The 121,896-nt window shown below is 38.0% G+C and overlaps 2 protein-coding genes across 7 annotated transcripts; both read left to right on the top strand.

Moving 5' to 3' along the window:
* The first annotated feature begins 18,925 nt into the window (after positions 1–18,925).
* On the top strand, positions 18,926–50,007 carry YAF2 (YY1 associated factor 2). Of its 4 annotated transcripts, XR_005954938.1 has the most exons (5): positions 18,926–19,093; positions 38,354–38,506; positions 40,984–41,268; positions 43,402–43,462; positions 47,029–50,007. XR_005954938.1 is itself a non-coding variant. In XM_041465529.1 (4 exons), the coding sequence occupies exons 1-3, from the start codon at positions 19,062–19,064 to the stop codon at positions 41,219–41,221; spliced, it is 423 nt and encodes a 140-aa protein (XP_041321463.1). In that variant the 5' UTR covers positions 18,926–19,061; the 3' UTR covers positions 41,222–41,268; positions 47,029–50,007. The 4 variants fall into 4 exon arrangements, 2 of the variants coding, with proteins under 2 accessions (XP_041321463.1, XP_041321462.1); XR_005954937.1 differs by having other exon boundaries at positions 40,984–43,462; XM_041465529.1 differs by lacking the exon at positions 43,402–43,462.
* An 8,589-nt stretch (positions 50,008–58,596) lies between these two features.
* GXYLT1 (glucoside xylosyltransferase 1) lies at positions 58,597–86,116 on the top strand. 3 transcript variants are annotated; one of them, XM_041465625.1, is made up of 8 exons: positions 58,597–58,912; positions 66,164–66,256; positions 73,766–73,940; positions 74,865–74,990; positions 75,795–76,046; positions 82,036–82,159; positions 82,467–82,639; positions 84,710–86,116. In XM_041465625.1, the coding sequence occupies exons 2-8, from the start codon at positions 66,204–66,206 to the stop codon at positions 84,869–84,871; spliced, it is 1,065 nt and encodes a 354-aa protein (XP_041321559.1). In that variant the 5' UTR covers positions 58,597–58,912; positions 66,164–66,203; the 3' UTR covers positions 84,872–86,116. The 3 variants fall into 3 exon arrangements, with proteins under 3 accessions (XP_041321559.1, XP_041321562.1, XP_041321560.1); XM_041465626.1 differs by lacking the exon at positions 58,597–58,912 and adding an exon at positions 59,209–59,224; XM_041465628.1 differs by lacking the exon at positions 66,164–66,256 and having other exon boundaries at positions 58,599–58,912.
* The last annotated feature ends 35,780 nt before the right edge of the window (positions 86,117–121,896 follow it).

Raw genomic sequence — 121,896 nt, 5'->3', positions numbered from 1 at the left:
ACAATCTGGTGCATGATGTGCTATGAAAGGTAGAGGCAGCATAAAATGCCATGCTGAATAATTGATCACCGCCCCTCCAGGCTATGTCTATGGATGAATGCATATGCTGGTTAGGATGACTGTGTCCCTAGTTAATGCTCTTAATTGACAAACACCTGATCTGAATTAAAATCATATTTTTAAAGACATTTATGTCAGAAGGTCTTTCATATTTTACAGTGTTTCTCTTTTGCACATGTTTTTCTGATTAAATGCAGGCACCTTTTGGCCCTTTAATTGTAGGGAAATTTGGAAATTAATTATGTATTTTTTTAAAACAGTAGTGTAAATCTTGATCACATAATATCAGTGGAAAAACCTCCTATTCACCTTCCTACATACTCCTTTGTCCAATGTCTGTTGCTACTATATAGTTATAATTCCCTCATCTTCTTAACAGGAATTAGGGGACAAAATCCAATATATCCAATATATCAAGTCCCTGTATCTCATTCACAAAGGCAACACAAAACAGTAAAGAGATAGGCTAGACAAGAGTGTTGCTGAACTCCGTATGTAGCAAAGATTTCCCACCTTTAAGTCCATTCTAGAAATTTCTTGGTCTTTCACAAGAATCACAGTAGGATAAGACATTTTATCTGAGTCTTAAACAATTAAAATTTTAATACAGCTGATATTATGCACATGGTGCCTTCTGAAATTTACTTCAGACTCTGGAAGAAGAGAAAAAAAAATCAAAGGAAAATTTAAAAAGCAAACAAAGAAAACAAAAAACCCTGAAGGAGTTAAGAGAGTTGGAAAAATGGCAGAATTAGTATCAAAAGATGCCACTGTACGTGAGCTCCCCTCTCAGCTTCTTGCATCATCCCAGCTTTCTCAGTGTTGCATCTTCTGGAGTGCAGAGGGTCTGGCTCTTAGTGGCCTTAGGCCATTCTCTTACCTGTTCACCTTTGGGACAAATAATGGTTGTTTGAAGGCAGCTGCTGAGATTTTATCTCCATGTGATTGTTCACATAGTCATGTCCAAGCTTGGTTATGTTTGTTGTATATTTGCTGTGATAAGCTGATTTACCATTTTCTATATAAATTGTTTAACATGACCTTGAAAGTCTAGAGTTAACATGAATTATAGAAAGAGATGAAGTAAAATTTAATCATTAATAATTTTTTTCTGTCTTTTACAAGACATTTTTACATTTCGTTCAGGTAAGATCTTTCTCCAAAGTATACATGTGTGTCCACACATCATGCATGTACTTATGTTGCCCTCTGCATTACAGGAATATTAATAAGGATATAAGGGCCAAGGTGAAGCTTTTGAATGTTAGAAAGTAGCAAGTTTAAGATCCCCTTGTTAATCTTTTTTCGTCTTTATTCTGCACTGAAGCAGATGGAGATCCCATGGAGGAACAATACGTGCTGATCCTGCATAATGCACTTTGCACAGGGGACTGAGTCAAGGTCATGTAGTCACCTGTCATCTCATGATTTTTGGGTGGCTGACTTTACTACCCACATAACAGACTTTCTGAGTAGGTTTCTTGCTTCTTTAAAAAAACAAAACAAAAAAAACCAACAACAAACATTTTAAAGAAGTACAACCATATGGACAGGTGTACTCTTCCAGATGCAGCTTGCTGGGGTGCAGAGTTATTCTCCCTGCAGTTCATAGTTACCCACCCCTTCCCCAGGAAATGTTTCTGCTCCCTGGTACCCACTGGCTGAGCCTGCTATCCACCTCCTAGGTTGGAATGAAATTGTTCCAGCTTAGACAGGGTGAGCAGGAGGCTTCACTCACCTGCTTCATTCAGGTTGAAATGGTTAGAGGAAAGTAAGGCTTCCCAGGATGTTCATAACTCTCTCATCAGACCCTGAGAAATGCTACCCATGAACTGATCCCTCCTGCAGAAGAGGATAAAATTGTGCCAGTGCGCTGTTTGCAGAGATGCTTTTACAGAGTGCTCTTCTGCCGACACCTTAGCAGCCCAAATAGAAGGGCAGTGGACATTTTGTCCTCTCCCAAAAGCTATTATTATTAGATGCTCTTGTGACAGAGAAAAGGCCTTTCCCTAGAAAATACAACAAACTTTATATAAGTTGTGCATCGTCTCAAATAAAGAGAATGATTTTTGAGGGCAAGAAACAACAAAAACCTAAACAAACCAGTCTAAATTCTCTGCTTTGATCAGGAGATTGGACCAGAGACCTCTTGAGATCCTTCTAACTTGAATTATCCTTTGATTTTTATTTTTTCTTAAAGAAAAAAATAACCAGCTGTAGCTGGTTATAGCTGTCGCTAATGCTATCAATTGAATGCAAATAATTAGTGCTTTGGGGGACTTTGGGGAGGGTTCCCATTACAGCTGAGACAATAGGATGCCTAGTTGTTCACAGAGGGATGGTTTCCACTCTGTCAGTCTCCCTGGTTCTTCTAACTGCTCACATGGTCCCAAAATTTTTGGGATCTGCTGGCTGAGCTGGTAGAATACTACCTCATGAGCTGACCTGGCTCATCCATGGATCAGACAGTGAAAAAAATGGGAAAAGGTGAGGCCACCCAGCCAAAAAGAAAAGCCTGCAGAAGCAGGGCCTTAGCTTCTAGCATTAGCAACCTGTGAGATAGTACAGTTTTATTCTTGTAAGTTAATGTGGATGCGTCTACTCGCTGTCTGGGTCAGTTCTCCCATTATCATGTTTAATTATTTAATACAGCATCTGATCCTTTAGGACTGCAACCCCATGATGTAAGCTGGTCTCTGTGCCTCTGTCTTGCAATGTACAGGTTGAGAGCTTAGGCTGTGAGTGCCAGGAATCAAGTCATGTCTCTGTGAAGTACCACTTATGTCTCTGCTATTAAATAAGTGATAAACTACAGAGAGCTTTTCACTTCCCAGTAAGTTGCCTGTTTGGAGACTTTTCTGTCTTTTGATCACAGGTCAGATTCATCCCTTTTGTTGTTGGAACAATTTGGGTTTTTTGACTGATTTTCAGTGCAATCTCCAATGCTATCCTTTTGCTGAGGTTACCTATATTTATGTTGCTGACTTGTGTGCAATGAAGCCTAGAAAGAACAGGCCAGCTCTCTCCTCCCTGTCTCTGGTTGCAAGCTCCTGCTGTTTCCAGTCAAACAGCTGTGGACTGAGCTGGACTAGCTCATAGATCAGAGCAGAGAAAATGAACTCTGCAGCAAACCCAGCAAAGGGGTTACAGTCAGCCTGGCAAGGTGATCCAGCTCCCCATGCCCTTCCCTGTCCCTAAGGCAGCCAATGCAAGAGGGAGGCAGGAAAAGACCACTGGGCAGGGAAAGGGAACACTCCCTTGGGCGGCAGCCTACAATTAGCTTGCAAAAAAGCTTGTGAAACGGCACGGTTAGTTACCGTCTGCTCTTCAGAAGTACTTGCATTAAAATTTTTCTTCGGGTGATTTTGCACATAAAAATATTCTATGAGAAATTTCCTGTGAAGCTGCAGAGCCAGTAAGACACACTATCATAACTTCTTCATCTAACAAATGTAACAGGAAAGAATGATTATTTAAAAATATTATTTCATTTGGCAGAGAACAAAACCAAGTCAGAGAATATTTTATACTTCATCAGTTAAATATTTACAATGGTAGAGTGCAGTGCTGGTTTTCTTTTTAGCTTTCGGCAACAAGTGCAATGATTAGCTACACATGAAGCCTGTGTGAATGAATAACAGTATTTTTAAGAAGCTGTCAGAGGCTTATCTCACAGCTGGCATCTATTAATACAGTGAGTGATTTCTAACATAGATAGACTCCAAATTTAACACTGTCCGTTAAGGAAGACTGTGGAGTGCTATAATTATGTCAGAATACTTTGGCTGTCAATAAACAAGTCACTTAATGTATGTATTCATATCCATTAACACAGGTTTCTAAACAGAGAAGCTGTAAATTTGGAGGGTTTTGATACAACTTAGTCTGTACATAATTTAACATAATAGACAAATTGTTGGGGTTTTTTTTTATTATTTCCACATCAGCAATTTTTGTGGAAACTGACCCGTTTGATGTGGCTCCTTTTTCTAGCAAAGTTTTCCTGTTAATATGTGCTTTCCCCATGACTCCTCAGGCTTCTCAGAAGTGGCACAGTTATTCCAGAGTCAGCAGCAATAAATTCCAAATTATCCTCTAGCTTGTTTTTGCTCACCCACAGAAAACAATTTCCCTGCAGTTATTCTCAGAAGACTTGAGATTCCATCTGCTTACTTTATTTCAGGTGGAAAAGGAAACCCAAAGAAGATAAAACTGACAAGTCTGCATCCATTTAAGTCTCTACAAAATCCAGAGTGAGTGCCTGGATTTAAGCAGAGTCACTGAAGATTTACAGTGGCAGGCAGACAAGAACTCAGATAACTCCAGGGCTGAGTTAGGATCACATGTAAACAACCTCAAAGCAAGTTAAAAAAGAAGAGTGAACTGGTGTCCACTGTTTATTTCAGTATAAACACATAATGCTATCTTGAAATACAGTCTGTGAATCAATTCAGGCAGTAAATTTGACCCTACCAAAAGAAGGGCTCTCAGCTGGTTTACTGAGGGAATATAGCAGACTAAGGTCAGCTCCTAGGTGAGTGTCAAACCAGGCTGGAGTAAAGGAGAATGCTGCCACGATTGTGAGAATTTATGGGTTGCGAGGACAGCTACAAAAAATTCAAACAATCTAGTGTATTACTACTTTTACAGCTGCTCTGATTATTACACCTCAATTTAATTTTAGACACAAAGAATGACTCTGAAATCACATCTGTCTGTATGAAATATTTCACGTGCAACAGGAAAAAAGATACAGTTGCTACCCTCTGTATAATATTCTTTGGGTTTTTTTTTTTTTTTTTTAAAGTAAGTACCTACTAAAGGAACTTAGAAGCTGGTACTTTTTTTCCAAGAAAATAAAAAACTAAACTGATATACTTTGTACATAAAATATCTTGGATTATGGAAGACTCATGTAATCCCTAAATGTGTAGGAGGTCTGAAACTGAGGTCTCCAGTACTATAGGAGTCCAAGATTACAAACATGTGAAGTAAGCAATGTTGGCACAGTGCTGGGCTCTCCTTGATATGCCTTTTCCATTCCCACTGTCCCTGGAGGGGACATGAATCTGTAACTCTACACCTGAGGGAGACTTGGGGTTGAAACTGAGGTCCCAGTACCATGGGTGGCCGACAGAAGAAAGATGTGGAGAGACCAATGTTAGTGCATTGCTGTGCTCCCCTTGCTACACCTTTTACAGCCCCAGTGTCCATAGAGCTGTAAACATTGTGAGTCTCTGAGCCCAGCCCCTACCCCTTGACCCTAACGATGGGTTTTGGTATAGGCTGAGACCCCACGTTCCATGGATGACTGAGCTGAGAAACATGTAGGAAGTGTCAATGTTGGTGCTGTCCTGTGCTCTCCTTGGCATGCCTTTTCAAGCCTCGGTGTCCCTGTTGTGGTAGGCTTTGTGGTTCTCTGAACCTTTATGCTAACTCTAATTGTGGCTTTTGGTTGAGACTGAGGTCTCAGGTGCCATGGCTGGCCTGGACCAGAAAGACATGGAGAGAGCAATGTTGGTGCAGTGCACGTTCTCCTTGCCTCGCCTTTTTCTGACCCAGAATCCCTGGGATTGTTTTCTTTGTGGTTCTCTGAACCCTAACCCTACCCTTTTAGCCTAAAGGCAGCTTGGGGTTGAGGCCAATGTACCAGGTACTATGAGTGGCCCAGATTAAAAAATGTGGAAGGAACAGTGTAGGTGCAGTGTCTTGCTTACCGTGCTTTTTCAAGCTGTCTGCCTGCTGGTTGTCTGAACCTCAACCCTACACCTAATTGTTTAGGTTAAACCTTGGAGTTTAGGATGAAGGTTCCAAGTTCCATGGGTGGCCCAGGTAAGAATGATTCCTTCAGGAAGAGGGAATATTGCTGTAATGCTGTGTTCTCCTTGGCATGCCTTTTGCAGGCCCAATGTCCCTGCAGTTGTAGGCTCTGGGTCTTTCTGAACCTTCTTAGTTGCTAATTAAAAATGAAACATACCACACAGTAAAAGTAAAGTTTCACCCAGACCATCTTATAGAACGTATTGTGTCTCTTGCTTTTAATTCCCTGGCTTTCCCACTGTCCAGGTACAGCTGTGACAAGCTCATATGATCACTGATGTTCCTGCTGTTCATCTTTATATGGGTAACATTAGCTTTACAATACTTCACATCTTTGATAACACTGGAAACAGACATTTTAAGGTTGCTTCTGAACTCAGAGGTTTTGTATAGCAACACCATTCATCAGCACATCTAAGGCACTGTGATTCAACTAGCCAGAAATAATTCTTCCAAGCTCTTTACTGAGGACTTCATACTGAAATGGCAGCATGCTGTTAGAGATCATCCTAACTATGCCTACTATGACAACCCTTTCTTACAACTTTTGAACATCAGAGAAAGCTTATATAATCTGTAAAATCATCACCACTGGTGAATTATTTTTTTTTCTCCCAGTTCCAGACTTTCAATGTACTGTAAGGAGCATAGAGTACTGGTCTGATTCCAGTATGTGTCTTCATACAGAGATCTGAAAGAATGATTCAAAACTTCTTTGCTTTGTACATACCAAAGTTCAAGATCCTTTTGTATGGATTGTAGGATGCATCACCAAGGATGTGTCATAGGCTGCATCACCTATCCTTCAAGTACAGCACTGTTTCTGACAATTTACTGATAAAATGTTCTAACTAATTTTTAACTTAAAATAGAAAGCAAAAAACCTAAACCAGTCACTTCAGAAATTTGTCATTTGCCAGTCTTTTATCCCACATCTCTGCTAGAATCATACAACAATTAAGGTTGGAAAAGACCTCTAAGATCACCAAGTCCAACCATCACCTAGCACCAAAATAAATTGACCACCAACCCATGTCCTCAAGAGCTCTATCCACATGGGTTTTTTGAAAATTTTTAGAATGGTGATCCTACCACTTTCCTGAGCAGGCTGTTCCAATGCTTGACAACCATTTCTATGAAGAAATTTCTCCAAATATCTATTCTAAACCTTCCCCATTACAGGGGAGAAGAGGCTAAGCCCCCCACATCGCCACAGCCTCCTTTCAGGTAGTTGTAGAGAGCCATAAGTTTTCCCCTGAGCCTCCTTTCCTCCAGGATAAGCACCCCCAGCTCCCTCAGCTGTTCCTCATTTGAGTTGAGTTCCAGACTCTTCACCAGCTCCATGGACATGCTCCAGCCCCTCAATGTCCTTGTTCTAGTGAGGAGCCCAGAACTAGATACAGTGCTCAAGGTGTGACTTCAACAGTGCCAAGTACAAGGGGACAATCACTGCCCTGGTCCTGCTGGCCACACTATTCCTAATGCAGGCCAGGTGCCACTAGCCTTCTTGGCCACCTGGCTTTTTTGACACTGGCTCATGTTCAGCTGCTGTTGACCAGCACCTCCAGGTCCTTTTCCTATAAGCAGCTTTCCACCCACTCTTCCCTCAGCTTGCAGCATTGCGTGATGTTGTTGTGACCCTAGTGCAGGACCAAGCACTTTGCCTTGTTGAGTCTTATCCAGCTGACCTTGGTCTGTTGATCCAGCCTGTCCTGTCCCTTGCCACGGCCTCCTTACCCTCCCACCAAGCTTGATGTCATCTGCAAACTGACTGAGAATGCATTTCCTCCCCTCGTCCAGACCATCAGCAAAGATATTAAACAGGACTGGCCCCAGTACTGAGGCCTGGAGAGCCCCACTGGTCACTGGCCACCAGCTGGATGTAACTTCATTCACCATCACTCTTTGCACCCAGCCAGTTTTTTTACCCAGCTCCTATCCCCACCATGGGAAGCCAGTTTCTCCAGGAGAATGCAGTGGAAAATGGTGTGAAATGCTTTACTAAAAAGTTTAGGTAGACAACATCTGCAGCCTAAGACCTGGCTGCATGTTTTTGTGGAGCTCTGTCTGGGTTGCCACATCCTTTCTGGTGCATGCAGAGGATGCAACTTTTTTGTTCATTATTTTGTTCAATAATGTGAAAACATAGGAACATTCAAACTTTCTTTAATGTTACATCTCCTGAAATATCACATGTAGGCTTCATATGGAGGACATACATTGATAGTATGGTATTAACAACTGCTATGGAAGCTGCAATAAGCAGGTGCAGATCTATACTTTAGTGTATGTGTGTATCCCTATATAGATGTATCTATACACCTATACCTGGAGATAACAGTCAAGTGTCATGCTTCCTCACTTACTGATTTGCATGATCAGCTCAGCTGGGCAAAAGCAACTGGGGACACTGGCCTCATCTGTTAATAGCTCTTCCTGACAACACACATGATGTACCACCTGGTGCCCAATGCCACTCTTGTAAGCATGTCTTTGCCTGCCTGCTGGTTGATTGATGATCAGTCTCTTTGACTGGTGTTTGTTCACCTAGTAATGCAAAGCAGCTAATCAGTAGACCTTGCCTAACTTCTCAAGGCCCTTTGCCTTGATATGTAGTAGCACAAAGCAGCCAGTGCCCACTGATGAATCTGGCTCGAAACTCCAAGTGTGCCAAGATTCTGCATTTATATCTTCAGGTTTTGTGAGGTATTATGGTATCTTTATTGTGTCTTACTGGGTTTCCTCACAGGCTTTCTGGTTAAATATTCACATGTAAAATTCTCAGACAAAAATCAGTGTTAAATTGGAGTCAATATTAAGAATGTGTATCACTAATTTAACTGAAAATAATCCTGGAAAAGATGCTAGCTGCAGCTACTGATGGCTACTCTTATCAAAATCAGGCTCCAAATTTTCTCAGATTTGGTCGTATCTGCAACCAATGAACTGAATATGAGGTTCCCAATGAACACTATCAATTTACAAGTAAATGCATATTCTTGCACTGCAGTCTGTTAGATATTTTAATTTTTGTGAGCTGATATCTCAAATGTAAGAATGCTTTGAATTGCAAACTGAATAATCTGTTTTGTTTCTATACTATCCTGTGATCAATGGATTACAAAATTGTTAAGATATATAAATCTACAAACCTCTTAGATTGCATTTGTCTTTTTTATTGGTCTTAATAAAGCAGACAGTTTGTTGGCAATTAGAAACTGTTTATTTTAACTAAGCCTATATTCAGTCATGCATATCAAGGTAATCTGATGATTGAAGACTTCTGTATGTCCATCCCTTGTCCCAGTCAAGCCAACTGAAAAATCCCAGTGCTTTGTCCATTACCAGCATGCTAAATTGAACTTCAGCCTATGTCATACTACTCTTTCAAGCTATATTACCCTTTGATTACTACAATGTCTAAAATAAAAATTGTAAGGATGATACTTACAGTGGAACCCAACCAATTCTATAGCTTCAAAGATTATAGATTATGTAGATTTGTTTTGAAGATTGGCTTTTCAGTAATGTTAGTATTAATGAAAATAATACCCTTCTGCCTTATAATGGGCTTTCTTCCATGTCAAGTCTGCTGTTCTTCTTCCTTATACCTAAGAAAAAGGCTCCAAACATCAAGAATTCCACATTGCAAATTCTATTTTAATAATTTATTATCAATGCTATTTTGAATGCTTATTTTTGAAGCATTCCATATTTTCTCTGCCTTGAGTGTTACAGTGCTCTTTATTCTTTAAGACTAATCCAAAGAGCTCACTCAATATACTGAAGTTCTCTACTCTGTCAGAATGATATCTCATCCTGGCAAATATCCAGCTGATATTTCATTTAAATTTACACAACAGAAACCGCTATGATTTGAACTCCCTTCACTCAATTCTCATCACACAAACCCACGTTTGTACCCCAGTGCCAATACACAACCATCTCACAACACCATTTGAAATTAAGGGATAGTTAGCTTCAAGACATGCCATCAAACTGTAATCCATTTTAAAGCTACAACGTGAATAAAGCTCAGTTTGGCAGACCAGAGAGATTATGATTCATGCTTTAATTTTATCTGTCAGGTGCTGTTGCCGTGCTATTCTGGCTTGTGTCCCAGGCGGACTCCTAAGAAGACAGAACAAACAGCTCTTAGACTACACACAATTTTTAGACTTTGAAGCTTCACAACTTCCCTTGTATTTGACCTCCTGAAGTTACCAAATGAAGACAAAGTCAATCCCTTTTTTCCTGACACTTTCTCATGGAACTGCTTCTTTTCTATGTCTGCTATATAGTTAGATATCTTCAAGTTACCCAGGGACAGTCTTACATGAAGTTACCTACAGTTTGAATGGCTTACATAAAGGTGTGATGGTTAACCCAAGCACAGTATCTACTGCGTTCTACTGCACATTAATGAGAGACATGGCTGAAGAGTTTCAGATACATGTCTCTCTTCTTAACTGTGAAATAGGTTTTTTACAACACATAAATCCAATTATAGGATTTTTTTCTTTCAAACAATTCCAGTACATCTAAAATGCCTGAACTTGTTTAAAATCTTCTTACATGTGCAGCTAACAAATATTCTGTTGTTAATAGATGAGCTAGTATCTCACATTATTACTTTATCTACTTAAGTACTTCCTCAAGGATAAGGGAAATGCCTTTAATATATATTCTACTGATACGATAAAAAGGACATCCAAGTCTTCATTCTTAGCAATATTTGTCAAAGTTTATGTGAAAATGGTAGTAGCTATATAGATTTGGTGAGAACAAATTTGAATATTAGAGTTGTCTGGAATTCTACAGAATTTGCAATTAATTAAAAATAGAAGATTCTAGATAGTCATTTTATAAATCCAGTCTTCATGAAAGAAGTTCATCTGTAAAATATATAATTTAATAGATTATGTATGCAGATTTTATTCTGGAAGGGATACATTAAGGGAAGGAATGCCCTTATTTGTTTTGCAAGTGGTAATGAACAAACTGAGATAGAGATCTGGTTGGTATGTTTGAAAATATAAATCAGAAACTGTCACTCAAAGCTGACTTAAAGCTTGTGCTAACACTGCCTTGATCTCAGGGTTTCTTTGAAGATTTCTTTGTAGGGCTGTAAGAGAGCATTCTGAGGGTTAGTCAAGTGTGTGTAACAGCTACAGAAGATGATGACTCTGATGCAGAATTAATCATCGAATATGAGGATTTGTAAGGGACCCATCAGGATGATTGAATCCAACTCCTGGCCCAGCACAGGACACCCCAAGAATCACACCAGGTGTCTGAGAATGTTGCCCAAACACTTCTTGCACTCTGTCAGGATTGTGCTGTGACCACTTCCCTGGGGAGCCTGTTCCAGTGCACAACCACCCTCTGGGTGAGAAACCTTTTCCTGATATCCAACATAAACCTCCCCTGACACAACTTCAGGGCATTCCCTCAAGTCCTGTCATCACAGAGCAGAGATCAGTGCCTGCCCCTCCTCTTCCTCTCACGAGGAAGTTACAGACTGCAATGAGCTCTCCCCTCAGTCTCCTCTTCTCCAGGCTGAATAGTCCAGCTGACCTCAGCCACTCCACTAAAGGCTTCCCCTCAAGGCCCTTCACCATCTTCATTGCCCTCCTTTGGACACTCTCAGCTTTATATTTTTCTCACATTGTGGCACCCACAACTGCCCCCAGACCTCAAGGTGAGGCCTCCTCAGTGCAGAGCAGAGTGGGATAATCTCCTCCTTTGTCCTGGCTGGTGATGCTGTGTCTCAAAACATTGTTGGCCCTCCTGGCTGTCAGGGCACACTGTTGACTCATATTCAACTTGTAACAAAATGTGTCATTTTTCAAACTCCATTTTGTGTAACTATGTGTCCTTTTTTTTTTTTTTTTTTTTTTTTTTTTTTTTTAAATATATAATAGCCAGAGGGCAGCAGTTTAGTTTGGGAGCAGAGCTTTTGCATAAATGATGTGCCTTTGCATCATTAGCCATGCAGCCTCACAATCATTTGATAGTTTGACAGCCCTCATCAAACCCTGTGGAGTAGCTGCTTTGTGAAGAAGTCATCTCAGTTCAACTTCCAGTGATGGTGATCTGTGATGATCACATTGATAAATGCATATTTTTTTCCACGGCATTTTTAAGTGTTTGAGTCATCCTAAAAATAGCAGCACTGCAAGGTTCAATAGTCTTTTATTTTGATATGTTTTTCTTGAATTCTGAACAATTTGGAGAATCTTCTACTTGGACAGTTACATAACAGGTGGAATCAACACTGATCCTGTCAACTGACAGGTTCCTCTGGGAGATTTCTGCTTCTTCCAACCCTAGATCACCTGTCAGTAGGCTCACTGTAAACAGTGCTCTAAACCTACAGGAAAAGCCTGAGGCTACACTCCACATTAATTAAAGAACTTAATCTTTCTTTCTTTCTTTCTTTCTTTCTTTCTTTCTTTCTCTCATTAATATACTCATTTTGAAATTAATATTTCAAATTTATTTTGAAAAAGAAGCTCTGTAAAATACTTTTATGCAATATAGAGTCTACACAGTCCAGCCCTGTGCATGGCAACAGTACAAGTCCAAGCAAAAGGATGGTAAGAGAGGCAAAAGGATGGTAAGAGAGGCAAAAGGATAGGAAGAGGGACAAAAGAGTGGTAAGATGCAGTGCATGGTTATTTAGGGATATTGGCATTGCAATAACCTTAGCATAGTGGCAAGGAAATTGTCTTCTCCTCAGGGAAGATGCTTCCCCACCTGGCCTTGATTTTGAAGACCACACAGACATGTTCTATTGGCTGGATCTGATCCCTGTTCTTTTTTTTTCTTCCTTTTTGTTTTTTGGATTCTGTATTTTGTATTCAATTAATTAAAAGTTGGAGGAAAAAACCAACAAAAAATGGAAATGTTACACTGGAACTGAAAGCAGAAGATAGCAATATAGATTATGTCATGAAGGGGATAAGCTTTGGCAAACTGAGATCAAGCAAATAATTCCAAGCCAAAAAAGAAAAGTGAGATCTCTTAGCAGCACTCCTGCATGCTGCGCTTCTATGACATTCATCATTATCTTCCTTACCTAGAATAATACGGAAACTGGGAAAAAAGGGACTCATGAGGTTTCTCGTGGAGATCTCTTACCTCAGAATATTTCATAATGAAAATGTAGTGAGCTGATATGGAATACCTTTCAAGAAAAATTTGCATTTTTTTTGAATGTTTAAGTGCCCATGTCTCTGTGTTTGTATGCGTGCATATATAATGATAAGCAGTGAAATATGCTTTTTACTACACACAGAAAAGGTATTCTTCTCAAGGACTAATCATCTTTGTGTGTTTTTTTTCTGACAGAGGGTTCGTTTATTCATTCATTACTTCTATTACATCTGAAAAAATCAGTACATCTGCAATTCTTCCTACTGATCCCACAATGCAGACACATTCACCCTTTTCCATCATTAGTCAAAGATAATGCCTGTAAGTCAAATTCTGATCTCAGAGTAAATCTGAAGGAATTCATAAAAGAGATTTACAGTGAGAAAGACTGAACAGCACATTTGATCCAAAGGCAGCTTATGGCATTTGTGAATCCAGCCATTGCAGTAGGTGTTTGCATGCTATCTTGACACAATGTTGGAGCACTGAACTAAGCATGGAACTGGCTTAGAGGCTTTAGTTCCACTATCTCATTTTTTTCTCAGACAGCCTTTAAAAAATGCTATATAGGACCAAGAAGTTATGTGACTTTCAGCCATATTCCCTTATCAGATTCAGAATGCTTTAAATATTGCTGTAAACTGTGAAATCTCCTTTGGGCTGCTGTTCTTCCTTTGGCACTAATTCCGTGGGAAGCCTGCCACCTGTGTGACACAAAAATAGGAAAGTCAACCTCCTGTCAAATTTTAACACTTTAAAACAGCTTCTAAAAGGGAGAGCATCAGTGAAAGTGAAAATCAAGCAAGAGTGAGACACGACAGAAAAGGAACTTGAAGGATGGAACAGGCAGAATTAGTGATACAGAAGACCAGGTAGAAAGACAAATCTCAGACATAAAGACAAGGAGGAAAAGAAAACAGGAAGGAGAATGAAGGAATACATAAAGAGGAGGAGAAAAAACACAACCAGGAAGATGACAAATAGCAGAAAAGGAATGAGGGATCAAGGCACATGATGAAATCAAGGAGCAGATATGAACAGATAGCATTGAGAGTGGGATTTTTTTCTCTCCTATAGCCCCAAGGGAGCTTGGCTTGCTAATTGAGGTATCTATGTGTTCACCCCTGTAACCAGCTAGATTTTATGCTGACGTCAGCAAGAAGTGGCAGCAGAGATTTTTTTCTGTTTAAAGGAGCCTCAGCAATACATACCTATTCTTCCTCAGGAAACTGGCTTTGCCCAGATGAATCCCTCCTTGGCAAGGGTGTACCCGACACTATCTCAATTCACCTTGATGGAAGCAGATAGGGAAAGATTCAGACCCAAATTTAAATAGGTGATAAGGGCAGCTTTACTCGAGTTGCTTTAACCCTGGAGATCCAAATTCACAGATGCTAGTGAGCCTTGTCTCCCTCTGCTTCCTTTATAGATGGTTCAAAGCAAAATCCGGTTTTACCACTTTGAACGATGTGCCCTGAAGGAGCCATTCTTTCACCATTTGTTGGGTTGAAAACTCCCACTGGTTCCTCAAGTCCAGACAAAGGGTGTGAACACCTTTCCAGTGTCTGAAGCAATCATTGACATACCTTCAATTTAGCATTCACAGGCAGTTTTTAGCAAACCTCTTCTGTATGAGGTATGATAGAATTAAGTGTCAGTGTTATTTATTAACAATCTGATGTACCCAAAAGAAATTTTCTTCAGTTTAAAAGACTGTCATGTGTGCCACCAAATCCCAGCAAAAGGACCAGAAATATTTAGTGAATGTTGAGAATGTTCTTTCATTTCTAGTGAAACTCTCCTAGTTTGGAGAGTGAATGACAGGTAAGCAGTTACTGAAATAATTACTTGATAATTACCAAGTACCTGAAAGTAAGTGGTTTGATAATTTCATTCCAGTTCACAGAGGACAAATATAAAAACCAAACCATTGTGATCAGATTTTTATTGACCTTACACATGTAGCTACTGCTGCTGTGCTGTAACCTGCAAGAGTTCTGTGTACAATCCTCTGGCTTATGAATTTGGAGCCAAATTTGCATAAGCACACAGTCAAATTATGACCCTAGAAAGACTCCTGGACTTAATTACCACCATGTTACTCAAGGTTCATGACAACATATCCCTGCTGATGTCAGGGTCCCTCTGTGTGAAACCTGAAAGATAGGGTGATGAATCAACTTTCATAAGTGCTATAGTTCCCTAAAAAATATACAATATGTTTACGTCAGATTTGTACATGCAAGGAAGTGAAAACTCTTTTAAAACAGCTTTTAGGCTCTCTGATGTTATGAAGTATTCTAGGTGTGGTCCCTCTCTGTTCTGACCCTTTCTAAAGCAGAATTTCACTCTCCTGCCTCCACACACTAGAAAGAGAAGCATGAGTAGTCAGTGGGCTGCTCCCAAGGCTGAGCAAACGTAGGCTGGAGGGGCAGTGCTCCCTGTCATCAATATTATTGTCTTTATTATAGAGTCTGCAAGCAGCTTTCACTTTTCACTATCTCTGATTTTTAATTTTTCCCCACCCCAATATCACATAGAAACCCAGCCACGATTCAGGCCTTATTATACCTAACCTGTCAAAAAAAACCCTGCCAGTCAAATTGCTATTAATTGATTTAATTGCATTAATTTTGTTATATCAGTGTAACCCAAACAAAACAGATGCACTGTGCTGGAATAACATGTGTTTGTTCTAGTACAATTTTATACTTATGTAGTATTCCTTTTCTATGAATAGGGATTAAAATAAGGTTTATCTACAACATAATGATAATCATCTTTATGTAAAGTTTTTTAAGCTCAAGCAGTGACAAAGTGATTACTTAATTGCTCAAGATGCTGATAATGCAGCAATTGGCATAGGTTTGATGTGCACAGTGATGGTTCAAGTATTGACTAAATGGCAAGTCTTTGCATGGATTTACACAACACTGGCTTGTTATTAATAACCTTGTATGTGAACACCTTTTTTTGGGAACAACTGTAATTTTCTCTGCAGTAAGAATTTTCACACAATAGGTGCTTAAAAATTGCTACCATCCTCTTTCACATCCTATTTATTATGAATAATCTTTTGCCTGAGAAGTCATGAATGCCAGAACATTTATACCATACATTGAAATATATAACTTCCACAAAGCTATCAGCATATATAATTTTCAATATCATAATCATACTATGAACATTTCCTTTGTACAATGCTACAAAAAATGCCAATTTTAAGATAATAAGAGACCAAACACTAGCTAGAGTGTGATACTTGATGTAAAAAGATACAATTATATTGCCCATCCCTTCTGTCTCAAATATGTGTTTACTTTAGCTCAGCTGAATTAAAACAGGGCAAATAATTGGTCTGGAACAACTGTACTAGACAAAGTCAAAATTTAAGAGTGTTCAAAATGATGCTTCATTCATCCCTTTTCTTTCCCAGAAACATTTTTAGAAAGACTGCTAATACTGATGCCATCAATTTTGTCATTCAAACTTTCTAGATCATGTGCCATACAAATATTTTGCAAAGACAGATGAGTTTTCTGGGTTCACATGAATACCACAAAATATCTGAGTATGGAATTCTCGACTTTTTCAGTTTATCAAAGTCCCCCTGAATCTCTTCAGTATCTGACTATTACACACACCTCTTACATGTGCTTTCCAGCACTGCTGCTAAATAATGCCTTCCATCACTGTTTCAGTTGCAGAGATGACATGGGATGGCTTGATGCCATGCCAGTGGTCGCCTCTGGTGTTCTTATTTGAGGATGGAACAAGGATGCAAGGAAAATAGTCTTTCTTTCTTTTTCAGGATTATTGAAGAATAAGACCCACACTTGCACAGATTCATGGCCGCTGTGAGTTACACCACGACCCATGCACCTGAACTTTTGAATGTACCATCCAAATCACATTTCAGCTCCCAAAATAAGGGTTAGTTAGAGCTCAGGGGAAAGAGGCCCAATGCTGCTGGGAAAACATGATAATTTTTAGGCATGGTCATTTGGCTGATGACCTTGAAGCAGAAGGTCTAAAACACAACAGCAAGAAAGATTACTCTTCTGTTAGGGATAACATTTATGGCTTGCAGTTGCATTTTCTCCTCCTGATTAGAAACGGTCCTCTCCAAGAATGGTTCCTGAGGGATAACAACATATCTCGGCCCTTTGTAACCATCAGTGGAAGTTCTGCTTCCCGCAGTTGGTATGGAGAAAGTAGGCTGTGACAGTGAAAGGTCAAGAGAAAGCAATAGTTTCAAAATAATTACTTTCCAAAAGTGGGGAAATAATGTTTGTTTACACAGTAGAAAGAGTGTGCTGTGGAAAAGAGCACAAGGAGACAGGTTTCTCCACTGCTTCCCGTCAAGAGATTTCTACATAATGTCAGGTTCAAGCACAAGTGGGACACCTCACATAATTCTGTAATTTTAAATATCCACTTCTGGACTACTGGTGCAAAGCACTCTTTATAGTCAATGGAAAGAAATAGTCCCCATAAGTGAAAGAATTATATTCCTGTTTTAGCATCAGATCAATCACCTTCAGCATGAACTTGTTTCTCCTGCTGAGAGCTGGGTCTGGGCTCCTAGTTCATGTAGATGTCTAACTAAATGCAAATGAACCCAGGCCAGCTGTCTGTGTGTGGCATGCCTTACCCTCAGATGTGCAATCCATACATTTTATTCATAATTTATTGCATGAGAAGCATAAAGAGATAAGGAAGAAAGAAATTTCAAAAGAGAAAGAAAGAGAAAAGTGAGACAAATACAGAAAGAGAACCATAAGGTGAGGAAAATGGCAATAGTGGAAGCTGGATGTGAATGCAGAAGGAATTCAGGATAAATGGCCAGACACAAGTAAATCGTACAAGGGTTTCCAATTGCTGACACACAGCATTCCTAGAGAGAGAGAAGAAACCGTGAATTTTGCAAAAGTGTTAGTTCTTTTGTATAAATGCTACATCCCAATTAACAGGTCTTAAATTGCTTCCCTAATGTGTCGAGTACTTTACCTACGTTTTCCTTCTCTATCCCAGTATTTCTAGCTGAAATTTGTCTTGACAACTTTGCCTTCAGAATCAGAAAGTTTCTCTGTTGTCCACTTGCTTAATTTTTAAACACGCCTTGTCTTCACACACTTCAGTAAAACTCCCTTTAGGCATATTTTGTTCTCGAAATCCCATCATTTCTTGGCAATGCATCCGTAATAGCTTTGGCCACTGAGATGCTGAGCGGTATAATTTCATTGTCTGCTTGACAATAATTCTGCTCTCTACCTGTGTCTAACTGCTGTCTTTGTTATGTTCTTAGGACATGTGCTCTTTGTTCTGTTTGCACAGCATCCTGCAAAATGGCATCCTAGTCTGTGACTGGACTCTGGTGCACTCTGATCACAGAGGTGTAAACACCCGTGTCCTGTCTGAGGTTGCTACGATGCATGGGAACCACGCTGTACTTGCAAGCTTTTAAGTGCAAAAGTAGCACTCTGCACACAGGGACAAGGTAACACCTGGTTTTGTATTGGTACCCATCGCGTGCTTTCTTGGCCTCAGGCCAACGGGATGCTTTAGAGCAAGACTTCTAAGCAGAAGTTCGTATTCAGTTCATTCCCGTTAGTTTCTTACTGTAAATCACGGCCTGGAGCAATTTCTGCGGGAAGAAGCACAAGGCAGTCTAGACGCTAACGCGAGCAACCTTGGCCGATAACAAGGGCGGCTTCAAGGGAAGAGCCTGCAGGCCGGCTGCAGTCGCTCACGCTGCCGGTCTGCCCGTTCTGCCCAGCACCGCCTCCCCGCCGGGGCCACCCCCCGGGCCGGCACCGCCCCCGCTCCGCCCGCCGCCCCCAGCAGCCCCCGCGTTGCCCGGGGGCGCCCCGGGGGCGGCGGGCGCGTCGCGGCCGGTGCTGCCCCTGGCGCGCGTGTGTCTCCGCAGGCCGAAGCGGCAGCCGAAACCCTCCTCGGACGAGGGGTACTGGGACTGCAGCGTCTGCACCTTCCGCAACAGCGCCGAGGCCTTCAAGTGCTTGATGTGCGACGTGAGGAAGGGCACCTCCACACGGTGGGTCGCCGGCGGAGGGGGAGCGGGGGCGGCGGGGGAGCGGCCGTCCGGCCGTGACAGGAATTGGGCCCGGGGGAGCCGCGGTGCATCCCCAGGGTGTGAGGGAGGGCGGCCGGGACAGGAATCGGCTCTCGTTTATCAGGGGAGGGGGCGGGAACACATAGCCTCCCCCGGCCCGGGGCTCTTCGGTGAACCTGACCCAGCGCTGCGCCGGCGTGTGTAGAAACAGAAAGAGTAAATACCAGGAAGGGCATAATTGCCTGCACAGGGTAACCCTGGAGAGATTGTGCACGAAAAAGAACTGTCCCCTAGGGTGTGCCTGCTGAGACACTCATCCTTTTAATTTTTTTTTTAAATTAATTTTTTTTCTATGAGTTTAACTTTGCCTCATACATAACCCCTTTGTTTGATTGTTATTTGTAGTATTAGCATTTTTTTGATTCGCTTTTCATCACAGAGCATCACCATGTAGGTATCCGAGGGCTATAGGGGGTGGATTATAACTCTTCAGCGTTTAGGGAGAAATTGTTAGCTGAAATGTGCTTTATGGAATTGTCTCCCTGTGTAACCGTGACTTGCCAGGAGGACCTTTTCTCTATATGCCAGTCACAAAGCTTGCGGTGGATTAACTGGTTCCTGTGCCTGCTGGTGGCCTGAACATGTGTGCTTGGGGAATGGAGGCTTTTTACAAACGAACTTGAGTGCACTTGTAGCCATGCATGCTAATAGCAGAGAACGTTGCTCAGGAACCCTTTCTTACCTAACTACCTGTGGGTTAATCCCGTCAGCGAGAGAAGTTTGAATGGCAATCAAGTTGCAATCCCTATCAAAAGCCGCAATTACATTGTAGATATTGGTCAAAGCAGCGCTGAGTAGGACTTGCAATAAATGTTACATGTTTGATATTGTAAGTGCAAGGTTGGTTTCAATTACTTGACAAAAATGATTATTCTTTAGTTCTGGATCTAGTTTCCCTGACTTCTGAAAACCAGAATAAATATTGGAAGGACTTATCATAACTTCAGTTGTGAATATTAGTTGCATGTTTTGGTTTGTTTGGGGTTTTTTTTTTTTTGGGTTTTTTTTTTTTTTTTTAACAAAGGAAATCAGTAAGGTAAATGTGACAAGATGGAATTGCATCTGTCACATCTATTATGGTTTCCAGTTATAACAATGGCATTATATTTATATCACAGAGAGATGTCTACAGATCGGTATTGTTCAGCAAAATAAGACTGATGAATTAATACAAAGTCTTTAAAAACATAATGAAAAAAGCCTCTTTAACATCCAGGCAGTTTGATAAGAAAAGTCAGTTTAAAATTATGTTTTATTGCTTTGGAAACTCAGCAGGATAAAAGCATTGAAACTGAACAAACAAACAAAAAATGGAGCTCCTGAGAAACCAATATTTTCATTGTCTTCTAGTTTCCCTACTTGAATATTTCATCTTTTAAATAATTTTGCAACAAAATGTCTTTTTTCTTTCTTTGGTTTCCACTTTCTCCCTGACAATGACCTGGTATGCAAACTGTAGTTGATAGGTTGATTTTTTTTTTTTTCTCTATTTAAACTCTGTAACAATGTGTCCCTTAGTAGGTTTATGGGACTCTTTTTTCCCCCCAAGGTTTAGATGGGTTGCATCCTCATATGACTGCAAAATCCAGGTTTTTCACATGATATGAGGTAGATAAAAGTTGAAGTTTTAGGCCAGGCAGCTGCTGTCTCCAGTTCTGATATATGATTTGAGCCAGTAAGTAGACCTTTGTATCCATGAAGAGAATCATTAGGGTGCCAAAGAAGCACAAAAGGCCAGCTGGGTGGTTGGGGTTTTTTTGTGGTTTTTTTTTTTTTTTTTTTTTTGGTGGGCTTTTTTTTCTTTTTTCCTGTGGACTTGGAGTCCAAGTGACCAAATTATTACCTTGGTAAAGCATTTGTTGGTGTTGCCTATAGGACAAAATGGTTTTCATCAGCATGGGGCAGGATAACAATACTACCATGTTTTGATGGCACTGAGAATACATTATTTATTTATTTTAGTCTTCCATTTTGAAGCTTGATGTTAGATTAAGGTGATGCATCAGCGTGGTTGTTGCTGTGCAATCATTCTTACTTAGAAGTCTGTGGGTTTTTTTACTGATTAAAGCTTTGTCTATAAGACATTGTAAAGTGCTAATTTTTTTTTTTAATTCAGAGCAATCTCTTTCTTTGTGTTGAAATATGTAATACCTGATTCTGCATGTTAAACTTCATTAAATGTGACCAGATTTGCAGGTGGAAAAACAGGCAATTGTATTGAAGCTACAATTTTTTTTTAATACTTATTGTGCACATTTACCTTTACAGAAATATTTTCAGGTATGAGTAGGGTTTGTGGACATTTTCACTGTTGAATTATTTCTCCTCTCTGAAAGAGTTATCTTTCATGCCAGAGGCTAGAAGTGGGTTATATCCTTTAGTAATTGATAGAATTATTAAGATTAGTGCAAATTTTTACAATTTCCTTATTATATTTTATTTCTAGACTGAATTTTCAAAGCAGATTAGATCATGGAGTTAAATTTACTTTTTGTCTATGGCAGTATTGCATTGAAAGGTTAAACTGGGCTGTCCTTGGAGGGGAATGTCCCAAGGGAAATCCTGGATGCTGCAGGAAGTGGTGTAACTGATTCCCACCTGGTACTAAAGCAGTGCCCCAGCATGGTGCCAGTTAGATGTGCCACAAGTCAGATGTAAAACTAAGATCCTATCTGCCAGATGGATATCCCTCTACCTTTTACTCTACAACTATTGCCAGACATTAGTTTGGTAATGTCACTGAGAATCTAAACTCTCCATGTACATATGGCTTTAGTATTTACTTTCTAACCTAAGTTGTTCTGTTTTATTGCTTGGGTACTGAGAAATTACTATGTTCCTTTTGATAGGAGACTACACTGAGTATAGTAATTTTCTACATGTGGCCTTTAAGACATTTTGAAATCTTTCTAGATGAAAGATGTTATATAAATGTAAGGAACATAGGCCTGTAATAAGTACTCCTTTCTTGAACAAATCTCCTGCTGAAGTTCATTAGAAGCACAAGTAAGGAATACTGAATAGAACCCTAATGTACTGTACTGCAGAGGGATCTAGTAGTGACTTCTATATTTAGATTGCCTAATAGTTTCCATTATAAAGAAATTGTATGACCTTTTTGAGAAGGTTTGTTGTTTGCAAAAGCCATTGTAGTTTGACAAGATGAAAAGTCTTTAGGCTAAATAAGTGGTCTGATTGCCTTGCCCCATGAAATTGTTTAAGTTTTGCTGAGACTAAATAATTTGAAAATCTTCATTCACCCTCTGTCACTCATGCTGTTCAGAAAAATCTCTGCTAGAGCACTGAAAAAGCCCAGACTGGAACTGTGTAAAAGCAACAGAGGCGATGATGGTATGCTGAAAACACAGAATTATATGCCTCCTGGGGAGGTTATAATGGGGTTGCTGAATTTGGGTTGGCTCTCACAATTACTGCTTTGTCAAAAGACAGTTGCCTCCACTGGCAAACTACCATTTCTTCTTCTGTTTTTCATGGCACTCTCTGAATCAGGAGTGTACCAATACTGGTTGACCTCCAAGAATTGGGCTGGATCCTTGGACAGACCTTATAGCAGCAAGTATTTGCTCCCAGTTTATTTGTCCTTCATTAGATGTTTGGATTTTGCTTTCCTTGCCAGATAACACCATTAGTCACTGTAATTTAGATGTGTTGTAAAGATGAAGATTAAGAGTTTGTGTTGCTGGGAAGAAGTACACAAGAGGATTGGCATTCCCTCTAAAGGAGTGCATGTTTCCTACTCTCTGCTGCCTTCTAGGAGGCTGCACTACTGCCCTGTTATCACCTCTCTGCTTCAACTTCCTCAGAAGTGTTATTCAGTTAGCAATAGCATCCTGATTTAAAATTATCTGTCACTTTGCTTTCCTTCTTGTGTTTTTTATGCATGTGGTCTGATCTCTAGTTGCAGGATACTATTCTTTTTTCCATGCTGTTACAAACCACTTCTCCTTTCAGTGTGAATGATGAGTATCCAGAGCAGTGTACTGAGAGCTGCAGGAGGAACTGCAAATACTGGCTTTTTAAACTTTGAAGGGCTTGTAATGATATTCTACTGTGTAAACAAAGCAGAAGAAGGATGTGGGGACATGTGATCAGTTTCTCCTTTTTTGTCTTGATAACGTTCTGTGGTTTTTAAATTAGGGAAAAGGGCCATAAGTGTGGCCCTTTAAGGATAAAGGATGTTTTCACTAATAGTGAAAACTCTCTTGGCTAGTAGTAGGGGAAGATTTGTTATACAGGTGTGTATTTTATGATTGTTATGATTTTATTTTATTTTTTAGAACTACTTTCATTACTTGCTTTGAATTAAAAAAAAAACCCTTAATCTTGTCAATGAATCTGAGTCTTAGTGCCTGCTGTTCAAGCTCTTTTTTTTTTTTTTTTTGACTGGGGGAAAGGGAGAATAAGATGAGACAGGTACAAATGACTTCTGTGAAGTTTTGTGTGGTTTTCCTTTTTTTTTTTTTTTAATTTGGATTTGGGGTGGTTTTTAAGAGGTTTCTATTTGGTACACATATTGAGTGAGCTCTTATATGCAATATCCTTTATAGAATAAAGGATAAAGTCCCTGAAATTTGTAGCCAGAATTAGAAAGTCATGTTTAGTAAGGATGAATTTTTGTGGATTTGGGATCTATACCTCTTAATGTCTTTTACTGTTGAAGCAGAGATAATATATAACCAGCCAAATGGGGGCATGGCTTCTGCATTCTGTGATCTATTGATCTTCATTACTGAATCGTTCCTTTTCTCTCAGGCTAAGGTATGAAAAGCCAAATTTACTCCCACCAGACACCTAAGAGTGTGAGATATAAGGAACTGGGATAGAATCTTTGTATATTTCCTTGGTATTTCGTCAGTGTTCCCTTGACTGTGCCTGGGAGTTTGGCCCTCTAATGTATTTTATAATCACATCTGGTGATCTCCTAAATATGAGATACAGGTCTCTGCTTGGAACTGCCGTGAGTTTGTTTTGTGCTTTGAGACTCATAAATAAAATGTTTAATTTTTTAACTTGGATATCAAGGTCATTTTTCTTCAGAAAACATGTGCAATGTGTTTAGTCATGTACCATCTGGATGTTTATAAGCACAAATCAGTTACATTTAATCAAATCTGGTATTTGTATTTCTGTTGAAATGCAGTACTGCTGAGGACTTGTCTTATAGAGTTGGTACTTGTATATCTGGTTTAACATGTCTGTTTCACAACAGCTTGTTAAGGACTCTTCTGCCTTCCAGAATGCAGCCTCTGTGTGTGCACATGCGCGTGCGTGTCAGGGGGAAGGTTGGGAAGGAGAAAAAGAGGAAGAGCTGCCTGTCATGCTGATTTTACAAATGCGTGACTGAATCAAGCTCAACAGACTCAAGAGCTGTTCATTGCTTGTGGTAGTTTAGAGAAGGAAATATTTGTAGGAATGAAGTGAGTGGAAAAGTTATACAGAGCTTGGTAAAATATGGGTTGTATATTACAAGTTTTATGGTTTAGTGTTAATATTAAAGTATGAAGAGGAGCAAGAATACGTAGTTCTCTTTTGCTCAGTTGATAGCCATGGAGTTATCCAGTCATTCTGGACTTCCAGTTTTATTTTTAAAAAGAGTTTTTAAAAATAACCTTTGAAGTTGTTTAGGAATTTATTTAGGATTTTTTTTTCCCTTGAAAAATATAGAGAAACTTCAGAATTCTGCACACATCATTTTCAATGTTATAAAACAATGAATTATTTTTTATTGATTGGGTGGCTCTGTTAGATGCTCCTCATGGGTGGAGCTTGTATGGACAACAGAGAATACAATAGGCAGCCAACCAAAAGAAAATCAAGTCTGTATTTTAGAAAGGAGTAGGGAGAGTATTGTTGACTTTTTTTTGAGGTTAAATCTAATGTTAAATCTTTGTAGTTTTGAACCTGACAGGTATTTTAATTTGTTGCTCTAAGAAGCTCATAAAAATTGTAATCTACTTGATCCACTACAGTCCGGTATCCTTTTGTATCTTGTTGTTACTTTAGTCGTCCTTTTTTTCATGTCATTGTGGGGCCTGCTGTGCTGTGTGCTGTCTTTTTTGGAATTCATAATTTTCATTTTGAGTCACCTTCATGCAGGATTGTCAGATAGTTCTCACCACCTCTCAGCTTGATTCTTGTTCTATTCCTTACACCTTTGTCCAAATTATAATAAAAAATATTAAATAGTATCCCTGTAGAACCTTACTATAAATGCTACCCCACAGATACATGTAAGTATATCTGCAGCTGGTTGTTGGGAACTATTAAGCAAGCAGACTCAAATTTTGGACTTCATTCTGCACACCTGTGTCCTCATCGTAGTTTAGCTTAAGTGGGAGAATAGATTTTTGACTGTGTTGCAAGTCAAGACTGGCAACGTGTATTTCTTTTTTCCTAGTCAGCAGGGCTACTAGTCTATTAAAGAAAGAAATTAGATTGTCAAGCCAATTGGCTTTATTCTTTAATGCTCCCAGTTCTTACATAATTTTTCTAGTATCTTTTTGAAATTGAATTAGATTCAAGTTTTTATTTGTCCATCTTATGATTTTTTTCCTTTTCTTTTCTTCTGCAGTACTTGATGACTTCTTTCACCTTTTCTGTATTCCTGTATTCTCTAAACATCTTTTTCTGAGGGTGAATTTCATTAATAACATTCAGCAGTCTGTTTCTTTTACTCTAGCTTGAACTCATACTCCCTTGTTTAATTTGGTTATATGGAATTAAACTTTTGTGTGGGTAACTGAAGCAAAGAAGACTTTATGCCATCCGGTATTTGTTTTCTTTCCATGATTGAGTACTTTCCTTTGGGGCATAAGTGGTGTGTGTTTTGATACATGTAGCTCTGCTTGCTGGTTTTTGTTTTGGTTTTTTTGGGTTTTTTTTTGGTGGAAATGTCATCTTTGCTTTTAGTGCCACCAGTGGTATTCTGTGCATCTTTTACAGGGAAAATGGTCTGTCCTAGACTAAAAGCTACTAGGATTTGAATAAACACCTAAAATAAGATGAGGTATTTTAAAAGAGAAGATTAGCTGGCAAAAAGAAAGCTCTTGTATCACTTGTAACGTGATGAGAATTTGCATTTTCTGCCCCAAACTTTTTATCCAATTTTTCCTTGATTGCCGTGACAGCCCACTATGCCTGTTCCTGTTTAAAACTTGATAGAAATATCTGTACTTTTCATCTTGAAAGTCAGGTTAGAATGAACAGTATGCTTTGCAGAACATCCTCAGAGTATCAAATGATGTCTTTTCTTGGCTCATACAGTCAGCGACAAGATACTTTTGAAGTAGGCGAGTTAGAACAAAATACTAAGTGTTCAATTTTTACACTTTCACGCAGTGGCTTATCCTGGTTTAAGTAGGACAGAGATCCTGAGGATTGTCTGTTCTCTGAAGTGCATTCCACGGGTATGTGGTATGCTGATGTAGAGCAGGCTTGAACTTGGAGAGTTCAGCTGCAGAATGTTGTTGGGAGGCCTTTGACTGGCAAACTTTCCATCAAAAGTCAAATTGAAGACTAGAAGATATGACCTTGACGTGTGCTACAAGTTTTTTCTTGTTTTCTTAGGAACTGAGGGGTGGAGAGGAAACAAGCAATTGAAAATTTTCCTATTCTAACTTACTGAAGATTTGGAACCTATCTTTAAACTTTTCCAAAATGCTTGGCTATACTTTCACTGTACCATATAGCTCTTATGACAGTGCCTAGTAGAAAAAAAATTGTGTGAATGAGTAGGGGTTTGAAAATTCACTATGAAAATAGAGTTCCCAACTCTAAAAGCTGAAAAAAGTTGGTTTGGCACATGCTGTGAAAGGAAAGTTATTTGTTATGGCTAGCATTGAAATCTGTGATTAGGGTCATGCACTAGAAATTCTGTAATTGAATAAGAAGGATAAAAGAGAATGTGACAACTCATTCTGTGGCATCTTTTTAGATTAATATACATCTAAATGGAAAACATTATGGAGACTTGATTTCTGTAGGGAGCATGTTTAGCCTTTTCCTCTACTTAATGTAGAGGAAATTTACCTCTTCTAAATCTACCTCCAAAAATCTTTGGGGGCTGGCTGTGAATGGAAGAAGTTTCTAGATTGCTGCCAGCTTCTGGGAAGATGACACCTGCAGTGCAGAACAAATACAGTAGGTCAGAAGCAAGCTCCTTCCAGTTTGATCACAAAACTAGCTGTATCAAATATTGGCCCTGTTCAGTACAACGACTATGCTGCTGCATCAGTGTGATCCTCATATTTTGCATGTCTTTTTGCATAGGTGCAAAGTTTCACAGTTTCTGCAGGAAAGGGACAGAGGAGCAGTGTGAAGGATCCTTTGTGGGATTGGCATTTGGAAGAGGTCACTTCCCCATGCATCCCAAGGATCTAGGAGTCTAGGAGACTGTAACCCCTCCTTTTTCTGTAGACTCTTAAATACTGCCTCCTCAGAGAATATTGTTAGAGGACATTGAGCTTCCTGACCCGTGCTCATATTTCACTCATTATCATCAAGGAAACATAAATTAGTTGATACCAATATGTATCTCAGGCAGGGTATTTTCAGTATTGCTGTCACACTGAGCGTTGTTGCGCCACAGCTTGTGGCATACGGGGAAGAATTCAAACAACAATATGCAAGTGGTTGGAGCCTTTTAAGTGGTTGTTGGAGAAGTAACATTTGATGGCTGCTTTGAAAACTATCCATGCAGATGAACTTTGTCTTTCTAAAGGTCCTGATACAGACAGTTCTTAGAGCAGGCTGTTGTGCACTGTACCAGTTGTCTTTAGGAGACTTGCTGGCCTCATCTGTTAAATGTCATCTGGAAAATAGGGCATTCCCTTTAAGGGAATGATTAAATAGGGACACTGCCTCAAGGGGTAGTTTTCTGCACATTTCTACAGTGACTGATAAAACCATATGGGTCATGTGAGTCTATTCTAATTGAATCAGCTTCTTTTGAAAGATGGAATTGCTAGAAATGCGCTGAATGGATGAATTCCAAGTAAATGATTCATACTGTAAAACAGGAATATGAAAGCACAAATCAGAACTGTCTGAAAGTTAGAATTCAGATATACATAGGATGTGTAGAAATTGCATTGCTACTCTGCTAAATGCAGATGGATCTATATAATGTTTTTTCATACAGACCACTATCTCCGTTGTTTGCACTGTCATAATTATTCACTTGCATTATTTGCAGAGGAAGTGAATGGCCTGTTAACACTCTAGCATAGGACAGAAGTAATGGTAATGAGAAAAAATAATTTTGGATAGCAAAGTGTTGAAGATGCATTTAATCATGAACTGCTTCAATGTAGCAATAAAGACTAGTTTCTCACAAGATGGCTTTGTGTGGTGATTAGTGAGGTCATATTCATGTGACACAGCAGGCTAAATGTAGTTTAATCTGATAGTTTTTATTCTATGAATAGCTTAATAGAGTACTGATGACTGAGGGAGAGTGAGCTGATCTGTGACAGAACCTAAAGACTGCTGCTCCTGGTAGTGATTTAATTTAATTGCTAGCAACTTATACTTACATTACAAGAACTTGGCAAAAGGAAATATTTTTTACTTTTCACAGGACTTAAAACTGTTAAAAATCAGGAGAGGCATCACAACATGAGTTGCTTGCTTCTGTGTAGAATACAGTTTGCAAGATCTAACTGGCCACAGAATTTGCAATGCTACTTAGTATACCCAGTGTCCCTGATGATTTCCTGTTCGCTTTAAATAATATCACTGATGTGCTTAATAGTCACTGATGTGAGCCTTTTTTATTAGGAGGTAAGTTGTGGCTTACTGGAACTTGATCTCAAAAACCAGCAATAGTAATGGAACAAAGGTTTGTGCTGGATTTATAGTGAAGTTGAAAAAGCAACTTCCTTTGTTATGGAATATTGTTTGGCAGAACCTAAAAGCTCTTGTACAAGGTGCTGCAGAAAGAGACTGTGGACTAGATAAATGTAATTTTAAAAAGCAAATTTTTACTTTTGTATCAAATTTTTTTGCTTATCTATCAAATGTAGAAGAAAAAGTTAAGTTAGTTGAAAAATTGCCTGATAGAAGAAAATAAAGTCTGAAATGCTGTAGCTACTAATCTGCAAATATATGGAAGGATATATGACAAGCTGTTGTGCGTTAAGTGTGTACAAATGCTTAACAATTCTCTAATTATTTGGGAATTAGTGTTTTATATTTGACAAAAATAGTCCCTCTACTATTGAAGTTTAAAAAACATTGAATGCTTTTAAGTGTTTACTGTCAAACTAACACTGGAAAGCTTCATTGTCTTGAAGCACAAAGAAAGATCAGTAAAAAAGGTAGGGAATTTTTTGCTTGGTTTCTGTGCAGCCAGATTGCCTATACTGACACCTTAATGGTACAGATTTAATCATAAACTGGAATGAACGGCCTAAAATGTAACAGTTAAACTTCTGCCTTCTTACTTGGAAGTTTAATAAGGCTCTGCCACTCTCCCTGTGTCGAATTGGTTGTTGATTGCCAGCATTTTTACTTTAGGACAGCTACCGAAGGGCCTGAATAAATGTATGCATGTCTTGGTTGTAGTTATTTTTTTCTGTTTTATAAAGAATTCAGGTAACAATTTCTTGACTCCTAGGACATTCTTTTGCATTTTAAGCCGTGGTAAGATTATGATGTGAAATTTAATTTGGACCTGCTTATTTTACTTAACATTGACAATACCATTTCAATGTCTATACAAATGTAGGCCTCAGCCTTCCAGCATTTTTTGTGAATTCCTAGTCTTGAAAAGAAGAGCAGTCTCTTTGAAGTTAAGCTCTTCAGAGGCAGAGGTTAGCTCAAAGCAGGGAAGTCAGATACCTGTGTATATGCTTAATTTTTAGGTGAATGTTTAGGTGAAGTTGCTTACATTTTTTATCCTTAAAACCAGTTACTTTGGGAGGAAAAAGAGACTCTGGAAGAGACATAGATACAAAAATCGCTAGTGTCAGTGTACCTGTTTTGCAGAAAGACTTTTTCACTCTGATAAAGAGTGAAAATGTGCCTGAGGAATTGGAAATGTTAATTGCTTGCTTGACATAGTAACTTGTTATCAATATATGGGGGTGGGAGAATGGAGGTAACCTTCAAAAAAACCTAGCTAATGGGTGAGAGGAAAGTTTATTGACTTCTTCTTAGTAAGGTTTACTTCAAGGGGACGTGTTACTTGTTGCAGGAACTGAATTTGAAGTATCTTTTGTTCTAGATGGCTCCAGAGCCATCTAGACGTTCTGCCATCTAAATCTACATCATTGATCCATCATGGAAAGTCACATTCCTAAGCTGCTGGTTGCAAACTGTTCTATGATATGCTGAGTGAAAAGCTGTCTAAGCTCTATTACAAAGTTAGAGTTAGATTTTTGTGTAATTATTGTCTTTTTGAAAATGCACAGGGAGCTTCATACTCAATTATTGCTGCAATACTCAACTATAGATGTGCCCTGTAAAAGTTACTGAAATAAATGCTGTAATAATTGCTGAAAACATTCATATCTATGTGAATGTGTTCTAATATATTACAGGAGTATTCATACCTTAGAAAATCTTCTACTCAAAACCACTTCTTCACATCCTTCAATTTGTTTAAAAAGCTGCTTACTGTAAAATCATGTCTCTTTCTATTTGTCTCCCTGTATATATCTGCTTGCTTTCAAGATTAGGAACAACCTTTTATTTTTAAATTAATAATTGCTCTAGTTACTGTGTTAAGAGGTATTTGAGAATGTGGACCTTAGAGAAACGAGGATGTACTGGAGGAGTTTTTAGTAGAGACTAGCTAGAATATGATGAGGAAGTAGAAAGTATGTGAAGATAAGCTTTTCTTGACATTCCAGTAATGACTGGAAAAATGGAGATTAGAGTATTACTGTGGATATCAGATTTCTATTAGCCTCTTGAGACATTAATATTTAGGATAGATGTGAGTGGAAAATGATCTTCAAATAAATTATAAGATATTTAAAGTCTGTACATTTGTATTGCAAGATGACCCAGTGTAGTAATGAAAGAACAGAGTAGAATTTGAATGATTCAACTTTGTTCTCAACAAGATTTTAATGTCCTTAACTGTATTCTGTTTAGACTTTAAAAACACATGTATGAAACAAACATCAGCAAATCAGGATTTTTATCAGGGTTTGGAATGTTTACAAGACCTTTCTGAAATCATTGCTAGATGAGGGAGTAGCAGAAGCTGGTGAAGGAAGAATACTAGTATAAGAATAATGCTGGAATTCCATTTAAAAAAAATATTAGCTGAGTCAGTTAGAAATAAAGGAGCAGATAGAAAGGAGATAGACAAATCTGCAGGGCATGAATGAGAGAGGGATACAATCATCTCTTCTATTTACACAAGGTTGCTTTTTAAACAATTGTCCTTCATAAGTAGTAAATGAAGAGGAAGGTGGGATTCAGGAACTCTTGATTAGTTGGAGGAGCTGACTGACTTTCTCTGAAGCCCAGTGAGTAGTTCTAGGTATTTTTTTGTACAAGTTGGTTGACCTTGTTCTTTTATGCTTTGCACAAAGATACTGAATTGGGAATGCCTGATTTTGATTTTAGAGTTTCTATTATGTTAGTCAGAACTGTGACTAAGTGTGAACTAAGAGTGTTCTAGGTTTAATTCATAATGTGTCAGCATCCCCTGTGCTTACAATGCAGTTTTTGGAATGATCTCCAAGACTTTCCCAAGGAGGCACTATAGAAAAAGTCATATGTGTAAACTCTAATGGCAAAAGCATTTCTTTTTTGTACTGATTGTATTTGTTAGCAGTCAGCTTCATGAGTTTGACCAAAGATGACATATATAAATAAATTTACTACTTGTGAGACCTCTTGACTATAGCAATTTTGCTAATTTCTGTAAAACCCTGGAGAGTAAAATTCAGGGTGCTAATTGACTAGACTACAGGTTTCCAAAGAATAAGTCCTGTCATGCCATGCTGGTGGGACAGAAAGAAAATGATGTTCAGAAGCATGCTGAATTCACTGCTTGAGCCCCGTGCAGTGACGGCCTAAAAGCAGCAAGAAGTTGAGTAGAAGATGTGGAAACTTGCATTAGCTTGGAAGCATTTATTCTGTCCTCTTGAATCACCTGAAAGGGAAGAAAACTATGTTTAAAGACTTTTCATTTTTGAGGAAAGGAACCTAAGACCAATGGCAAGACAAAATCAGGTTTCTGTTCCAGATATTTCTAACTTCTGTTTCTTAAGAAATAAATTTGCTGTCTTGAACAAAAAGTCCATGTCTCCTTGCAGGGAAGATAAGTGTAGAAAATGGTACTGCTTAAGGATTAGGAGTGTCTTTATAAGACCTCTTTAAGTTTCTGAAGCCAGATTTGGTTTGGTGGTAGGGTTTTTTTTTCCTAAGAAGTGGAGAAAAAGATGACATTCATTTGCAATGTTGGAATTTTGAAATGTATGTGATACCATGTAGGGATTCTACATTAAAAAAAAACAATAAAAAATATGAAGAAATACCACAGGCTTTGTTTTTCTTGGGAGCTTTTCTTTTTCAGGGAAGGAAAACATGGTAGGAGATAGAATATTGCTGATCAGTCTTGAACTGTTCTGATGAATAGACAATTCCAGGTATATAGTAGTTACCCGTTCTGTTTGATAGTATCATCATGAACATAGAGGTCTTTTCCAACCTAAATGATTCTGTGATATTACCTCTCCTATTGAATCCTGCTGTCATCCAAAAGGTAACTGATTAGTATTTGGAAGAGAAATTTGAGTCCATGAATCCAGAATAAGTCAATATCATCTTGGGCAGCTAGGAGCTGCCAATAACATCCTTCTGTAGGAACAGTGTTTCACGGACAATTTCTTCCTGATTTTTAAGATAGGACAAGTTTAATAGGAAACCAGGAAGTAAGAGGAATTTGTAATTAAAATTGTATCAGATTTTTGATAGCTAAGTAAAACTGGATTAGATTATTCTCTAGTTATTGGAGGAAAAGTTTGGCAAGTAAGTTGACCAGAGCCCAGACTTAAGCATCAGGCCTAATGTGCTGTTTTAAGTTTTTAGATAAGTTGCATGTGTTCCTAGCTTTAGAAAACAGATAATTTGCTACTTGAGGCAGGATAAGCCTCTGGCAAGAGCTATTGGCCTGAATTGAAGCCAGGAGGTGGTTGGACTTGAGGAAAGGGAAGGAAAGGATCACGTTAAAATGGGAGTTTTGTTCCATTTTAAGCAGAATGGAAGGATATTCTGGATCCAGGTTTTCTGTTGAAGCATGTCTTTCAGCTTCATTGAATGCTGAGGTGACAGCATTTCCTTAATCTAGACCTATTGTGTTTAAATTGGGAAATTTTAATTTGAATATTTCTGCAGTAGTAAAATATACAAAACAGGAGCTAGAGCTTCAGGAAGGAGTGTGCCTTGGAGTAAGTTTCCCATTCTTCAGGATGTCTGAAGCCTCTAAACTGCACATTATAGATGACAATACACTTTCCTCAACAGGTTGGAAAAAGCACTTGGATTTAATTATAGCATCTAGATTTCTGTATAGAAAAATATAGGTTATGTTCTGACATCTGTGGATAATGGCAGGATATGGTTCTGTGTGGACCACTTCAAGTCCAGGATGTCTCCCACCAAATCCAAGTGAATGTGTTGGCTGCTCTGTTAGACTGTTGATGTCTCTGTGCTTTCAGCAGTCTCACTTGCTTGGCAGCACTGTGTGCTACTTGGCAGTGTTATTTGGCTGCCTCTGGCCATTCAGGATATGTGGCACCAAATGGACAAATCAACTCCCAACTTTTCATGCAGGGGTACCTCATGCTAACACAAAACTCTCTTGAGATGTAGGTAGATTTGGGGTTGATTCATGGAAAAACTATCACAGTTGGCCCCCATCATGCTCCTTGTTTCCAGACTGTGGCAGATCAATCCTAAAGCTGATTGACAGATAAGTAGTTCAGGTCTGTCAGAATTGGAGCTTACACTCTGAGTAGTGCAGAAGAGTGGACTTGTAACGGCTGCAGAAGCAGAATTGTGCAGATGTAGTTGTGCTCTATATAAATTAAATTCAGCTAAACACCAAGATGCTTCAGCATTAAGCCAGTTTGGTTATCTGCATGTTTGATGCACAACTCAGGCAACTGAGAGTTTACTGTACTTCTGGTGTCTCTGTTGGTCATCAGTATTGTATAGATATTTTTTGTTTGTTTTGGTTCTCAAAATGGATCTGCTTTGCTATAATGAGACCAAGTTAGTCATTGTATTAAATTAGTCAAAATGAATACTAGGTGAGGGAAATCAAGGAAGCATGTGTGAGGTGTTGAAAATTATTTATGCGCAGGAAGGTATTGTGTTGAGCTCTGCATCATGGAAAGGACTCAGGGCAACAGTTCCAGATATCATGTGGTCTTACTGAGTATTTTTCATCTCTACGCATGTAAATTTCTGTGCTATAAAGATTTTTTTAAAGAATGTCAGCAATGAAGACCAATTCATCCTTCACAGTATTAAATATGTTCTTCCTTTGAGAGTGTCAGTACCGAATGAGTTTCTGCACACAAATGCTATAGCAAAGACAAGTTTCTGCAGCCTCTATAAATATACTTTCTAAATCAGCAGCTAGATTAAACCTGGTAAGATAAAATGTAATTAAATCCTGCAACAAGAAGACTGGAGTTAAAATTGACATCCTTGTTTTTGAGCATTTATGGGAATTTAAGGGAAGACAAAAAATTCATCCTCATATGTTTGTCTTAATGACTTTTGGCTGTTAAAGGACCAAAAATATTAGTTTTCCTAATTTATTAAAGGAGACTATGAAGTGCCTATCAAGCAGGACTTTGAAAACAGCACTGGAATTAGATAATGTAAAAAACTGTAATGGATGAGATTGGAATACAAGTGTAGGTAGAAGTATGACATCAACTTAGAAGAAAGACAACACTGTCTAAAAAGGAAAACTAGGTAGAGAAGGGGAGTGCAATATTCAGAGATGTGACGTTTACTGGTGGAAGCTCAGTAAATCAGTTTCTTGATATGGCTACAGTGCTTAAACCATAAAGTTCACCTCTGGAAAGGATTGCAAGCGCTTATCTTCTGTAATAGTGTATGCCTTTCTTAGTATTTTCCTTTGAATGACTAAAATGGAATTTCCAGGCAAAATACAAAGCTTTTAGGGACTGGCTAAATAATAGGTATTGTTTTTATGAACATTTCTGCTTGTAGTTCTGGATTGTTCAGTCGTGGTGGTCCAATGATAGAGGCAAAAATGCTTGTAATCTTAATGCAGAAGATTATAGAGCTTCTTTCTAAACACCAGTTAGTTCAGGTGCTTTTGAATATTCTTACATAGCAAATTACCATAAATATAAACAAAAGTTAACATCATATCTGCTTAATCTGTAGCAGCGTATTGCAATGAGTCTTTAACTGGCTTCGAAAATGAGTAATTTAAAATGTTGTATTTTGGCAAATCATCAAAATCAATTTCCTGTTACAGGGATAGTTTCTCTTAGTTTTATATTCTCTGAAATAACCTTTTCTCTATGAATTTATTCATGCTTGAATGACATGACTCAGCTACCACTAAGCAGAAACAATTCTATCAGGTTCAAGTTTCGTGAGTGTAGTAGAATTATCTCCTTACATCTGCATGGCTTGTGAAGTGCTTGGTTGCAGTTCATTAGCTCCTTTTGAGTACCTGGGGAAAAAAATTGAGCACTTGAAAGGGATTCCTAGTGTTGAGAGATTAATTACTTTTTTTCTCGATGTTTTCATATAGGAGCATTGAATGCTTCATTTAATAAATCAGAACATGAGAAAGCAGATAATAAAATTCAGAACAGAGATGTGACTGATAGCTATAGAAAAAATTGACAACAAAACATATGGCTGTTTAATGGAAGGAATCTCTTGTCACAGCAAAGCCACATAGAAGAACCTCTTGATTAATTTTTAGTGCATCTTCCAAAATATGATTTCTCTGTGTTCTTTTTTGTCTTTACTGACTTCTGCTCCTTGATGCAAGGATTTTTTTTCAGTCACATTCCTCATATGGTAGGAAAAAAGTTCTAAGACTCGGACTTAGAACTAAGTTTAATTTCTCATCTGGACTGTAACAGAAATTATCTAGTTTGCCCTCAGGAACTGAAATGGCTATAAATTCAGATCTTGCTTGGCTAAGATTGTTTATTCCTCTCTCTACCCCTTTGTAACAAGTTTTCATAATCATGGTGTTTTCTGCACCCCTGGGAAACAATTCATTGTGTGTCAAGTTCACTAGTGTCTTGTTCATAAGTCACATGTCCAATCATTCTCCCAGGTCATTGTGTAGTAATGATGGGATTGTCACTTGACTGTCATGACAAACTGTATCCCTATCTCCTGGAGCAATTTTCAATGCAGGACAAATCATCAGTTTTCTTTATATATCACAACTGTTTTCTACCTGAAATTATAAGCTTGTGCATCAATTACACCTTGGTGGTTCTTGCTCTGTTATGAACTACTGTGACAAAAGGTTGAAAAAATTCTGAGACAAGTTTTCTTAAAAATGTCTTATGTCCTCTGTTAACCTGCACATTCGTAGTCTATTGAGACCATTTGAGTTCACTGTGGGCTCACTACAGTGTGTGCTTTGCAAGGTTCTAGTGCTATAAGCTGGGTGGTTTTCACTAAAGGGATTTGTTCCTTTTTTTCCTCCCTCTGTGAGTCAACGTAGGCTCAGTTCATGAGTGGGTAAGGGATAGTCTAGTTTTTATCCCAAAGTTCTGTTGTGTTGAAAATTTATTAATAGTCTTTATTTTAATTTATTTTAATTCATTAAGAACTTACTGTGAAGACTCATGAAATCTCAGCTGATTTATATTAACTCTCTTTCCTGCACTTTGAGTTCTTGTAATTTGGCTTTCAGTCTGTAACTTGAACTATTGCAATCATTACTGAAAATATAACTTGTTAATGGGAACTGCCTTCATTTCCTGCACTTGTTATTTTTCTCATCTCTTCACCCAAGCAAGAAGTGCCAGTAGTGTGATCCTGTGAGTTGGGATATCTAAGTATGCATGTGAGCTGATAGCTTCTGTTGCTTTGATAACAGTTTTGTATTTTCAGAGTATCACAGTGCATATAATTTGTGCTTTTTCTATTTTAAAAGACCTAACATCACAATCCAACTAACAAAACCCAAGAGCTTGGCAGGGTAAGCATTTTTTTGGAGAAGAAATTTATATCTTCAAAGTGTTAATAACAGAAACTTTTTTATATATCATGACTTGAAATTTCTTAATTCTGAAACTGCAGGACAAGTAAATACACTTGCAATGGAATGAGTAAAATGTTTCATTTCAAGCTAGGATCATTGTATTCCAATACAAAACAGAATAAAAAATTAATCCACTTCAAAATAATATTTTGGAAAATGTAAAAATAATAAACTGTTGAAATTCTTTTTCCTGCTGTTGCTCTTTTCACACTGGTTTTTAGTTTGGATCAAAACTTGGAAATTAAACCTGCACTGTGTATACTGATGGAATATGGTCTTATGTTTCTGTTGCCAGCTTCCAAAGTATATGTGTTCTGACAGCCATATCCTACATATTAATCAGCAGTGTATTTTTTTCCAGTGAACAACATGATAAAAATTATACACAACAGGATTTATTATTGCTCCAATAAATTTGTTTGAGCTGAAAACACTTGAATTTTATTCTATAAGGCCAAGAACGGTTTTAGCTCTGATACCTCAAAGGTCAGCTTTTTCCTTTTGTGATAAGGATTGTCTACTTCTGTATTGGAATAGATTCAAACCAGACTATTCCAACATTTGAAGGGGCTGGGAGTGGATGGTAATGTAATTTCTGGAAGAATTGTCTTTTGAAGCTCACTCTGAGCTCTCTGTCTGGATATGACAACTGTGAGAAGAGGGTTTATTGCAAATATGGTCTCTAAATGCTGTAAAATAAAGAAAAGGGAATTTCATTTGTTGATAATGCAAGTGAAACAAAAGGCTATAATGGGTTTAAATTTTATATGCTGTCTTAATGAATTATTAGCAGCAAGATATGTTTAAATAATATTTCTTTTTACAGTGATGGTTAGTGTTAATAACTGAAGCGTAGACAGTTTGAGACTTGAAAAGTCTAAGCATTATGCATGTCTATATATATGTGCACACAGGAAACCTCGACCTGTCTCACAGCTGGTTGCACAACAGGTTCCTCAGCAATTTGTGCCCCCTACACAATCAAAGAAAGAGAAAAAAGACAAAGTAGAAAAGGAAAAAAGTGAAAAGGAAACAACAAGCAAAAAGAACAGTCATAAGAAAACCAGGTAAAAAATTTAGAAACTTTTGCGGTATTTATAAAATGTCATTTACGAACAAAAATAAGAAAGTGTTCTTTGATTTTACTGCTTTCTAAGTGCTATGGCAAACAGTTAAGTTATATATTGGTGTGAAGTTTTATTCGTTTAGGCTGTCTATAAAATACGAAGACCTGCAGTGTGTACTTGTGGCCAGAAGATGGAGATCAGCTGAACAGAGAAAGGAAGACTTTTTAAGGGTTATTTAGTATATTGTTTTAAGGGTGTATAGAAGTATTTTTCATACCATACAAAACTGTTGATAGGCAAATTGATGATATTAATCTCTGGAAAAAAAGAGGGTATGAGAGGGAATAGTTTTCATGCAAAATAGTAGCGGGAGGGGAGACTATCAGTACCAGACTACAGATGAGTAGGGAAAATAACGTAGTTATTGATAGCCTTGTAGAACTCTTCAGCTTTGAAGGCCTGAACTAGGGCATAAATTAATCTGACAGGATAAGGTATGTCAATTACCTAGTGACAGAACTTTCTATGCCACATCTGGGATGCTGAAGGACTCTTAGAAGTGAAAACATGAAATATTGCAGTACAGACAAGCAGTTGTAAAAGCCTTGATCTTGCTGTAAGGAAGGAGGGTGCAAACTGCTAAACAAAAGCAGCAGGTTTAACCCCTAATTCATCAAAATCTAAAATGTGGAACTATTGATTTTTTTTTTTTTTTTGGAAGCACTCCAAAATAGCCCAGCCAAGAAATATCCTTTGGGATTAGTTAGGCAGAGAAGTACCAGATGCTTCTGTTGTGCCTGAAATAGGATCATTAGGATCAGAACAAGGGAGAGACTGAGAATCAGTAGAGAGTAGTCATTAGGAGAGTCATGATTAGGATTAAGGACACAGAGGTGTTGTTTCCTTTCCCTTTTTCTTTTTTAAATACTCAAATTTGCAAGCTTACCTCATGCAGCCAAAGTACTTCAGTTATGAAGCATTTGATGTTAGCATAGTGAGCTTTAGTTAAGCCAATTATAAATTGAAATATTAATGGGTAAATTGCAATAATACAGTAAAAATGCAAAAAGTGAGATAGGGAAAGATTAAGGAAATTAGAAAAATAACTAAAATAAAATCTTGGATTGAAATACCAGTATGACCTTGCATTAAGAATTGACTTTTTTTAATGCTTCAAACAGTTAATTTTTTCCAAGAATTGTTTCACTAGATATGATAGTAAGTTAAGTTTAGGCAGATTTCTTCAGTATTCTTTGAGAAAAGGATATCCTTTTCTTTTTGCCTTAAAATGTATATATTATTGCTGGAAACAACTACAAAAATCTTCATGCACTCTCAGTATAATTAATAAGCTCCAGGTACACAGCACTTGCACAAGTTGATTATTCTGAAGTTTTCACTCTATTCCCATGATGTGCATCAGCAGATTTTCAGATTTTTCTGAGTTGCTTCAGTCATGCTGCTTCAGGCTCAGGGGAGCACGATGTCAAAGCCTATCTCGGTTGTAGTGGAGAAAAGGCATGAGTTGTTTCAGCTGAAGTGAATGGGAACCAATTCTACTTCAAGCAAAGTTGATGATAGGGTGAAGGTTAGAGCTTTGCTATTATCATATCTGCAAACATGTGGTGTCATTATTTTATTGCAGCTTGAGCCAGTGGTAGCTGTGGAGCCAGTTAAACGCACAAACAGTGCTGTTCATAACTGCTTGTATGAATTCAGCTGTCTGGTATCAGTTTTTCATGATGATCATGTGAAAGGACTAAATTGAAAGTATTTTATGCATGCCACTAGCAAAAATATGATGGCAAAACTTAAGTGTGGCATGATATTGAAAAATCAAACAATTGAAGACTGAATGAAGATCCTTACTCCGCCAACACTAGGTATCATTCATTTCTGCATAATTTAAAACAGACCCTATACCAGGAATACCAGAGTTATACTGTGAATACAAAGTCCAGTTCAAATAGAATACTAGTGGTCCTAGTGAGATTTTGAAATGAGGTAACACCTGCTGCAAGTTAAGACTGTCTGTGCTGTTGATTTCAAAAGACAAACACCAATATCTTCATTACTGAACATCATTTTCTCTTAGAATTGTTGCTTCAGGCTGCTGCAGAGATGGATGTTTCCCTGGATCAAATTTATAACTTTGCACAATAAAGTCACAATAAAGAAAGAATTGGGATTTAAAAGTAAAAACCTTCACATACTGCTGCATAGTGATATTATTCAAAATGTCAACTTCTAAATAGTTTTAGGAGATGGTAATGTGTTATATTCAACTATCTGAATGTAAAACATACTAGGAAACACTCCACTGTTAATACTTCTGGTACTTTGTTCTCCTACCTATTACATGCTGCAAAAAGAAGTCTTACATACACATTTGTTCTCCTGAGTTCCTAAAAAGTAGAAGGGAGACAAGATAATAAGATGGTGTGTGTGCTTTTAATATGATTATTTGCTTTATTTAGGCCAAGGTTGAAAAATGTGGATCGAAGTAGTGCTCAGCATTTGGAAGTTACCGTTGGAGATCTGACAGTCATTATTACAGACTTTAAGGAGAAAACTAAGTCACCACCTGCTTCCAGTGCTGCTTCTGCAGATCAACACAGTCAGAGTGGTTCTAGCTCTGACAACACAGAGAGAGGAATGTCCAGGTCATCCTCACCCAGAGGAGAAGCATCGTCACTGAATGGGGAATCTCATTAAAGTTTATTTCCTCCAGTTTCATTAGTCTCTTCAAAACATGCAAATACGTAAGTTCTGTCACCACATTTTCATGACAGATTAGTCATGCATAATTGATATGTTGACTGGAACACAATGCAATTTAATAAAAAGAAAGAAACAAAGTGCAGTAATAGAAACAGTAACAGCACGAAGCTCAGTCAGGGGAGGTTTAGGTTAGATACCACAAAAGGTTTCTCACCCAGAGGGTGTCTGGGCACTGGAACAGGCTCCCCAGGGAAGCGGTCACAGCACCAGCCTGACAGAGTTCAAGAAGTATTTGGACAATGCTCTCAGGTGCATGGTGTGACTCTTGGGGCCATCCTGTGCATGGCCAGAATTTGGACTCAATGGTCCTTTTTGGTCCCTTCCAACTCAGCTTATTTTGTGATTCTGTAGTAATTTAAATGCTATCTACAAATGCTTAAGCATCTTCAGACCAACTTTTTAATCTACATGTGTAAGGGTGCCATGAAAATGTGGTTTGAATGTTCATTATGCAGTGTTATTGGTATGTCCATTTTCACTTTTAGTTTAGTGAATTCTAACACAACTCTTGGAAGCTCTACTATTGGCATGTACTGAATTTAAATTTTTATAACATAGTTCAAGCTGCCTAAATATGTATTATTTGAGAATTGTGAAACATAGTTATATGTATGCAAGTCAAAGATCAACTTAATCAATTATTGCTGCAACAGAATTTTCATAATAATTATCTTCTTAAAAACACCTGCTGGTACTTGGTGTGGTTAAATAGGAAAAATGTTATTAAAGAAAACATTTGTATGGATTTTTGCCAATGTTTGACACATTTTACTAGATTACTGTTACTGAATTATGTTGATGGTTTTACCAATATTTTTTGACACTTAAAACACTTATTGCAATGTTTACAAGCAAAATAGAAAACACATTCTAAGCATTGATTAGTTAACCTTGCAATTCAGGTAAAGTACTGCATTGTCGCTGTACACTGGTATTTTGTGTTGTGTAACAAATACTGAACCTCAGATGGTGATGCATTTGGCAAAAACTATTTGGAAATATGAAAGTTTGGAAAAGCTTTAAAAAGATCTGCAGTTCTCATTTCTGCTTAGTGCTGTTTCCTTGCCCCAGATTTTTCTAGTGTCACATAGTCACTTATGTCAGTACAGGAATATCTGATGTTGCACAAGAATAAGGAAATAATAATTCTATTTTTTTTTTTTTTTGTTCCTGAATCAATTTTTTTAAATATTGAATTGGCCTGCTAGAATATATTATGTCATAAATCATTTGAAAAAGACTCAGTATCCTACTTTATGGCATAAGCTGTCAATATTTACGCACTTAGCAATATACTGATAAAGAGCAGAACTATTTACAATACCATCTGGTATTATGTAAAATTACCAATAAAATATTTTTGTGAATACAGATTTTGCATTTTTGTTTACAACCAATAAGTGTTTTGATACATACATACAATTCATGTATAGATTTTAAATTATATAATGTGGTTCAGTACAAAAGTCCATTTAGCTCCTTTTAGTGAGGTAGGGCACTTACACTCCCGTGAACCTTTTCTTTTTCATTCAAAGTAAATATATTTTTAAGCCTATGTGAAAGTTGGATGGACCTTCTTGGTAGTGAATCCAGCCCCAAATTACTACCCACATATGATATGTCTTCTTAACGGCTTAAAATAATGGATTTTTGTAGCCCCTGACAATTGTGATGTTTGGTGGTTTCTTGTAGTAATGTATTTTTCTGTTTTTAATGCAGTACTTCTACAGGCACAATGGTACTGTTCTATTTTGTAAGATGCTAGTTGTGAAATACAGTTAGTTGCATAAAATGAGAGTCTGATGTGATATCTGAGAACATACATACCTCATTCCTTGGTGTTGCTGTTTAAACTTTTTAGATATCAAATGTTAATTATAGGCTGTTTCAGATGGATAACTACTGACCTGTTTATTATGTATTCTGCTTTATCTTACTGAAAATAGGATGTCTGTTCATTGCTGTTACCTGGCCAAATTTAGTATCTGTAAAACATGCTTTTTAAGGTACTTAAATGTTTTTGGGGCCGGGCTAGTGTTCAGAATAACTTACACTAGTTTTTAAAAGAAAAAATACATGCTTCTCAACTTTATTTTTTTATATTTTATTTTTAGGTGGGACTGTTTGCAGAATATACTGATATAATGGATTACAAAAGAGCTGAAACTGTTTAAAGTAAGCAGTTTAGGGTTGTAAATCTCATTGCAAGAAGTTTTATGAAATGTGTTTATGAATGTTTATGAAATGTGATTATGGAATTTGAAATGTAATGAATTCTAACACATTTCAGAATTCCTTGCAAAGAAATAGTAATCTATTACCAGTATTTCATTAAATGGGAAATGTATTTTTATTTCAGTTTATGTGAATAAACCACCCAGCATTGCCAACAAAAGGACTCTATCTCCAGAATTAAGTAGCCTCTTGGTTTGAAAGGAAGGATGAAGTGGATTTTACTATGATTCAACTGTCTCTAGAGAATAGTCTCAAAAATGTGGAACAAGTATGGTTATCAAAAATAATGCAGAAAGTCTCAGTGTTCATTATGGAACAAGACATTGAAGAGCAATTTCTACTACAGGTGCTAAAGAAGTCAGCTAGGATCTTAAAAGCTGTGGTGGTTTTAACTGAACAATTAGGTTGCCAGAGTTTTATTGCAATGATGCTTGTTTTAGCATTAAGCAAAGTTAAGTTTTTGCCTGTTGGTGATTAAAAGAATATGACAATACTGACAGCAGAGTAGACAAATTCTAAGCAAAATATTGCATTTGAGTCTGTTCATAATATAATTTAAATGAACTTCACTTCCATAATTTCTAAATAATTTTGACTTGTAGTAATCCTAAATCCTTTTTTCTAACTGTAAATATATTTAAAAGCATCTTTACTCCATTTATAAAAAGTGAAAATTTAATGTTGTAATGTGTTCTGATTAGCTATTTTTCTCTGTGATTGCTCTCTGCATAAGAACTGTTATTTGTTAAATCTATATATGCATCAGTCTTCAACAGCCATACATCCTGGGATGTTCATGAAATGATGGCTCCACAAGGACAAGTGTGATAGTGTTCCATGTAAATGAGTTCCTTTATGTGCTGATTGATTGTCTGGTTTCAGAAAGGAAAAGGGGGGAGAAATGGGGGAAAATAAGTATAAATAGTTCATTGATCAAGTGTACAGTAATTCAGTCTCTTATCTTCCTAACTTTGCTATTAATTACAGGTGGTATAAGAAAAAGAACAAATATACAGTTGACTGATCTCTTTTTTTTCATGAATTTAAATCTACGTATTGGAGATAAAAATTCTTCTACTCAGTAGCAGGTTGAATTATACCATATAAAATCTTGATTCCAACAAAGGAGGTAGTAATAAATAAATTACATTTCAAAATTTAAAATTCTTGATATTAAGAGTCAATAATTAAGAATATGACTGAAGTTTTAACCTATTATGTGTTTATCTAGATATTTGATGTTTTGGGGCATAGATTGTAAAATCTCAAAAACAGTTTGATTTTATAATTTGTACACTTTACATTTTTTTCAATATTATGAGTAACACATTTTCAAGTAGCCATGCGAGACAGTACTTTCTAGAATTTGTTCAATTGGTTCAGTGTAGTGTTTAAGCAAGTCTTCTGAACTTCACATCTTGCATCTCAAATTCTTTACTTTTTTCCTCTCCTGTCTCAAAAGCCTGACAGTTTCCTATGTTTTGCTGATTGATTTTACTTTGTTAACAGGATTGATTTGGCATGGAACTGTCTATTGTGTACTTTTTATCCAGGGTTCTTTAACTGTATCTGTTTGTGTTTTTTTTTTTTTTCCTGTGACATGCCTTTATTTGGCTCTTCTCCCTCCTAGGGAGTGTGGGTATAATTCATTCAAAATCAGAAATTGTAGGGAAATAGAAAGGCATTTACATTTAATTTCTCCAAAGGCAACAGCAAGTGCTATACTTGTAATAAATTTAGCCTGTGTTTACTCAGGAATAAGATAGAAAAGATAAAAAGTTAATGCTGGCTTTGGCAAGTGGACCAGTCAGTCAAATGTGGCATTTTGAAAATGCTTACTTTTATCTCAATGTTAAGATTTGGGTGTGCTGGAAACACAGCTTGAGCTTTCAGAGGTTTTCTTAACCTGAAATTATGCCCCAACTTATGTCAGAGCAGTCTCAGTTTGAAAGGTTATAACTTCAAACTAGCAAAAACTGTACAGTAAAAACAGGCAAACTGTAGAAGCTCAGATGGGGTTTTTTGTGTTGTTAAAGTTTTAAAAAGAGGAGAAAGGGTTAAAAGAGACTTAGAAGACTTGTCTAAGACCACAATCATATTTAGATTAGCTTGACATCTAAAGAACCCATGTTTTAACAGGAATTAACAGGATTTAACCACTAATTAGACTTGGAAAATTACTTCATAAGTGAATTACAAATCAGTGCTCTATAGAAATTATTGTAACTTCCTGTTTAGAATGGAGTAAATGGTACAACAGCAATGGAAATCTGCATGCTTGCTGAAAAATGCTATTATCCAACAGCATGTGATGTTTACATGATTTTGCTAAGACATTATGCCAAAAGATTGTGATGTCTGTGAATGAGGCCTAAATTGTACCACTAGATGCAAACAGTGAAAGAAAATGCAGTGAAAAAACAAACAGTTTCAGATCCTAGTCTTAGTAATGCAGGAGCTTATTACAGCCTCTATTTAAGTGTGTTGGTAAAAATTAATAAAAACAAGCCACCACTGAATCACTCTGTATTCAATCCTAATCTTGCCCCTTTTATTATGGAGACAGATAAAAGTCATCAGAATGAACTTGCTCTGTTCTTGCTAATGGCAGATTTTAAAAGTAGACAGTTTAATGTGCACAGGAAGTTGTAGGTGTACTTTTAAGAAGCTAAACATGGAAGATAAAGGGCAAAAGCATATTCTATAGCTCTTAATGATTATTATTAATAATGATTATGAGAGATTGCTGTCCCATTTGGGGTTTTGTAAAAGACAAAATTGTAACCTTATCTAATAGCTCTTTTCCATATGCTGAAAAAGAAAATTACCACCAAAAATATTGTTCAGTAACAATAGTCTAAAAAGTAGTTCTAAAATTTTAATTTTCTGGAAAGTATAGTATATCTTGGCAGATGGAGGACTATTTGAGCAGGACTATACTTTCAGGATCTAGGCCACCTGGAAAAGTGTAGTCTTTGGTTACACTGTTTCCTGTCATGGTTTAACCCCACCTGGCAAGTAAGTACAGTGACTGGAGTAGACAAACACCATCCCTCCAAACATTTTCCTCTTTCTTCTTCTTCCCTCAGCCACACATGCTGAGCAGAACACCACATGGTCTGGGATATCCCTGTGGTCAGCTGTCCCCTCACAATTCCTTGTGCACCCCCTGCCTCCTCACTGGTGTGACAATAGGAGAAACAGAAAAAGCCTAGACTCTGTGTAACCTCTGCTCAGCAACAGCTGAACTATCTCTGTGTTATCAACAGTGTTTCCAGCACAAATCTAAAACACAGCCACATGCCAGCTACTGTGAAGAAAATTAACTGTCCCAGCCAAAACCAGCACATCTGCATATAAATACTGATCTTGGTCAAAGCAAAGTGAACATGCTTCCTCAAGCTTTTAAGACATGCAGCTGTAGACCAATGGAGCTCTAATTTACAGTGGAGCTACTGAGAAGATAGCTGAGGAAAGGAGACAATTGATGTATTTTTTTTTGATAGCTTGCTAACCACAGGCATGTAATTTTCCTCTTCTGTATGAAGAAACAAAAGGATGCAGAAAAAGGAAATAAATGTGACCCAGGCTCATGAAATGTGGCTCATGACCCTCTTCCCAAGATCACTAGATTCTACAAACTGCAAATGCTGTTTGGTTCAAAGATAGTCCCAGTTATTTGTCACTAAAGAAGGATGGAGTTGTTCAATTACTTTGCATCTGTTAAGACAAGTGAGAGGTAAGGCCAGTTCTACTTTCTGAATACTCACTTTGTGAACACAGAGATCTAATTTGCCATTTATATGCATCTAATATACAGCTGTCATCCATGAATCTATTTCAAGCTGATTCTTCTTTGCACAGAATAAATAAAAATGCTTCAATGACAAGCCCAGTTCCTGATGGCACAGATCTCTGAGCAGGAAAGTCTGGCATCTGATTGATCATCTCTTTCTGTAACAGCCTTCAGCTATTAATTGCCTAGAATTAATCTAGGCAAGGGAAATCTCTTCAGGTTACATGTATTATCATTACTCCCACCTCTGAAGGAAACACATTCTGATTCCTGATACCTTCTTCTCTCTTCTGTTTCTCTTAAATACATTTATAGTATAAGTGGATGCAGTGAGTTTGAAATAATTTATTATGCCTGCTTTTTAAAGTGGGGAATTTGACTGCTGTTCCCAGTTCTTGAACTATATTTTGGTTTCTTTAAGATCAGCATGGTGTCATACAGAATAATGGCATGTGAGAGCTTAGAGGTCAATATCAATTTTGTCACTGTTGCCTTTGTTTCTATATAATTGACTACCTGAAGAGATTCTTGCTGAGCAAACTTAGTTACACTGATTGTGTACCATTCAAGCATTCTGTCTGAGGTATCTGGCATTCTATGATGCCAATTATCTGTATTTCTGCAAATGGTGTCATTCTATGCTGGGAGGCTTCCAAATGTGGCAAAATAAGCAAAATACTTTCCAGGTGATGGAGGCAAATGTTGCCAAGTAAAATGCTTTTAGTCCCCACTGGAGAAGGAGATCTGAGGAGCATGCACAGATACTGAGTGCTTTCTCTGCTTTCCTACTGAAATCCCAAGTAGGAAACTTCTTTTTCTAAAATGTCAGACACCTTCAAAAACCCCCAGTCCAATAAAAAAACAGAGTAATAAGGAGGGGGAAAGGAAGAACAAAGAAAATGTATTTTCAGACTAATCCCTAGAAAAGCCATATAATGGCTTCTTTGTCTTTTTTGTCTGTTTAGTGTCCCTATCTCTATGTACTGTACTGGAAGTAGGCAACACACACTTCTTAGAGGTATGTCTTGCTGTATAACTCTTGATGGCTGTTGGTTGAATGACATTTGGACTAAAGATGTAGGGTTTTGTGAATTAAATAGTAACTACCATGAATATTCACTCTTGTATACAAGTTATTTATTGAAAGGGTGGAAGTTTAGATGAAAGAGTTAGGAACAAAATGAATTCCTGTCATACAATTAGCTACTACACAATTTTAAAGGGTCTAATTCCTGGACTGCTAAGAAAAGGATAGCTTTATGTTGCAAGGGTGATATGAACCTAGACTAGAATGGATGTGGCTTCTGAAGAGTTTTGTGGCCAGTAATTCATACGGCTGTTTTCAGTGATTATTCCACACCTTAACCTGTTTATCTTGAAGTGTTGTTAGAGCATCCTCACAAACAAATCAAAACTACCAACAGTACTGTCAGATGCTCTTAAAATTTACTAAGTGCCTTACACAGAGCATCACTGAGGCAATGATTCAATTGCAAGGAAGTTTGATAAAAGATTTACTCCTCTGGTTGAAGTCACAGGTTGTTGGTTGTAACCAAGGTTATGTTCCTGGTTATACACATTAGAATCTTACATTTTATTGCTGATAGGAGTACCTAATAAAAAACAGTCCAGAAATTTTTGAGGCTTTCAATTTGTAAAACACCCATTGTTTGGAGGAGATTTTTTCTTTTAGCCAATTGTGATGGTCTACTGGAATATCACAGAAGTGAATAAAACTTGTGAGTATTTCTGGATGCTTTCACATTTCTCAGTTTCTCAGTCAAGGACGGTATTACCTTTCTTGGGAAGGGGTATCTAAGTTGGTTTTGTTCATAGGGATTATGTTTATCCAACTAGTTTTTAAAGGATTTTATTATTAGAAAAAGGGCTTGTTATTTTGAAAACAAAAATCTTACCTGCCAGGTGTCTTCCCCAAAATGAGTAAGTGCCTTTTCTGTTCTGACTCTTAGAAGTATTTACTTTGTCAGATTGAATCTGAATGTCCTGGATAAACCAACTATGAAGTACCAAGTGTTACCAATGGCTTGAAATCCTTTCACTGAACAACAAGAGACAGATTGTAAGCCACTTGAATTGTTTTGAGACCTGATGTTATCAGAAGTTTTATAACTGCTACGAGTAGTATACTTCTAAGAACAATGTAACTTTTCAGGAACTTGATATTGATAGGAAATAAATATTTATTAGAAGGAGTATATTAAATAAATATTTATTTACCAATTTGAGTAAGAGAAAATGTTACACCATGGGGGCAACAGTCTTGCTGTTAGCAGTCCTGACTACTTAATGGAAAGTAAAACTGAGGCCCTGGACACTAACTATAAAAAAAGGGGTAGTATTTGGTGAGAGATTTGGACTGTGAATCTTGTGTCCACATTCTAATAAAGTAATTTTTCCTACCTAAGTGTTTACCAATTCTCAAGCAGAAAAGAAAGCATGAGCAGATATCAGTAAGAGGCCCTCTGGTTTAATTGGTGCTGCTTCCTATCTCTGGTGGATTTTTTTTTATTTTTTTTTAAACTTTGCTCAGGACTGGTACAGCTGAAAGTATATTTTCCCTTCATTCTTAAGCCTAGACTTTGAATGGAGTTTCTCTGAGACACTTTTGTAGTGAAATCGTATTCCCTACAAACATTGAAGACAAAAATAAACATCTCTGTGAATGAAAGATCTTGTGTGGTTGTAGTTTTTTAATATGCACAAATTTAATTTTAAAAAATCTAAAGGTACTCTAAGAAAAACATAGTATATTATCTACTTAAAAAGTCTCTGTGTAACACTCAGAAAGTACAATTTGCATCTGGAGATGCTACAAATTTTCTGTCTGATAAACTATATTCAATTCTATCATAGCACTCTTTTAAAGATGACCATACATTAACCCCCTGGGATACAGCCTCCAACTGACCTCTTCCTCACCTCAGTTCAAAGACTATATTAAACAATTTAAAATTCTGAAAGCTCGGCAGGAAAGCTGAGGGGAAGTGTCTGGAAAGAAAGAAACAGAAGGTATCACAGTGCAAAGACTAATTTTTTTTTTTTTACTATGATAAATGGTACACAATTAATGATAATGGAATTGTTTAAAGACTTACATCCCTATAGTTATTTCACATTGATAACATATTGTTGGTTTCAGAGGAGCATAAATAGATGTTTTTGATGCCTAGAATAGTGACAAACATTGAAATGCCTTTCCCAGGAATAAATACTTCTTGCCTGTGAATAATCTGACAAGGAAGTATTTTTGGTGAAAATTAATGTAAGTGGACTACAACCTTGACTGGCATTGAGATGCTTAGGGTGTGTTATGATAAAATGGTAAATAAAATTATTAAGTTCAGAATGCCTCTCTGAATATATTATTTGTACTGTCTAGGAGAAAGTGCAAGAAGTACAAGTGGGCACAAACAGGATAAACAGCAGACTTCTTTGGGGATAAACTGCAGATTTTGGGAATTTGATCTCAAAATGCCAAGAAGCCTCTGCTAATTTATTAGCAGAGATGATTCATTACTGCTTTTGGTTATGATGGAAGTTGAGATATTCCTGGAAGTACTGCTTCTGAAGGAAGAAACTATGAAAGCATCCATGCTTGCAAATTAAAGTAACCAATGAGGTAAGAAACTTGAGAAGGAGGCTTTGTCTAAGGCTTCATCTCATTGTATATAAAAACTGTGCTTTGCTACTGAAGCAGGCTATAAAACAGTGGTCTGTGTGGGTTCTCTCAATTGGTCTTCAATTCTACAGTTCCCATGTTCAGTTGTCTGAATTGTTGCCTTGCAGCATGAGGCAAAGGTCCTACAAGGCATTCTTAAAAGAAGCTGATTCTCTTGTAAAGGCCATTGGAGTTTCCCATTTGTGTAGCAGGTAATTGAAGTGTCGGCCATGAGTATAGGAGCTCATCCCCGCTCCAAGGAGGCAGCATGTAAGGCTGGGATCTCCTTGGGTGGAGAATGCTTTAAAAGCCACCCTGTCTTTATTGGGCATAGATCCCCAAGTGCAGGCAGCAAGTGCTGGGAAACTGTTGACATAACTACCAAATTTGGTACCAGCAGAAATACTGACTAAATTGGCATCAGATACCAGAATAGGGCTATTGTGACTAATTAAAGGGGTCTAATTTAGTCTTTCTTACTCATCTATTTTGCAAGAACAGGAGGGATTCAAAAGAGGAGAACAAGTTGTTAAGCCCTTCTATCACCCTTTTATTCATTTCTTTCTGCTATTGACTGTTCGGCAAGACTGCTACACAATTATGGGTCTGAAGATCAAAACAAATTTCTTAAATTCCACACAAATGTTTTGGCAGCCATGGGAGATCACAGCATTCCCCTGCAGATATGGGCCTGGTGCCTGGAGATAGTTTAGGACAGTGTCCAATTTCATTTTACCCTTTCTTGTCCTGAAAAAAAAAGAAAAGTAAAAACTAAATTTGTAAAGCTACAGATTAAAGATGGGTAAAGGAAGGCTGAGTTATGTGTACATACAGTCCTGAGTTAGCAGAACTTTAAATTATTTTGGATGTTTCAGGCTCAAAGTTCAGCGCTCCACAATATCCCAACTCCTCGCTGGCTCTGCTGCCACTCGTGCAGCGGAATGGTCTGAGGGCAATCCAGTTGACACCATAGATAAGGCAGTGTGATGGCTGCACACCCAGGGTAGGCTGGCTGCTCACAGCACACACTTGGGTGAGCTTCGGGCATGGCCGAGGCTGCCACCAGCTGTGAGGGTGCTGGGTACCTTAGGCACTTGTCTGTGATTTGGCTGTTCTATTCAGTGTTAAAAGGAGCAGTCAGTGAAAAGGGCAATATTAGTGTCCTATCTCTTCCTGGTGATTCAAGTACTAAGTGCTTTAAACAACTACGACATTTGACTGCTTTTGAAGCAGTCATGGTTTTGAATTCTTATTTATGAAAATTCAGCAACCCTTAGAGAAAAAGATGTAGAGACAAACAGTAGCATTTTCTTTCTCTGTCTCTGACATTGTCTCTACACTGGTTTACATGTAAAATTCTACTTGAAGAGGGAGTAAAATCAGGGTACAGATTAACAAAATATAATGGTAAATAAATTGGCAAAGTCATTTAACACTTTACCTGGTTGGAGTGACTGACCACTTTCCAAAACATCTCCTTACTGAATGACCATCTGTTGTCTTTTCCATTTGAAATAGGAGCTACTGGCTCCAGTGTATCATCTGCCTTGCATTGCTAAATGGCTCTGAGACCTGACAACTCTCCTATACCTCTGTTTGCACTCATAAGGACAGCTGACAGTTGTCATCTAATTTTTTTTTTCATTTTAGCTGTTTGCTAGATGTAATTTCGCTTTCCAAGACATGCAGCCTTTTTTTGATTGTAACTAACAATAAAATGCATAAAATGTTTACATCAAATATGAAATAAACCCCACCCCTAAAATAAAAGGGTGGGTTTTTTGTTTATGGTCTGAATATTTCCTGGGCTAATGCATTCATTTTAAAGATCTTAAAAAAATGCGAATAGGATAACATACTTAATACAAGTAGTATAAACTCACTGTATGGAATCTGCACTTTTACTGTGAAATGGAAAAAATAAAAAATACCTTAGATAACTACTTTCAGATTATTTGATATATTACATCTTAAAAATTGAACTTTGAAGGCATAATGCAAAGTTACTGTTGTGCGTGGTTACTGCTAGTAAATATTTTTTCTGTTAGAGATGAAAAAATGTTTTATAGAAATTCAAAAACCCTGATCTGGGTATCGGGACTCAAAACACCCGATGCTGTAGCAAACAACAGCAGGACAGAATAAGGACTTTTAAACTTAATATATATAAATAAACAAAAAAGTAAACACAAGCCCTTCCTGCTTTATTTCTCTATTCATTGTATATGGTACGTATTTGCATAAGTAAGAACGTTTGCTTTGACTCTTTGCAAAAGTACTTTAAACACAAATCATAGAATCACAGAATGGTTTGGGTTGGAAGAGACCTTAAAGGTCATTTAGTTCCAACCCCCCTGCCATGGGCAGGGACACCTTCCTCTAGACTGGGTTGCTCAAAGCCCCATCCAGCCTGGCTTTGAAAACTTCTAGGGATGGGGCATCCACAGCTTCTCTGGGCAACTTTTTCTGATGTTCTACATCTTCATAGCAATTTTTTTCTTATATCTAACCTAAACCTACCTTCTTTCAGATTAAGGCCATTTCTCCTTGTCTTACCAATTACATACCCTTGTAAGAAGTCCCTCTCCAGCTCTCTTTTTGGCCCCTTTGGGTACTGGGGGGCTGCAGGTAGGTCTCCCCAGAGCCTTCTCCCAGCTGAACAAGCCCAGCTCTCTCAGTCTGTCTTCACAGGAGAGATCCTCCAGCCCTCGGTCATCGTCGCAGCCCTCCTCTGGACTCTCTCAGCAGGTCCGTGTCCTTATGTTGGGGACCCCAGAGCTGGACACAGTACTACAGGTGGGCTCTTCTGAGAGTGGAGTAGAGGGACAGAATCCCCTCCCTTGCTCTGCTGGCCATGCTGCTTTCATGCAGCTCAGGACCCGTTTGGCTTTCTGGGCTGTGAGCACACTTTGCTGGGTCATGTTGAGCTTCTCGTCAACCTCTGGTTTAGAGACAAGGATATTGTGTGGGATGTTTCAAATGTTTGCACAAGTGCAGATGTATGGCATCTCTGCACTTCCCTCATCCATCAGCATTCTAAGCCCACTGCAGAGGGTCACCAAATTTGTCAGGCACAATTTGCCCTCAGTAAAGCCATACTGGCTGTCACCTATCTCCTCTTTATTATACCCATGCCAGGTACGGTCTTTGGAAAGTTTCAGATGATGCAAAGAAATAAAAGTCCAACATTGACAATCCCTTCTGGACTGATGTTCAGGAGCTCCAAATGTAGAAATCTTTTCAGAAAAAAGCACTTGACACAAAAACATTGAAAAAAAGACAAAAAGAAAATTATCTTTGTGCTCCTAGAAAGTATTCATTCTGCTTTTTTAATGTGGTTAACTACTAAATAGTGTGCAAGTATACATATATACATGCTTACTGATTTAGAGCATGAAACTTGAACTTTCTTAAGAGGAATGATACAAATATTTTGACTAATGTTTAATAACTTACAATTATTCACAGAGTGTACTATTGATAAAGAAATAATTGATTCAAATTAGAAGAAATTAGGAAATTTGCAAAGTATCACACCACTTCCTAAACAGTTTACAAGGCAGCTTACTTAATTTTGTGCACTATTGTCCTCAGTGTTTTTCCTATTTCTATTGTCCTTGGGTGCTATTGTGATTATCAACAATAATTGCAAAATATTTTTAGCTCCTGCTTGAAGTAGGTTGAACACACTACAATGCTAAACAATGAGAGCTAAATAGGAAAGGAATGGGGGAAGGTAATAATATTTTGGTTACTAATGAAAATTGATTTTGAGAGTTTTTGTTAATATTTTTATACACTAGGAAATTTTTAGGGGTAGATACAATAAGAGTGGAAGGCAGTTGTACCAAGCTAAGTCTTTTTCTTAAAAGTTAATAGGCAGACAAAAAAGTGATTTCTGGCAGCAAGAGAACAGGGTCATTGCCCCAAGAAGTCTGATGATACCATATGTACAACACATGGCAGCAAGGCAGTTTCTTCCTACTTACCCATCCTTGCAATCTATCATAGCCAAGTGCTGACACCCCAGCTTGTATGAAAGGGTACGTGAACATCAAAGGAAGTGTCTTTGCCTTTGAAAAACCCTTAACTGGTCTGCATACAGGGCAGTGTTGACACAAATCTATCAGCACAAAATCTTACTGCTTTACCAACTTAATTAATGGTTTAATTTTGTGGAAGAACAAAACCAGGGGGAATTATACAAATGCAACTGATTAGGACTTTTTTTTTTTTTTAAAGTAAGCTGATCTGATTTATCTCTTTATCTAATGAGTTGTTAGAATGTTGGTTTCCTTTTCTGGCTCACAGTGACTGCTCTTATGACCCTTATGAACCCACTTGCAGAATTATCAGACGCCGATTCTTTAAAAAAATTGTCACCTGTAGTTTATTAAGATAGTCTTTTTCTGGATTTGAGCTGTTTTCTGGAAGTAGTAAATATAATTGAACACTAAAGATACAAGAGATACATGGCTAAATAACTAAATGCTAGTCAAGAAAAGGATTAAATATTTAGAATCATTAATAAAAGGAGATAATCTTGCATCTGATTGTAACTCTTCATGTTTAAAGTTAATTAAGGACTAGCAGACCTTGTAGCATAAAATGTTACATATTGTTCATAAACTATTCATGGTGAGTAATAAAGATATATAATTATAAATCTTTAAAGAATTTATAAAATTAATTGGGTAATTATATACCATCTGATAATGTTTTTTTTCCTCAGTGATACAGTTTAGGTATGACATTTCCATGACGTTTGCTTATTTTCCTTATTCACAAGGCCAAGTTTGTAGTAAGAAGCATTTTATCTTTTATCAGACCAACTGATACTTAGATGGTAAGTACTTTTTAGAACTTTCATAAAATGGACAGATTTTGCAGTTTGAAAAAAAGCCTTGTGTGTGTGTGTAAGTTTAGCTGTTTTTTTCTCCCCAATAGCAACAGAGGGCTTAACAAAGATGCTTTCTCTCTGACCTTGCCTTAGTTATATTCTTAGAACACTACAGATATGTTCTCATTCATTAATTATTCACATATTTTTGAACAGCACTGAATGAACATCAGTCCTTAAATTCATACTTGAGTAATGACATGGTTGATAATATTAATAAAAAAATTCTCCCTCTGTCACCTCTCTTTAGCACTCCTTATTTATTTTCTCCTCTAAAAAATATAATTTCTTCTTCTGAAGCATGAGACCATGATTACTACCCATCTGCCACATTTATTCTTGGTGCCACTATAACACCCTTCAGACCTCATTTTCCCTGGCTGGAACTCTTCCATATAAAAGACAAGTGTCACACCTCAGCAGGGAATAAGTGGTCTCGGCTTTTAAGCTTGCTGTCAGTAAATACTCCATTATATCTCTCTACTCTGATTCTCATGTCTGTGTTACTCATGCCCTGCCATATGGACTTGACAGTGTGTGTAAAGGGCTGTGAAGTGAGAGAGTGCAAGAATTCATGACACAGGTCAGCAGGTGCAGTGAGAGCAATGAACCCGATTTTGAGCACAAACACAAAATCAGGGAAGCTGAATGGCAGGCTGTGGCAGAAAGCACTAAGAAACACAGAACAGAGGGGCAGAAAGCCCAGCTAAGACCTTGAGTGGTGCTTTCAGAGTTAGTTCTTCCTGCAATGCAAGATAGTAACCTCCTTCCAGAGTTCTTTTTACAAATCCTCTGCCATTTCATCTATGACTCTCCCATCACTACCCTGGTATCTTTGGCCCTGATTTTTCTTCATCCTCCCTAGTTCCTTATTTCTCTTGAATTCTATGTTGTTTTTTTTTTTTTTTTTTCCTCAGCCTCAATTTCCCTGCTTGTATCTTTTAATAATCATCCCAGTATCTCCACTGCAAACAGAGTTCAGTAGCCCATATTTTATGAGGGCCACCTTTTCTCCTCATTTCTTTTTTATCTTGAGGAAAAGGTGATGAACAATTTTGGCATGACTTCTCTTCCAGCTACCAGAATCACCAGCTGGCATCCTGCTTTCTCCTTCTTTCAAGCACAGCCAAGACCAGCAGTAAGCTATGGCTCAGGCTTTATGGGCAGTCATATATAACATATATCCTTAGACCACAAAAGCTATAACAGAACTATTTTTTATGGTTTATTGGAAATCATGTTGGCATTTTCCTTAAAATGCAGGGTCTTGAATGGGGATATTATCACTTGTTTTAAAAAAGGATGTTTCTAGTCCATAGAAAAAATGTGAGCCAAATGCACTATAATGACAAAGAAGTAAGCAGAATTATTCCATACTTGTATTTTTTTAAAACCAGTGCCAGAAGCTGAGGGAGCAGCACTGAATAATGACTTTAAAATACTTACCTTGGCAATAGTATAAGTTAGTTAAACTGGCCTTTGCTTCGTGGTCTGGGCTAGAGAGAGAGGATGCACTACTGTGTTGGATTCAGCTGAAACCCAACCAATACTCACTCCATCTAGCAAGATGTACAGCTATTATTTCTTCTGCCACTTCCCCAGACTGACATTTTGTTGTCCAGAACCATGACTTGGTGAGCTAATCTTTGCTAGTGACTGCACACAAATCCTTCAGGCTCAGTTCTCCAAGCTTCTCTGGCCCAGCATTTCCCTTGTCCAGCAGCACCCATCTGTTCCTCCGGCCAGGGTGCTACACGGTCACCTGTGTGCCAAGGCCAGCAGAGGGAAGGGGCCTGGAGTCCAAAGTGATTTGCATGCTCAGACTGTGTCTGTACAAGGAGAAAGGACATCCGTGTAACTTCAGCTGCCTAAGGAATTAGTGGGCATATCACAAAATGGGTAAAGGCTGGAAGGGACCACAGTGGGCCATCAGTCCAGCCTCCCTGGACCAGAGGGTCCTCCTAGAACACATTGCACAGGATTGTGTCCATATGGTTCTGGAATACCTCCAGTGAGGGAGACTCCACAACCTCTCTGGAAATCTGTTCCAGTGCTCAGTCACTGCACAGTAAAGAAGTTCTTCCTCATATTCAAGTGGAACTTTCTGTGTACCAGTTTCTCCCATTGCCTCTTGTCCTATTGCTTGGCACCACCAAGAAGAGTCTGTCTCTGTCTTCTTGGCACCCTCCCTTTAGACATCTATACGTATAGACTATCCTTGTGCAGAAGCAGCTGTGAAGCTTTCACACAGGAAAAGTTAGTGCAACAGAAACACTGAGAGCAAGGAAAGGGTGTCATTTTGAGGGAGCTTTAGCCTTTAATGAAGACGCACACCTTCTAACAGCTTTACATTCTTCTTATATGGAGGTTCTCAAAACTGCACACGGGATTCAAGGTGAGGCCGCTCCGGTGCGGAGCAGACCGGGACTGCCACCGTCTCTACTTTGGTCAGTTCGTCCCTCGACTTCTCCCAGGGACCAAGTTCGGGAGGCCTGAATGAAAGCCAGACTAGGCTGAACACGGGGCCGCGATGGAGGGAGGGACGCAGCGGGAAAAGGGGGGTGCGGCTTTTTTCACTTTTGGGGCAAATAAACAGCGGCCGGCTGCGCGGTGCCGGCCGGGCGGCGCCGCCGAGGCCTGGCGGAGCTTTCGGGGGCAGCGGGCGGTGGTGTCTCTGTGCGCTCCCTCCCGGCCTCCCGCGGGCCGGGTACTGGAGAACGGGGGTTGGGGAAGCCTTAAACAAGCGAGGAGAACTTTCAGGAGTGGCGTTGCCGGCGGCCGAGGCCGCTCCCGTGCGCGTCCCCGCGGCGCTGAGCCCGTCCCTGGCTGCTGCTTGGTGGGACAGGGCGAGTGAAGCGACGAGGGTTGCGTTTCCTTCTTCCAAAAGGATAAAATTTCACTGTGCTCCTTCAGGTCTGAAACTTAGTAACTTCAAGATTATCAAATATAACTTCAGTGAAGCAAAACCGTTTGTTATGGGGTACCCTAATACAGCCGGTCTTCTCACAGAAACCGGTGAGTTCAGTTCTGTAATTAACGGGGTGCATATCCGAGCATCTCACACTCTGCAAAGTTCTGTTGCCCTCTGTCAGCAGAAATTTTAGTGTGGCCAAGTGGTTATTGAGATTATGGAATGGGAATTATTAGTTTGCCTTTAGATTATAGTTTCATAATCCTGTTCACCTGTTCCTGTTTAGGAACTCTAAAGCCAGGAAACGAGGAGTGATTAGAAATCTGTTACTGAAAATGGAGGAGAGATTAGGACCAGACCATTCTGGGCCAGTCAAGCCCTACCTCTGCTCAGATTCCACAGCAGTTTAAAGCAAAGTGAGTTTATTGGTTTGGCTGTGGTCGCTGCTTCCCAGTGCTGTACAAGCTCTGGCGCCCCCCGGTCCTTGCCCTGCTTGTGCTCCTCTGAGCATATGAGTGAGCTGATCTGGTGTGGTGACCTGATTGAAAACTACCTAGTTTTTGGCCAGCTCAGCGCTCATCATATATTGCCTCATCGTGTAATTATGAAAGTGTCGATGCTGTTGTAAAGGACTTACGGAGGATGGCAGGATGACAAACTCTGACTTAATAATCTTGGAATACCATGAAACAGCATTCTGAGTTACTAGGGGTGGAGTCAGCTGAAATGTGAAACCCAGCTTTCGACTGGTGTAACTACTTAAAAGAGTTTTTTTCCCCCGTGTTTTTGCGTTAGTTCAAGTTAATACAGATTTTAACATGAAAAAAATGTAAGGATAATTGTGCCTCACTTCTAGTTTGTGATGAAGAACTTCTTGTGAGTGCTTGAATCTACCAGTTCTAAATAAAAATACGATGGACAAAACCATATGTATGATAATTGTTTTACTAAAAACATGCAGTTTAAATGAAGCAAACTTTTTTGGGTGGAAGATAATAATGTAAACAAATGATTTATACTATTGAACACTGAAATGACTTTAAGCTGCATCATACTGCTAGTGAGCAAAAGAAGAACCAAGTTTATTTTAAAAGCTATACTGTTCTAGTAGCTGTAGTAAAAGTATAGTTTTAAAATTAAATATATGAGTGGGGAAGAGCTTCAGGGAGGTGCAAGAAGCTTCTTGCTGCAGTTAGATAAGATATAAATCTGCCCCATGTTGTCAAATAGAAAAGTTTTACTGACTGACAAAGTTATTTTCTAAAGGTCTCAAGTGCCACAAATCATTCCAATGTATACAGTTTTTTGGAGGTATATCTCCTTACAAAACCAGTGTGTGTTGTCACCTGTGTGGGAGTTCTTTACCTATAAACTGCTGTCAGGCTGAAGGCTCAGGATAAACATCCCCTCTTGTAAGTTCTTGAAACATGCTGTTTGTGCAAAAAGTGCATGTGCAAAACTTATTTGTGAGTCAGACTCTTAGAAAAGAGAAAAGGCTTTTGTTTAAGGAAAAGCTCTGTCCTGTGGCAGTTAAGAAATGTCCCACTGAATGTTCCTTTAGATGCATTTGTAAATTATTCTTGAGTGTTAAACTGCATTCCATTCACTATTGTAAGTGACACACACATCTTGCTGAATGTATTGGTGTTTTTCAGTTTTTATATGTCAGCTACTTCTCCAGTAGAGGCTGACCTCTATGGCCACATATCTGTTTTATGCCCACTTCTGACTATTGGGTGATCATGTAATATCCTGCAGGGTACATAACTTTACAGAGTACATTGCATTTAGATCACCTTCTAATCCTTGAAGTTTAACATTTTGTATGCATTAATAGTAACTTTCATAAATGGGTTGCTTCAGCTGTGTTCAGTGATAGCTTTAAAATACAGTTCAGCAAAGCAAATCTAACTATCATCTGAAGGCAGTGTTTTTCTGTTTTCTGTAGCCAAGAAGTGTTTTCCTTCCCTGAATAGTCTAGTTTGGTATATTCCACAAGGGCAGAAAGAGCTCGGTCATGCTCTGGCATAGGGGAGGGAGACATTGGATTTTCTGTGAGTTTTTGTAAACATGCAAACATGAAAACTTCAAGCATTGAATAAGGCTTTGGAATAGTGCGCCTGGAAGAATTTAGCAATGATGGTGACATGTTTAAGAAGAAAATAACTTAAAAGGAAGTATCATATTGAAAGTAGAAACAACAAGAAACAGGTTGAAGCAGGATCCTCCAATAAACAATAATTCACAGGAATTTATTGGGTAATCAGTTTGGTAAGGAGTTGTTTGTTTCAAACACTACTCTAGCCTGAGGAACAAGAGGACTAGAGACTGAAGGCTTGTGTCTTGAGAGTTGATATAAACAGCTTAAGAACACTTTAAGAAGTTAATAGCTAAACATTTTCATAAATGCCTGGGATGCAGGACTGGAAGGGATACTAAGCAAGTTTGCAGATGATGATACAAAACTGGCAGTACAATATTTTGTCAATATTGCCACTTCAGTTAGGCAGATAATGTTCATCTTTCTGTTCAGGTCCAAAAAAAGTGCTATTCTAATAGCAATTTTGAGATATACAGAAGGAATCAGTATATCAGTTCTGTGAATTTAGTGAGGTCAGTGAATTTGACCCTATTAAAATGGAACATGTTTTCCTTACACTGTAATTTAGCATTTTTGTGCTGCCAGCCATACCGTTCTTCTGTGTGTGGCACTGATGTTTGATTGTACCAGTCTCTTGCTCTCTAACTATTCTGGCAGAGGGAGAGTTAAGTGGATTGTAGTGCATGGAAAAGGGTAGAAAGTATAGCCAGTAAAGCTTAGCAGAGGAGAGTGGTTATAACAGGCAGCTTGGTTCTTCCCTTGGCCTGTACACAGCTGTTTTCATCAGAGCTTAACCAGCAGTTTCACCAGTTTGTTTCTCAGCTATTCTTATTTTAAGAAATTGGTCCAGAACCTGTCAAAGAACTTCAAAATATGAGGTAAACTTAAAAGGATGAAACATATAATGATTTGAAGTTGAAACTTCATTTAAAAACTCTGCTGAATTTGACAAATATTTGACCAGCAAATACTGTTTTGCATAGGAATGTTGCGAAGCAATGAAACGTTATCAAGATTTTTCCCGTTAAAAAGTTGAGGTATCAGACATCTAGCATTGCATTGACTATCTGCTATCTAATAAAGCCATTGCTTCTATGACTAAATATAGCATTACAAATTTGTGGTATTGTTGCAAACGTTCAGAAAAGCTGTTACAGAGAATTACAAATTCTTAGTGCATTTTGGAGTTGAATTAAGCATTTATCATCCCAGTTTTTTACTCCTGTGTGATTATGAGCAGGAAGGAAATGCATCCTTCCTGTTTTGCTGCACTTGTGGGCTGTGCTGTAGGAGAGACACGAGTGTCTGTTGGTTGGTTCATGCAGTTGATAAAACTTAGGTTGTTAATGAAAGGAGTTTTGACAGGAACGTAGCCATCAGGGCTGCACCCCTCACCATTTGGACATTCTGCTAAGTTTGCTGTGGAGTTACAGTAGTACAAATATGCCGCATGGATTGAAAAGTATTTCTGACAACGATGATCTCCATTAACAAAAGGAGGTTACAACTGATTGTTGACGGATTTCTTATGGTTAAAACATGATTTGCCTGAGCACAGGGCCTCAGTCTTCATGACTGCAACTTACACTGCTATGTATTTCGCAAACTAATTTGAAATTGTCCTTTCATTCTGAAAAGTTTTCAGGTCACAGTATAGACACTTTTTCTATGTCTGCAATACTAAAATTTCTGCTAACTAGGGATGTTGAAGCTAGATTAACTGATAGAGGTAGTTAAGAAATGTCTGGTTGCTTAAGCAAGAGGTGCTTTGAATTGTCAAACAGATCACTGAGAACGCTTCTCTGTGACATCAGTGAATTTTGAAACTTCATATTTCTTCTTTTTTATATTTTTGACAGTGGTATGTGTTAGGATTTGTCCAGCCCAGTAGTGTGATGGAGGCAACGCTGCTGCATTTCCATGTTCCTGGGTGTCCAAGCAGTAGCGAAGTAGAGCATTTATTCCAGTGGGATCATAGGCTCCTAGTGCATGCACACATGGCTGGCCACAGAGATCAGCACACAGGAAACAGTGTTTGCACAGCCACAAACAAATGTTCTGATTCTGTTCCCTTCTCTGATCAGGGTGAAAGGTTTCAATGAAAAATACATCAGTGTATGTAAGGTGGATTCCTCCAGTAACTGGCCTTAGACACTTGGTCCATCCAGGAACAGGCTCCTGATTCTCCGGCCTGTTGCTGACCTGAGTGTGTGAATCCTTGAGGTTCACAGACCCAACTCAGTTTCTGGTACTCACACCCTCTTGGATGTGCAGAGACAGGTGAATGTGCTGGACCTTTCCAGTTACTGGCCTTATCCTTGTGGCAGCTGCCCACAGGATTGCCTCATGAGAGAGAGTCTTCTGGATAGCTGGTCCTGACCACATTAGCCACTCCTCAAATGCCAGGTGGCCAGCTCAGGCTTTCTGGTGCTTCCAGTTGCCATCCCTCAGTCCCTAATCTCTTGTGGCTGTGTGAGAGAGGTTCTTTCAGTAGCTCAGACTCGCTGTTCTCTGCAGTCTGGCCCAGTCTTAGGGCCTGTCTGGCTGGCTCCCCAGCCTCTTGCTGTGCTTGCAGGCTGGTCTGGTTGTGGTGGTTCCATGCACCAGCGTGCACCCACCCACGCAGTGTGCACGCGCGTGTCTCCAGTCCCTGGCTCTGCAGGCTCACGGGCACCTAGCATCTGTGGCCATCTTCTCACTGCAGCCACTCTGACCTCTGCATGTGCAGATGGAATGGAGCCATTCCCACACCCAGGAAAACAGAAGTCTTCACATGTGACTAGAACCTCTTATCATCTGTTTTTTGCATTCTCCTTCCTCCCCAGCCCACCTTTGATCCCACAGTGAGTCCTACACCCTTTCAGGCAGTAACCCCATTAGGCAGTTGGTAAACTGGCCTGGAGAGTCTCTCCTGTTACCTACGTTGTTGGATGGATCATCTGTCTGGTTCATGGGCTCTCTCTGCCCTTGTGAATTGGGGCTGTGTTAGGATACTCGTGTGCCTTGTTTAGTTCGTTTCACCTTACATAATTTTCTGCTTTCTATTTGTGGGAACTGGCCTTTAATCACATAACAATAATAGATGTGAGCAAAATATCCCTCCCTAGTACTGAAGGTGACCATTCCTGTCTGACTAGTAACCTCTCTGAGGTAACAATGACTGTACCTGTTTGTGAACAGGTACAATGCATCTCCCTAGCTGTGTAAAGCAATTGTTTGTAGTCCAAGCTTTCATCAAATTTCACTTCAAGTAAAAAGATACCTTAATGAGTGGCATTTTAAATGGTCTTAATGTGAATGACAAGAAGAAAATGTTGTCCAGTTATTCCAGTATCTTAATCCTTTATATGACAAAACTTTGGGGAATATGGTAGCATGTGGTCAACTGGGGGAGATGGCTGTTGACAGGAATGTCTTGAGCTAACATTAGGTAAATTGCATACATACGTATCCTAGTAACACTTTTGTTTTAAATATGCAGTTTATGAATCAAACCCAAGGCTGATAATCTTGTGCTAAATGGAATGTTTGAAAGGCCTGATGTGTCAGAGAAGTGACACAGCCATTACTTCAGATTTGCCTCTTGCCTTGGTAGTTTGGGTAGGGTAATACTCAAGACAGCTAAGAAAATTCTTGTTGACAACTGAAAGAGGAATCTCCTGTAATAATAGCATAGTAGTCTTCCAAACCACAAAACTCTTTTGGAGAGATTTTCTATTAATTTATCTTAAAAGTAATGAGAAACAGTTACATCAAAAAGCTAGTAGTAGAGATCATAAAGATTGTTCTTCAGATAAGTGCAAGACCTTATGTGCCTTGGAGTTTTTATAAAACTTCAAAAGCCACGAAGAGTAATGCAAGAAAGAATCTGGCAAAGGGAGCTCATGGTTTTATGCTTCAGTAAACAGTAGTGCAGATATCCGTGAAATAGAGTTGCAGTCTATATTTTCATTTTTTGTACCTGGGTATTTATTTGTGGAGAGCATTCTTAAGTCATGAAATAAAATTACTTGAAAATTTTTGCAAACACATTTATCTACAGAATACAAGGATTTCCTGTGATCTACCAAAGAACTGCACCATCCCCCACAGCACTTAAATGAGGCTTTGTGAAACACTGTGTTTATCAGGTCGTTTTTCTCAAATGTTACAGAAAGCAAAAATTGCTAATCTTGACATTTTTTGATGCTACATTAAGCTGTTATTGTCTGGTATTTGCAAAACATTGGCCTTCACAGGTTTCAGATTTTACTACCAAGATGGTACTGATTAATTTCAAACTTGCAAAGCCAACTTTCAGTAGAGTTCTGAGCTATAGTCCTTAAATAGTGCAGATGAAAATCAGCAGCTTTTGTGTCAGTTTTCTTGCACGTGTCTTTCATTCACAGATACTAACTTTCAAAGGAGAATAAACACTACTGGCTGTATATCACCAGGGCAGAGAGCAGAGAAGGTCACTCAAGAGAGTATCTCTTGCTTTACAATATTCTGCTTACTCATTTCAGATCGTAATTCTTGATGTTGATTTTCTCACCAGAACCTTTGAAATACACACTTTTGTTTCTATTTAAAAATATTTCCTATATTGCTGTTGCATAAAATGTAATGGTGAATTAATAAATCCTGCTTTTTTTTTTAGCTGTTAATGTGGCACAAATCAATGAATAATTAGTCTTGCTTTTAGAATGTAGAAAGAAAACTCATGAAATGTTGTGATTATTTCTGTATTAAATTAATAATTTCTTACAAAACAGTGGAATTACTTGGTGCTGCTAAGTCCTGTTTTTTATTAAAAATCCAATTTGCACATTTGCACTGATTAGAGTAATGGGTGAATAGGGATTGTGTTAAATGGACAAAGTAACCTCAAAAATTAAAAGTTACAGTTGCTCCTCTGCTTTGAGTAGACAAAGGTATTGAAAAGGTTAAGTTCTTTCTAGCAATAACTATTTCCATTCACTCGTTACTCATTACCTATGGGCTTAATTTAAGCCTAGAACATAGAAGGATCCTCAAAAATCTTAGCCCCTCTGTTTTTCTCATTCTGAAAATATAGCACGGTGGGACAATTCTACCTTTAAAAAATTCTCATTAGCTTCTAATACCTTCTCCTTTGTATTCAAGTTGCATTACATGGCCAGTTTTCTGCCAACTAATTAATATGCAAATTATGCTCGAGCTAGGAGACTATCAATTTAAGTTTGCCATAAAATCAGTAACATTTATATAGGTTATTTTTGTCTTATTCTGTTAGGTGTAAGAATTTGTCTGTATCTTTCTGGAATTCCTATTGGATGCTGCCCTCTGATGTTTGTGGAATGAACTGCTTTTGGGAATCTGCTTTTAGGTAGGATGTTAAATAGTACTTTATTGTTTGATTGCAGACAGATGTAGCTGATGTTTTTTGGCTCTTTAGCAAGGTGGCAAAACAAAATCTCTTGATTACTTCACATGCATTTCACCTGCTTATATTGCCTTTAGCTGGGTTTTTTCACGTTACATTATGTTATGGAATTGTAGACTCAAGTGTTACTACCAAGAGTAGATTATTTCAATTATATTGCTTTGTTAAATAGAAACTTGATAACATCTGTTAAAAGCTTGTCTGAGTATAGTCTGAAAAGTTAATGATAAATTATTTTCCTAAAATAATATTTGCTGCATACTAATACCTGTGATTGCAATAAAATGATATGCTTAGTGAGTACATGTGGATTTTTTTACATTCAAGTTACATGTTTTATAGAAGTTAAGGAGGGTACTTCATCCAAAAGCACTGAAGAGACCATTTTGAATGTTCTTTAACATTTAGTATGTTAAAGAATAGACTGTCTCTTTAATGCTGCATCTTTAACAATAAGTTTAAATGTTTTGACATGGTGGCTCAGATGTTTTAGGCTACACAGGTAGCTTGAAAAGAAGTAAGCTACTTGTCAGGTAGTTCTCTAACATGCATAGTTCTCTTCAGTATATAACCAGAGTTGTAAGTCAATTTTTCTTACATGTAAAATTTTGCTGATCATCCTTTGATATGGTTATCTTTTCCTGTTAGTAGGAAGCTTGAATATTTTTGGGAAAGCAAAGGAGAATAAAAAAGCTTAGCTTCACAAGACTTACTAATTTTTGAAAATTATTGTGAGAAAGGCTTTAGATCCCTTATTCTTCTCTGCTTGTGTGTTGTCAGTGCTTTTTAAGCTCAACAGTTGTCAATAAATTCCTTAAAGAGGTTACTTAGATTGATTTTTATTCTGTTAGTGAACTTCATCTGCAATTTGGGGCTGCTGAGTTTTTCTCATTACCATTAGTAGCAATCCATACTGTGTTAATCCATAGAGATGCACATGACTTTGTTAGGCAGACTTAGCTATCTGAATAGACAGAAACAACTTTTTTTTCCTTATGGGTTATGTTTTGCGAGTTCAGCTTTATGAAGTTTAGTGCAGTGGGATAAATGAAATGCTGCTGTGGTTGAGGGTGTAGGGGCTTAGCTTACGCTAGGTGGAGGGACAGGATGTGATTGTAAGCTTCGTTTAATCCTTGGACATCCGGGCCAGTCTAACACTTGTAGTGTTGAGAAAGGGGCGGGTCTTGCTGTCTTCTGACCCCACTAAGCAGGAAGAAGTCCAGGAATACAAAGTAATGCACAAAAATAGCAGAAAACCTCCTTTCTGGATATTCTGTCAGGCTTGAGACAAGTGGAACCTTGGAACCAGAAATGGACAAATCCCATGCAGTTTATTTGCACTTACCTTAAGCTGTAACTTGTACTAATCTATTAAGAATTCCATATGTGGTTGTGAAGACAATTCTGTTCAAGTATGCATTGATTATGACTTTACTGGATGAGTCCACTTTCATGGTGAAACATGATTCAAACTAATGTTTGCAGAATTTCATGTTTATACATTTTGAAATTGAAAGAAAAAAAACTGCTTAAAGGGGTAAAGGGTGTGTCATGTTCAGATGAAACATTTCACATTAAGCTGGATTGTTTTATCAATATCTTAGTATTAAATTAGTCCCCAAATGTTGTGCTGACTTCAGTGCTTGTTGAATTCTTCAGTGAGATGCTCTAATTTATCTCAGAGTTAGTTAGAATGTCTCCTTTCAATTTTCCACTCAGTTTTTAAAACATTGGGAGCTTTTGGATTTGTAAGTATTTTTGTTGAAAAAAAGCTTGTAATCTCTCTGTTTCTAACTTGTAATTCCACTTAGCTTTTTTAGTTCTTAGGGGACATTACTATGGCTGTCTGACCAGGCTGATTTCAGTTGTTGGATGTTGCAGCTAAGTGGATTTTAACTTGTGTTGCCTGCTAAAGTAGAAAGTTTCACTAAGTTTTTGGGTATTTTGAGCTTCATGTGGTGTGGTTATATTGAAATGAATTCTGATAGTCCTGAAAAAAGGAATTTCTCTAAATTAGCAGGCTCATTGGAGAAAGGGGCTTCTATTTTTATAGTCAATTCAAAATTACTCATATATTGTAACTTCAGACCTAATCTACTAAATGAGTTGGCATTGAGTAGATTACATTTGGACATCATATGCAGTGGTATCATTAGTGTACTTTTACAACATAAGCTCTTGATTATGACATGTTTTGCATGCAGTGCTGTAGTAGAACATTAAGTTAAATAAAACCTAGAATTTTCATCACTTTCAAATCCAGATAATGTCTGTAGTTACCTTGATCCTACTTGTAATAAGTGTGGGAGTGATTTAACAGCTGGATTTTAATCAGTGTAGCTTTGTTGCCTTTTTACTCTGCCCATTTGCTTTGTTTTTCTTCTTTTCTGTTTCTAAGACTGCTGGATTAGGCTTCTTAGTGGTTGATTTAGATCAAACAGGGCATTAAAAGGAAAAAGGATGAAATAAGTAAGCCATCTGTATTGTACTTACATCTCTGCCATTTGATTCTCTGAGGTATACTGTAGTGTCAGCTTTGAAATAATACAGTTTGATTATGTGAAAATACTTTCCCTGCACAGTTTAATGAATATAATTAACAATTTTTACGCTAATGATGAAAACCACTTCTGTTACACCAAATTAGATGGAACTGTATACAGGGTATTCCTGAGGTTTTGGTACCCTCTCACCTGTGCTTTCCATGTGTTATGTGAGAATACACATTACCCTTAAACAAATAAAGGTGAGCTCTACTGCAATTCCTTTTGTCAAGTCTAAAGGACAGAGCTAAGCTTTCTGCAGAGCTAGTGGGTATTTTAGTGCCAATAAAATTTGTGTTGGGTTTTTTTTCCCCAGGAAGTGCAGCTGGGATGCCATGAGGTTCTAAAAAAGTAAAACCTGTCAAAACATACCTCTGTAGCTTACTGTCAAATTACAGCTTCGTAGCTGTAATTGACCTAGAAATGCGAATTTAATATACAATGTGTCATGGTAAACATCTTTAAATATAAGGCAGTGTCTTGACAGACAGGCTCTGGAAAACCTTGTTGTAGAAGATTCACTGAGGATATCCTATGTTCTTCTCTCTCAGAGGTTATTAGAAGGAGAATTAATTAGTATAGAATGAAGGTCTGCACTTGGCACAGAAATACTTCAGGGCAAGGCTTGTACCTGGCCTTTTGCTGCTGCTGAGTAGCATGTTTTAAAATGCATGGTTTTTACCCACATTGTCAAAAGTGGCTTGTTTTAAATGTGTTTCCTAAACTCATGGAAGTATGTGTGGGGGTTTGTCTCCAGTGTTTAGTTTATTTTTACTGTCCCTACCCCTCATGTGTAATTAGTATCCTCACAAAAATGAAATTCTCTTATTTCTTCCTGAAGACTCAAATCCTGTCATGACATCCTGCTCAGTATCTTGTACTAGGTTACAGGCACTTTCTTTCTCTTCTATTTTAATTACCAGAGGTTTTTCTTTCTCTGCAGTAGCTAGGACTCCCACATTATTGGAATTTTTTTTAAAAGAAATTAGGTCTGTCCAGTTTTCTTTGTTAGTCTATCCAGCATCCTTACTAAAATACAGTTTGTATTTCACTCTATTGTTGCTTTTTTCCAGCTTTTCCAGTAGGTTCTCCCACACTAAAAGATAAAGCTATCATTAATTAGAAGTGTGCATATAAAAAAAAAATGCATTTGTGTTTTTCTGCTTCTCAACAAGTTTTTTGAAAGTATCTCCTCACTTTTGAAAGGCATCTTAACCCTCTGAGGACCTGTATTTGACTTTCACTAAAGGTTCATAGCAGAGCTGTGATTCCTGATACCAGACCTGTTTAGGTTCAGACAAGTCACTGTTCTTGTAGAATAAATTTTATTTTGCTTATTGTCAACTCAGAAACTGATGTGCTAAAAAAAAAAGTATTGCCAAAAGATGTTGTGTCACTTGGTTATAACAGACCAGTTACCTAAATGAGCACGGTTTTCCTTTCCCTGGCTTCTGGGGAGGTAGGTGCAGTGGAAGAAAGACGGAGAGAAGGGTTACGGAGGTAGGAAAAGAAGGGAGCAGTTAAAGGCAGAAAATCTGGGAAAAAATCAGTGGAAAAAGTATAGCTATGTAGACATAATACTGAAGAAGGAAGTGAAACAAATAATGAAAAACATAATTGGCTCTGTGGGTGGAACATGCACATTGAAGGTGAGACTGCAGAGCTCAAGCTGGTAAACTCTGCTGAACAATTTACACTTCATACTGCCTCTCGCATCAGGAAGAGGAAAAATGATGGAAGATGCTAGCGGCTGAGTAAAACAGTGTTCCTGGATGAAGATGGGGACAGGACTTCTCTCTGGGAGTGGACAGAGGTGTGTGTGAAAGGGAGAGGAGCAGCACTGAGGCCCGCTTGCTAAAAGGGAGGCTGTTTTCCCAGTGGTCTGTATGCAGGAAGTCAAATGCAGCTTATAATCACTAAAGGGTGTCTTTTCATGGAGTCTGGAGTAAGGACCACAGTCCTGAAGTCTCTTACCTTCTGCCTTAATACATTTCTGGGATCTAATATGTCTCATTCCCTTTGTAGTGGATAACCCACAGAGGGAATGGTGGCCTATTCTTTCCAGCGGCTTCTTGCTCCATGTGCTTCAGAGATAAAACTTTAAGTTGTGAATTTATGGATCTGAGGCCAGCTGTTTCCCATTTGGTATGAGCTGAAATTCAGTTTTTGTTAGCTCTTTCTAAATATTTTTTTTTGCATTTTAAGAAATAATTTTAAGCACAGATTTAAAAATATTGAACTCAATAAGTCTGAAAGTTACAGAAGAGGTTGTGTGAACAGAGTGACTGTAAAAGCATTATAATATGATCAGTCAGTTTCTTGTTTTGTGGCTTTATTCACAGAGGTCACTAGATGTAGAAATAATAAACTACAGTCTTTGAATCTTAGTGCATTTTAGAGTTTCTTCAGCATAATTTTTGTCATCCTTTATTCATGGAAAGCTGTGTTTTACATGTAGTTCAGGAGCTTGGCTTTCAGCTATGCAGTTTGTGTAGGTTTTGCCCTTATTTATCACATGACCTTGTAATATCACTGTAGGCTCTCGTGACTTCAGGGCTTAATTATTCTAACTCCCTTTTCAGTGGATTAGTGATGAGGCTAATCTGCTGTTTGCAGCTTGTTCACACTGCGGCAGTGTACTTATTTCTGGGTTTCCCTCATCATATTCAGCTTGCATTGTGGTTTTTACATTGCTACCTACTACATAGTGTAATATTTAAGTTAGCTTTATGTATAAAGGTCTGAATGGGGCATGTCTTGATTATATTTCAGAATTCTTTTTTTTTTTTTTTTGTGAGTGTGTGTGTTAACCTGAACTAATTTTCAAATTTTGCTTCAAGATCTAGAAAAAGTTTCAATTTGCAGATTAAATCATCTGAATATAGATGTCTGCATATTGGTGTCTATGTCAGGTAGGTCTTAAACAGTCACTAAAATAGAAAGGGCATAGAGGATGACCAGCCATTTAGTGCTGAGATATAAGTTGTTGGTGTTAATCAGGAAGCACTTGGATATTCTAGACATCTTTTTAGGACTAGTAGACACAAAATGATCTTTGAAATACTCAGTCTTCTTAGCATCTGAAGATCAAGTGGGATATTCTAGAACTTATCAAATGGCACTATACCTGTGTTAAAAAGTTGATTCAAGCCTTAGGTGTTTATTTTGAAATAAGGTGGATTACTCTCTATGCTCCATAACCTGCTCACTAGATCTCTGTTGGCTTTAATGAGACTTCAGACACAGTTGAAGTTAGAATCTTCATTTAGGTTGCCCTGTTTTGGATCTAAATCTGACCTGTGAAGTCTTTCATCCATGTGATTTTTAAATAATGCTCCAGACCTTAAGCCTGGCTGCTTAATCTAATTAAAATTTTATTGAAAAAAATGGAGTTTTTTTAGTTCCAGGGTATTAAATTCTTTCAAAACTCAGAATGTTTTTTAAATGTAGTAATTATTTATGGCATTAAAATTCAGTACTTTTATAGTGATAACTTTGTTTATAGTTTGTCTTGTGGAAGTAAAAATATTGTGTGTACGTCTTCTGTGCCTTAAAGAAGTCATTTTGCATATTATCTATTGCAGATTTAAAGGGAAATTTGTTTGTATTTACATGGTTGCATGAATTGAGTGGCGATTATGCGCTAAGAATCACATCTGGTAATTTCTATTTTGAAGCATCTCTCTTCAACAAGTTTCTAAGAATGGGTGATTTGTCAAGCATTTCTCTATTGTTAGTGGTTTGGTAAAGTCCTTTCTAACTTCAGAATTGGTTTTGTGTGCATAATTTGGCATTAAACTTGTAATTTAAACCTTCAGATATTTTTGGTTCTATTAGCCTCCTCCTCCCTTAGTCTGTGCGAACAGCTGTAGTGCATAATATTGTTTTCCACATGGGATTTGAGTTGATGTGTGTTTAAAAGCTTTGAAACCTTTTCTGAAAGCTTTTCTTTCTAAATCTGTGAAATCCAGGAGATTTTTGGTATACCCACTTTGTTTGCCACCAAGCTAATGGTATTTGATGACAATTTTAGTCTATTATATTGAAGTAGTGAAATAACTTTAAAATGTGTCCTGTATATAATACATTCCAGGCACATCTCACAATAACTGTAGCACAGGCATCTTCAGGAATAAAGGATTCCCAGTCCCCACTCCTTGCAATGATTTAGCCTCAAGGCCATGGACGGTGTGTGTGGTCAGTGTGCCTGAGGGCTTTCCCAGAAGTGCTGGGAGCACCAGGCATCCCACACGGCCATCTGAGCTGTTAGTTTCTCCCCTCATGCAGCCCACGTTGTACTCCTCCAAGATGGAGGGACAGGAGAAGGCTTTCTGAGTTTTGTCAGTGCTTGGGCGAAGCGCTGAAGGATGTGTTTGACAAAAAAGGACTTACTGGAGCAGAAAACCTAGATTAGTCAAAAATGTTCTTAACAGAACTTCTTGAAAGTTGGTGTTATTTCACTTTTGTTGTTGAGTTCAACTCTGCTGTATTTGTCTTTTTTTCCTATGTCTGTATTTAGTCCAGAGAAAGGGGAAACATCTCATGTATAGACTTAATGTACTGTCAGCCTTTGACATTTTGATATAACTTCATGTAGTCTTTCTTTTAGCATAGCTATTTTGATGAATTTCCTTGCTAGTAATGAATAGTAAGATTGTAAACAATAAATATTTGTGTATTGATCTTCTAGAGCTTTTTTTTTACCTTGTAGGCTGGGGTGGTGGGAGTGATTATGAGAATGGTTCAGGTTAAATGGAAGCATACATATGGGCATGTTCTGTTGGTTATACTTTGCTGGTTTAAGTATGGTAAATGGTATTTTGTTAATTTCTTGCTGCAGTAACTAGTAGAGTTTCTCTTTAAACCTGTGCTAGAAATAATGTCAAATGAAAAAATATTTTTGTATCAGATATGATTATATGAAAACACATCCTTCTGAGAAAATGCATCTAGCAGTGGTGGCCTGTGGTGAAAGACTGGAGGAGACTGTTACTATGTTGAGATCAGCCGTTATTTTCAGCATCAAACCTCTCCATTTTCATATTTTTGCTGAGGACCAGTTGCATGAGAGTTTCAAAGACATAGTAAGTATTCAAAAAGGTATTCAATCAATTTGTAGCACAACATACAGCAATTCTACTTGTTTGATAGAGGCAGAAATGCAGGAGTCTAAGGTAGTAAGGCATTCATAGTGTTGGATGGGGATCTTAGAAATTTTTTCATGTGTAAGAATGCCAGCTGCTGATACCAGAGTTTCTCCTTTCAAAACTTTGTGATTTGTAATCTTGAATCTGTTAAATACAAGCCTGATATTCTGAAAACAAACCAGTTATCTTGTGTGAGCTTATTTAGAGTTGGCTTTACAAGAAAAAATTATAGATCTGTCCTTTTTTTGTCTCTGTGCTTACAGCATGAGTCAGTCTTATACTGTTTAGAGAAGGTGAAACACCAGTTTTTGAATATGGTGGATACAGTTATGTCTAATTTTAGTAAATTTCAGTTAATGAAAATTACAATATGACTGGAGTAGCAGATTTAGAAGCTGATGAAGCTATAACTGGAGGGTTTGACTATTTTTGTGCTCAAAATGTCATACTAACTGTGACATTAGTATGTTGCACATGCTAATTTATATACACTGTTATGTAAACAGTAGCTGTTGCAAAAATGGAGTAAGATTAAATTTGGAAATATTTCATTGGTATTTGTTCTGTGGTAACTAGTTAAGAGGATTTTTAATTAATAGACTTATTTTTTGTAAATACTCACTTATTTTGCTTCCTCTTCCTTTTGCATGTGATCTAATATGATGTGTTTTCTTATTAGTGGCTTGTAGGTGCCACTTTTTGTTCAAGTGTTTTGTTTAGCTGACAAATTCTTGGATTTCTGTTATGGAAAAGGAGCATTGCACTTGTGTTCAAAGTATCAACTTGAATCGCGAATTGATTTTTTTTTTTTTTTTGGTAATAGACTTGAAGTAATTTTTGTGATTTCTTATTTTCACATAGCTTGAAGAATTTCCCTATGAAGGAAAAGTTAATTACACATTATATCCAATAACATTTCCATCTGAGAGTGCAGCAGAATGGAAGAAATTATTTAAACCATGTGCTTCACAAAGACTATTTTTGCCAGTAAGTTACTTTGTAATAGGAAAATCCGGAAGTCTGTTTATGAAGCATCAAACTGTCCTTGTAATTCTGATTTCTGTTTGGTTTTAAATTAAGAACTACTACTACTCCTTAAAGTTGCTTTTTTGACATCCAAAAAAGCCCTCTGAATTTAACGTTTTTCTGTGGCACTAGTACCCTATGACATAAAATTCCTTTTCTCACTTGATGCATTATGGCACAGTATCCTCAGAAAGAAATGTAGGTCATGTCATCATCTCAGAGGTGAGATGGGTTTATCACACCTCATCTCATTCCCTTGGAAAGTCTCCTGTATGCATGGGTCTGGGAAGTGCTAGAGAAAAGGAGACAAGAAATGGGCCCTTGTTGCCAGTGTTTTGTGCATATGCTCATCTAAGACCCTTCAGAGGACATATTTCAGGCTTGGGGAATGAGAGCCATGGCAGCTGTCTCCCAAAGGCGGGCTCTTAACGCTTGTTTGATCAGCTGCATGGGAAAGCGAGGGAGCAGCCAGAGAGGAGCTGCTGTTAGGGCTACTCCTGGCCTCCCCCTACTCCTAGGGAGCCCTGACATATAAAATGTAAAATGAGTGCCTTTGCAGTGCTGTTCTATATGAAAATTATTTCCCTCTACAGAAATTCTTAAAAATGTGAGAAAAAGGAATGATGACAAATTTATTGATTGCAAACTGCCAGTGTAAAGTGAATTTATTTGCATATGACAACAATTTGTTTAACTTTCTTGTGTTTTATTAAGAGAAGTTCAATAAAACTTAAAATTTTGGTTTTAAATTTCTTTCCCTCACAGTTAATCCTCAAAAATGTAGACTCACTACTGTATGTTGATACCGACATCTTGTTTTTGAGGCCTGTTGATGATATTTGGTCTTTTCTGGGAAAGTTCAACTCCACACAAATTGCTGCAATGGCACCAGAACATGAAGAGCCTCGTATTGGGTGGTATAATCGATTTGCTAGACATCCCTATTACGGAGTAACTGGAATTAATTCTGGAGTCATGCTAATGAATATGACACGCATCAGAAGAAAATATTTCAAGGTATGTGTGTTGCCACAATATCATTTTTGGTGGATTTCCATATTTTAATTCTATTTCTGTTTCATATTCATATGTATTTTCCAAAATATTTTTTCTGTAATTATAATAATGCTCTGAAAGTACACTGTGTTTAATGTAGTATCTATTTTTTAAATGTCATTCACTGTAAGAATTGAATTTCAAGTGTTCTTGATTGATTTATTTTTTCTTAGTTCTGAAAGATCCTTTGACTTGATACAGTTTGCTGTAAATTACATTCGCCAATAGATATGCCCACATTATTTCTTCACTACAGGCATCCCAGAAAAACAATTATTGTAAACTTGTAAAATGTGTGTAGTTGTATGACCAGGAGGTGGTGCTAAAACATTTAATACGAAGCTTGCCAAATTTTCATCTTTTACATTGTAGCCAGATGATTATCACCCTAAGTATCTTCATTTGCTTTGAAGTCCTGGTTTTTGTAGACAAAGAAGTTTTTCATGAAAGTAGCTACTACTGTGTGCATGGAAGCAATGCACACAGCTGTAGAAATGGTCATTGCTTCTTGGACTTGAAGTTTTTTCTTATGTGCTTGAAACACAAGTACAAAAGCAGTGTTGTGTGATTATGCTTGGGGGAAAGTACATCTCTGTTTAAGAGAAGTTTGATTAGGGAAAAATAATTATGCGGTGAAAAACTTCTAGAAGATGCATCCCTAAGAGGAGCAATATAAATTTGCATTAATTCTCCCCCATTTCCAATGTAATAAGCAGCTTTCATCCTAGCATTCTTGCTATGTATTTTTCTTGAAGGAAAAGCAGAGAATTTAAGAGAAATGGAGAATGGATTATCTCAATTGTAGTTAAAAGTAGAAAGTTACAGTAGCTGTAGTATATGGCTGCAGTTTTTCCAAGAAAACTTCTCTGTCATCTTGATACATATATATATACCATGAGCAAAGTCTTGCATTGTCTGCTTGGTTTGTTTTACTGATTACAGTATATGGAGAAATGAAAATACTGAAAAGTATAGAGAAAAACATGGGATTGAAAGCTGCATATATCTTAAGCTCTGACAGTACATTTCTGTATAGTTATTTATTTTCAGTGTGGTAAACACTAAGATAAAGTTGGTCTTTTATTCACACTGTGCCAGAATTCTGGTTTGGCTTCTCAGTACAACTTCGGTTATCAAATCATTGGAAACTTAATGCATTTTTAGTAAAATTGGAGTTCACATTGTCAAAAGCATACAGATTATGTAGGATACTAAAATTGTCAATAAAATGAACTGTAGTCTTCTAGAGACAACATGAAGTCCTTTCTTCTCAACACCTAAAACTGGTGTTTTCTTCAAATTTAAATGTATATATATACTTAAAACATAAGATTTAATTAAGTGAAATAATTAATGAGTATTTTGGAATTCAAAATGAAACACTGCACTTTCCCTTGGTTCTAGAGGGCTAAAATATTTGTTCTGTGATTCTATGAGATCTGGCCTAAAAGAGCACTGAGTAGGGGAACCATTTAGGTTATTCTCCCTCAGTACCTAGAGTGTGGTCCCACAAGCTTGCCAGGTATCACAGTGCCCAAAGATGCACCAGCTTTATGACAAAAACTACTGTTCATGGAAATTTGCAGACTGTTTTCATCTTCAGGTTCCTTGAATGCCTTAGTATAAAGAGAATTGGTCAATAGGAATAGTTGCAGACATCAAAGCAAAACTTAGAAAAGGATTTAGTGTAGCTGAGTCTATACACAGTGGGCCTGAGAGTGTATGACTTTTGGTTGTGACTGATAGCAAAGGAACGACTATTCTCAAACCTTTGGAAGAGAGATAGACCAAATTCAGGGTAGGGACTGTCCTAATACCCTTGCCAGTGACACTGTAGATGCTTTTGGACCTTACAGTAACAGTTCCTTGTTGTGTCCCACTAACTATTCCAGTGAAATACTGGAAATACTTCCTTGTGTTATGGGAAGGTGTGAATTTGTTTATATTCTTTCAGGAGGCTCAACAAATTCTTCAAGGAGTATGTAAGTTCTTGCAATTTTTTTATCTTTTAAAAAATACCTGTAGACCTTTTTGCATGATACTGTAGTGCTAGAGCATTTATCTGAAGTGAAAGTTTTGGATCAGGATATTCCTGCAGTGCTATGGATTTAAAACTGTGGGTTGTTTGTCTGTTGTAGCCCAAATTACAAGCTGAGCCGCTTGAGGCCTTTAAGCATCTTTCTTCTGTTGTCACATTGATTTTAAGAGTCAGGTGGATCCAAAAGTGGATAAATAAAAAATAGAACCAGAGACTTTAGCCAATGGTTATAATGTTCATCTGGGTAGCAATAAGCTGTAGTTCCATGTACTGCTCCAGGAGTAAGTAATCTTTTATCCACTTACCTATTTGAGCCTCCTCAGTCTTCTCAGGAGTGTCAGATCAGGCCATTTCAGACAAGCATCCCAGCTCCTTGGCTGTCGGTGGTGCCTAATGGATGTTTTTCCTTCTGGTCCTGTCTTATTTGTCTCGTGTGTGGAGTCTGTGTGTGTGTACAGCACAAATACATGCACTAAATGCACACATGTCTATGCTTGTATACAGACAGATGTGCATGCACAGATGTGTTACTGAATACAGTGTTCGTTATACTGCATAACTGCACATGACACTAGAATTCATAATAAAGCTTCTGATGGTTAGTGTATACATGTTGTCTCTGCTAAGCAGTAGTTAGAAAATGGGAATGTAAAGCATTCAAGACTGTTTAGGATGTTGAAGAGGTAATAGTAGATTACTTTTTTTGTGTTTGTATACATATAGGTGTAGATTTTTTTTTAAGAGATACAGCAAATGCTACAGGTGTGGTGCTTTTAAACAAAAAGACCAATGAGGCAGTGGAATAGAGAGGAATGACTTCTATCACATTTATTGAGAAGGTTGTTGATGCCTGAGATGCAGGCAGTCAAGGAAGGGAACAAGCTCTTAGAAAATCAAACAAGCCCCAAATAAATTAACTTCAGATAGAGTGTGCAAAGTAGAGGTTCACGGGTATGCTTTAGGAAAAAAAAAAGAAAGTTCAGAGAGCTTCTGCGACCTAAACCATTATAACTTTTTTTTGTCATTCATTGTTGCTTAGGGCTGTAGTTTCAAGAAATATGGTGAGCCTGCACAAAACCAAATTGCTTCTAAAAGGAAGGCTCCTGTCTCTTACCAGCTGCTTTTCCCTACTTTTCTTGTTTACTTGGTTGTAGCCTTTGGTGTTTGGTCCTTTCTTGATTCAATTCAATTTGATAACAGTAGAAAAAGGAAATCCTTCTGCTGGGTTATTGAAGTATATCAGCTTACAAAAACATGCAGTAAGTGTTAGCACTACATTGCTGGTGTAAGAACAGGGTAGAATTATGTAAACAGAAGGCAGAGGGCTGGCTCTCCCTTGGCATTAAGGAAATTTAAATTGGTCAGCTACTTGTGGGATGCAGCTGCAGTTTGTTTAGATATTGCTGTGTGATTTGAGAATTTTTCCTCAGCTTTATATTTTCTTCTTAGAATTAAAAAAAAATAAAGGCTAAATGTGACAGCTTTTGTAAGTCTGACTTCAGCCTTGGGCAGGCAGAAGTTTTCTGGTACAGAAATGAGTAATGACCAAGCTAAACAAATAAATGAAAGCTCAACCTGAAATGTCAGAAAATACTTTGATGTTCCTCCATATATTTTCTTCTGCTCAAATAAACTAGAATTTTGAGAGTTCTTAAAAACCTGTCTGTATCAGTTGGATGTCATCACAGAAATGCCTACTATCATTTGGGTTTTTTTTCTCAAATAGAAACATTCTTTGCATGGTGTGGAATACTGGAGAGAAGGTTTATATTCTGGACATTTTAAAATTAATGTAGCATTTTTTTTTTTGAGTTTTTTTACTTGACTAACTTCTGCAATGCAATTCTATCAGAATCCTACTTCTCAGGCTGTTCCACCTTACAGTGGAATATTTTAAAGAAGGAAAACAAGTAATTATTCAAGCAGTTTCTCTTGCTCCTACACAGATGTCATTATATATCACTGCTATTTTATTAATATATAGCTATTTTCTATTTATGCAAAGGTTATGGAAATAATACAATTTCCAGTTCTTAAATCTGACAGCACTATTTGTCAAGTAGTATTGCTTCTAGACATCTGGCTGTGTGATTCATGTTCTTATCTGCTTTGCATCTTCTTGGGATATCCTCTATATTTCTCTGCTATTAAAACTCTACAAGTGAAAGGAAAATTCTATTAAATAATGACTTTAACAATTTAAACTTTTATTTCTGTGTGTTGCTCTAAAACTGTATTTGTTACTGTATATTATCTTACCATGATTTGCCTGGTATGATTGAGCTAATTTAATTCTGTTTTTAATTCTTAGCATTTTGCCTAAACTTAAACCATAGGTCAGTATTCTGGGAATTGCAAATTCCAGGTGAGGGAGTAATCTTTACTGACTGTGATTGAGTCTTATTTATTTGCTTTTTTGGAAGGGTTTAGCTTAGTGTTAAAGCCTGTGTTTTATTTCATTTAATCACTTTGCATTGAATCTAATGACAATTCTTACTAGTGAAGAATTTTCTTATGCATTTCTTATGCCTGCACTCATTGAATACTTACTTGCAGGCAGTCATAATCATAAATTTTTTAGGAGAGGAGAGACTGTAATATTCTGTTTGACTTCTTGCATAATACAAGGCATAGATCTTTTTTTGTATTAATTCTTGTCTGAAATCTTGTAGTATTTCTTGGTTTAGTCTTCAGTTCTGAAAGCCCTTCATATTTGATGGCTGAAATGATCTGAGGGAAGAGTAAAAACTGAACTGCAATTTTATGCACTTTCTAGTTTGTCAGTGTAAAGCTCACAGAAAGAAGTCTTTTGATACTGTAAATCTCAAACGGAGTATTTTGCTCCCGGTAATCTGTCTCTTAACATGATATTCCTGTATGCAAATCTGAAACTCTTCTGGAGTTCTAATATAATTTTTCTTTTGGCAACTTGCTTAAAAAGAAGCAAGAGTACAATGCTTGTACTTGTTCAGGAATTTTCTCTCTATGGGACTTACTGCTATTGCATCCACACTCTCAAAACTTTGAAGCACAGAGTACAAAGTCAGCAGCCTTGCTCCTTTTCTGTTCTAGTTGGGTTAAATAGGGTGTAAAGAGGAGAGATTAGCTTTAGAATATGTAACCATTTAAACTGCAGATTTGAATCCCTTTGTTAACATGGAATTCAGTGTAGGCCAATTTACTCCAAGTAGATGCTCCTCAACCAGAACCTTAGAAGAACTCCTTTTCTTTTGAAGTGATTCTGCTAAATCAAGAATTCAGGAATTTGGTATCAGCTGTTTTTTTGGCTCTTACTGACTTTTACTACTGAGAAGTTGTCCTCTGTTGATGAGGAAATTCAAGTTCAGTAATTAAAAAAAATAAATTCAACTTGATGAAAATACATCTGAAAACCTTTGAAGGATTTCTGTATTTTTGTACTTCGTAGCCAGTATATTTTATCTGTATGTGTTCAGAACTATTTAAGAATTAATTTTGTATTGAACTGGTTAGAATTTTTGCAGTTATTGTTAGAACCTGTGTATATTATAACTCTGTGGTAAAGAGAGGAATTGCATGATGTGTGGATACTGAAGTACTCCTCATCTATTTGCTGCATGACTTAAATGCAGTTTTGGTATTGGATCCTACTGCTGTATAAAAAATCCTTTGCTATTCTTAGAATTCTTGGTTAAGATATTAGAAGGAAAATTTTCGGTAAGTTGATCATTGAGAAATAAAGCATATTGGAAATGTCAATAACGAGGTTCCTTAGATAAGCTTGTTGGTTTAAAAGGATGAAGTTATCTATACATTTGTATCTATACAAAGTTATCTTTGTAGTGCAAGCTACTGCGATTCTGTAAGGCATTTCCTTCCCTGTAGGTACAACTGTCCTGAATGTGTGTTGTTTTGCTTTGTTCTGTTGAACAGAATGATATGACACCAGTCCGGTTACAGTGGGGAGAAATTCTGATGCCACTACTGAAGAAGTACAAGCTGAACATAACATGGGGTGATCAGGATCTATTGAACATTATGTTTTTTCACAATCCAGGTAAATCCACATTGATTTTCAGCCTAACACTGTGAAGTTATCTTTTCCATGGAAAAAAAAAATAACCAGGAAAAAAATCTAGGAAAATATTCAATAAGCAGGCTTTTGGGTCAAAGCCTTCAAGGGACTATTCACTACTGAAAGCATTTGAGACAGTGCTGGAGCTTGCTAGAGTGTAATTAACTGTTAGATTTCAAAACAACTGTACAGACATTTATAAAGCTGTCCTAAATAAATAAAGAAAATATTGGTTTATTTCCTGAAACAATTTTCATACTTAACCCAGAGTTCTCATTTTTGTACACAGAAAGTCTTTATGTCTTTCCTTGCCAATGGAATTACCGGCCTGACCACTGTATCTATGGAAGCAATTGTAAGGCAGCTGAAGAAGAAGGTATATTTATTCTTCATGGAAATAGAGGTGTTTACCATGATGATAAACAACCAACTTTTAGAGCTGTCTATGAAGCGATAAAAAATGTAAGTGATTTTTGCATTGTACTTGTTATTCTTTCATGTATGTTTATCTATAGTAGTACATGTATTTTGTAGGCATGTTGATATTCACCTTGATTGCAACAAAGTAATATTTTTCACTTTTAAGTAACATCAAGTTTTTTACCACTTTTTTCTCTTTCATTGTTTGGATGGAGTTCCAGTATATTCCTGTTTTGATGAGCATCTTTTGATAGAGTGTAGACTGTATCTGGGTTAGAATTCTAGAACCATGCCTGTGGTTGGCAGTGTTTACTTAAAAAGCTTTATTATAATTTATTTAATAAATCACCTGGTGAATTGTTTCCATGAGTATTTGGGCATCTTACAACATCTGACTAGGAAGGGGCCGACACCGATCACTGAACCAAGTACCTGGCCCTGCACAGGGCCATCCCTGGGAGTCACACCATACACCTGAGAGCATTGTCCGAAGACTTCTTGCACTGTGCAGGCTTCATGCTGTGACCACTTCCCTGGGAAGCCTGTTCCAGTGCCCAACCACCCTCTTCTGGAACCTTTTCCGAGTATCCAACCTAAACCTCCCCTGACACAACTTCAGGCCATTCCCTCAGGTCCTGTCGCTGTCACCACAGAGCAGAGATCAGTGCCTGCCCCTCCTCTTCCCCTAGCAAAGAAATAGTAAGTGCAGTGAAGTCTCCCGTCAGTCTCCCCCAGGCTGAAGAGACCAAGTACCCTCAGCCACTCCTCACACGCTTTCCCCTGAGGCCCTTCACCCTCTTTGTGGTCCTCCTTTGGACCTTTATATCCCTTGGAGCTTTATATCCTTCTTGTGTTGTGACTGAAACTGCACGCACTGCTCACTCAAGGTGAGTGCAGAGTAGAGAGGACAATCTTTATCTCCAGGCTGAATGAGCCATCACCAGAAGCTTCATTCTTTTGGAGATTTTAAAGTGCAGAAAAACGTCTCTTGTTCCCAAAGTTTGTATGTATTTACTGCAACACTTTAATACCTAATTTTATCTAGATTTGGATTGTAAAAATTTTTTTAATATACTATGTTTTGACCTTTTCCAGAAATTCAGTGTATTAATATGTTGCTGTTCCTTTAAATACTAAGCACAATGACTTCTTTTCATTCTGCAAATAAGTCATCTAATGAACCATTTATCACTACATCAGTATACTCGCTGAAGAGCTGTAAAACTTAGCACTGATGCACATTTTAATGTAGCAGGCTACTGTGTGTGTATAACCTACAAAAATCAAGAGTATATTTTAATGTTGCTTTATTACACATTGTCATATAGGTATAAAAATGAAGAAAAGTACTTTTGGGGGTCTGAGAATACATTGCAGGGAAAGTGATTGTATTTCCATAAAAATATTATTTCTTTGTTTCCTTTGAGCATTGTCAAAAATAGAAGAAAAAATTATTTAATTTTATTTATGTTCCCATTTCGTATGTGGATGTGTCAGAGAAAGTACGTAAACCACTACTGATTCAATGGTAATAAGATGAACAAAATTATGTTACTTCAAAATGCTATTTTAACTTAGCATTTGTTTATAAAAATCATTGCAGTGTTGAGCTAATGACACCTTTATTTCATAACCATGTTAAATAGTTAATAATAGTATGTGTTTGACCATCATTCAATTTAATGAAACTTCAGTACCACTTTTTATACTGCTGTTTCATTATAATTTGATAAGACTTGTATTACTTAAAGGTTATATGTCATTTGGGAAAGTTACCATACAACAAAAAAATATCCAGAAATCATTTTAGAGTTGTAAATTTTTAATTGGGTAAGGTAATTTTAAAAATTTCCTCCTTGCCTGTCTGAATACGTTCATTTGCATAGCATAAAAAAATCTTTCTTAGGTTTATTGAAAGCACGAGAGTATACTTCTGTAATTTAGAGGTGTTTTTAAATTATTGCATTCAGAAGCACTCATGAGTTCTTGAAAACATTTAATAAACCTATAGACATCAAATATGATGCTGAAAATAATTTTTATAAAACTCTAATACCTCTGAGTAATGACAGTCTTCCATATTAACCTTAAATTTTCTTAACCTCTTTACAGTATTCATTTGGAGATGACCTGGTTCATTCGCTGCTGCAGCCCCTAGAACGGGAATTACAGAAAACCACACACACATACTGTGGAAGAGTATACAAAGTATTCATAAAGCAGCTAACAAAAAGCATAAGAGACTTGTATGCCAGAAGATCAAAGGGAAGGTGATTTTTGACTCCTAGCTGTTGCATCAAGAGACTGAATTAACATAGGTGGTCAGAAGGTGCAAGAATTCTATTACAGCTTGAATGGGCTTTTAATGTGCCCAGAAAAAAGTTTACTAGCATACATAAAAATGAAGTAAATATTCATGTAATGAAGAGCAAGAATTGTTTTCTGCAACGGTGACTTTCTGGTTTTTTGAAGTTTAATCAGTGCTAATGTTTGTCTCATATCTGATGATTTGGGTGTTACTGGCTTCTATGGTCAGTAATTTTAGTCTGCATAATTCAGTTATCTAATGATAAATGAACAAGGAAGAAATGAAGATGGCTCTGTTTGGGAGTGTACCTCATATATTGTCTAAAATTCTATTAAACTGTGAATGTAGCAATAACTGAGTCAGCAGCACTAACCTCACTTTAAAGGTGTGAGCCTTTATGTAAACAAAGTTGTTTACAAGTGCAGAAAATACTCTCTTGTCAAAGAAATGTGTTTTAATCATTGACAATCTGTATGTGCCTTTATATGTTCATCTCTTACATGTTGAAGTACTGTTTTGACAATCTTGTTTTGTTTATCTCAGATGTAAACTGCACACTATAAATACGATTTTCTGAGAAATTAATGACTAGTATGTGATACTAGCTTTCTCTGTTAGTAAATACAGAGGCTTTATATTAAAAATAATTTGTTTCAACATTTTAGAGCCATTAGCACCAAAAGGTAGAGCAGAACTGAGGGGGTTTAAGTAAAAATCCAGTTTGAAGTTGCTTGTCTTACAACACTTTAAAAAAATTTCATGGTTGTGCAGCTTTATAGTATAGGGCATTTTGAAAATAGAAAAAAAGCCCAGTGGTGGAAAGGTGTTGCTGTTGTATTTCCATACTAGGAATTATTACCTGATGATTGTTATAGAGTATGTAGTACCTAAAAGTGAATACTGTAGTAAGAGTTCTGATATTCAGACTGTGTAGTAGATGGGGTTTTTTTAGAGACTGTTTCCTGTTATAACATCTTTTTTTAATAAATGGCTTTAAAATAGTTTTGGGGCAGACCCTCAACTACACGAACGCATTACTGTCAATAGGGTGATAGTGATTTGCAACAGGAAAGGATTAGGTTTCCTCCAATTATCTTAGTGAAAAAAAGAAAAACTTCTGTTTAAGTAATAAAAACTTTTTCTCCAGAGAAAACCATGAAGAAAAGGGCTGAATTCTAGTGTTACAGCAAAATATTTAAACTTGCATGGTATGAAATGTATTTGTAAAACATATATGAACTTAGATAACCTGTCTAAGTGAGATGAAGTCTTCATAAAGTGAGCTTTTGGATTCCAGGACAGTTCCTGTGTGTTGAACATGGAGGATCCACTCACTGACTTGCACCTTCATCCCAACCCCATTTTAGAAGCTTAATTTTTGTACCTGTTTCCTTGTCAAATATAGACTGGCTCTGACTTCCAGATCCATGTGAGCTGGACAAATGCATTAGCAGTACAAGAACACACTCCACTGTCAGCAGAATTTGTATCCTGCTTCTAATTTCCCTGCGGGCTCAGGGTATAAATTTTTGGGATGGAATCTAGGAAGCAGTCTGCCTCTCATGTAGGTCTCTTCTCCTTGCTGTGTAACCTTTTGAAGCCTGAAAATGTAGAAATCTCTGTGAAAGTGAATACTGTAACTGACTGATTTTACAATATGCAGTGCATTATTTTTTTACATAAATACTGATTTTTGTATCAATTTGTCTTCAGCTTTTCTTTTTACTTGTACTATGTGTTTGTATTTAAAAAAATCTTTTGACTTGTTTTTATGTTTGTCTTTTATAGAAACTTTCAGTTTTTAATTTATTTTTAGGGTGTTGTAGACATGTCAAGATACTCTTAAAACCCAATGGACCATTAAGAAAAAAAGGGTAATGTGGACCTTAGCAGCAATCTTTCCACTTAAATTTCAAATTTTATGGGGCAGTAGAACAAAAAGAATTAATATTGATGCTTATTGTAGCACAAAAATTCTTAATTTGTGCTTATAACTAGAAATATTTACTTACCATGTTACAAATAGCAAAATATGGCCTTATGCCATAGGTTTTGATTAATTTTTTAAATAGAAATGAAAACTGCTCATCTCAGTTCACCTCAAGGTAACACTTATGAACACTTTAGAAAAGTTTTAAAAAAAAGCAAGAAGCTTCTATTAAGTAATTTTGCAGAGTATTTGTCTGTTTCAATACATTTTTAGTTCTCTAATTCCTGTGTTTTAAATTTAGGAAAACAACCTCCCTTTACAAACAAAACCTGAGATCTGGTATATCAGGGGAACATTTAGAGACACTAAAAAGACTGGGAATCCAGATAATGTGACAGAAACCCGTTATGCTCCTAAACATTTGCATACCTGATTTGTAGGTTAGATGCTTAGAAGTGTAGAGCTTACATCTAGCTTGGGAATTCTCATTGCTCTCTAGTTTTACAAACATTGCTTTTTCTACAAACATAGTGAGTACTAACAAATTACAGACCTTTAGGAATCAAATTTTTAATTATTTGTTATAAAGTCATTGTAAAGTGAAGTTTGATAGAAAAATGCAAACATCAGGAAATATACATTCAGATTGACTGAAGATAAATCTGTCTTCCTCATGCTTGATTAGTCTCTATGTCATGGTACCATTATTCTGTCTCTTCTAAAGGGATCACAGTCTCATGGTAAAGAGATCTGTGTGAAGATGTTAATATCTTATCTGGATGAACTTCTGTCACTCTTTGTAGACAGTATGAAAAGCAAGCTATTCCTTCATGGGACTGGAACATCCTTGTGTGTGGTGCTTGTGCCACTGCCAGTTACTAAGGCTGCATGAGCCTTATGAACATGTCTGTCCAGTTATTTGTAGTTTTGCCAAATTTTTTCTGTGGTGATTTTTATTGCCAGTTGCATTGGTTTTGGTAACCTTTTGGTTTAAGCTTAGAATGATTAAGAAAACAGGTTGGGGGGGGGGGAAATATTTTTTATTATTCTTATTTTAAACATATTTTAAAAGAGTATGGAGTTGCCTTGTGCTGGTTTTGACCTAAATTTGTTCAAGTTGTAAACTTCTGGCAACCTGCTGATTGGGAGACTGAGCTGTCAGTGTATTTCTTGATTTGTACCAGATTTCTGTCCATACCAGACATACTCTGACCATTCAGGCTTTCCACACTTCCATCTGTACACTTTACATAACATGATGACTAAGAAGCCAGCTGTCTTTCTTTTCCTCCTTACAGATCATACTTCCTATCTACACAACATGGAAAAGAAAGTAGCTACAATCTAGTGGTGGAAGGAGGATTTGGTCTGGGTCTGCTTGGAAGGTTTAGAGGCAGAACATGCAAGAGCTGAAGGTGTATTGTGTTAGCTGTATGTGCATTCTTGGGCTCTTTTTTGAGTGGAAATAACAATGAATTTCTGCTGCTTATTAACTCACTTTTATGGCTGTCGTGGTTTTTCTGGCAGACCAAATGGGGTGAAACTGAGCACTAACTTCAGCTTATCTGTAGGAAAACACTAGACTTCTGGTTTCTTCTGCCTGGTTTATAAAGGTGCCTCCAAATGCATAGGCATATGTAGAATTTCTACTTCTTAGAAGGCTTAAGTTATTTTTCATTGTTTTCTGATTCAAATGGAAGGATTTTCAACTAGCAAACAGGTTTAACAATAACCATTTATTGGCAGTATGACTTTTTTTTTTACTTGACTAAGTGGAATATTCATGTATAATTAAAATGAATGTATAGGCTTTTTGTCCAGATCTTTTTAGTAAATTATCAGCTTTGGAGTAGTAACTATTTTAACATTCTCTCTCATAGTATCTAATGTGATTATGATAGTTATTGTGGCTTTCCTGCCCACTTTGCTATTTTTGTGAATGGATGGCATTTGAAATGCCCCCAGTGATTTTTTGTGTTAAAATAAGTTGCAGAGAACTGTAATGTGAATGTGTGACTTCTATTTGCAGAAAGTGGATTCTGCTGTAGCAGGGACAGTAGAAGCAGGAAGTAGTGGGAAGGTACTTCTCATCACCATGGATCTTCTGAAAGATCTTGTATCTATCTTATGGCATTTTTACTGTCACTCTGAGCATTTTTCTATGCAAAGGAATGTTTCTGTTTTATTTCTAATCTCTTTGAATATCTTCTGTTTCTTTTTTGGAAGTTCAGTTTTGTCCAGCTGCATTTTTCTGTATATTTGAGAGGAATAACTGAAATTCCTACAGAGTTTTGCACAAATAACAGCTAAGTTATTTACTCAAGTTGTCCAAGTGGGCAAAGCATGAAGCCAGTGAGTAAAAAATTAACTAAACATGAGTGTATGCACCATAGGAAAACAAAAAATGTTTGATCTTTTTAACACTACAGAGAAACATTTGAAAACTTGCTCTCTGTATTCAACTGCCAAATCTTAAGTAATGCAGGATAATTTCCTATAGAAACGCAGGTTGCCTCACAGTTGCATTTAGTTGCACATTTTAGTCCTAGTAGAGTATTCAAAACTATTACTCAGGTTTCAAAACAGAAGATGTTTACAGAAGTAATAGTGAATTTTCCACTACAGGAAGTGAGGAGGAAATCTCATTTTAAAGTAGTTCTCAAAATCTCTCTCTTGTAACCATTTAGTGGATCTATGTAAGAGCAGCTTGTCCTGCAAACTTGTCATGAAATTTAAGATATGTTGGTCTCCTATCTTTTTTCAAGCCTTCGTGGGGCTATTAAAAATTTAAGTTTCTTGAAGGAATATTGAGTAATTGGAAATTCTTATGTTAAAATTCAGTTGTGTCTCTTCAGTTTTGTGGTTGCTTTATGCACAGCTGCAGTCAATTCTTTAGAGAGTCCTCATTTAAACTTATGAATGTGCATCTTCCTGTATATTTGCTTGCAAATTTCTGCAAGGCTTCTTTATGCTCCCTTCTGCCTTTTCCCTGCACTGCTTTTAAAAGATAATCACTAAGCTCTTCATTCATTTGAATGCTTATAAAAATTGCAGGAGGTATTATTACAGGTCTCTTTGCAGAAACCTGTAATTAAAGGAGGACCTGTATTCCTGCTGTGGTTGGGGTTTATTTTTTCTTTTTCTTCAGACTGCTATTTGATGATGTTCAGGTAGGTTTCAGGTTTGCAGCCATTACTAAAGTCATTGTTTGAGTGATCATCTGGTAGTTTCTTCCCTGAATGTCTGTTCTCTTAGGGTAGATGCATGGCTGGTGCCTGCCTACTTCATCCATATGATTGCATGTTTCTTTAATCAAAGCAATGACCATCAGTTCTGTTAAATCTGGATTTTAAATGCTTCTCCTATATCTGGGTGCCACCTTAGTTGCACAAACCAAGGACCCAGTCTATTTCCACTTACAGGTCATAAAATCATAGAATGTAAGTTGGAAGGGACCTTAAAGCTCATCTAGTTCCAACCCCTTCTCCTGGACAGGGACACCTCCCACTGCACCAGGTTGTTCATAGCCACATATAGCCTGGCCTTGAACATATCCAGGGATGGGGCATCTACAACTGCTCTGGGCATGTTCCAGCATCTCACCATCTTCACAGTAAAGAATTCTTTCTGTTATACCTAATATAAACCTTCCCTCTTCCAGTTTAAAGCCATTCCCTTATCCTATCACTAAAGCCTTTGTAAAAAGTCCCTCTCTTGTAGGCCCCATCAGGTACTGGCAGGCTGCTCTAAGGTGTCCATTTTTTATTTAATTTCCTTGTTTTAGTTTCCAGCTAATCCATAGGAATAAAATAGAGGGATAACAAGGAATTCACAATTTTTCACAACAGCAGATAGATAACTACAGATTTCTGAGATATAGTTAACAATTTTGAAATAGTTCTCTATCCTTGAATCTAATTTCTGATTTGGTGGATGTGAGGATTAGTGTCCTGTGTTCATCAAATGATTGGACTTTTCCCTGTGTCAGCCCCTTATGTGGAGGGATGAGCAGATAATTCTTAAAAGACTGATTCCTTGTTTACTGTGAATTTCAAGGAAAAGAACTATAACTTGTCACTGTAGAACCTTAGTATCACCCTATCTAAACTCTCTGAAATAGGAATAACTGCTCCCTTGCTGCTGTACTGTTGTATTGGTTTTATTTGTTTCTTAATGGCCATGCTAAAAGGGGAGGAGAAATGATGCAGTTATTTGCATCTCCTTGTTGGTTCCTGGCCTGTTGTCTTTGAATTGCACATAACCTTAAAAACCAACAACTAAACCCAATTTCAAAATCTGGGTCAAAGCCAGAGATGAGCACTTTGACACCCTCATTTAGGAACAGGGGTCGTGGGCCATACTCATAGATTAGACAACAGGACAGTTTCCTTGTTCTGTTTTACCAAAACATGTCTACAAAAGCAGGACTTCCCAAGTCTGATACACTTTGTTGCTCTTTTAAGAATGCCAAACTTCTAAAATACAGGCATGTTATATTCTGAAAGTGTGTTAGAAGCCTTTAAGCATAAAGTCTGTAAGTGTTATGACTACTTTTCAAGGTACCTGTTGATATTGAAATAGTTGATAGTGATATAGTCTCACTATAGTGTTGATAGTGAAATATTCTCACTCAAATTCCCCTTCCCTCTTTTCCACAGATAATTTATTGATTTGTTTGTCTCCTTAGAGCAAAGCAAAAATTTGGGAGTTTGCTTTGATAAATGTTCGCTTGAAACCAAGCTGAATTTTGCAAGGGGAGAAAAATGAGTGTGAAGTTTGTTTGCTAGGGGTTGTTTCTGCGCTTCAGACGCCTCTAAGGCCACAGAGTGCAAACTTGGGGCTTACCTGTGCCTTTCTCACCACTTTGAGAAGTGCTGCTAGATTGTGCTGTCTTTAATTTTCTCATTACTGGCATTGAACACTGATAGCTAAAAATGCTTTTTTGTGCCTTCCTAAGTGGCCTTTCTATTTTATGCAGCTTGTGTTAAATTATTAAACTGAGATGAGCAATTTATTATCATTTTCTACTACCTTCATATTCTGGGAGGTCACTTTCCCTCCTGTTCTTCCTTTGGGTCATTTAATATCATGCCCTCATTTTCAGAATTATAATCTGGGTACAGCAGATCCATTTCTTCCTCTGTGTCTTATGAATGTTAATGTTCTGCCAGTCATTTCTGTACACATTTTACTAGAGTAATTCACATTAAATCAGTCTGTAATATTTATAAGAATAGCTTTGGAATACAAAAGTAGATGTAGAAGTTATCCTAAAATGCAGATCTTTGTGGCTGAATTAAGGAGTATTTGGGGCATGATTTTTTTGGCTTCCAAGAAAATTAAAGCAACTGATGATTTAAGACTAGGAAATCAAATTTAGTTAAAGCTGATGTTTTAGCCTTATAATGCTGACCTGACCTACTGTGTCTCACTGAACAGCTGGTGTGTAAGGATTGCTGCTTGCCTATTGGATTTCATGAAACTTCCGTCAAGTATTCAATGCAGTTCTGACTAGTCACTGGTATTGCTATTTTTTAAATGTTAAAAAATTTTCTATGTTTTACTTTATTCTTTTGTTTTACATTTTTATGCCATGGATAGTATTATTCAAGGTGAATTTGAGCTGCAGATCTAAACCCAAGAAATAAAAACCCCAATTTTGCTATCCAAAGTGTGTTATATATGTTTGTCTTTTGATTTTATATTATTCATCAGTCTTGTGGGAAAAATGGATGTATTGGGGCTTTGCTACCTCTCATCCTTTCTGCTTGTTCTTCCTGGTTTGTTTCCTTTCTTCACTACCCTTCCAGTCTACTTGCTGCTTGTCTTCTCCAGGAGTTGGTGCCACTCTACCTGTCTAATCTTTCTGCATCTCACTGGCAGCTGAATGTGTTCTGCCACCAGATTGCAGAGCTGTGCTTTCAGAACTGTTTGCTGTGATAAGGTAACTGTACCAGTCCAAGCCAGAAAGGCTCCCTGCAGCAGGAGTGCTGCTTTCTCCACAGAGCTACTGCATGAGCACCATGTCTGGGCACCTAAGCGTGTTCTTGACCCAGTGTAGTGCATAAGCAGTGCTGTGTGTTTCTTGATTATAACTCGGGGAATAAATTGAGTTTCCCTTTCAGCTTTGTATAGGCTATTACAAAATTGTAATAATTTTTCTTTTTCTGTAGAGATAAAGGCTTTTTACCAGAGGCGTGCTTCCAGGAAGAAAGCCTGGATGTTGAAGCCATTACAGTTGAAAAGAGGTGATCTGAGCCATTCTGCTTGCCTGAGGCAGGCTGGGCTTCTGAGAGCAGCCTGAACACCTGGCTGCCAGGGCAGCTGGTGTCAGAGAAGGGCTTGGTCTGAGCCCTCTTCCTGTAGGTGCTGGATGACCTCTAAGGAAGAAGCAATCTTCAATCAACTTTTTTCTGTGAAGGTACAAGGAGAAGAAATTGATTTATGACTTCAAAAGGCCCAAACAAAGTTTTAGAGGGATTGCTGAATACAATAGAGTGCACAGTATATTAAATGTTTCTGGCTGAAAAATTAACAGCTGCAAATAGCCCATTGAAACACACAGGATTTTGAGAAGTACCTCCTTCACTGGTCCATAAAAACAGTGAATTAACTGAGCAAAAGTTAGTGATGGTAGGATGCTGCTTAAAAACTAGATCAATATCTTATTTTTGTAGTAATCCTATTTTGCCTATTTTGATTATTTTTTGCAAATAATTTTTTAAATTATTTTAGGGTGTAATTAATGAAAATTGATTTAACTTGAAGAATAAAGCATTAACAGTTTTCTATTGTAAGAAAAATGAAGCAGCTAGCAAATTCACAGGTTTTTTTTATGTGCTAGACCTCAAGCAGTCTCTAAATTAATTAGAAGTGACTTTATTAGCATACATTTGTCAAATAATACATAGAGTATTTTTATATATTTGCACAAAATAAACTTAAGTATTTTTATAAATTTTAGAGACCAAGTGGCATTAACACCTTTTTGCAAAATACATGTATTTTGAAAACACCACATCCTATGCCATAACTTTATAACTGTTAAATGTGAAAGTGCTTGTTCTCCACATAGAATAGTATTGTGTCTCTGAAAAGGTGTAATTTTTAGAGGGACTCGTTTAGGTGGTGCATTGTACATACCAGCACTCTTCATTTTCATCTAAATTATGACTCTCTGAGGATGCAAATTTATTTTTTGTGTCAGTAAAGCCAGTGCCCATTATGCTAAACAGCACTGGAAAATGCAGACAGTTTTGTCATGACACCCACTGGCACCTTGGCAAGCATTAGAGGAAAAAAACTGAACTGAGTTTCTTAAACAGAACCATTTAGGAGTACTGTGCCTGACTGAAATCACTGGCTCATGCTTCAAAATACCCCATAAGCACAAAGGAAATGCAGTAATACACAGTCTTCAGCAAGAAAGATAAATACAGACCTTCTGACCTCTTCAGAAATCCTCCCCTAATTAGTTTTATACTGAAAGTAGATGTGTCAGAAGCTCCTTGAAGTCCATTAAGGATTTTGCTATTGATTTAATATGAAAGTGTTCAGATATCCTGGCAATGGATGGCAGCATAAAGCACTGATAAATCAATTAATAAAGTTTGGCCATGGGGATGTTACTTCATCCAGTCTCATCAGTCATATATCACAGGCCATCAAATCTCTCCCTGTTACAGCTGTAATGAACCCAGTAATTTATTTGACCAAAGGATAACTTGTGTCCAGCTGGCCCATGCCTTTCTGAGAAATGTCCTGGTTTGAGTGCCTGAAGAAAGAAAATGCTTCCCTTTGCCTGTTTGTTGCAATGGTTCGTTGCTCTCACAGTGATGAGTGTGTGCCTCACGTCTCATTTGAATTTTTTCTGGTACTAGGTTTCAGCCATGGATTCCTTTTATGCTTCTCCCCACTGGAGTAAAGAGGTCCTTAATATGCTGCAGTTTCTCCTTGTGGTGATACTTAAATGTAGCAATCAAATCACTTCTCAGTTTCATTTTGGCTAAGTCAAACAAATTGAGTTCATGAACTTTTACTCAAATACATCTCTTAGGTTTTGTGGCTCTTTTTAATACCTTCATCAGTTTTCCAAAAGCCTCCTTAAAATATGGGCACAGCATAAAATACGGTATACAGGATTTCAGTATGGTATACAGTATAGTTAAGGATTTGGTAATTTTAATACATAGATAAAATTTTCCTAGTACTTTATAAATTTGTACAATTGAGTGCTCATGTTAGCATACTTTCCATTCCTGGGCTTGGATCTTCATTCTTTGCTCTGGGGGCATTTGTCTTTGTTAGAGTGAGCTCAGCCTAATGCTCTTTCATCACGGTAATGCAGATTCAGCTGTGGAATTGCTGCTCTTATCACTGTTTATCATCTTACCAGGTATTGTCATCTGCAAACTTCATCAGCTGTGATTTTATATTTATTTACAAATTACCAGTGAAAGCTTTTAATAATGTTGTCCTTCATAACTTCACTGGAAACAGCTCTTTGATAAAGATTTTCTTTCAAAGATTATTTGTTGAGAGTGGCCAGTTAGTCTTGCAGGTTTTTTGTGTTTCTGGTTTTTGTCTGCATAGCATAATTTTAGCTTCATGGAACAATGGAATATATTCAGGAATAAACATCATATTTGTTTGACAAGCTTTATTTTCCTGGCAAGCACATTGATTACTTGATTGTAGTATTTTGTCTTAATTTCTTTCCAGATAATTGCGTTGCAACTTCTGTGATATTTTTTTTTTTGTGTGTGTGTGACAATAGTCTTAGTCTCATAGCAGTCTTAACTAAAAGTTACTCAGTATTTTAAATAATATTAAAATTATTTTGATTGTTTTAAATTGGAATTTTCTAGGAATTCTAAGATTTGCTGAACCTATTAACAGCAGTGTTCTTCCAGAAATTCTTTCATGATTTTCTACTCTAAATTGTCTAGATCTGCTGAATTTGAAATGTTTATACTTGGTCAATATTTGCTTAACTTTCTTCTGGTTTGCTAATGGACACAAAAGTATTTCAATGCTCACATGTGATGCAAACATATTTTACTTCTGAATTCAGAAGATTTACTTGAATGCCTTCACATTATCAACAACATTAATTAGTAATGAACACAGGTTTAATTTCTTTTGTTCTTAATTTATTCCCAAAAGTACAGCATTGTATCCCACTTAACTGGGAAGGGAGGTGGTGGGAAGAAATGTTGCTTTTCAAATTAATTCATTGGTAAGCACAAATACCATAATATCATTTTAGAGCTGGTATCTTGGAGATGTGTTGGAGTAATGTCTTGCTAAAAACAAGTAGATTCCTAGTCATTTATTTGCTTTGGGATCATGCTAGAAGGTTCAGAGAGGCTGTGACACAGTATTGAGTCAAACAAAAAAAATCAATACCCTTATCCCTATCTTTCCTACTCTCTCTCTCTTTCTTTCTTTGTTTTGTGCACAAAGTTGCCTGTACATGTGTAGTACAGAGACACAGGGAAGAACATTCCTTCCCCAGCCTTCTAGATTTTTTAATATCCAGACTGAACATAGAAATGAAAAAGTAATGAATGATGGATGTTGCATTCGCTTTTCATGATGTGAAATAGCTGGTAAACTGAATAAGAGTACATCTTAGAGCACAAGCAGCAGAACCCAAATACAGAACTTCTAGAAACATCTTACAGTCACAGAAGGATTGAGGTTGGAAGGGACTTTCAACCCCACTGCCTAGGCAGGGCTACATAGAGCTGTTTGCCCTGGACAGTGTCCAGTTGGCTTCTGAATATCTCCAAGGTCTCCACAACCTGCAAGGGCAACCTTTGCCAGAGCTTGGTCACCCTCACAGTAAAAAAAAAAAGTTTCCTGATGTTCAGAGGGAATATTCTGCATGTCAGTTTGTGCCTGTTGTTAAAATTACTGAAAATCAAACTCCTCAGGGAATTTACATAATGCCCATTCTCTTCAGACAGCAACAAGGAGAAACTTTGCTGGCGAGGCCAGTACCTGCCTCAGAACAGAGTTTGTGTCTTGCAGTGTATTTTCTCCTTAAAGTTGACAGCCTAGTTATATCAACTTAGCAAATTACTAGGAAATAAACAGATTATGAACTTTGAAGGAATGGAGATGTTTTTCCATGAAAACATTTCTGCTACTAATAGTACATTCAATTTATTTCCATCAGAGTGTTTTAGCTTTTGTGTCTGGTGTCCTTGAATGGGTCTGTAAGTTACTTTTTATATGATGATTATTTGAGCAGCAAACTTGAATTGATACAAAACTATTATTGTATTGCAATTATTGTTAATGGCCTCGTGCGTAGTTATATTGCCTAACAGTTCTGAAGTAGTGATTTCTGTTGCATTCATGTAAAATTTAGGTGCAACTCACTTCTTTTTTATCACTGTAATAATATTGAACCTCGTAACTTTGTAATGGGAAAGAAGGATTTTTGAGTGTTGTTTATACAATATACCAGGTACTACTTTTCAAATATTCTTTGGTGCTACCTGCTAGGACCCATCCCTGAGGCAGATTAGAGCACAGCATCCTGCTGCTTTTGCAAGTGGCCAATTGTTTGAGTCATTAGCCTTTAACATTTCTATCTTTCATGCTGCCTTAATGAGGGACTCATGCATCAGGAAATTTATAGCTCCTTTACTGAAAACATATATTGGATTCATAACACCACATTCTCTGAATTAATGGTTCTAGACCACCATTTAAAGGAAAGTCTGTAGACAGATTCATCTCATCCTAAGGTAGACATATAATGTAAATGGAAAAAATTTTACTCTAAAAGCAGGGTTTTTCCCCTGCTGATAGAGATTAGGAAGTGAGCTTAGAATCAAGTGCCACAATGCAGATACCTAATGTGAGCTCAGGTGAATCCCAGCCAAAGCCAGATCCATTTAAGGTTTATTCCTTGCTATTCTAAGTATTTGTGAATATGTCCAGGAAAGAATTTTTCTTCCTGAAACATTTTTGAAATTATTTAAATGCTAAGTGTTGGTCTGTGGTTAAAGAGAAATCAGTAAGTGATACGTGTTCCTCTTTCTGGCAGGATAACATCCTGCGTTAGGGTTTCTGATGCAAATACAAATGTATTTCTTTTCCCCCCTAGCTACTATATCTGAAAAATCCACTCTGTGTTGCTCTTGTTAGTTACTCTTGTTAGTAACCTCTGAGGGGATCTAACAACAATCAGTGAAGTTGGGATTGGGTGTTAGAAAAAGGTTCTTCATTGAGAGGGTGGTCAGTCACTGGAACAGGCTCCCCAGAGAAGTGGTCACAGCTCCAAGCCTTCCAGAGCTCAAGGAACATTTGGACAATGCTCTTGGTCTTTTGGTTTAGTTAGTCCTGTGAGGAGGAGAAAGCTGAGCACAATGATCCTTATGGGTCTTTTACGGCTTGAGATATTCAGTGATTCTAAAGGAAATTAGCTTCAGGTCAACTGACTGCTGGAGCATCTACACATTACATCTGTAGACCATTTCTGATCTGAGAGTTTTGGCTGATATGTGAATTATGGTAATCGCTACGTCTGCCCCTCAGTCAGCATTTCTAATTCCAGCGGCTGTTTTTTTTCCCAAAGTCCTTTTGATCATAAAAGAAGGCCTTTGTGTAGGTAATGCATAATTAAAATAAAAAATAATGAACTTCAGAGACTGATAGAAGACCCTTCTGCCTTTCTTTTCTGGGAAGTAATCCATCTATGCCAACAAAGCCAATTAGGAAGTTTCCACAAGTTACTGTCTTTTCATTTGTGCTCTGTGTACGCTTGTAAGTACTGGCTAGACAGCAGCTTGAACAAGTCTCTGCTAAATACTCACATTCAAGATCTGGATTAATTTTCAGTATTTTCGGCATATTCACTACCTCCCACCTACTGTGACATGGGGTTGAGAAGACATAGAAGGCCAAGTAACTAAATTTCTGGGCAAAGGTAACTGCTGAGGTATCTCCAGGGAGCTACAAGCCTTCAGCCTGACCTCGATGCCAGGGAAGGGCATGGAGCAGAGCTTCTTGAGTGCTGTCATGCAACATGTACAGGACAACCAGGGAATCAGGCCCAGCCAACAGGGGTTAAGGAAAGGAAGGTCCTGCTTGAGCAACTGTGCACGTTTTGTGACAAGGCGATCCACTTGTGGGGTGGGTGGGGAAAAGACTGTGGATGTAATTTCCCTGGACTTCAGTAAAGCCTTTGAAACTGCCTCCCATGGTGTTCTCCTGAAGAAACTGGCTTCCCATGGCTTGGACAGCTGCAGTTTTCACTGGGTTAAAACTGGCTGGATGGCCAGGCCCAGAGAGTGGTGGTGAATGGAGTTACATCCAGTTGGCAGCTGGGCACCACTGGGGCTCTCCAGGGCTCAGTATTGGGGCCAGTTCTGTTTAATGTCTTTAGTGATTTGGACAAGAGCATTGACTGCACCCTCAGTAAGTTTTCAGATGACACCAAGTTGGGAGGGATGCTGATCTGCAGAGAGATCTGGACAGGCTGGATCAATGGGCTGAGTCTGACGGTATTGAAGTTCAGTAAGGCCCAGCACTCCACATGGGTCACAATAACCCCACACAATGCTAAAGATTAAGGGAAGAGTGGCTGGAAAGTGGCCTGGGGGAAAAGGACCTGGGGGTGCAGGTCAACAGCTGACTCAACATGAGCCAGATGTGCCCAGGTGGCCGAGAAGGCCAATGGCACCTGGCCTGTGTCAGCAAGAGTGTGGCCAGCAGGAGCAGGGCAGTGACTGTCCCCCTGTGAACTGGTGAGGCTGCACCTTGAGTGCTGTGTCCAGCTCCCCCTTGAGAAGGAAGGAGCAGCAGAGACATGTGAGGAACTGACTGCAGCCCCCATCCCCCTGTGCAGGGGCAGAGGAAAGGGAGAATTCACCTTGAGCCTGGGAAGAAGAGAGGGGTTGGTGGAAGGTGTTTTTTAAGATATGGTTTTATTTCTCACTGCCCTACTCTGATTTCATTGGTAAGGAATTAATTTTTCCCCAGGTTGAGGCTGTTTTGTCCATGACAGTAACTGAGTCAGTGATCTCTTCCTGTCCTTATCCTGACCTACAAACCTTATGTGCTATTTTCTCTCCTGTTTCCAGCTGAGGAGGGGAGTGATATGGCTTTTGGTGGGTACCTGCCGTCCAGCCAGGGTCATTCTATCACACAAGGTTTAGTGACAGTAGCCCTTCCTCACTATTTCCAGTCCTGACTTTTATAAGGAGATTTTGGGAGTGGTTTATGAGTGGATTAAATACTGGTTTTCCTTTGATGCTGTCAGGGATTTTCCCTGGGGCTAGATCCACTGAATTCAGAGCTTCCCCTGCCCTATGGCTCTCTGTGGCAGCTGTGCAGACCCAGCACACCTTGTGCCCCACTCCTCTCCCCGTTAATGTGGGGTGAACCTGCAGCATCCCCCAGCACACCTGGCTCTGATGGCAGTGCCCAGTGTGGGTGGCAGCCATGCTGCAGTGAGGCAGGGTGTCAGCACCAGCCCTGGACTTAGGGGCTGCTGTGAAACCCCTGCCAATCATGGCTGTGGGTACTGAGGCTCTCTGGCTCCTAGCAACCTCAGGAAGAGGCAGGAATGCCCACCAGATTCCTTCTCATGGTCCTGTTTACCTGGTCCATCATATGCTTGAGGGCATCCTTGTGGGATCTCACATGGCAACAGTTTTATTCTCAGCTGTTCCTTTTTCATCTGGAGATTTCAATAGAACACTGAGGATTTTTCTTTTTGCCTCTGGAAGATGTAGCATTTACTGTTGCAGTCGTTATCAATGCCTATTTGGGTCTCTTACTGCTGGTCTGTTGGGTGTCAAACCAGCTTGCTTTTTAACAGCTTTTACATTGGTATCTTGCTGCTTTGAATAGCAGGATTAATTTGCTTTGCATTTCAATAATGAAGTAGCTGAAAGTCACCTTTAGTATAGACCTTAAAAGTAACTAATCTTTTGATACCCTAGAGCTTTGAATCAAGGGGTTTAAGTGAATATTTTCTCTATAAAGTTTCTGGTTTTGTTCACCCTGCACTCTGTGGACTGAAAATTGGTGGGGTACATCTGGGAATTGTAGAGAACACGGCATAGGCAAAGAATTAGGTGTTGTGTTCTTTTGGGAAATGCATGAAATTAAGAAAATTAAGTGGCACTCATCTCAATAACACCTCTAGTATTATCATTGTTTTCATGCAGTTTTGTTCTTAAATATCTCTTGGGCACTAATTGAAAAGGAAAAAGAATTTTATTTTCCAGGATGCAGTGAAATCTCAAACAGCAATTAAAACACAGAGTGGTTTGGCAGTCTGTAATGTAATTGGTTCTGTGGACAGGAAGAGCTCACAAACTGCTTTGCATTTCCTTCACATTTGGTCTTAATTTTAAGAGACCATTACTGCTTACAGTCATCTAGGAGCCCTAGATTCAGCAGATTCTCAGGGGAAAGGGAGCACAACACTGCAACTTTAATAGCATCAGATGTTTATTTCAAGCTTTTTAGTTTGCTTTCTAAATCTGTTATATTAGGAGCAGTACTACAAGCTGTGTTCTTTGAACTTCTTCATATGTATATTTTTGAGAGAAGTTACTTGGTGCAAAAGTGAGTTTTCTAAGAAAAAACATTAATTTAAACATAACATTAGTTTTGGTTTTCTTGTGTGTGAATTCAAAACTTTCCTGTGGTCTGGAGTAAAACGGAAAGAACATGGCCATGTTTTTGATGCCCAAAGCCTTCGTTTTGTTAAAGAAGGTTTTCATGATGTGTTGTTTTTTGAAAACAGGAAAACAGTTGCTGTAGACTTTCAACTGGTCACTCACTCCAGTGAAGTGATATAAACCCAGAAAAATGAAAAAAACCCCATGTAGTTCAATAGCTATGAGAAATAAGATGTTTCTAAATCTCTTTAGCCTCTATAACTGCAGAATAAATTGAATGATACAATTTTGATTTTGTCACTTCAGCAGATAGAAAAAAAAAATTATTAATCCAGACGTTTTCATCCCAGACTAGTATGAAGGATCACAGTACTGCATTTCTCCAAGGAAGGAGAATGACTTTTCCTGTACTCTCTCTTGGACTTCCTGAACCCTGTGTAAGTGCTCAGTGAAGGGGGAGAGACAGAGGAGTGCTGAAATTTATATATTGAGGTCTCACTTTTAGGGTGAAATCTGCCTACTTTTGGTGGTGTTCTTTTTGTCTAGTTGTTTTCACTAGTCACGGACAGCTTAACTATTAAAGTAAAATCCAGTTGGTAGTCTCCCCTTGACTGTTACTCTTTTGATCTCCTCTCTGGATTTATTCCCTTGTTCCCCTGACTGATGGGGGCTGCTGGCTGGGCCACTTCCACAGCAGGCTGCTCTGCTTGGGACTTGTGGTGCTCCCCTGCCAGAATCCTCAGTTCGCTCCACCTGCCTCACACCTTCACCCTACACCTGTGTGTCCCCCTCTGGTCTGTCCATGGCCTCCAGAGTCACCATCCCATCCTTAGGGTCATCCTGGTGGGAATGTTTCCACTGTTACTCAGCCTGCTTGCTAACAGTGTGGGAGGCTGTGATGGAGGCTGCAAACCCACCTGTCCGCTCCCCTCTGCTTCTCATTTGTTTCAACTTCTCCTCATGTGCTGCCATCAGCCTAACCCACCAGTTCATGGCAAAAGACAGCTCTTTACTGCTTTATACAACTTCAGCTGCTGGGCATCAATTCTGACATAAACCAACCATCATATAAATGGTATCTTGACACAGCAGCAGCCCACAAAGTCCAAATGAAATGGCAATGACAAAAGCAGCTCTGTCCAAATTAGGATGATGATGGCAGCTCCATCCAGTTAAGGATTCCCTACAGACTAGAATGTGGCTACCCTTTCATTGTAGGGTCTTATCCAGGTGCTTTTGTAAACTGGACCAAACTGTGGATTGTAGATCGCTGCAGGCTATTAATAGAGCTGTCTGACTTGGTAATGATTGATATGAACTAAGTTATGCAAAGAACTCTAACTTCTTATTTACACAGGCCTGTAGCAGGGCAGTGACAGTAGCAAAGTACATCTTTTTCCTCTAAGAGAAGGAGTCAGAAATGGCCTGTGTTTCTTCTGTCTGGTTGGTGCAATAAGATATCCTTACATATCATGGACACAATTTAGAGCTCAGGGGAAGAAATCAAAACAATTCTACTGCTCTTAAAAGTATGGAAGGGTTGAATCAACCTTTTTTCTAATAGGTTTCACTGAAACCATGCTGCATGGAGACTGAGCGGAGACCTCATTGCAGTTTGCAACTTCCTTGTGAAGGGAAGAGGAGGGACAGGCACTGATCTCTGCTCCGTGGTGACAGGATTTGAGGGAGTGCCCTGAAGTTGTGTCAGGCAGGGTTATGTTGGATATCAGGACAAGGTTCTTTACCCAGAGGGTGTTTGGGCACTGGAACAGGCTCCCCAGGGAAGTGGTCACAGCACCAGCCTGACAGAGTGCAAGAAGTGTTGGACAATGCTCTCAGGCACATGGTGTGACTCTTGGGGACGGTCCTGTACAGGGACAGGAGTTGGACTTGATTATATTTGTGGGTCCCTTCCAACTCAACGTATTCTGTGATTGTGTGATTATTGCTGATTTGTATTGTCCATTGTTTAGTGGACAATTTAGAAGAGCCTTGGTGACCCTTCTGAGCCACTCATAAAGGGAGATGGTCATATCTTGGGATGTCAGGCTTATGAAGAGTCCCTTATTCTCTTCAGGACTGGGAAGGATCCATTACACACCTTATGCGCTGTTTCAGTTGGTGATTTTGAAGTCTATAGTCTGTAAAAGAGGCAGTTCTTCCTCATCTTCTATGCGAGATGGTCTTGATGTTGATTTGGGCATTTGGAAGTATGAAATGCGAAGTTTCTTTCCTATTCATAGGACAGAAATCAATCACTTTCCATCACTCTTGTGCTGATCAATGGTTCATGTTGGATGTGTTGGAGACAGGTTACCCTCAGGCTTGTTGGGTGCTTCAGGAGTCACTGACATCACTTTTCCTAATTCTCAGATCCTCTGCAGCCTGTGATGTGCATGCCTAAGCCTGATCTGCCTTTTGAGATTCCCCCAAAGAACTTCGGCAAATAAGGGCCCCTCAAAAGGCTCATCTTCAAATGGCTACTGACCATGAGCAGGATTTGCACAGAGATGTGGGCCCTGAGCACATTAATTTTCCTTTTCCTGAGGTGTAGGCATACTAACACAACTTCTGAGTGATTTATCGTAGCAGTGTTTTCGCCTGAGCTGGTGTGTCTGCAGATGCCATGTCAATATAGTAGCGTATAGATATACATACATAGCCTGTCAAATTCTGTACTTTTAAAAATCACAGCCATGCTAGTCCCTCCAAAGAAATAATACTCCATGCTTTTCTTTCTCCCTGCAGGTTTTGACAACCTACTGTGAACTCTGGGTCTTCATGTGTCTCTCTAATTTTAGAATCTCTCCATCCAGGGCTCATGGTCATGCATTGCTGGATGACAATGACCTTCCATATATTCTATTCTAACTATTTGGAAAACTTAAGGTAAAGATGGTTTTCTTGCAGCTTTTGTTCTGAAACATTTGCAGGGCTGTACAGCAGATGGTGCTCTGTTTCCCTTTCTGCTAGAGGCTGTGGTCATTCACTAAACTTTTCAAACTGGAGATTATTAATAATGTTTTCTGTACTGGCTGAGAAATTGGAGCCCCATATTTTCAGGGATGGTTTACTTAACCATGCACTGGTTTTGTTTTAAGGAGCAAGAGAGCATAAAATCTGTTTGTGGGTTAATTTATAACACTAATCTATCTTCCCAGTGCAGTTAGAGCAGAGAAGTGATTTACATTTATTAAGGTATTCTTTTCATGTTTGCAAAACCAGTACTTGTTTTAAATGGGTAATTATTCACTAAAATGAATGAATCACAAAGGAAAGTACAGATTGAATTTAACATTGAATCACTAAACTATCAGAATCTCTAAATCCAACAAAGAATTTCACAGCCTAATTAAGCAAAATGTTTATCCAGCTACCTGAAGCTGGGTGAAATAAAAATGTGTTCTTTGTTTTTGTGCTGAATTGTTGAATTCCTGCTCTAGCTCTTTCAGCAGAGTAAATTCTGTTTTCTGACACTTGGCACAGCTGGCCCAGGCTTTCAGGGGCTTGTTTCACAAGTGATAGCTCTTAGATGACTAGAAGTGGTGTGGAAAGTCAAATCCTTTTTGAGGATTTGGTGAGATACAGCTCCATAAGCTCTGAAATAGTGCAGACTGCAGTAATACCACAGTAATCTTCAACAGCATTAACAGCTTAAACAGACAAGCCTATATAAATTGGTTTAAAATCAATCAGGTAGAGAACTTCACTAATTCAAATTAATAACTCTATGGGCTGTACTGTGAATTATCAGATTTTGCAAATTAGAAAGTAAAAGCATGATGCAAGGCTCATGGAAATCAAAGGAAATACTTCCATTAGCATTACTGTGCTGACATTATCCCCTTACCTGGATTTCCGTAACAAAGACACCAAGAATACTGAAGCACAATAGGTAGCTTGCTCATATGGACAATTTTGCTCTATTTGCTATCATTTCATGATATTACCTATTTCACTCTGTGAGAATGTACTTGATAAAAAATGTATTGCTCTTTACGTGGTGGTAGAGTCACTCCACTCACCTGAGCCAGTGGTAGCTGCTGTGTAAACATGAACTGGAAGGACAGTGCCTGACCTCACTGCCCAGCATTTGCCACTGGCAGGCTGTCTTGTGAACAGCCTATCAATAGGACATTTTTCTCCGAACTTCTGTGATGCTATATGTAGTATTTCACACAGGGATCTCTGCATTTGTAATTCAATCAGAAAGAACAGCCTCATAAATTTATTATTTGTCTTCTTCATTCAGAATCTTGGAGTAAGTCCACCTATGAAAAGATGAACAAAATTCCATTTCTGTTAGTTGATATCTACTTGTTAGCAGAATATATATCTCTTAAATAGATCCAAGGCATCTGTTTCTCATAGAAGATTTTATTTTCTAAAAATAAATTAATGGGTTTTTTCTTTTAAGAAGTGAGGAAGGGTGGTATGAACATCACCAATGAGAAAGGAATCAATATCTGTATTTGTCTTTTCAAGACAATAAAAAAAAATTATAAATTAATTTTTTTGACTTGGAGAGCATTTCCCCCAAGCTGTTACCTAAGAAATGTGTCTTCAGGTGGATGGAAAGTGAACAATTAAATGTATATGTGGTTTATCCCTGACTTAAAAATACAAGGAACAAGACATACAGAACAAAAATAAAAAGAGGAGATAAATTTCTTCTCCATTTTAACATGGTTCCATGTAGACTTGTAATTTTCAGGTGGTATGTTACACCAGTGTATAATTTCCACACTTTGGGGAGCCAGGACAGCTGAGTTAGACAACTCAGGTTAAGGTAAAATTAATCCAGACTGGCAACAGATGAAACATGGGGAAAGAAACATGGAATTTCAGAGTGCAGGAGGTGGCAGAAATTAATCAGGCATTGAGTTCATTGCATAGGGTTTAAGACTGGGATCAAAGGGGCCTGGATTTTCCCTGATGCTTGGCCTTCATTGAAACCAGCTGAAATACAGTAAAAGTGGCCTGTCTCATATACAGGCTGTACCATGGCCTTCAAAGAAAGCACTAAATGGATAGATTGCCTCTGTCAGCCACAAAGGAAATCTTGTGGACAATGAGAAGGGAAATCTGATTCCCTTTGAGGCCCTTTGAATTCAATGCCAATATGTTTTAATCCAGCAGAAAATTGTGATAACTATATTCCTCCTTCCTCAGTTGATTTGATGAAAATTAACTTTCAACATCCACATCTGATCAAATCACAAGCTAAAATTATGTGCAAGCATGAAAAAGATGATGGCTTATTCCATAAATACACACTTGGTTGTAAGTTTCAAATGATGTTAACAGAGTTCACACAGTATTAGTCAAATCCCTGTCATTAAGAAATGGCATTTCATAAGAAAGCTGATAATAGGATACAAAGATCCTAAAATTATTAGATGATGACTTGTTAATGGGAATTCCTTTTTCTCATAGCCAGTGATTTTCAGTTTACTCTAAGATATCTCTCTGATGGGAGATAGTAGTATAATAAAAATCTGGAAATTGTGTAAAGAGAAGAAAGTAAAGATTGAATAATAGATTCAATGATTTTGTAGAACCAGGATGATTCAATTTTAAATTGTTGGGGAAAATAAGGTGATTCTAAGGCAGAGCCTCTGCCCTGCACAATGCATATCTGTCAAAGCTCACCTCCTACTCTTTTCTCCTGTGGGCGTGCAGTATCTCCCTTTCAAAGCATCACTGAAATCCAAAGAAGGCTTTGTGCAGGAAGCTTTCTGCCCCCTCTGGAGCAAGAGCTCAGTCTGACCACACTTCTGGCAATGGCAAAGGCCTCAGAGAAAGTTCTCTTACAGTTGATGAGAAAACTTTATTACAGTTATTAAACTTTATTAGTATTACAATTTTTTCCAGGGATTGAAAGACCATTTTTCACCAAGTCTAATTATTTGAGCTGACCAATATATCAGCATATCTCTCTCGTCAACATTTTAATTTTAGCTTTGTAATTATAGGTCAGAATTTCTGGGTCTTGCCTTTCCTTGTTTTGGGTATATTACATTAACTAAATATCAAGAGGTCAGGTTTCATTGACAGTTTTCATGTGCATTTGTGCACTGGTAGCATAGCAAAATGTTTGTGTGGACAAAAGAAATGCACCTTCAGATTGCCATAGGAATGCTCCCCACTCTCTGATGTCCCAGCAGCACCAACTGGGGCTCAAGCCATGGGTTAAGGAAGGGCTTTTTCTTTACAGCCTGCATTGGTACCTCTGTCTTCCTCAATGGGACCTACCTGCACTCCTTTCATTAATTTGCTTTAATGGAGGAGAAGGAATGTCATCTAAATGATTTTGGCTCCCGGGTGAAAACCTGTATGATTTTTGAAAGGAAAACACTGCAGCCACTGAATGTCAAAGCAGTGATTAAAAAGCAAAAAGCTGACATGCTGACATGGATACCACTGTAATAGGGTATGTCTCAGTGGGAACCCACTGCCACCATCAGCTTTTCACGGTTTTTGTATTGCTAATATGAAACGAAATGCACCACTAGGAATACTGTTGCATATCAGACTATCTTATTTCATAAATTATTACTTTATTACCCTTTAAATGTCCCAGTGAGTATAGCAGCATCAAAATATGATGTAAAAACAATAAAACCAAGCAAACAGCTATTATTGAATGCTAGGTATGTACAGTAGTTTTAAAATTCCTTTATCTTTGTTTTTATCCAGAATAAATTAACAGTTTGCCACAGATAGGGTCATTCAACAACCTCTGTGATACCCTTGTTTCTGAATTGGAGCAGGGTAGGTAATTACTACTGGGAATGTGTTGTGACAGTCTTTAAGAGTGGGTAAACTGGAGGATGACTTTTGATATTCAAATTTCCTCTCGTTTCCATATTCTGCTGCTGGCACTTACAAAGGAAGATGTATGATGTGTCTCATCATGCAGCTGGAAGGGCTGAGAACTCACACATCTCCCTTCTCAGCTCTCCATCTATGAGCCAGCTGGAACAAACTTTAAGCAAGAAAGATGAAAAAAAGTATATATGAAAAGTCATATTTTCTCATTTTCAGGAAATCATGGAGGATAGTTATTCAGAAGCCATACCCTCTGTGGGAAGAAGGTTCATCAGTCAGTGGCCTCATAAAACCTGCCTATTCTATTTCATGGGAAGCTCTGCAATTTGAAACAAATTCCTAATCAGAGCAAATATGTCAAAATAAAAATTCTGGATAATTTAATTTTGACTTGTTTCTTACATAATTTTACTTCATCCTGGGTTATTATGTCAAATATGTTTTCAAATATTTAAATATTTGAAAAGAAGTTCATTGAAAAAAAAAAGTTCTCCTCCAAAAGATTGAATATGTTCTGTTGGTCCTTATCAGAAAGTATTTCCAAGGGAAATTAGAGTCAGGTATTGTTGAAATAATCAATTAGACCATTCACCAGTCAGCATTTTCCAGTGGAGAAAAACTGTATCATAAGATCTATGAGTGTATCATTCATTCAGAATAATTTCAATAAAAACAGGAAGGTTAAGATTTATATGATTTGTCTGAAGGTGAGAAGTTCTATTTAAAACTGTGTCAAAGTTCATTTGGGAGATACTGTCTGATCTTTACATAGAGACCAGAATATAAATAATGTCCTGGCAAACAGTATTAATAATGTCTTTGACAGAGATATCATTAATAATCACAGTTTATATGGCTACAACTCCAAAATTAAAGGTTATCATGGTGCAATAAACCAAAGAAGTACGCTCAACTAGTTTATGGCTTCATTAAAGTGGTAAGCTATAATTGCTACCTTGCAATCAGCAAATGCAAATGCTCTATTTGTAGTGCAGTCAGCTTTATTTAATGTGTAACTTTCTCTTCAGAAAAGGGAAGATCATCATATTTTTCTTAGATTTCAGTGCACTGAAAGTTTATTCCTTGGCAATATACTAATAACCCAGAAATGGAATTGGGATTATGAAGTATCTGATGCCCTTTTTGTACATTTATGATGTGCCTCAAGCAAGAGCACTGCTTGTAAAATACAAAAGGGCTAAAAGGAATGTAGTTGTCATGACAGTATATGTGTCCAGATTGCAAGCCAGAAAACTGTCACTGATAGTTGGGATATAATTGACCAAAGTATATGATAAGCACATTATTGATTGATTAATGTGACCTGGTTGTATTAGAAGTGTCAAAGAGGAAAATTGAGTTGTCATTTTATATCATGTTCTTTTTCGAGTAGCAGATAAATACTATAATTAATGACTTTTCACTAAGGTTATCTAAAAAATTTAGGGAATATTAAGCATCACATTATTCACAGTCACCATAGGTGAATATATCATTGATGAATATTGATAAATCTTTGCTTATGTGAAACAGGCATCAAAAGAAGTTCATGTACTTGAATACTGCTTTTTAATAATACATCTTTTCTGATTACATTTTTTAGTCATTTAACTAGGTGAATAGACTCAATTTACCAAATTACTTTTACAATTTAGTAAGGTTTTATTTGTCCGTGGCAAACTGGAATATTGAACTTGAAGGTTTGAGTTTGCTTCTGTTGAAATCCATTGTAAACTCCTCTTGTCTAGAAAAGGATTGAGGGTTGACACATGCCTTGATACCCTTTTTCCCTATTTATACAAAAGAGCCCTGAATTTTCTCAGGTATTTGAAAAAAGTGTGCTTTTGCAAATGACTTTCCAAAAAACTTTCTCAGCCTTGCAGTAGATCTCAGAGTCCTCCCAGCTATTATGGATAAAACAAAGCCAAAAAGCATCTGCAGCAAAACACTGAAATGTTATCACTCACCATTTGTCTGAAGTATACCTATAAAGGGAACTCTGTGTCACTAGGGGACTTCTTTGCCACAAAATGCAAAGTCTCCAGCATTTTGAAGGAAAGGGAAAAAAATGAAGAGTCAGAAGTTTAACTGAATTGCTTCAACCTTCATATTTAATTTTGGCAAATTTGGATTTGTGTTACGTCTTTCAGGTAAGATATTGTTTGGACTTCATAGGAAGATAATATAAATTCAGTTGATGGTGATATCTTATGATGTCCTATGAAGTCCCTGAGTGTCCAAAGTTCTTTCAATGTTTTGAGTTTGTACCAGTCCAGCTGTGTAAATGCAGGATTCCTGTGCGACTTCAAGTGCCCCCATCTTGGACGTGGAGTTACAGCTGTGACACCTGAACCCTGGGAGATATGGACCCTCCAGGATCAACACCCAAAAGGCAGCTGGGATCCCCCAGGGTTCCTCAGGTAGCTCGGAGCACCTGCATTCAGGTACAGAGCTGAGCCCTAAAGTGGCTACAGTACAGTGGGCTTAATCCTCCTTTTCTCATCTGGGTGTATTGACTGAAACTGCAGAGATAAAATGGAAGCTTGGCCACCTAGTTCACATGTAAATGTGTATTCATAGGCATGCAGATTCTCATGTTTTAATCTGGGGCTGAATTCTAACCTTTGTTATGTGGACAAGCATTTTTCAGACTTATATGAATCACTGGAAGAGTGATTTCTCTGGGATAATTTTAAAAATATGGGGCTTGTCTCCTTTGTCAGTATTCTTGGGAAGGAAGTGGGCTTCATCAGAAGAGTGAGTGCATTAGAGAATAAGCCAAATTTGCCACAATATATTTTAAATTTTCTTAGATTATCCATTTTCCAAAGCAAAAAATAGCAGGTAGAGGCTTGCTAACTTGTTCTCTAAAAAACAAAGCCCAATCAGTCTGCCTTCTCAAATCCTTTCAGAATTTTGACATGACAGGTCACACACTATCCTGAGGTACAATATTACACAGTCAACATAGTCTTGAGTTGTGAAGCATCTGGGAGAAGCTTCATTTGTCACCTGAGACTAAATGAGGAAGGACTTAACAAAACCTCAGCTTCTCTCAACTGGTGCAGCAGGCGTGGCATGCAGGGGCCAGGCTGTAAGCAGGAGCCAGTTTACATTGAAACAATTGCTGTTCTTATCCACTATCACCCACCAGGTCAGGACACAAGTACAGAAAGCATCATTATGGTCCAGGTGTTACATTGTCTGGTAGGAGAAGGCCATTCCTTAATGGATGGATCACAAAGTGATCTCTAAAATGCAGCCTAGCCTACAGTTTATGGTGAGGATTGTGAGGATCACAGATACTGCTGCACTGGAGTAGAGACGCCACTGACAGAAACCAGGGAAAAGCACAAGGGTCAGGTCTGTTTCTCTTAGTCTGAATCACCTCATCATCACCCCTCAATCATCTGCAACTAAGTCAAAGGAACTTGCCTCAAGATATTCTCCAAAATAGCTGATTGCATTTTTACTTTGTTTTTCCAGTAGTGGGATGTTTGCATGCAAGCACGTGTGCAGGAGTGGTCAGCAAAGGGAGCACAGGACCCCTTGGGTGTGAAGGAACATCAGAGGGACACCTCACACAGCCTCCTCTCAAGTGAGCTGGTGAAAAGGCTGGTGGGAGCAAGCAAGTGCTTGTTCTGCCTCGGAACCCCATCATCAGGAGTGAACCTGCCATAAAGTTCCTTAATCTTCCAAAGAGTTGGAAAACAAAATCATACCTTTCTAAAGGATAACCAGTTGTTTGACACAGTTATATACTCTGGGTAATGTTTTGAGCAAATGTTTAATTACAAAAGGATGGTACCTAAATTGCCATAATTAATCTGAACCTGTGCTAGAGTTCACAGCAGCCAAGACTTTTTACACTGCTGAATCACTCTCATTGAAATACTCAGTCCTTAAATAGCAGGAAAAGCTGCTATTAGAAATCTCTGTAATAGCTTTTATGAAAGCTATGGCTAATTTAGAGCCCAATTAAACCCAGAAATCCAATTATTTCTGAATAACATAATTGCAAAAATGTAACTAGCACTGTAAGTATGCACTAGCTATTATGGAAGATGCTTTAATAAAAGAAAATCAGCTCTGAGCCACTGAAAAGATATGTTCTTATCATAAGGATGGTCTGCAAATTTCAAAATTCTTCTATTTTCACTGCTTTGCATTGAGGGCATGTAAATGTATTGGTGCTGTGTAGCTGCTATTACATGCATTTTATGGGTCCAGATGGAGAGCAGATAAAAGGTGCTAGAGCAGAGCCATTTATACAGGTGCTTGAACCATCTCTGTTGAACGAGACAGTAATTATTAACTAACTGTGGGTGTGATTGTGAGTCTGGCCACCTACACACACAGAAAGGTCAGAGAAATCAAGGCAGACTAAGCTCCTACCACAGTCTGACAGTTTTGCTCCTGCTGGGAAAGAGAATCACTCTTAGGCTCCCATGGCTTTGCCGCTCTCCTGGTGGGCAGTGGTGGAAACCCAGCACTGAGCTCTGCCCCTGGAGCCCGTGGCTGCCCTGGTGAGCTCATGGGGCCACTGGCTCGTAGCACGCTTGCCTCAGCTCTGCAGTGCCTCGGCAAGGGCAGTGATGTGACACCCTGCTGCTCCTCAAAACCCTCCCAGGCAGGCAGCACAGAGAACCTCTGCTTTCTCAGCGCTGTGTGAGACACTACCTAGGGTGTTGTGCACTCAGGACTTTGCACGGATTATAGGCATCGATGAGTGAGGAGGAATTATGATGGCATTGGAAAATACTTCATTGTGGTGGATACCCCATGTGTATCCATCCATGTGGTGGATACCCCATGTGTGGAGACGCCAATCTTGACTCCATGTTTCAGAAGGCTGGTTTATTATATTATGATATATATTATATTAAAATGATATACTAAAAAGTATACTAAAAGAATAGAGAGAAAAGGATTCATCAGAAGGCTAGAAAGAACAGGAATGGAATGCAATAACAAAGACTTGTGACTCTTGAGAGTCGGAGCCAGCTGACTGATTGGCCATTAATTAGAAACAACCAACACGCCCCAATCACAGATGCACCTGTTGCATTCCACAGCAGCAGATAGTTATTGTTCACATTTCTTTCCTGAGGCTCCTCCGCTTCTCAGGAGAAAAAAATCCTAGTAAAGGATTTTTCATAAAATATCATGGCTACACTTCATAAACTCAGGGACAGGCTTTTGCTTTGACATTTCTGTGGAGGTAAGTGAAGCAGAGGTTCACTTCCTAACCTAGCTATTTGCAGTAACTGTACACATTTTTACCACAAAGCAACATTTCAAATTTCAATTACTATTTAAGAGAAATTTCCCTCTTGAATCAACTGGTGTTTTGCTGGAGTGAATATTTTCCTTGTTAAAATTTAGCTTACTGATTTCATTGCAATCTGTGTTGTGAAAGACAGCATGAATAAAACCTTGACCCTAAAGGAAGACAGAAGGAGGAGAAAGAATGGCTTGCTGAAGGAGTAAGGATTTTCAAGTTGTTATATATGTTAATCATCTCATCTGCTCAGTCATATGCAAGGAAAAAATTATTTCATTAAATGATTGAGTTCTATTACAGAAATACTTGCTAAAAAACCAAATAACCTCAAATAAGTAGAGGGCTGGTGCAACAAGGTTATCAGCTCAACACTGTACATAAAGCTTTACACACCATACCTCCTAATTTGATGGAGTTCAAGGTCATTCAAGATAAAATATTTAGGTTTTTTTAAAGACATGTCTGGAAACACAATAAAAGAAATGAAATAGACTCTAACTCCAGAGTATAAGGTAAGAAAAGAAAGTGCTCATCTTCCATATAAGCTCCCGTCAATTTGGCATGCTTAGACACAGTAACTTTGCTTAATATGTGTTGGAAAATAATTGCCTTAAAGGGAGTCAGATATATAAAATGTAAGGCGCTAGGTTTTCATTTTGATTTTAGAAGGTTAGTAGATGTTTAATATTGAAAAAATAACTTCCTGTGTACTATTTAAGAACAGAGCTTGTGATCCCAATTTGAGACCATTTTGGTGCTAGAAAAATACATTTTTGTTAATGATGCTTTTAGCATGAGGGAATCTTTGAAAACTGCATTTGCAAATATCAAGGTTAGAAGAAGGATTTCTTCAAAAATTGTCGAATCAGTGATGAGGAAAAGATTGCACAAATAGAGTGCATTAGCATTGTTGCCTTGTAAAATCAACTAAAGAAATAATCTCAGAGAAATTGAATGTTTCTGCTACTGCAAAACATAATGATTTGTGTGGTTGGAGGAACTCAGCCAGAATCCAGTTTGAGTGAATTATAGGTCTTTATAACCAACTACTTAGTCGAATTTTTTTTAATTTGGTTTTGCCATCACGTCAAATTTACATGTTTGAGGTATAATTAGCCAGTCTGATAAAAAAAAAAAAATACTATAATTAAAAAATATAAATTAACATAAAATGACAAGCATTAAAAGTTAATATCAACTCAACGTTTATTCTTCTGCATTCAAATGAGTCTTATTAAGTTATTATGTCCATCTAAATATCAGTATAATTTTCAAGTAATACACATTGTGTTTCGTAATCTGCCTCTCTCCCTAGCCCTCTATTAGCTGTATTGTTTCTCTACAGTTTGTTACTCCAAGAAACCATTTTAGAATTACATGGTTTCATTTTTCACATAAAGTGCATAACTTGAGCTTAGAAATACAATTTTGATGTGCCCTACACCTTTAGTGACCATGTGCTGACTCTAAAAATACTGGTACAGGCAATGGCCTTTTTTTGAAATGCACATAAAGAAGCAATAACTGAATTTTAACAAGCAAATCAACCCAATTGGTTTAGAATTATGATGCTTGGCTTTCTAATGCATATTCAGAGTGGTAGAAAAGAAAGTATGAAATTTAATTGTACCATAAAACTGTCATGAGAAAATATATACTGAATATCAAGCAGGATTACATTTCTTCAGTAGTGATCATCTGTGGAAAACTACTTAAAGAACTGCTGCATTTCTAATGCTGTATTTCTGGTCAGAGAACAGTTCTAAGAGCTACATCACTGAAAAAAGTGACAAAATATGATTCATTTGGTTCATCCTCTAGAGCTGAATGTTTCTGCACAAACTCTGGTACTAATGTCTGTTTGGTACAAAAGGAAGAATAGTGAAAAATGTAAATCAGCTCCTGTAGTGTTTTCTGGTTTTACAGCACTATCACAAGACCAATAGCAGTCTGGAAGGTACAAAACCAGAGAAGTATTGCCTGATATCTGCAAGGGCCCTTTGAACAATTTGTATTACTTATTTGCCAGACAGCATAATCATAAAATTTATACTGTCCCTCATTACATGTGGAAACACACCTTATCATAATTTCTATTACACTGCAAGCAATTCATTTTATGAACATACATGAATTCAGCCATTGAACCTATATTTTATCTTCACACCTCTTTAAGAAAGTAAAATGAAAGGCTGATGTATACAAAATAGAATCATTGTATAGCACATGGCATGAGTACATGAGTATGTATGCACTAAGACATCTCTGAAAAATGAGGTTTCATATTTTAGTAAAGTGTTTTTACATCTCTCAATGGACATGCTGCATGAAACTGACTCAAATGTCTTGGAGTCCAAGGAAACAATCCTGAGCTAACTTGGATGGCCTTTAAACTGAGTCCTGCTTGTTGTTACTGATTTCACCAAGCTGAAGATAGAGATGAGCCCATTAGGCAAGCAGTAAATTAAATTTACTGATCATACTTCCAGTTATATATATTTAAGTGCATAACTAGTTAGTGCAATCTACTATGACGGCAACTAATGATCCAAAATCATGAAAGAAAAATAATATTAATGATATTGTGCCTTGTCACTGCACCAGAAGTAAGTTTAAAGTAAAGAAGATAGTGTTCTCCTCATTTTTTCCCTAGGAATTTTTTTTATCAAGCAAGAAACTCTGCTGTGGAGTCAGTATTTGTAGCCTACTTGGGTTTTTTATCTTTCTTTCCTTAAGAAAGATAGCATTCCTGTACCATTTTTGTGTATGACAGTATTGAGCAGATGTTCTTTACTGCCAGTACCTTGATCTCAAAAGCACAGGACCCAGTTTGAAAATCTTCCTGAATAACCTTTTGTTAAGTGATATGTTCCTGCTCTTCCCAATACGGAGACATGGTGGTGGAGAAGTTGTGTTTGTTGTGCCCAGCTCTGCTTCCAGAGCTGATTGAAAATAGGAGGTGTGGGGGTGCATAAAAGCATTCTCCATGCTGTTCACAAAGAAGTAAAATCTGAATTGAAGTCTTTGGTCCAGCTGGTGCTGACACAGTAAAGTTTTCATCAGGCAGAAAAAAAAATCCATAAGGAAAAAAATTGTTACATGAATTTGCAGGAAGACACTTATGAGGAATTCTGTAATCTCTGACCAGCTGAGGAGTCTTCTGATCACCTGCCAGTGACTTTGTCGATGAACCCTGTGAGCTGTGGAAGATATAGTGAGTATGCTGATAAGCAAAATTGGCTGACCAATAAAAAAAGAACAATTTAGTCAGTGATGATCTTAACCTCACAGACAGAGATCAGTGTGTTCATAATAAGTGCCTTAATTAGTTTGCATAACTTTCTCCTTGCAGTGATTTGCATCACTTGAATTGAAGGCTGCCGTGCCTAATCAAGTGCCTTGGGTCTTTGGACCCCTGGGGGATGTATTCAGTGGTGAAACTTCTCATACAGTCTTTGCTTTTCAGTATGCCAGACCAGAGTGCAGTCCCCCTGTCAAGTCAATGAAAAATAACACCTAATACTAGGCACACGGGTGCTGCTGCCCTCAGGCCACTGCTCCAAATCCAGCACAGTGTCCAGTCCTATTCTGCTCCAAAGACTGTTACCAAGTGACAGGTGTCTGGCGGTCTGGTTTCACTGAGAAAGTTGTATTGGCCTTTTTTTAGGGAAAATGTGCTTACATGGCTGCTGACGTGCTCTTCTCACAGCAGAAATATGGAGTACCTGAGGGACTCCAGAGAGTAAATTGCCAATTCAGCCCCGAAGGTAGTCCTTCCATAGCATATTCTGTTGGAGGCAAAGGCCTGTGTGCCCCAGTCTTGATTGTCTTATGCCTTTTCTGAAGGATGATAGGACTCGCATCAGGGCATTTTGTGGGAACATGGAATAGATTTTGAAAGAAAATACTTCCATTTTTTCCAACACATACCAAGGAAACTATATCATATCTACGATATCTATGCAATTCACCATTTATATTTCTAATGTCTTTTTGCCAATCTGCAGTCTCAGGGGTTTTGAGAAGACCTGTGATCTCCTCCAAGCAGTTGAGAATCTGAGAGAAGCAAGAGGCACTGTGAGAGAGATGAGGAGACCAAAGTGAAATAATCCACTCAAGGTAAGCTGTGTTTTGATCACATGTTCTGTTTCCTACTGTGCACATGGTTTTGGGAATTTTTCTTAAACATGTAGACCATTAGCAAAAGCTTCTCTCATCTTACAGGTGGAGGCTGAACCAAGGAGACTGAGGAAGCAGATATATAGAAAAGAGGTTGCAATTACACTGTATGATGTAGTAACATACAGTGCTAACAGAGGTGTGCAAGAACTTCCTTAGTACCTCCCCAAAGAAGTAAATTCCTGCACACTACTTTCACACATTCCTTCACTCCCCATGCCTGTGGGAGAGGACACACACAAATACTCATTTTTCTTCCCACAGCTGGAGTTGGATGCCTGTTTTTTGAGCAAGTCTTCCCCACGAGTTTGAGCAGACTCAGGACAATGTGGTGTGCTAGTGAGTAACAGTAACACTTATTAGCTGGGAAAAGACTCCCCTTAAGCTTCCTTAAGAGCAAGCTACAGACCATCACCAGAACAACAGAGTTACAGAAACTGCCTTGTTAAAAGTGTGGTAGTGTGCTTGATTACATTTACATTCATAGTTAATTGCTGGCACTGCTGAACATATGAAAAGATAATTATGACAATGGTGCTGGTTATTTTTAAATGGCTATATGAATATACATTTTTAAAATGACAATGTTAAGCGCATGTCTTTATAAAATGAAAAATGTATGTCTGCTATTCATTCATTAGTGAAAAATTTGCATCCCCAGTAAAATATTTAGCTTCGACTAAAAGAAGGTTCATTACTTTTCTTAAGCAAAAGCACAGAATGGAGTGGAAATACTCCCTGAGTTTTTGTTGGCAGTGTACTGCCAACAGTGAGCAACACAGCTGGGAATGCTGAGGACCCCAAAGATTCCTAGTGCCTACGACCCAGATGTTGTTCATGCTTCTGCTACTCCCATCAGCAGAAGGTAAATGTGTTTGTGTAAGGAAAGGGCAAACAGACCACTCTGTGTGTATTGAATTTTTAAAAATATATTATTGAAAATATACACTGAGACCTGTTTCAAAGCATACTAGCAGAACACTGAAAGTTATGTTCTGAGGCTCTCTTAAGCTCCTTACTTCTTAATCTCCTGTCAAAAAGATTGCTGACTGTCCTTTCGGTGCAATGAAAGAGTTAGAAGGTTGAGTGATAAGACTCCTGATCTCTCTGTCACAGAGGCAGACTTTGACCCAAAGGTGAAAGGTGTGTGAGTACCTAGCTTAGGAAAAGAACTTCATTGTCCAGCAAGAAGAAATGAAGAAATCTGTGAATATGCATGTTTCAGAGAGTGTCATTGAATACTTGTGACGCTCAGGCAGGCAAATTAGCAAAATAGAGGAGGTGAACAAGGAGTGTGTAGGGTGGGGGAACATCATGCTGGAAAACATGATGGAAAGGATCTCCAGCAGTGTGATCTCTATTTGCAATGCTAATTTCCTACTCTGGAGACTCTGAGCAGCAGTAACTTAAACAATGTTCTTCAAAAATCTCTTTCTTCTTGTACACTGAGCTGACATGGGGTAGGGAAAGTGAAAAACAGTCGCCCTTACGCAGTTACTGCCAGCATGCAACGCACTAGCATTGTCCAATATTGTCCAAGAACACACGCCCTTCAAACCTTCAGTTATTTCTTGGTTTTGAGTACTTCTATGAAAAATTGTATGCTGGGGGAACTTTTGGCAACTTCCAATTAAATATTTTTCTTTGTGATTTCTTTCTCCAGACAGTGCTATGATGTACTTGGTGAGGCAGCAAGGCCCCAACATCGAAAATGTAGGTTTAATTAGTAGCAGTGAACTTCTCCTACATGCTGTCACTAAGCTCTCTCTGTGGTGTTTTATTGGTGGTAGGACTGCTTTTATCACCACAAGGATATGTGCAAAGCCCATTGAAGTCAGGGCATATTAACAGGCACAGTGAAGGCAAAAATGACATCCCTTGAAATGGGAGCTAGTAAGACACTTCTGAAGCTGTCATTCTGTGTTATTTGCTGAAAGCTGGAACTTCTTCAGACTAGGTGACAGTCCAGAGGGAACACATCTTTTTCAAAAAGTTCTTCAAAATTCATTTCTGTATCATGTAATGATAACAGCAATAACCTTTCAGTGTATTCTGGCTAACAAGTCACTTGCAGTTTTGCTAGTGAAATTCAGTGGCAATTGGATCAGCCTCACAGTGAAGAAAACGTTACAATAGCAGCTAAGGGAAATAAGAAGAATGAACTCTTCTGGTCCCTAAAGACTTTAAATCTTCCAAGCATTTGCTTTACCCTTGTTCTCTTTTGGAGGTGAGTGGAATTCATCCTCACTCCTGAACTTGCAGTAGAGCTCTGCTGCCTGGGTGATTGCACGAGGGATTTGGAGATCAGGATCCAAACCAATCCTCAGCATCTCAGTTCCTTTCTGCAGTAAGTGCTTCTTTTATATGAAAAGACAGAAAGCTATATTGTTGAAATGAATGACAAAACTCCTGCTGCCTTCATAGAGGCTCATTTTCATTCTAAAAAGTGATGGTATGTTTAGTGCTATTAAAAAAAAATCAGTAGGAATCTCCTAGTAAACTAAATGTTGATTGATCCTGGACATTATCCTGAATAAAAACTTATTTCATGATTCAGATCACAAAGAAAATCAGGTGAGATTAAAGATCCTGAGAACTTTAAAAGTAAATAAATATGTGCTTAGAGGCAGTCATCTGGCACTGGAGCTATCCAGACTCACCTGCTGAGAATGCCCCCTCACTCGAGAGCACTATAAACTTGCTTATCCTACAGAAAAAAGGAATTTACTTTCCAGCAACAGATGGAGAACTAACACTTTTAAATTAGTGATAAAATCGTGATGGCTGGCAGGTCACGAACCCACAGATAACTAATTTAGCATGTGCTTTCAGTTGTGTTCCTGGGCACAGGAAGTGGACTAGGAGCATTGCTTCTCTGCTCCCAATGCTGATGCTTGGCTCTGGGGAGGAGGAGGACGATGGACTAGGATGGTGGGAGCTAGGTCCCTCACGAGGAGCAGGTCCTGGAACAAAGTACCTGGACAAGCAGGATGTGCACATGAGATCCTGAAGGACAAGGATGGCAGTGAATAAGTGTAAACTAGGGCCTGTGGATATTAGCAGGACAATGGGCTTGTGAGGTTTGGGGAAGCAGGGCCTGGAAATATATGGGAGCCAAGGCCCTGCTCTGAATATCACAAGACAATGAACACACAGATGCCAAACTCATCAGTTAAATGTGGGCTTCAGTAAACACAAGGGCTGCTGGGGGAAGAAGGAGCAATCCAGCTGTGAAAGCAAGTACAAGCCTGAGCTGATGATTGCACATTCACATCCACCTGAAGTGTGAGAGGTAGGACTCGTGACAAGCTGTGTTCCACTCACCACGCTGCCTGTGCACACACATAGGCACTGCGGGCTCACCCTGGCCAGCAGCAAACTCCCACAAAAATGCTCACCCAACCTCCTTTCCCAGAAGGGCAGAGGAGAGAACAGGAAGAGAAAAGGCAAGAAAACTCAGAGATGAAGATAAAGATGTTTAATAAGTGAAAAAACCCAGGCAAAACATAGTGATGCAAAGGCAATAATCACTCATCACCTCCCACCAGCAGGCTGATGCCTAGCCAGCCTCTGAGCAACATCAGCCTTGGAAGCCAAAGCCATTCCACCTCTTTTTTACTCTAACTCATTGCTGAGAGTGACCTTGCATGGCTTGGAGCATCCCTTTGGCCAGTTGGGGTCAGCTGTCACAGCCACATCTCTTCCCAAATTCTTCTGCCTACCCACTGCAGGGTAATGAGAGGGCAGAGCAGGAGAGAGGAGGCCTTGATGCTGTGCAAGCACTCCTCAATAATAGTCTAAACATTGTTGAGTTCTGGACATTTTTTTAGCTACAAATCCAAAGCTTAGCACCACACAGGCTAAGAAAGTTAACTTCCCTTGGGGCAGACCTGTTACAGTATGACATGATGTTTAATTGTGTTATGCTGGGAGTGTGAAAAGCCTTACTGAAGCCTTATTAATTAAGGGAAAAAATAGGAAAAATGATCCTTTCCTTCATGGAATAAATAGAGGAGACAGTACTGTTTTACCCCAGAGCTCAATGCTACCTTCAAGTCTGGCAGACATTGAGCCAGAGCATCTCAAATGTGGCTGCTCTGTGTCTGAGGGATTTCA

This window comes from Pyrgilauda ruficollis, unplaced genomic scaffold (assembly GCF_017590135.1).
Source record: "Pyrgilauda ruficollis isolate IOZ18807 unplaced genomic scaffold, ASM1759013v1 scaffold19, whole genome shotgun sequence".
NCBI lineage: Eukaryota > Metazoa > Chordata > Aves > Passeriformes > Passeridae > Pyrgilauda > Pyrgilauda ruficollis.
This window is presented reverse-complemented; position numbering and strand designations above follow the sequence as displayed.

What these genes read in the sequence shown, in the direction of transcription:
- YAF2 (XM_041465529.1), top strand. Translation starts at nt 19,062, where the DNA reads ATGTGCGACGTGAGGAAGGGCACCTCCACACG. An exon ending in AGGAAGGGCACCTCCACACG is followed by an intron (nt 19,094 to 38,353) that starts GTGGGTCGCCGG and finishes ATGTGCACACAG; the next exon opens with GAAACCTCGACCTGTCTCAC. An exon ending in AACAGTCATAAGAAAACCAG is followed by an intron (nt 38,507 to 40,983) that starts GTAAAAAATTTA and finishes TGCTTTATTTAG; the next exon opens with GCCAAGGTTGAAAAATGTGG.
- GXYLT1 (XM_041465625.1), top strand. Translation starts at nt 66,204, where the DNA reads ATGCTGCCCTCTGATGTTTGTGGAATGAACTGCTTTTGGGAATCTGCT. An exon ending in ATGAGAGTTTCAAAGACATA is followed by an intron (nt 73,941 to 74,864) that starts GTAAGTATTCAA and finishes ATTTTCACATAG; the next exon opens with CTTGAAGAATTTCCCTATGA. An exon ending in CACAAAGACTATTTTTGCCA is followed by an intron (nt 74,991 to 75,794) that starts GTAAGTTACTTT and finishes TTTCCCTCACAG; the next exon opens with TTAATCCTCAAAAATGTAGA.